Source organism: Podarcis melisellensis (genome assembly GCF_964234715.1).
Source record: "Podarcis melisellensis genome assembly, chromosome: 8".
NCBI classification, from domain to species: domain Eukaryota; kingdom Metazoa; phylum Chordata; class Lepidosauria; order Squamata; family Lacertidae; genus Podarcis; species Podarcis melisellensis.
In genome coordinates, this window is record NC_138540.1 from 75232897 (window position 1) to 75354342 (window position 121446).

Here is a 121446-nt window from a genome sequence, read left to right on the forward strand (position 1 = left end):
TGTGGCCCTCAGAATGTTGGCCACATAAAATCCACTCTGTGGGCTGAAAGGCATTATCCACCTTTGCTGCCGAAAGCACCACTGCTAATACATCCAAAGCTGCTTTTCTTCCACATAAGGGACTGGGGCAGTCAGGGTGAGCCACGTAGGTGGAATCAATCTCCACAACCACAGTGTTGTGCAGTTCTGCCGAGACCAGATGGGGTGACAGATGAGGTCCTTGTGGTCCAGACCAGTGGTTGGAAAGACTATGGTAAACGTCTCCAGAGTCATGGAGGACTTGACAAATCTACATATACCTCTGAAAGACCACACAGATCTGCTATTGGGTCCCTTAAGCACAGATTCACACAAAGCTGCAAAACGTCCTTGCAGGTTATTAACAGGACTTTTATTTGAAGTGCATATGCAGAACAAAGGTACAGGGCGATAAATACGAACCTGCACACCCAGTCAGGGTGTGCCCCCTTTATATAGATTTGCTGAATAGAATACCACCTGATCTTTTGTAAGTCACCTGATTTCTTGTAAACCACCTGATTTCTGGGAAATCGAAACTTATAATAAGTTCCTATTACCATGTAAGGTCTTGGCCTTCCCTCCCTCCTTCCTGCAACCTCCCTCATCCTGGTATTACAATAAATCCTTGTTCCTTATCTCTATCCGCCCAAGCTAGACATTCCAACGAGAGGCCCATTTGCACTGTAACATTTAAGCATGTCCTTCTGGTTGGTGTAGAAACCTCCCCTTTTAGGATAATAATAATAACAACAATTATATTGTAATATGCCCCTTCACCTCCACTGAAGGAAAGTCCACTATCTTCATTACTCACAGACTTTTCAGCAGCTGTTACACCTGAAAAGTTCTTGAGCTTTTTTTTTTTTAGAAAACCACCGAAATTGTTGAGCTTCTTTTAGACAAACCCCAAAGTTGTTGTTGAGTTTTCTTTTACAAAAACACACAAAAAACCCACCGCTTGATTTTTCGATTGACTTGCCCAAGAACCAGGACAAAGTACCTTTCAGGAATTCCCTCCCCCCCACCCCAACCCCCGACATCAGTTACACCAGTAATGTCCAGGAAAACTCGGATATATGGCAGTCCTTGTTACCAATGGAATGTATTTTGTTCACAGTTACGTATAGCAAATTTGATCAGTATTATAAACCATTCCTCTACATAGTCCTTCTACAGGCACATTACATGGTTTGATTCCCTAAGGCTCAGAGAATACTGGAGACGTACGTCTTCGTAATATGTACTTGATTAAAAAAATACACAGGCAGGCCATGGGTGGAGACAAACAGTTTGTAGGCAGTAGCATTCATTTATGTCTAGTACCAGTATTTCATGGGCTGATGAGATTTCCCACTTGACTCCTGAGACAAATCAAAATGATCAAGATGTACCTATTAATTCTGAAGAAGAAATTCAAATCTTTTTGCAAAATTCATTGGGGAGCAAAATTCCCCCCCCCCACTGCTAATGCAAAAGAACAGCTTTCCTACATAATGGAGGTCCCTTTCTTAGCACCTGAAAGCTGCTGCATGTAGACCATTACTCAGAATGTGAGGCTATTATTCAATCTTGTGTATGGAAACAGAATCTCAAAACCCCCTTCTCCATTGTTGATAATTTGAATGGATGAGATTGACTCTCTATGCAATTTTGCAAGGGCGTCCATTCTGCAATGTCCTGTTCTTTCACACCTTAATCTGCTTTGCAGTTTTACTTCCTGTTTGATCAGAGAGTCAAACCATATGTGATCTTAACTTCATAGTTCTGCCCTTGAGGGCAAGGGTTTCCTCCTTAAGAAATAGCTGGGAGGGGAGGACAGCAATCTAGATTAGCACTCTGGTGTGACACTACGTTCACAATTCAAAGTGTTGGTGTTGACCTTTAAAGCCCTAAACAGCCTCGGCCCAGTATACCTGAAGGAGCATCTCCACCCCCATTGTTCTGCCCAGAAACTGAGATCCAGCACCAAGGGCCTTCTGGCAATTCCCTCATTACAAGAAGCCAAGTTATAGGGAACCAGGCAGAGGGCCTTCTCGGTAGTGGCACCCGCCCTGTGGAACACCCTCCCATCAGATGTCAAAGAGATGAACAACTATCTGACATTTAGAAGTCATCTGAAGGCAGCCCTGTTTAGGGAAGTTTTTAATGACTGATGTTTTAATGTATTTTTAATCTTTGTTGGAAGCCACCCAGAGTGGCTGGGGAAACCCAGCCAGATGGGCGGGGTATAAATAAGTTGTTGTTGTTGTTGTTCTCAGTCTAGAGCAGCCTTTCTCAATCTTGGGTCCCCAGATATTGTTGGACTATGATTCCCATCACCCCTAGCTAGCAGGACAAGTGGTCAAGGATGATGGGAGTTTTAGTCCAAGAACACCCAACAGTCTGTACCTGGGTGAGGGAACAGAGAGAAAGGGAGTGGTTATGTTGCTGTATGATATTCTATTGCTCTAGATGGGAGCACAGGGGCTGACTATGCAGGGCCCTGGGTGCCCGGGCACACAAAATACTTAAATGAAGGGGCTGCCCCCCACCCCCTAATTCCACTTGGTAGTCTGCGCATGCCATGGGGCATGTGTGTGTCATGTCGGCACGCCCCCCACAGCATGCACACAGGGCAATCCAAATTAACATATAACAAATACAAATATCCAAATTAGCACATAACATTTAAAAACAATTTGAAGCAACCCCCCATCCCAAATAAAACAACACCCACCCACCCAAATATTTCAATACAATTCCTCGCATTGGTTCACCCAATGCAAATTGCGGGGAATTTGTAGGGAAGGGCTGTGCTTGAGGGCAGAATTATGCCATGTGGGTCACACATGGTTTGGTTTTCAGTTCAATAAAAATGAAATGTGTTGTGGCTATTGAGGTCTTGCAACTCACTGTAGACATGACTGCATGACCACCACCCCGCTTCCAGTACTTGGAACTCAATAACAGATAACTGCCTGTGCTCTCTCTGACCGTTGCTCCATACTTTCCCTGCAGGAGGGAAGGGCCATAGCTCAGTGGCAAAGCCCCTGACTTGCATGTATTCAATCCCCAGAATCTCCAGGTAGGGCTGCCTGGAACCCTGCAGAGCCTCTGCCAGGCAGTGTAAACCACACTGGCCTGGACGAGCTAATGGTCTGGCATGGTATATGGCACGCTCCTTTGTTCCTAAGAGTCTCCTGGGAACTGAGCACTCGGATGTCACAGCTACTGATTTCCCTGCCCCATCTGTTGCATCACTGTCCGGGTTGTGCAAAGTGAGGAACAAACTGTTGTGTACTTCAGTCTTTGTTGCAACCGAGCTTTCGCTGTCTCCCTCCTTGTATTGATATAACTCACTGGAGAGGAGACGGCCATTGAATACATCCCTGGCTAAGAACCAGCTTGTCCTGAAGGCATTTGGAATCTGCACATAGTGAGTCAAGGTATGTGCAGGACCTGTGGCCTGTCGTGGGCTTTCTTTTCTTTTCTTTTCAAACTTGAAGGTGGAAGGAGATTCATTTCTGCTCCCCTGTGGCTCCTGATCAAGGAGGTGTGGAAGGCTTTTGCAGTCTTTCAAATACCTGAAAAGCCTATTTTGCAACCACAGAGGGACCAGGAAGGGAGGAATCAATATGCTTAAAGTGAGCGACTCTCTTAAAAGCTCTTCTTTTTTAACTGCCTCTTTGTTGGCAGTTGAGCTCCATCGTGGGTTATTTCCCCAAAGGCCTGGCACACTGATAATTCATTATGTGGATCACAGATCCTGATCCTCATTACCTGCTTGTGGGCTTCCCAGAGACATCTCAACAGCTACTGAGGGACACTCTGTGCTTGACTTGGAAACCCATTTCATCGGTCCAGTTCAGTTCCTCTTAGAGTCTCATTTTCCCAACTGCAGGGGGTTGGACCAGAAGACTCGCAGGTGTCCCAGTCACCTGTACAATTCTATGGTTCTGCGAAAACAAGGGTGCATGGCACCATACAGGATTAGATCTTCTTGCTTAACAGCTGCTAGACAGGAGGCTCTGGTCCTGTGTAGCACTGCATCACAAGTGGCTTTTTATTTTGGGAGGGAGCTGTTTATCAAGCAGCACCCACACCGCACAGAATTGGTGCCTCAACAATTGTTAAGCAGAGGCTTTGATCCTGTCAAGAAGGAAAGAGAGATGTCTTCTGAGAAGATACAGTAGGTTGCAGACTTTCCCATTCAGTTTTCCTGCCCTGTCTGCCTCTCCATCTTGCCTGGTGGCCTGCGCCCTGAAAGTCACCCTGGACATAGTTTTAACTTTGGAAAGGTGGTGTGCAAATAAAATGGTTGATTTGTTGATTGAATTTCACCAGAATCTACCTCTCTTTTCAATAATTTTCAAGTGAAATTCCGCCCCGCCCGCCCCCAGCCCCCATTAATGTATACCTGAAGGAGCATCTCCACCCCCCATCACTCAGCCCGGACACTGAGGTCCAGCTCCGAGGGGCTTCTGGGGGTTCCATCACCGTGAGAAGTGAGGTTACAGGAAACCAGGCAGAGGGCCTCCTCGGTAGTGGCACCCACCCTGTGGAACACCCTCCCATCAGATGTCAAGGAAATAAACAACTAACCAGTCAGGTGGACAGCATGTAAAATTGTTGTTGTTGTTGTTAAAAAACAGGGAATGGTCACAAAACTGCACAAGGCATTTTTGGTTCTGCACCAGCATTGGATGGCATCTGTGTCACCACAAACTTTTACTCAAGGACTCGTTTTGGACCAGCTCCTCTGGCTTTTCAGACGATGGGGGAAGCTGCCGTCTCAGCCCACGAAGGGGAAGTTGTGGTCTCTTCTGAGCTCAGTGTTGTCGCTGGTTTCACAACTTCCAGAATGTGTGATGCTCTAGGCATGGGGTGAAGGAGGGCCTCGGGGGAGCAAGACACAGTCAAGCTTGGCAGCCCAAAGAGAAAATCACATCAAGAAGTTGTTGCAGATGCAGATTGTGATATTGGAAGCATATAGATAGTTCTGCTTGCATTGTGATTGCACATGAGTAGCCCAGGCATGGTGAGTCCTCACAGATGCTCAGCCTAGAGATTAAACCAGGTTATCACTGCCATCTCAAGAGTTATTCCTTAGGCCAGTTGTTAGAAGCTGCGGGATTGGAGAACGCTCTTGTTTTCAGTTCCTGTTTGCTAGTTCCTGCAGGCACCTAGTTGACCATTGTGAAAACAGAATGCTGGACTTGATGGACAATGGCAGGCTCATCCAGCAGGCTCATCTTATGTTCTTATATGCGAATGTTCTGGCATTCCTCATCCAACATACCTCATTGAATTCAGGAGGACTTACTTATAAGCAGTAATTCTAAGAAGCAATTAGTATTGTTTGCTTCATTACAGGTTGTGTGCCTTGCATTGTAGAAGTGGGATTGAATCTAGGCCTACAGTTCTCAGGCAAATTCTCCTAACACGTTTTCCAACACACACACCCAAAGTGTACGTCAGTCAAAATGGCATAAAAAATGTGTTTATTAAGAGAAAATTGCACTAAAATGCTCGAAAATTGTCATTCTTTAAATTGCTGCCGAAATGTGGAGAACCAAATTTAAGACTGGAAAAATAAGAAACAAAAAATGCCAAATTTGGTATATCCTTCCATCCCTAGTCATGCCTAGTTTGGAGCCATTCATTTCAATGGGTCTACTCTGAATAAAACTTAGTTGGATACAACTCTCAGTTGGCACATGTAAAATACAGTGGTGCCTCATTTTTCAAGTGTCTCAGAAGCCGAACATTTTGGTTTTCAAGCACCCAAAACCTGGAAGAAATTGCTTTGGTTTTCGAATGTGCCTCGGAAGTCGAACGGCTTCCGCTATTTATTTATTTTTTCCAATTTTCTCCATTGACTTTGCAGACTGCCCTTTGTGCCTCGGTTGTAGAATGTTTCAGAAGTTAAATGGTCCTCTGGAACGGATTACGTTGGACAACCGAGGTACCACTGTACTAGATAGATAGATAGATAGATAGATAGATAGATAGATAGATGAGAGAAGCCTAAGAAATAAATCAAAATCTAAGACCGGCCAATAAAGACTGAAGATGCTTAGTGATCACAGAATGCTGAATGTCTATTGTAGGGAGAGGGGAGCTGGAATAATAATAATAATAATAATAATAATAATAATAATAATAATAATAATAATAATTTATTATTTATACCCCACCCATCTGGCTGAGTTTCCCCAGCCACTCTGGGCGGCTCCCAATCAAGTATTAAAAACAATACAGCGTTACATATTAAAAACTTCCCTGAACAGGGCTGCCTTAAGATGTCTTCTGAATGTCAGGTAGTTGTTTATCTCTTTGACATCTGATGGGAGGGCGTTGCACAGGGCGGGCGCCACTACCGAGAAGGCACTCTGTCTGGTTCCCTGTAGCCTCACTTCTTGCAATGAGGGAACCCCCAGAAGGCCCTCGGTGCTGGATCTCAGTGTCCGGGCTGAACGATGGGGGTGGAGACGCTCCTTCAGGTATACAGGACCGAGGCTGTTTAGGGCTTTAAAGCACCAACACTTTGAATTGTGCTCGGAAACATACTGGGAGCCAATGCAGGTCTCTCAGAACTGGTGTTATGTGGTCCCGGCAGCCATTCCCAGTCACCAGTCTAGCTGCCGCATTCTGGATTAATTGCAGTTTCTGGGTCACCCTCAAAGGTAGCCCACACAGCTGGAAGGAGAGGAATGGAATATCTTGAGAGAAGGAATGGCCGGCTGGCTGGAACACTGAACAAGGGCACTCCACACTACAACTATTCTTACAGGTCCCATTCATTCCCACTGATAGCATATTTAGGGGCTCTGCACTAACTGGTACCACAGCAATATGGCGGCCCCCCACAGGTATTAAGTCAGTATTTTTTTAACGTATTGCCAATAATCCAAGGTGTGAGATTTAGAGCGGGGAGAAAGACACTAAATATGGCCTGTTTCCTTTCTGCAGACATCATGAACTCCTCCTCAGCTGACCAGGTTGACACCACACCGGTGGAAGCTGCCATGCGCCACATCGCCATAGTAACCAACGTCATCATTCTGATCCTGGGCGTTAGCGGCAACGGGCTGGTGGTGTGGGCCGTAGCCAAGCGGGAGAAGCGCAAAACCTTCACCTCCACCTGCTACCTCAACCTGGCTGTGGCAGACCTCCTCTTCTCGGCCGGCCGTATCCCTGCCCTTGTGCAGGAGATCATGTACTCCAGCTGGCCCTTTGGCCTTGCCTTATGCAAGCTCCACACTTTTGCCCGCTACCTCACGGTCTTCACCAGCGTCTTCGTCCTCACCGTCATCAGCGTACACCGCTGCCTGTTGATCGCGAGGCCCGTCTGGGCCCGCAACCACCAGGGTCCTCGCTTTCAAGTCCTGGCATGCGCTGGGGCATGGATGCTAGCTCTCGCCTTCAGCATCCCTTATCTGGTGGTGCGCCATGTTGAAATAAAAAATGGATTGCCCTACTGTGTCTATCGGGGAGATCTCAAGAGAGCCACAGACCTGCCTCTGAGGCTGAGCAGGTTCTTTGGAGCGTTCCTGGTGCCCTTCATCATCATCGCTGTGGCCTACTTGGTTCTGATTTGCAAGCTCCGAGGACGGCGCTGGGAGGGTTCCCACCGCACCTTCGCTTTGGTGGCCACCATCGTGGTGCTCTTCTTCGTCTGCTGGCTCCCCCACCACATCTTCGTACTCCTCAGCACCGTGTCAGTAGAAAAGCACATGTGGGGGATTGGGCTCAAGCTGTCGAATGCTCTGGCGTACCTCCACAGTTGTGTCAACCCCGTGCTGTATGGCTTCGTGGGGTATATCCGAAACAGGGGCCTCCATCGGCGGGCTTCTTTCTTGGGGCTCTTCCGCAAAGCACTAACTGAAGAGGATGAGGTCTCTGCTGGGGCAGAAGCATCACGGAGCCTTAGTCAGAAGGTCTGAGAAGCAGTGAAATGTTGGGACATTCTCACAGGGAAGGCTTTGCCATGAAGTCCCCTGGCTACTTTACTTTCAGAAAAGATGGGAGGTTGCATTGCCTGTAACAAGAGATCTGGTGATCAGGAGAGCTGACATTGATTCTGTACCTGTGACGTCCTTGATACCCAGAGCTGGATCTAGGCTTTAAATGTGCTCTCCAGAAAGATGACTTCTGTGGGCTTCTTGCCTCCACCTAAACACTGCCCATTTCCCTCTGCATCTGGACCTAATTTCAACCACTACCTAGAGATGCAGGCAGAATAAGGCAGCTGCCTCCAGAAGCAGACTTTGGGTGTTATGAAAACTCTATTATTTAGCTTAATCATATTGTATTTTTCTGTCAGAGAGGGGTGAGATGGTTTTTGATTTTTTGCCTCTGGAGCCAAAACAACTTGACTAGCCTTGGAAACTTTGCACCTTGATTTAGAACTGAGGAGTGGGGAGCATCTGCCTTGGGCCACCAAGTGTCTCTGGTCCAGAAAATAATGGCAAAGATATTTGAAGATGGCTATCATATTTCCACCCAGTTTCATCCAGGCTAAACATACCCAGCTCCCTCAACCATTCTTCATAAGGCTTGGTTTCCAGACCCTTGATCATCTTGGTCACTCTCCTCTGCACACCTTCCAGCTCAAGCTTAAATTGTGGTGCCCAGACCTGGTCACAGGACTCCAGGTGAGGTCTGACCAAAGCAGAATAGAGTGGTGCTATTACTTCCCTTGTTCTGGACACTATACTTGATGCAGCCTAGAAGAACATTAGCCTTTTTTCTTTTCTGCTGATGCATCATGCTGTTGACTCACATCAAGCTTGTGGTCTACTAAGACCCCTAGATCCTTTTCACATGTACTACTAGCAAGCCAGGTGCTCCCCATCTGCAACGGGTTATTTCTTTCTAAGTGCAGAACCTTACATTTGTATCTATTAAAATTTGTTTCATTACTTTTGGTCCAGTTCTCCAATCTGTTAAGGTCGTTTAGCATCCCAATTCTGTCTTCTGTAGCATTAGCTACTGCTTCCAGTTTGGTATCATCTGCAAATTGGTCATAGGGCTTCAGTAAATTTTGAAATTGGATTTGAATTAACTCTTGGCTTTAATAGGATGCATTTGATGTGAATTTAATTTTGGCTTGTTTTCTATTTTGATATTTGCTACATTCTGTTATATTGACTTCCATTCTGATCTGCTAATTGAGTTGTTGTTTTCTGTTTTGCTGTCCTATGCTATGGCTTCCCAAGGGAAAGCAAAAACGCAGGATATAAGCAGCGAATAAAATGGAAGAGAAAGGACATTCTAGAAATTTCAGCTTAGTGTGAACACGTGCAAAATTGCCTTTGAAGAAGTTGTCTGTCCCCATCGCCGCCGCCACCTGGTTTCATTATCCCTCGGCCATCTGTACTCAGGGAGGTGTGTGTTACATCTTTCTATCCTCTAAAGGTCACTCTCCTATCCTTTCAGGACTACCTCATAAACAATACACAGTCTAGACAGTCTCTTTCCAAAGAACAGGTATATTATATTATCCATCAACCTAATTTGTCTTCCTTTTTCTCTGTCTTTCTTAGAAGGTTCAATTATTGCACGCATAAAGTTCCTACTCAACTACATTCTGTCTCATGAGGCCTTTCCATTCCTTTTGATAAGGCTTAATCCTGACCTGCATTTTCCTGCTGCCTAATCCCTGGGTCACTGCAGGGCCCATCATGGATGCAAGGGTATATCTTTGGAAATGACAAGGCAATGTGTTTAGCGAGAAATGCTTGCTCAAAGGCATTTCTGTTATCTCACCAAATCATCTGGGGCTGTACTCTGGGACTTTGGCTGGAGGTTGAGAGTAGATTAAAAAAAAAATGACAGAATTTTAGACTGGGAAGGGACCTTGGGTGGAGGAATCTACCCATTTCAGTTTCTCTCAGTTTCTCATTTTTCCCCCAATCTTAAATTGAGATATTCACATTTCCACTTTATCTTGCAATTTTTTAAAACACAAGAATGCCCCTGTCAAGGTGGCCAATATTCAGGGGTCATGTAGGGTTGCCATATTTCAAAAAGTAAAAACTAGGAAACCCCAAAAGTTGTTGAGTTGAGCTTTTTTTTTAGGAAACCCAAAAAGGTGTTCTACCTTTGAAATCTTGGTAATGACTGGGAAAACACAGGTGTATAGACAGGGGTGGGCAGCACAGTCCAGATGCCCTTCCCTATACCCCAGACTTCCCTAATTCCTCCAGCCCCTTTTGTAAATGTCAGAGTAATCATAACACGTCCTCTGAAAATGCCAGCTCAGCAAACGCTCTAATCTCCTCATAATTGCTATTATACAACCTCACCGGCTAGGTACAGAGTGCCTGCTTTCAGACCTGGGTTTATATTGCCACCTAGAGGCAAGAAGACGCATCAAGGAGAAATCCCTTCTGCCGGTTCCGTGTCCTTCGTCCATGCAGAAAAGTCTTTCTGTACAACCACATCGTGAACTAGAATACACCATTACAAACAGTGCGGGAAATCGTTCAGATGTCTGGCTAATTAAGCAGCTGCAGATGACTGGCTAATTAAACTGTGCAAGCCCCTGAATCAGTTTGGGGCCCAGATCCAGGTTAGACTGCCCTGGATCATGCCATGTCAAGGCCACTCCAAAGCATTGGATCATGCCCTGAATGGACTTGTGGGAGCCAGGCATAGGACATATTGATATTCACTGCCCAATACAGATAGGTAGCCGTGTTGGTCTGCCATAGTCAAAACAAAAAAAATTCCTTCCAGTAGCACCTTAAAGACCAACTTAGTTAGTTCTTGGTATGAGCTTTCGTGTGTGCATGCACACGAAAGCTCATACCAATAACTAACTAAGTTGGTCTTTAAGGTGCTACTGGAAGGAATTTTTTTTGTTTTCACTGCCCAATAGGAAAGCTTCTCAGCAGCTGTCTTCCTGTTCTGCTAGTGACGAAGAATTATTGCACGCATAATTTAATTTCATTGTCCCTTAGAATTCCTCGTATTTTCCAGCGCCTTTGTTCCAGGTTAGTAAAATGTGAAGTAAATTGGCACTGCATAATGTAGAACTTCATAACTTTGATAGTGATTTCTATTCCCTGTGCCAGATGCTACCGTGTTTCCTTTGCCAAGGTAGCTCTGACCCTTCGATCTCTCCTGGAGCCAACGCCCCACCCTTCTTCATCATCAACTCTCTGGGCTCCAAGGTTGCCCTTGGCAACTCAGGAGAAGCTTAACCTGTGAAAAGGAAGGCCCCTACGGGACTCAGATACAAGCTGCCTGTCCTGGTGGGCTTACAGGTGGCCTTTCAGAAGAAGAAGCAGCTCTTCGGAACATTTGCACAAGCCGTGCCAAAAAGTATGCTTTCTCGCCAGGAATGCATCGCTTATAAAGCGTAGAGACTGAGCTGTCCAAAGAGCCTAAAAGCATCAAAGGGCTTCTGTTGCTGATCTCCCTGCAGTCTGAGGCTGACGCGGGAGGGGCAAGGAATCCGCATCGCAAAGCCTGCGCCGCTTTGGGACGCTGGAATCAGCATAGTCAAGCGGGGCTGGGCTGCCAGAGCAACGTGAGGAGGACGCAACAGGGCAGGTGTGCGCACCGCAAACCAACCCAATGGGACTGCTTGGAAGGGCGCATGCCTACCCTGTTGCGTCCTCCTCACACGGCTCTCCCCGAGCGGAAGAGAGGTGCTTAATGGGGCTGCAGTAGCGGAAGAAAGGGCGGCACTGGGGCTGTAGGGCGTCCCAGCTGCCCAGTGGTGTAGCGTGGGGGTGCAGGGGGGCTGGCCGCACCGGGTGCAACACCTGGGGGTTAGGGTTAGGGGGCGCAAATCCACGGGTTAGGGGGCGCAAATTACTTGCCTTGCCCCGGGTTCTGACAACCCACGCTACGCCACTGCAGCTGCCGCCTCCCTCCCAGCCACCCTCCAGCCCGGAAAATGATAAATAGAAGTGGGGAGAAAGCGTGGGCGTAGCCAGAATTTATGTGGGGGGGGGCAGAACCTCAGTTAGTTATTTTTATTGATTTACTTGATTGAGGGGCAGATCCCCCCCCCCGAATCCAGTTCTGCTTGGGACAGTGCCTTCCTTTGCTTGTCCTCTTCGAGGCAGATTTAGTCCGGATCAGCCTTGCTGCCAGGAACAGCCCCCGTGGTGCGCAGCGTGCGAGAGGCGAGCTGAGCATCTCCCCGGCTGGGTGGTGCCTGTTCCACTCGCCTTGCCTCAGCTGCTCCGTTTTGCCCTCGCGTGGCTGCCTCCCTCCTTCCTTCCTGCTAGCCGCCAGGCCCCAGCTCCGTGCCTCCTCCTCCTAGTGTCGTCGGAGGCTACAGCTGGGGTAGGCAACCTAAGGCCCGTGGGCCGGATGCAGCCCAATCGCCTTCTCAATCCGGCCCACAGAAGGTCGGGAATCAGCTGTTTTTACATTAGTAGAATGCGCCCTTTTATTTAAAATGCATCTCTGGGTTATTTGTGGGGCATAGGAATTCGTTCATTTCCCCCCAAAAAATATAGTCCAGCCCACCACATGGTCTGAGGGACGTGGACCGGCACATGGCTGACCGGCCTGTGGGCATGTAGGGGGGGGTCCTGCAGTAACCATCCCGTCAGGAGGTCTGTTCCATATGATATAGGAATTGGGCCTTTAGTATGGTGGCACCTACCCTGTGGAACTCCCTCCCACTACATATATAACAGACAGGCACCATCTCTGTTGTTTTTGCTGCATCTATTCCAAACTTCCTCTTCCAGCAAGCCTTTTAAGTGGAGACTTTTTATCCCAGTCTGCATCTGCATTGGCACTATTTTAACTTCTTAAAAAAAAATATGGAACTATATTCAAAGAGTGCCAGAGTGTGTGTGTGTGTGCAACTGTTTTTTTTAATATAGTTTATTTTACCCTTTTCTTGTTTCATGGTTATAACTGTTTCATTTGGTTTCTATAATATAGTTTCTATAAACTTTCGGGTTTGGTGGATGTTTCATTTGGTTTCTATAATATAGTTTCTATAAACTTTCGGGTTTGGTGGATGTGCATCAGTAAACAAGGGGAATTAAGACTAAGAGAGCTGAGTGGGGGGTGGTCGTGTAATCTCACTGTATACAAGTTGTACATGTGACAATAAAGTATTTCAATTTCAATTACAGTGGTACCTCGGGTTACATACACTTCAGGTTACATATGCTTCAGGTTACAGACTCCGCTAACCCAGAAATAGTGCTTCAGGTTAAGAACTTTGCTTCAGGATGAGAACAGAAATCATCCTCCAGCGGCACGGCAGCAGCAGGCGGCCCCATTAGCTAAAGTGGTGCTTCAGGTTAAGAACAGTTTCATGTTAAGTACGGACCTCCAGAACGAATTAAGTACTTAACCCGAGGTACCACTGTATAATTGTATGTTTTATTGTTGTAACCCTCCCTGGGGCCCAAACAGTAAAGGATGGGCAAGGAACCTAATGAAACACAGAAATAATACATACTGCCAGACTCTGCCTGCTTAACACAGAGCTATACTGACAAAAATTGGAAGGAGGAGGGGAGACCAAATGCGTTACACATCGTTAAACCGCATGTCACAAGATGACAATAAATGCACATACTGCAGTTAGGAACTATCTCAAGCCCAATCCACTGAAAAATACATTTTAAGTTTTGATGAGAGTAATTGTGATAGTATGAAAAGAACGCCATGTTCATTGTCCCTTGGAATTCGAACCCGAGAGGAAGCTGATCTTCTGCTCATTACAGCTGCTCAAAAAGATCTCAGATAGGAGGGTTAAGAAAGAGCTTTGAGAGTTACTGCCAGTCAGAGTAAATGACATGAAGCTACATCAGGGCCCACCATATGTTGCTGGACTATCAGTCGCTGCTGGCCAAGTTGACAATGTTTCACCTCCACTGTCAGAGACTGAATAGCAGGTCCTAGGCTGTCACTCTAACCACTACACTACCGCTGTCTCCGAGGGTACCTGGTCCTTCCCTAAAACATGTGGTGATGGCAAAGGACAGCTTTCCCCAGAATGCTTATGGGCTTTTTGTACAGAAAAAGGAGGCAGGGATTTGTTTGGAAACTCTGCTTGCAAATCAACAAGGCCGAATTGATTTTTCCAGGGGTGAGAAGGAGTAGCCACTTCAGGTCAACATGGTCACTGGTGGAAAACCAGGCAGCAAACCAAAGAGATCCATGCAGTTTGTACGCCAGGGTGTTCCAGGCCTACGCAGTAGCCTCAGGGCCCAGAGACCTCCTTTTGATCTGTCGTCTTTCGAACCCAGCGGCGCTGTGAATTCAAGCATCTACGTGCTTCCACTGTTAATCTAAGCGAGGGCAGGTCCATCGTTTCAGATGAGCTCACCACCTCCTCAGCATGCCAGCATCTTTGCCAAGCCCTCGCAGGGAGCACTCGGGATGCCTGGCTTCCTTTTGTCATCGTTGTCGTTTTTCTGGGAACAATGCCTCGAGAGCGTTTGCTCCCTCTCAGTTGCAGAGACCATTGTGCTCACATTGGCAATAATCTCCTGCCGCTTTTAGCCCTTCTGGAAGCTGAATGCAAATGATGCAGGCGATGGCTCATAGCTAACCCCCTCCTCCTCCTCGCCTCCCCGTATCCATGCACCTTTCAGATGGATTTGCAGGGAAATTAAGACTTGGAGAAGCAAAAGGATGGATGTTATCCACTGGGACTCAAGGGGCACTCTCCATTTCAGCCGCTAATGAAAGGAAGGCAAGAGGAAAACCGGGGGCCGTTTGTCTGAATGCTGAGTCTTGGCCTTCTGTCATGGGTGCTTTCCTTGTGATTCCTGCATTGCACCTAGTCATACAGTTCTATTGTTCCAAGAGATGGTGCAGCAACTGTCTCTGAACAGTTTTGCCCAGAGCGACGAGGAATGCATGTCACCATTGTTTTGAAATCGGTGTGGCAAGTGTAAATGATTAAAGCATTAGTGGTAAAGGAGAGTGTTAGAGCAACTGTTCAGCATGCAGAATGTCCAGGGTTCAGTCCCCAGTATCTCCAGGTACAACTGGCAGGGACCCTGGTCAGTGGCGAAGCTGCATGCTCTGGCACCGGGGGTGGAGAGCAGGTGGGGGCGTGACTGGCACGCATCCTGGGGGCGTGGCGTGCGTCCCAGGGCATGGCATGCCATCAGTGGGGGCGTGGCACCCAGCATTGTGGGGGGGGTGCACGGCGCGTATCCTGGGAGCAGCTGCAATGGTATGCCCCTCACCGATGGTGCCAGGGGCAGTGCGCTCACCCCCTGCCCCCATTCCTCCACCTGTGACCCTGGTCTGAAACCCTGGAATGCCCCTGCCAGTATCTGTACCTGTGTAAAAAAAAAGTAAAGGGAGCCCTGACCATTAGGTCCAGTCGTGGCCGACTCTGGGGTTGTGGCGCTCATCTCGCTTTATTGGCCGAGGGAGCCGGCATACAGTTTCCAGGTCATGTGGCCAGCATGACTAAGCTGCTTCTGGCGAACCAGAGCAGCACACGGAAATGCCGTTTACCTTCCCACCGGAGCGGTACCTATTTATCTACTTGCACTTTGACGTGTTTTCGAACTGCTAGGTTGGCAGGAGCTGTACCAATGTAGACAGTACTAAACCAGATGCTTCAATGGCCTGAGTCAGTATAAGGCAACTTATTTTGCCCCTCTGTAAAGCAGACAGGGTAGAGCCTCCAGCCATATGCAATGGGCCAGAGGGCAGCTTGGGACTGATCATAAGGTGTGCAAACAAGGAAGGTTAGTTATTTAAGCGTGTCTATTTTCATCTGTGAGTTGCTGGGGGTTGGGATGCAAGAGCTACAGGAAACCAAAATCAACTGCAATGGTCTCGTCTCATGGTGTGCCGTTTCGACAGCTGGAGAGAAAGAAGACGCTGATGAGATGATGAGATGGATAGGCACCAAGCTGTGTCCCAAAATGCTGCTGCTGGCGGAAAGAAGATGCACCACTTTCAGGGTCCACAGGAGAAGAGATGAGACAAAGGCATCATTCAGTACCAAGGACCAAAATCTCTTCCAGCTGTGCAGGCATGCAGCCACATCCCTCGCCCCCAGCAAACTTCCACAGCCTTAATTTTTTTTAAAGAAAAAATTATTTATGATTTTCATTCTCATACATTTCAATCATTTTGCAATCATTTTAACATTTCAAAACTTGACTTCCCTCCCCCTCTTTCTGCGAATCCTTAAATTTATTTTTACATATTTTTACATATCCAAATTAACTTAATATGACCATTTATTCATCTGCTTTCAATATATACGCTTATGAAACTGCAGGTTATTACAATAATCCTGCCAATGTTCTAATCTGTTTACAGTTTGTTTGTAAATATTCAATAAACCATTTCCATTCTTTTATAAAAAGTTTGTTGTCTTGATTTTTCATTTTTCCGGTAAGTTTCACCATTTCTGCATATTCCATAAGTTTTTGTATCCATTCTTCTTTTGCTGGGACTTCTTCTTCTTTACATTTTTGGGCAAGTAACATTCTTGCCGCTGTAGTTGCGTACATGAATAAATTTCTGTACAGTTTGGGTAGTTCTGTCCCTATAATTCCCAAAAGGAAAGCTTCTGGGGTTGTTGTTTTTTACAAATGTTCTTTTAAACCTCTTTTTCAATTCATTATATATCATTTCCCAGCCTTCAAAATGGGGCAGAATTGTTGGTTGCTGGATATCAACATAAATTTGGCAGTTCCATTGTTATTTTCTTATTGCATTTGTTGGTCCCTTCTTACACAGCAAGGTTTCCAATCGACATACAACATATTTAAAAGCAGGAAAAATCAACAGTAGCAAAAGTACATTGTAATGTGAACACCTTTACACAAAACATATTTAGATTTTTTAAAAAAAAACAGTCACCAGCACCGTCCAATAACAGCAGCAGAAAGGTTTGGCAGCAAAACTAATAACAAACAACTTCATCATAGTCCATCAAGTGTTTACCTGGCACTGAAAAGATGTCAAGGAAGGCACCAGGCAGACCTCACTGGGGAGAGTGCTTCACAAATCCACTCAACTTTCCACTGGGGAGGAGTTGTGGTGGACCACGTGGCCACCCACTCGCCTCCGGGGCAGGCATTCGCCTGCCAGCCAATCCGCTGGCTGGAGGGGGGCGTGGCCGGCCCCATTTAAACTGAGATGCGAGCCGGAGAGCTTCCTCTTGGCTCACTTCCTCGATCTCCCACCCTCCCTCTCTATTTTCAGGTTTCGAATTTGTCCTTGCTATGGACCTTGGTTGGCCGCCATTGAAGGGCCTGGTAGGAATTTTTCCACTTGGCAAATTGGCATGGGGCCATTTGGTTTTTGCCTACCTCATAGCAATCATCACAACTTTGTAAGGTTTGGCGGTTAGGCATTGGTTGATCTTATGATAGGGGAGGGGAGGTGTGGCCATCACTTACTCCTCCAAGCTTAAGGGTATTCCGTTAAAGGAATCCGGGGGTGTGGATCTTGTCTGAATTCTGGGGCTGGGCTAGGGCCATGCCACAACCCCTTCAGGAACCCAGGGGGAGCTCGAGTTGGTTTGCATTGACGGGGCTCCCCCTACCGGTGGTTGACCCTTACTGGACTCCCTGCATGACGGGCAGGAGTCAGATATAGTCGGGTCAATTCCAATGCCTAAGCCAATACCGCTCACTTTTGTAACCAATAAAGTTGTGGCCTAAATTTGCCCAATAACATTAACCTAATATCTGTGTCTTTGTGTCTTATTCATCAGCGAGGGGCTGGTCTCGGGCTCTCGACACACAAACAGAGAGCCACAACGAAAAAGACCCTCTGTTTATTTTTGTTCTTGTTTTCTCTTGCCCCCTTTTGCCACTCAACAGTTTGCCGGTCAGTTGCAATCACACTAAAGAATAGGAAGCTCCCTTATATCGGGTTATATCATTGGTTCATTTAGCTCCATGCTGACAGAGAAAGCACTTGTTAGCTCAGCTGGTTATAGCATGGTGCTGATAATGCCAAAGTCACTGGTTTGATCCCAATATGGGCCATCTGCATATTCCTGCATTTCAGGGGGTTGGACTAGATGCTCCTTGGGGTCCCTTCCAACTATGATTCTACGACAAGCAATCAAAATGTGGTATCTGAGTGAGTATGGGTTTCTTATTTTTCCAATCTTTACGTTCAAGTCCTCCACATTTCCATATCAGTTTGTGGGGTTTTTTAAGTACTTATGAAAATGCAGTTTTGTCGATATGTGCATTTATATGCACACTGTGGTGTTTTATATATATATATTTAAAAAAAACCTCGTGAAAATTCATCAGCATTTTAGTGTGAATTTCTTCTAAAATGCACTTTTATATGCATTTTTGCCTAATGTACACATTCTAGCAGAATGGCACCCCCCAATTTTTTTTTAAAAAAATTTCATGTTATTTTCACTGGCATGTGCTATCTATATTCGCTTTACCCTAGTATATGTGTTTTGGGGGCAAATTACTTGACTGGAGCCCTGCATTGCAAAATTTGCAGGCATGTGAATTTCAAAGGGTGGCTGTGTTTCGGTACTTGGGATCTTTCAGAAAGTGCAAATTAGAGAGGCTTGTTAGAAATGCAAACTGAATCAAACTTCTTCCCCATCCCTATGTGGGCACCTGCCTCCAAAGTCCTACCCTGACATCTCCACTCCAGAGAAAACATGTCTGCGTGCCTCTGAGGCCTCCTCTCTACACTGATGGCCCTGATTGTGGTGGCAGATGTTTCAGAAAGATGGCAGAGAAGGAGACAGCCAGTGATGATTGTGATAAGAAAGACAGTTGGGGACTTGGTGCATTTTGCACGGAGGGGAGAGCAAAAGAGAAGAGGGCTGCCGAAGAAGACTTCAGAAAGCTGGAGAGAACAGCCAACAGTTGAGTAACAAAGACCACCCAATGTCTAAGGTATGAGATCCAAGGTTATGGGAAAGGAGGGAAAGGGAGGGAAAGGCCAATATAAGGTGTTTTGACACTCCAAATGTGGATGCATAGCAGAGGGTAGTAGCTAGATCTAAGCCCAAGCCTGGTTTCCCAGGCCAGATTTAACATAAGAATCTAGTAAATGGGTCAGATAGTCCACCAGTTTGTCACAAGAGCAACCCAGATGCCCATTGGAAGCCAGGATGCAGGGCTTCAGTGAAATTCCCAGTGACTGGCATTCAGAAATATACTGCCTTCATCACGCAGGAGGTCCCAGTTTCAACCCCTGGCTTCTCCAGGTAGGACTGGAAGAGATTCATTGTCTGAAATCCCAGAAAGCTGTTGCCAGTCAATGTATACTAATCTGGATGGGACCTCTATAAGTCCCTGTAGAAATGACATGGAATTGTTCCAGGCCATCTGGGCCTCTGTGAATCTCCCTTTTGATTTATAAGTGTGAAATAAATAACAATAACAACCTGTGATTGTAAGTTGCTTTAAACTGTTTTAACATTGTGTTTTATTGCTGTAACCTGCCCTGGGAACTTAGGACGAAGGATGAAGGCATCTTACTATGACGGTCATGGGAAAACATAGGAATCATGGCTAGTAGCCACTGATAGCTTTCTCCTCCGTGAAATTGTCTAGCCATGGCCATCACAACATCTTCTGGAAGCGTGTGACTCGGGGAACTTGTGTGCCTGTTGCTCCAGGTTTCTTGGGGATGAGACTGTCAACTATCCACCTATCAGTTTAAATCAGTGTTTCCCAAACTTGGGTCTCCAGCTTTTATTTTCTTTCTTTGGACTACAGTTCCCATCATCCTTGACCACTGGTCCTGAAAGCTAGGGGTGATGGGAGTTGTAGTCCCAAAACAGCTGGAGACCCAAGTTTGGGAAGCACTGGTTTAAAGGAATAATATTGTGCCGAAAATTTCTGCTAGGTTCCCCCACCTCCCTTCCAACCATTCTCCAAACTTAACTCAGAAATTAAGTCGAATGTCAAGTTTCACACCTCAGATTCAAAATATGGACTTGGGAACTGGGATTTCTCCATGAAAATCTGACACCAGTTTGAAATCTGCACACACACCCTTGCCTATTCATTCCAGTTCTGTGATACCGATATGGCATTTGTATGGGCGTTTTGTTTTGTTTCAGGCCAAATAGAGAGAGAGAAAGAGAGAAGTGGTAAGTGAACCTGCGAAGGGATGGATCTTCTCCCCTTCTTCCAACCTGACAATGACACAGACTTTCCACCACCCACCAACAGTGACGTGTTTGACTACAACTGGACAGAAGAATGGCTCCTAGACCCTCCCTCTGATAATACCCACATTTTGCCAGCAATGAGAATGTTTTCCTTGACAATCTACACCATCACCTTGCTCTTGGGGGCCACAGGCAACAGCCTTGTTATCTTCCTCACCGGTTTCCACATGAAGAAGACGGTTACCACCATCTGGTATCTCAACTTGGCTGTGGCCGATTTCATCTTTGCCCTTTGCCTCTCCACCGAGATAGCTTACGTGTCTCTGGGTTTTCACTGGACTCTGGGGAGGCTGGTGTGCAAACTCAACACCGTGGTTCCCCTCTTGAACATGTTTGCCAGCGTCATCTTCTTAACAGCCATCAGTGCCGACCGCTACGCTGCTGTGGTCCACCCGGTTTGGGCCTTGAACCACCGCAGTCTCCAGCTTGCTTCCCTGGTGGCTGTGTTCATCTGGGTAGCAGCCTTGGCTCTCAGCATCCCGTACTTCAGCTTCCGCGACACAGAAGAGCTAATGGATGGCACTATACATTGCATCTACAGCTTCCATTTTCAGGATGAGGGCAGCCTAAGGACACACCGTCTCATGGTGCTTGCTGAATTCACGCTCGGCTTCCTAATCCCCTTCGGCATCATTCTGGCCTGCTACTGCGCCATCATGATCAAGCTAAGGGGGAAGATCTTTGGCCAATTTGGCCGATCCTTCAAGATCATAGTGGCAGTGGTTATGGCATTCTTCTTCTGCTGGTTCCCCCACCACCTCTTCTCTATTCTCGAAACACTGGAAGACGATAGCCTTCAAATGCAAACCACCCTAGATATTGGCACCCCACTGGCTGAGGGCCTGGTCTGCCTCAACAGCTGCCTCAATCCCATTCTGTATGTCTTTGTTGGGTCCGACTACAAAAAGACCAGCCGCCGATCCCTCTTCCTGGCCTTTAAAGGAGCAGTCAACGATAAATGGGCCTTCACACCTTCTTTCCCCAGCAACAGAACCTCCAGCTCCACTTCAGGAGTGGAGTCCAACATGGTTTGAGACTTCCTTTTCGCAAGTTTATGTGTAGTTCATGTTCCTTACCCACCCACCCAAAAAACTTCTACCTGGTTTTGCAAACTAAATAAATTAGGGGAAGGGTTGCTTCCAGAAGACCTGTTTCTTGAGCATTCATCCTGATCTGCTTGCAGGAAGATATGACAACATTGGCTACAGAACGAGCATTCATTCTCATTTGTTTGTGGAGAGGTGAAATGTTGTGTCAAGGCAAGTGTTACAGGCTGTCTCCCCAGCACTTTCCTTATTACAAAAAGTCTGATCTTTGGGGGATAGGGGGTTGTTGATTGCACAATTTGAAATCTCCAGTTTGTGATTGACTCCATGGGCGTAGCCAAGGGGGGCAGCTGCCCCCCCATCAAGTAAAACAATAGAAATACTTAACTAACTGACCAAGCACATCGGTTCTGCCCCCACCAACAAAAGTTGTGCCCCCCCCAACAAAAATCCTGGCTACGCCCATGATTGACTCCCAGAGTGGAAAAGCCCTGTGCAACTTGACAGAGATCTCTGTTAGACTCCAGAAAGGGCCTTTTTGGCGAGTTGTACCCAGATATGGGAACTCCCTCCCATGGCTCCCTCTCAGCCAGCCACCAAACTTTGAGTTCCTGGCAAGTCTTCCACCTGTGAGGTTAGCTTGTTTGATTCTGTTTTGACTCTGCTGCATCTGGCTTGTAGTTATCATTTGCTGCCTTTTAAAAAATAAATCCTTATTTCCATCTAGCAATATTTATGTTATATGCTTTTATGTGTGTTTCTGCAGTTGTCAGCCATCCTGAGCATTAAGTGTGGAAAGGCACGATATAAATATTTGTAATTAATCCATGAATGTCTTTTACACATGCTGTTCCCAGTGCCAGATTTACGTATAAGCTAAACAAGCTTGGGGGACCCCAAAAAATTTAAAGGAGAAAAACTGGATGTACATTTCCAAAATATAAGATAAAAAACAAATAAAATAAAACCTACATGCAGCAACAGTGTTTTGTGTTTTTGTAGGCTCCTATGATGTAAGTCATGGACCCCGCCTGCTAGCCTGCTCCCTGAGATATCACTGGTTTGCTCATTTCTATATCAATTACTTTGATAAAATACATATTCTGTTATGTGCAAATGGCTTTAGATACCTATTATTAAATTATTATTAGGTGCATAAATTACCATATAGCATATATTCAACAAAAAAACAGCGACAATTTGTTGTTGACAAGAGCAGCTAGACATATAAAGGGCCCCATTACCTTCAGAGGTTTAGGACCTCATCAAACCTAAATCCGGCCCTGGCTGTTCCACTTCTGCTATCTGGGTGAAGCAGCAAAGGGCTACAGCAACCTGAGAGCCACATTCCCTCTCAGGCAACCTCTGGGGCCACATCTCAGTGGTGGGTATAGCAATGAATACACCATTTCCCACAGGCATTCACATGTGTCTCTCCATCCTTCAGCCAAGCAAGAGGCACCATCAGAGTTTAAGGGCACATTCCAGCCAGGCAAAAAAACATTCAAGGAAGGTGCACAGTGAGGCCAAGGAGGAATGTGTCCAGGGTGAGTCCCAAGGGCCAGGCAGAGGGGCCTTAGGGCCACATTAGGTCCTGTGGTTTCCTGAGCCCAGTGCTTTTTTTCTTTAAAAAAATGTTTAGGAGTGCTCTCATTTTCCTGCTCATATTGAAATACTACCCCTCAATGAGGCTAAACTGAGATTCACAAAGTGCTTATGGGTATGTGTACCTCTGCGTCCCCCCAGGAAAAAAAAGCACTGCCTGACCCTGAGCTGTTGATGACCCCTGAAATCCATCTTCCTGGCAGACAAAAGTTCTAACTTGATTTCCACTATGCCTCTGTCACCGGATGCCCTGTGTCCCTGTGTCCCTTGTCCTTTGCTCCAGCGCCATTGAGCCACTAGTCAGAGAGATTGAATGGCAGACACATGGAACTGAGATCAGAGCCCAGCATCTTCGTGATGGAGACAGCAACATCCATCAATGGACCCTTGGCACGGTGACATCACTGCTCCGCCACTGTGCTCCCCCGGCTGCATGCTTTTACCTGGGTTAATGGTCATTGAACTTCAATATTCCATCTTGCTTGCTTGGGTGGAGGTTGGAAAGGTCAGTGGGTGAAGAAAAACTTTTGTGTAGCTGAAATGCACGTCCATTGCTCCACCCGATTTTTGCCTCTGGCCCAACCCCCACTGGCATGTGCCCCCAGAAGGTTGCCCATGGTGAAATTTAGCCCGCAGATTCACAGTGTTTCCCCCTTCCAGATTTAGACTTTGAGAAGTCCCTATGAACTTACTGCTGCTGCAAACTCAGAGGCAGGAGCCATAAGATGCTGAGTGTAAAATGTCCCAAGGCACTCTTAGAACTTGAAACTGGCAGATCCTTCCATCCATCCGTACATGCATCCCCATGTGGATGGGGAAGAATAGAGGGCACAGTGGGATCCCACTCCTGGATGTCATGCGCTCATGTGAATGCCTACCAGAGCAGTTGGGGGCCCTGGGAAACTAGCCTGCTTTTCCTAAGTTCCCAAAGTCTATGTGCATGCAGTTGTGGGCTGCCAGGCTTTGTTCAGACATTCAGATGAGCAGGTAGGTGTCGGGCTAGTGGGCCTAATCCAACTTTTCCACCTCCATGCACCTGCAATGCAAACATGCTCCAAGGGAGCATGGGAAAGACTCCAAGGTGTTAACACCAGTGGGGGTGGCTTCACGGATTCCTTCCCCCCCCCCTTCTTAACCTTCATTCGCCCTTCTCTTTCCCTCATCAACTCAATGCCACCTCCTTTCCACTCAAGGGAATTGATCTTTGAGTTTCAGGGTTCTGACGATGTTCCTGGACTCCGACTCGCATCAGTCCCAAGGCAGCAAAGCCACTGGTCAATGGTGATGGGCATTGTAGCTCAGTAACATCTGGAAGGTGCTCACTGGAAGGACAGATCCTGAAGCTGAGGCTCCAATACTTTGGCCACCTCATGAGAAGAGAAGACTCCCTGGAAAAGACCCTGATGTTGGGAAAGACTGAGGGCACAAGGAGAAGGGGACGACAGAGGACGAGATGGTTGGACAGTGTTCTCGAAGCTACAAACATGAGTTTGACCAAACTGCGGGAGGCAGTGGAAGACAGGAGTGCCTGGCGTCCTCTGGTCCATGGGGTCACGAAGAGTCAGACACGACTAAACAACTAAACAACCACAACATCTGGAAGGCCACAGGTTCCCCATCCCTGCTTTTTTATATCCCCATTTGCTCCACCATGGGTTGATAAGGATCCACTGAAGGGGGAATTTTTGCAAACTAGGACCCCCAAGGACGTCTGCGTTTTGGGGTGGCAACATACAAAGCAAATTCAAAACCAACAACAACAACAACAACAAAGCAAATACTTTTATTTAGATACAGGCATACAAGGTCAATGCAGAGTTCAGAAAGTCTTATTTTGTTAAATAGCTGTCCATAAAGCTTTTACAAAGAGACCAATATCAATTTTAAAAAAGTAGAATAAAAATCCACATAGCATATCATGAAACAGGTCACAAAAGAATGATATATGCACTTACACTGCTATTTGTCTAGAAACTCACGATGAAAGCCTCCCTTGTTCTCTTATAATGGCAATGGCGCCCATCTGAGAGGTGCCAGAACTGAGTTCCAGTGAGTTCCTGCTGGAAGGGGGGGGAATGTATACACATACTGTAGATCTAGTTGCTTCCAGATGATTTGGACTACAACTTCCCCAGCTCCAGCCAGGACTAGATTCTGAATGAACACATTTCACAATCTTGCCCTGGAGGGTGGGGTTTGGAAGCAGGAGGTTTCATACACCCTGGGAGTCTAACTCTACTGAAGATCTGGTCTTGTTGGTCACCAAGCTCTGGCTGCTGTCCTCAGCAAAGGCACTCTCAAATGCAGAGAAGAGTGAGTATCTCAGCCTCTCCTTGAAATCATGCCCCATGAAGGCATACAAGATGGGGTTGAGGCAGCTGTTGACGAAAGCCAAGCTGGTTGTCAGCGGAACGCCGATGATCAACACCAAAACCAGGTCTACATCTTCTCGTGCTTTCAGCTCAATGAAAGAGAAGATATGATAGGGAAGCCAACAGACAAAGAAGGCCACAATCACTGCTGTGATGACCTTGAAGGGCTTGTTTGATTCGGTTAGCTGGTTCCTCCTCAGCTTCAGAACAATCGCCCCGTAGCAAACGATGATGATGTTGAAGGGGATGAAGAAGCCAAAGATGAACCGGCTGGCGACCATTGCATCATGCTGCTGAGGGCTACCATATTTGCTGTAGCAATTGGTCTTTTTTGGATCATTGTGATGTTGGGCTGTATCCCTGAAATAGAGGTTTGGAGAACACAGCACCAGTGCCAAGATCCAAACACCCAAGGCCACAAAGGAAGCCAGCCTGGGTGTCCGATGATTCTGAGCCCACACAGGCCAGAAGACAGAAACGAACCGGTCGATGCTGATGATTGTGAGGAGGTAGACACTGGCATAGAGGTTGAGGAAGGCAAGGGTAGAGTTCAGCTTGCATATTGCCAGGCCAAAGGGCCAATGAAAGTCCAGGGCTAGGTAGACAATGCTCAGGGGAAGGAAGAAAGTGAAGGCAAAGTCAGCAATGGCCAAGTTGAGGAACCAGACAGTGTTGACTGTCCTCTTCATACGGAAGCCGGTAATGAATATAACCAGCCCATTACCAATGACCCCCAACAGGAAGGCAAGGCTGTAAATTATCATAGCGACAATGTTCAACCTTTTTTGCAAGGTTTTTCCCAACATATATGCTTCCTCGTCGTATTCATATTCATAGTGAAGATCTGAGGGGTCTGGATAAGAATTATTAATGGGAAGGTCTGTCGGTGCAGTTGTGCTCTCCATTCTTCTTGACTGAGAGTCTCCTTTACTGCCGTCTTCTCCCTTATCCTGGCTGAAACAAAGCAAGAACATGAGGTCCGATGTGTAGGAGAAGGTCCAGCATGCTGTTCACCACAGCAACCCAACCAAATGCCTCTGGAGGCTCACAGGCAGGACAGAGGTGACCTATACAACACCCTTGTCCCCAGCATGTGGTATTCAGAAATACCCTGCCATAGGATACCACGGAAAGGCAGAATACAAATAAATGTTGATGACGACCAGTAAATGAGAATTCTCAGGTTTTCTCCCCCATGCCACAAGCCTTTAAAAAAGTCAAGACCAAACACTCACCCTTCAGCTCTCAGCCTGTCCTCTCCCCTCTGAATGTCGATTGCTGCAGCCCTGTGCCTGGAAGGTGGGGAATGAGCTGTTATTATGGAGTGAAGGCTGCCAAGGAGATGCTCTGCATTTCATTAGCCCACACAGGGGGGGAAAGGTTGCCTCTGTGTCACTCTTGGCCCAGGAAAAACAAAAGCAGTAGGACAGTTAAGAAACCTTTGGGGAGCCGGGAGCCATTTGTCCACGATGACAGCAGCTGCCGTGTTTTCTGCCACAGTTCCTCTGCCTCTTAACTGCACAGGAACATGTTTTTTTGTTTTGTTTTTTGTGTGTGTGTGTTTTTAGAAGAAGAAGAAGAAGAAGAAGAAGAAGAAGAAGAAGAAGAAGAAGAAGAAGAAGAAGAAGAAGAAGGCGGCGGCTTACCCCAGCAGGCTTCACTTGTTGAATTTCTACCTGCTGTGCAATTGTCAAAGGACCAGAGTCCCCGCAGGAAGCAGAAGTGGCTACTGGCAGGTACAATGGCACCCACAGACAGCATCTTGGTGACCTCTGGACTAGAGGCTCAAAGGAGCCCAAAGGAAATACACACAAGCACACACGTTTGCAGCATGCCTCAGAAAGCACAATGTACTGGCCTGGGCTCCCTTGTCTCAGGCTCTGCTAGGGAGCCTGACTCCTGGAACATATGAAGTAACAAGACAGAAAAGAGAAAATGTCCCTGATCATGTGAAGAAAACCTGCCCTGCTTCACCACAGAGTGAGAAGAGTCCTGCCTCGCTGACCCAGCAAGCGAGACAAAACATCAGTGTGCATGATAAGTCATGCTGTCAAGGGCTGGAGAATGCCCAGGCATTTACTGATATAGCTTCTGGACCACCTACTCAGTCCCCATCCCCTGTCCCCCAAAATATGCACTTGCTTAGCCAAACAGATGGGAAAGGGAGGAAAGAAGAAACTTCTCCATTCTCCCTTGCTTGCGCGCATTCAGGGTTGGCCAGGGGTTGGCACTGTTGAGCAACGGCCAGGGGCCCCACCACTGCAGCTCCTGCTCCTCATTGCTATCAACCCTCTTTGATCTTGCAAACAGTGATAAGGGCAAGAAAATGGAGCAGTATCTCCATCTGGGCAGTTGTGCAGACTAGACCAGGATGGAGAGGGCAAGCAGTGCCTTGGGCAGGAGCAAGGCCAGATTAAGACCTTTAGAGACCCTAAGCACTTCAAAGTTTTTGTTGCTTCCATAAGTGCCTGATTCAAAATATAAACAATAATAAACCATAAAATAAAGTTTTATCTTTTGAAATGAAACAAACCCTAAAATAATGTGGGGTTTTATGTATATTTCCACTTCATTTCACAACATGAACATGAACAGATTAATTACTATCTTACAGATGAATCTCGTGCTTTAGTGCTTTAATCAATAGAGACGGGGTTTTTCTCAGAATTTGTAAACTGAAAAGCGGAGTTGCTGGTCCATAGAAAAACCAACAATGAAAATTTTCATACCCTCCAACATTTCTGTGATGAAAATAGGGACATCCCATCCCATAATGATAATTTTACTATTTATACCCTACACGTCTTACTGGGTTGCCCCAGCCACTCTAGGCAGCTTCCAACATATATAAAAACATAATAAAACATTAAACTTTTTTTTTAAGAATACCGAACTTATACAGGGCTGCTTTCAGATGGCTCAGGAGTCAGATAACTCCAACATTTATCCAATGAGAATAGGGACATCTTAAGGAAAAGCGGGACATTCCGGGATCAAATCAGAAACTGGGATGGCTTCTCTAAATCAGGGATATCCGTGGAGAATAGGGACACTTGGAGGGTCTGAAATTTCTGTGGTGGCCCCCTTTCCTTGTTGCCCTAAGCACGTGCTTATTTTGCTTAATGGTTAATCTGGGTCTGGACAAGAGACCTCAAAGCCCCTTCAAGACCAGGATCCAGCATTGCATAGATTATGCCAGTGGTGGGGAATGTCAGGCCTTGGAGCCCAAAGTCAACCCTCTTAACCTATCCATCTGTGCCTCAGCCCTCTCCCCAGGCCAGCTCCTAGCATTTCTGCCCAAATGGAGTTTGTCCTTGAACTCTGATCACACGCCTTGCTCCTCCAGAGGATGGAGAGTGGGGTTTGAGTGTGTGAAAAAACTAAAGGTAACATTTGTCAATCTCCCCACATTTGTCTCCGGACCCACCTCAATTACTATTCTTATTTAATTTATTAAAAATTAAAAATTTCTAATTTTTTTAAAAAACACACTACACAACAGCAGATCAGAGCAAAAGTTTCTACATCCTTTCTTCCTCTTTGGAGATCAAGAGCAATTGCAACACTGTGGTAACTTCCTGTCAGCCATGACCCTGTTACCTTGATCTGAGGCAAGACCAACATTTCTCAGGTGAAAATAGGGACATTCTATTCTACATCAGGAAGCTTCTCCCACATTTGATCTCGCCACACACATGTATGTCATGTCTGCATGTCATCTACATGTATGTCATACACATCTGTCACCTTGAGCCAATGGCAACATCTCTGCCAAAGCTGCCTCACGGGATTGTTGTAAAGAAAAGAAAAAGTGTGTTGGAAGGGATCGTGTGTGACGCCTTCTGCAGATAAATGGAATGAAACAAAATTTTAGCTGCAAGCTGCCTTGAGTCCCTGTCAGAGGGGAAAGGTGGGTGATAATAATAAATAATAATAATAATAATAATAATAATAATAATAATAATAGAAAACATTGTGAGAATGATCAAGAACCTACCAGAGAGTGAATCCTATTGAACTCAGTGGGATTGCAGTGTAAAGCTGAAAAGTCTTTGCCCAGTTATCTGAGAGTAAGCTCCATTCAATACAGTGTGACTTACTACTCAATAGACAGTGCAAGGATCCATTTACAATGAAGGAACAAATACTCCACGCATTTCCTTTAAACATTGCAATTAAAGAACTGAAAGCGTATTGGCTACGGTTTCCTTCAAAATTATAAGAAGGGGTTTTTATGCCACCTTCACCACTTCCTTCGTTTGGTGCATGCATTTTATTTTCAGTATAAACGTAACTCCGTTTTCCACCTGCACACACACAGCAAAGCCTCCTGTTTCCAAAAAAAAAAAAAAAAGGACAGGAGGTGGTTGGGTTTTTCTGGAGGGGTGTCTGAACTCTCTACCACTTTTTATCAAGATGAGGAGGGGAGGAAAAAGTGGGACATTCCAGGATCAAATCAGAAACCAGGATGGCTTCTGTAATTCCGGGGCTGTCCCTGGAAATCCAGGACACTTGGAGGGGATGCAAACAGGGGCAAGCAACTCACTATATAGACCTATTAGCATTTTCTTCCCAGTACCTTTTAGCTGGCAGCCAGGGCAGTATTTCTCCACCTGGATAGCACTTTTTAAGTGCCCATGTAATTCTGGGAACTGTGGTCTGCTGAGGATGCCGAGAGGTGTCAGGAGACCCCCCCACCCCCCTCCCACCGCTACCATTATTCCCAGAGTTCCTTGGGGAGAGGGATTGATTGCTAAACCTCTGTGGGAACAGCAGTTCTGCAAATATGACCGTGTTATCCTGCTCCGATAATGGTTCTGTACACACGCACAGAGAGAGATTTTCGGTAGTGGCACCCGCCCTGTGGAGCGCCCTCCCACCAGATGTCAAAGAGAAAAACAACTACCAGACTTTTAGAAGACATTTGAAGGTAGCCCTGTTTAGGGAAGCTTTTAATGTTTAATAGACTATTGTATTTTAATATTCTGCTGAAAGCTGCCCAGGGTGGCTGGGCGAACCCAGCCAGATGGGCGGGGTATAAATAATCTACTACTACTACTACTATTACTATTATTATTATTATTATTATTATTATTATTATTATTATTATTACTTTTATTATATAAAGAGTCTGATACAATATAAGGCAGCTTGTTGTTTTCCTAATTCCAACCTGCAAGAACAGGGGCAGGAAAAAGCAAATTCCAAAAGACAAAAAGCATTTAGGAGATAGAGATAGATGATAGATGATAGATAGATAGATAGATAGATGACAGATAGATTACAGTAGATAGATAGATAGATAGATAGATAGATAGATAGATAGATGATTGATAGATAGATAGATAGATAGATAGATAGATAGATAGATAGATAGATAGATGATAGATAGATAGATAGATGATGATAGATGATAGATAGATAGATAGATAGATAGATAGATAGATAGATAGATATAGATAGATAGAGATAGATGATGATAGATAGATAGATAGATAGATAGATAGATGATAGATAGATAGATAGATAGATAGATAGATAGATAGATAGATAGATAGATAGATGATAGATAGATGATAGTCTGCCACAGGACTGTAAAAAGCACAGAGCTTCTATCAAGGAGGAAAATTATCTCCTGTTCCTCCCAATAATCAAGGTGGCACTTACCTTAAAGAGAATGAAAATCTTCTGTGCCGCTGCTGCCTCCGACACAAGGAGAATTCTCTAAATGCAAAGAAGAAAGCAGAAGTGGGAGGATATGTCGAGATGAAAAGTAGGATGTGTCTTTGCGACACAATCCCCTTTTACTCCACAAGTGGTTCCTATAGGAGTTGCAGAACGGGGCAGCGGGGAGAGTCCATCCATCCATTCTCCTCCACCTCAACAGTGGAAGGCTGTGATGGCCACCAACTCAGATGGCTTTAAAAGAGGAGAGGACAAATTCACGGTAGAGAAGGCTATCAGTGGCCAGGAAATGGCAACCGCAGGAGTGGAGAGCATCCTGCTTGCTGTGGCTCTGCAGATAATGGTTCTGTACACATGCACAGAGAGAGATTTTCGGTAGTGGCACCTGCCCTGTGGAACGCCCTCCCACCAGATGTCAAAGAGAAAAACAACTACCAGACTTTTAGAAGACATCTGAAGGCAGCCCTGTTAAGGGAAGCTTTTAATGTTTAATAGACCGTTGTATTTTAATATTCTGTTGGAAGCCGCCCAGAGTGGCTTGGGAAACACAGCCAGGTGGGCGGAATATAAATAAATTATTATTATTATTATTATTATTATTATTATTATTATTATCCTCACAACAATCCTGCAAAGTAAAGTAGGCTGAACAATAACAATTGCCAGGTCTGCCTGGTGAGCCTCGTGTGGCAGAGGGAAACATGAACTCAGATCTGTCTGGTCCTAGGCTAACATTCTGCCCATCGTGACATCCCGCTGCCCGCTTTGTTTTCTCTTCTCTTTCTTTCAAAGCTGCAGTCATCGGTAGGAGGGGTGGGGAGCTCTCTAGCTTAGTGGTAAAGCATCTGCTTTGCATGCAGAAGGTCCCAGGTTCAATCCCCAGCATCTCCAGGTAGGGTTGGGAGTGACTTCTACCTGAACCCATGGAGAGCCACTGCCAGTCTGACAATCTCCTCTCCCCCATGCTTTTCAACATCTACATGCACCCGCTAGAAGAGATCATCAGGTGGTTTGGGCTGGGCGTTCGTCAGTATGCGGATGACACCCAGCTCTACCTCTCTTTCAAAGCAGAACCAGTGAAGGCGGTGAAGTTCCTGTATGAGTGTTTGGAGGCAGTTGGAGGATGGATGGCGGCTAACAGATTGAGGTTGAATCCTGACAAGACAGAAGTATTGTTTTGGGGGGACAGGAGGCAGGCAGGTGTGGGGGACTCCCTGGTCCTGAATGTGCCCCCTGAAAGACCAGGTGCACAGCCTGGGAGTCATTCTGGACACACAGCTGTCCATGGAGGCGCAGGTCAATTCTGTGTCCAGGGCAGTTGTTTATCAGCTCTATCTGGTACGCAGGCTGAGACCCTATCTGCCTGCGGACTGTCTCACCAGAGTGGTGCCTTCTCTAGTTATCTCTCGCTTGGACTACTGCAGTGCATTCTATGTGGGGCTTCCTTTGAAGGTGACCCAGAAACTACAACTAATCCAGAATGTGGCAGCTAGACTGGTGACTGGGAGTGGCTGCCGAGACCACATAACCCTGGTCTTGAAAGACCTACCCTGGCTCCCAGTACGTTTCCGACCACAATTCAAAGCGTTGGTGCTGACCTTTAAAGCCATAAACAGCCTCGGTCCAGTATACCTGAAGGAGTGTCTCCACCCCCATCATTCTGCCCGGACACTGAGGTCCAGTGCCGAGGGCCTTCTGGCAGTTCTCTTGCTGCAAGAAGCCAAGTTATAGGGAACCAGGCAGAGGGCCTTCTTGGTAGTGGCACCCGCCCTGTGGAACGCCCTCCCACCAGATGTCAAGGAAATAAAAAACTATTTTACTTTTAGAAGACATTTGAAGGCAGCCCTGTTTAGGGAAGCTTTTAATGTTTAATAGACTATTGTATTTTAATATTCTATTGAAAGCCGCCCAGAGTGGCTGGGAAAACCCAGCCAGAGGGGCGGGGTATAAATAATCAATTATTATTATATAAATGGTCTGATACAATATAAGGCAGTTTGTTGTGTTCCTAATTCCAACCTGCAAGAACAGGGGCAGGAAAAAGCAAATTCGAAACGACAGAAAGCATTTAGGAGATAGATTATAGATAGATGATAGATAGATAGATAGATAGATAGATAGATAGATAGATAGATAGATGATAGAGATATAGATAGATAGATAGATAGATGATAGATAGATAGATAGATAGATAGATAGATAGATAGATGATAGATAGATAGATAGATTATAGATAGATAGATAGATAGATAGATAGATAGATAGATGATAGATAGATAGATGATGATAGATATAGATAGATAGATAGATAGATAGATAGATAGATAGATAGATAGATGATAGATAGATGATAGATGATGATAGATAGATGATAGATAGATAGATAGATAGATAGATAGATAGATAGATAGATGATAGATAGATAGATAGATAGATAGATAGATAGATAGATAGATAGATAGATGATAGATAGATGATAGATAGATAGATGATAGATAGATAGATAGATAGATAGATAGATAGATAGATAGATGATAGATAGATAGATATAGATAGATGATAGATGATAGATAGATGATGATAGATGATAGATATAGATAGATGATAGATAGATGATAGATAGATAGATAGATAGATAGATAGATAGATGATAGATAGATAGATAGATATAGATGATAGATATAGATAGATAGATAGATATAGATAGATAGATAGATAGATAGATAGATAGATAGATAGATAGATAGATAGATAGATGATAGATAGATGATAGATAGATGAAAGTCTGTCATAGGAGTGTAAAAAGCACAGAGCTTCTATCAAGGAGGAAAAGTATCTCCTGTTCCTCTCAATAATCAAGGTGGCACTTACCTTAGAGAGAAGAAAAATCTTTTGTGCCACTGCTGCCTCCAACACAAGGAGAATTCTCTAAATGCAAAGAAGAAAGCAGAAGTGGGAGGATATGTCGAGATGAAAAGTAGGATGTGTCTTTGTGACACAATCCCCTTTGACTCCACAAGCGGTTCCTATAGGAGTTGCGGAATGGGGCGGCGGGGAGAGTCCATCCATCCATTCTCCTCCACCTCAACAGCTTATAGTGGAAGTCTGTGATGGCCACCAACTTGGATGGCTTTAAAAGTGGATAGGGCAAACTCAGGATAGAGAAGGCTATCAGTGGCCAGGAATGCCTGGTGCTGGCAACCGCAGGAGTGGAGAGTGCCCTGCTTGCTGTGGCTCTGCAGTAAAGCAGGAGCTATGCATGCAGAAGGTCCCTGATCAGATACCCAGCCCATTCACCTAGGGCTGTGAATACCCCTTTCTTAATTCCAGTGGTTCCGTCAAAATGCATGGCACACACAGAGAGAATGAGATCAACCCCTAGCTTCAGAAGATATTAAAAAGAAAGGAGAACTGCGACAAAATATCACAGAACCAAGTGCTCCAGTGCATCGTTCTTGCCAGCCGGCCATGCCCTCCTCAGATTACTCCATTCCATCCCATCCCCTTCCCTCTCTCGGCGTTCCGTGGCCAGGAAGCACGCTCAGCCTTCTGTGGCTGTTTCGGGAAAGGGACTTGGCTTTTTCTTCTTCTTTTCCTAAGAAAGAAAAGACAAACTTCTGCCCACCTTGTGATTCTCCCCACATGATGATACCTCCCCCTTGTACTTCAGTAGTTTTCCTGCCCAACCTAAGCCCTGAGTTTACCATTTGCTTTTTTTAAATAATTAAATCTTCCATAGGATTGCATAACTCCAATCGCATATATTGGGTTTTTTGATACACATTTTCTTCTTGACTTCCTGACCCTCTGTCCCTGATGTTTTTCTCTTATTATTTTCCCTCATTAATAGCTGCATTAAAATACATCCACATTTATTTTCTAAGCCCTGCAAAGTTCACTCTCTACTTTCTTCCAGTGTTCATATCTCAAATCCTGCATGTGATTTCACATAAGAATGATAATTCGGTAGACAGTCCACCAATGGCTCCCATTCTTTGGCACAGGCAGGGTGATCTCATTCAAATGGTCGGGGGGACCTTTTTACGCTGAGGGCTACTCTTTCTTCTGAGACATTTTTGTTTTGGTGAGGGAGGGCTGGCACATTGCCAGTAGTGGTTGCACCTAGAGGCGAACATGGGTAGACCTCCCAATGTGAATTCAACTTTTGCACAGTAGGCTTGTTTCGACACACTCATACTCCTCTCACTGTGTCCTCTAGCCACACAAGCAAGAAGCATCCATCAGAGTTCAAGGATTCATTCCAGCCAGGCAAAAAAGTTCAAGGAGGATGCAGAGCTCTGCTGCGAAAGGGTCTGGTTTGGGGAAAGCGGGTGTGCCTTAGAGAAAACCCCAAGGGCCAGGCAGAGAAGGCTGCAGGGCCACATTTCTCCCTGAGGTTAGCCTTCCTTGCTGGGAGAGGGTTGTCATTCAGGGAAGTGAAAGTGATGTCAATTGTCCACCAAGGCTGGTCTTGCCGATGTCAGCAGGAAAAGGAAGGGAAATTCACAGAAAGCGTTGCATGGGGAAGAGCTGAAGAAACAACAGGCAAAAATAAATAATAAAAATGTTGCAATCCGTTTTATAAGGCTGTCTTACAACAATGATATCACTGCCACATGCAAACTGACTTTCCCCTATATCCCAATATTGTGCAACAGGGATGGGCAGAAAGTAGATTTACTGGTAGAGAACTGAGGGGGCGGGTGGCTTTCAGTAGATCAGAAAGGCTCTCTGGCTCACAAGACCCCTCCAGAAGTCCTTTTTATAGCACGCTAAGATTATGTGTGCTCATGGTGCTATCAAGGAGGCGACTTGCAATCCTGTTTGTAATACTGTTTGTTCTTGCAAAAGTCTTGGGCTGGTCACACTGCTCCACTTCCAAGCAGTGCATATCAATCTGCCCCAGAGGCTGAGGGAACCTGGTAGATTCCTGACTGTTTGGGCAGTCATATTCAGCGGCTATATCCCAGCTTAGTCGCTGAGATCATCTGCAGGAGCATCACTAGTCGCTCCCAAGTTGGTGTGGCTCATTTTACAGCAGCAAGAAACTGAGCCTTTAATATCATTGCCCCAGCCGTCTGGAATACTCTGCCAACAGAGATTCAGCAGGCACCTTCTGTTTCAAGTTTTTAGCTCCTGCTGAAAACTCTTCTCTTCTGTCAGGCTCATGCAGGCAATTAAGAACACATCTTTCTGCAATAGCTAGCTGATTTCCAATTTTTGAAGCTTTCATATGCTTTCTTATGTGTGTGGTTTAATATGCTGTAGGTTGTTGTTGTTGTTTAGTCGTTTATTCGTGTCCGACTCTTCGTGACCCCATGGACCAGAGCACGTCAGGCACTCCTGTCATCCTCTGCCTCCCGCAGTTTGGTCAGGCTCATGTTCGTAGCTTCGAGAACACTGTCCAACCATCTCATCCTCTGCCGTCCCCTTCTCCTTGTGCCCTCAATCTTTCCCAACATCAGGGTCTTTTCCAGGGAGTCTTCTCTTCTCACGAGGTGGCCAAAGTATTGGAGCCTCAGCTTCACGATCTGTCCTTCCAGTGAGCACGCAGGGCTGATTTCCTTAAGAATGGATAGGTTTGATCTTCTTGCAGTCCATGGGACTCTCAAGAGTCTCCTCCAGCACCACAATTCAAATATGCTGTATGTACTGTTGTAAACCGCTCTGAATTTTTTTTTAGATGAATAGCAGCATATAACTATATATATATATATATATATATATATATATGCAGGTTTTGGTGTCCTCGGGTGTCTTCCCGTGTAAAAGTTGGGGTGTCTAGGCGACGTTTCGACGAGGTCTCACTCGTCATCTTCAGGCTGGTGCTTTCGGCTTCTTGTTACTGGAACAGAGCAGGATCTCAGTGTTTGAGTTCCTATAAATACTGTTGAGGGGGTGTGGTGTATAGCCTCCAATGTTCTGGGCAGAGAGGAAGTTCCCAGGCTAGTGTGCCTTTTCTTCTTTTGTTCCTTAATTACTTGAGGGATATCTTGAGTGATTTCTTGAGTGATATCCTGAGTACCACTTAGGTGGGTCATTAGGTGTGGATTAGTTGCTAAAGTCTTTGTGTCTTGACCTCTTGAACTTTGTGAAGAGTTTTTCTGAGAAGATGGCTGTACTGCACTTAGTTGTGCTCTGGCTTGGCTTCGTGTATAGGGGCGAGCTGTGGTTTTGTGGCCTGTGTCAGCCAGATCTGTGTAGGGATTGCAGGGGGGTGCAGCATCCGGAGGTGCCACCATGGTTTGGCTACTGGATGGTGTCTGTAATTTATCTGTGGAGAGGGTCTGGGTTTGGGTCTGGTGTGGTTGATTGGTGATGGCGTTCTGTGTGCCTCTGGATCTGGTGTCAGTTTTTGTGGGGAGGGCTAATTTCCAGATGTCTGGCAAGCGGGATGTGTCGTCACGCTTGTTCATGTTGTGAGGGTGTTTTTCTATCTCGATGGCTTCCATGATTATTCTCTTGTGGTGATGTTCCATGTTAAAGAGCAATTTGGAATCTGCAAAATTAATTTCGTGTCCTGTTTCTTTCATGTGTTGGAAAAGAGAGGAAGTTTTTTCTTCTTTTTTGACGGCATTCTTGTGTTCTGCGATACGTGCATTTATTCGTCTGTTTGTTTGTCCAATGTACGTGGCTGGGCAGACTTTGCAGGGTATTTCATAGACCCCTTGGTTTTCCAACTGGATTTTATCCTTGGGGTTTCTGAGGATATTGGCTATTTTTTGGTTGGTGCAAAAGGCTGTTTTGATATTGTGTTTATGGAGGATTTTGCTAATTTTATCTGTAGTGCCCTTGATATAAGGAAGGAGGGCCATGCCATTGTTTTCTTCTGTGTTTTGGTTTTTGGGGGGTGTTTCTTTTTGGAGTACAGCCTTCTTCTCAGAAAAACTCTTCACAAAGTTCAAGAGGTCAAGACACAAAGACTTTAGCAACTAATCCACACCTAATGACCCACCTAAGTGGTACTCAGGATATCACTCAAGAAATCACTCAAGATATCCCTCAAGTAATTAAGGAACAAAAGAAGAAAAGGCACACTAGCCTGGGAACTTCCTCTCTGCCCAGAACATTGGAGGCTATACACCACACCCCCTCAACAGTATTTATAGGAACTCAAACACTGAGATCCTGCTCTGTTCCAGTAACAAGAAGCCGAAAGCACCAGCCTGAAGATGACGAGTGAGACCTCGTCGAAACGTCGCCTAGACACCCCAACTTTTACACGGGAAGACACCCGAGGACACCAAAACCTGCATTCCTGTACCCGTGAAAATCTACGAAAGCATATATATATATATATATATATATATATATATATATATATATATATATATATATAAATACCCCATAACTTCCTGCTGAAACCCCATAACTTTTTATACCACAGGTGTCCTGCTTTTCGTTTTGTTCCACTTTTTGTTGTGCTATGGCCTGTCCGCACATTGGTAATGTGTTAGCATTGGGGAAGCATTGCTGAACAAACTAAAGCATGAGTTTGAAACCTGTTTTCTGCTGTGGAAAGGGGCAATGCACTCTGCTAAGTAAAGGAACTTCCTAGCACAAGTTAGGAAGGATATTAATAATATATCCTCTCCTGCCACCCTCAATATTCCCACACATGGGAGGGGGGGTGGATGAGGAAGGGTACGAACCCTTTGATGAACCGTCATCTCCAGATCCCTAGCTTCCATTTTTTTAAAGACATGTAAGTTTCTGGGATATATAGAACCTAGGCAAAATGTGCAAACACGTTTCTTCTCATTTGTGAGAAAGAGAGCGCTCGATAAATTTGCCTGTCTCAGGCATGGCTTTAGGGTAGCACAACCAGGGCAGCTACACTTACTTGGTGCTGTGCTGTATGGGGCACCACAGCAATGCTGTAGAAAGGAGTGTGAGAGGCAGAGGGTGCTGAATTCTAGTGTAGCACAAGCGGCCATTGAAATTTGGCCACCCAAAGTCCACCACGGCCAGCTCCCGCTTTCAGTAGGTGGCGGGGTGGGGAATCATGCAGGTGTCCTTCTAACTTCCTCCTGCCTTGAATTACCTCGCAGAAACTTGGAGCGAGACCTTTTGTGTGGTTGCCCCTGTTTTGTGAAACAGCACTCCTGTTGAGATACAGTATGACAAGGGTCCACTATCTGAGCTTTCCAGAAACAACTGAAGACGGTTTTTGTTCCGACAGGCTTTCCCAGTTGGGTAAATGGACCCTTACCACAAGTTTCCGTTTGTTAGGGTTTTTAATTTAGTTTTAAATGCGCCAGTTGTTCTTGTGTGTTTTAAACTGTTTTAAATGATCTCCTGCGTAAATCACCCCGAGGCGGTGGTTTAGAAGGCGATTAACAAATCAACGATAACACTAATAAGATAAGAATGTTATACTGTGGAAATGTAGAAAGCAATGAGGGGAGGGGTTTTGTGTGTGAAAGGACTGTGAGCTTCATTCAGTTCTGGAACTCAAAAAGAAACCCCAAATTCCCTTTTTCTGCCTTTGAATGTGCATCTCATATACCTGGCTTGATAGATCCTAGGGGTCTAGTAGTGGGGGGGGGGAGTGGGTCACAGAAGTCTGAGTTTGCCCACCCCTGCTGTGCAAAACAGCACCGGGTTTATACTTCATCAGCTCGTTTTGGAGAGAAATGGCCAAATCATTGATTTTCCCACCCTTTTGAAGCCATACAATACAGAGAGAGATGAGAGAGCAGCAAGGCCTTGCCTGAAAGTGCTAGGTCATTTATTTTATCTCTCGTGTTTTTCCCCCCCGCTCTTCATCTGTAAAAGACTCTCAGGGTGTTTTGCCAAGATCAATAAGTAAGACAGTCTCTGCCTTCAGGGTGACAATCAAAAAGACAGGCTAAGCAAATAGAAAAGGAATAGGAGGGAGCAGGGAGAAAACTGTGTACACATTTAAAGCACATCACTACCCCCAAAGACTCCTGGGAACTGTAGCTTCTTACAGGTATACCTGAAGGAGCGTCTCCACCCCCATCGTTCAGCCCGGACACTGAGGTCCAGCTCTGAGGGACTTCTGGTGGTTCCCTCACTGTGAGAAGTGAGGTTACAGGGAACCAGGCAGAGGGCCTTCTTGGTGGTGGCACCCGCTCTGTGGAACACCCTCCCATCAGATGTCAAGGAAATCAACAACTATCTGACTTTTAGAAGACATCTGAAGGCAGCCCTGTATTGGGAAGTTTTTAATGTTTGATGTTTTATCACATTTTTAATATTTTGTTGGTAGCCGCCCAGAGTGGCTGGGGAAACCCAGCCAGATTGATTGGGTATAAATATATCATTATTATTATTATTATTATTATTATTATTATTATTATTATTATCATCATCATCATCATCACAGGTGCTGGGAATTGTAGCTCTGTTTATTTCATAAAAAATATACACTGCTGCATAGAAAAAGCTGAAATGCTAAAACAGGTTAAAATTCACACCAACTTTCCAAGCATCCAGGTCAGCTCGCCTATGCAATAATATTTTTTATCAGGCGCCAAAAAGAATACAGTGAAGGCACTTGCATGGTACCAATAAGCAGTGAGTTCCAAAGTTGCTGCCAACACTAAACGATCAAGTTGTCACAAATACAGAACAGTTATTATATGCCCCCATGTAATGGTGCCAATTCCACTGATCAAAGTGGTTGAGAGGGAACATGTGAGGAAAGGTGATTTTTTTTAGGTAAAATGGTCCTAAGCTGTTAAGGGCTTTATATACTAACACCTTGAACTTGACCCGGTAGTTCTGTGGGGTAAACGGCAGTTCCCAGGATTCTTTGGGGGAAGTCGTGTGTTTTAAATGCATGGGGCGTGCGCAGCTACAAAGTTCTTTATAATGACCTCTTAAGAATGGAAGCAGTTCACGAAGTGGCTAGAAGCCAGTGGTCTCTTGGCAAGGTCAAGGGAGTGGTCCTGCTTCCCTTGTTCTGCTATAGCCCAGTGGACAAAGATCAGGTTCGACAGAGCTGGTCTTCCTTTTTTTTTTTTTTTTTGTAAGTAATTTTTATTTGATTTTAGAAGTGTAAAATTATAACAGTATCAAATACATACTCAAATTTAGAGTTTCCTCTGAATCTCAAGACTTCCCTCCATCCCTTCCATGGGTCCTATTGTCATCTTTTTCCATTGCATCTTATTTCATCATCCACATTTTAAGTCTCTCCATATTATCCGACGTACAGTGGTACCTTGGGTTACATACGCTTCAGGTTACAGACTCCGCTAACTCAGAAATAGTACCTCGGGTTAAGAACTTTGCTTCAGGATGAGAACAGAAATAGTGCTCCGGCGGCATGGCAACAGTGGGAGGCCCCATTAGCTAAAGTGGTGCTTCAGGTTAAGAACAGTTTCAGGTTAAGAACGGACCTCCGGAACGAATTAAGTACTTAACCAAGGTCCCACTGTATTTGTTAAATTAGAAGTGTTGTTAAAATCCTGCTAATGTTTTCATTTGCTTACAGTGGTATCTTTAATACAGCGGTACCTCTGGTTGCGAACGGGATCTATTCCGGAGCCCCGTTTGCAACATGAACAGAATGCAACCCGCGCCTGCGCGTTTGCGCGTGCGCAGGTCGTGATTCACCGCTTCTGTGCATGCGTGTGACGTCATTTTGAGCGTCTGTGCATGCGCAAGTGGTGAAACCCGGAAGTAACCCATTCCATTATTTCCAAGTTTCCGCGGGACGTATCCTGAAAAAATGTAACCTGAACCGAATGTAACAAGAGGTATGACTGTACATTATAAATCTTTCCCACTCTTTCTTAAAAGTTCTGTCTTCTTGGTTCCTGAGCCTTCCGGTCAGTTTTGCCTTTTTGGCGTAGTCCAACAGCTTAGTTTGCCATTCTTCTCTGGTAGGGACTTTATCTTCTTTCCATCTCTGAGCTAGTAGCATCCGTGTGGCTGTCGTTGCATACATGAAAAGTCTTTTCTGCTCCTTTGGAATCTATGTACTTACAGTTACTAATAGAAGAGCTTCTGGTTTCTTTATGGAGGTTATTTGAAACTTTTTCTTTCATTTCATTATATATCATTTCCCAGAATTCGTTTCTTACCTTACATTTCCACCACATATGATAAAAGGTACCTGACAGAGCTGGTCTTCCAACAGACCTGGTGGGGACCCTGCAAAAATTCTTCCCACAAAAGCCAAGACGTAATGTGTTTCCTGCATTGCATTTGAAACTCAACTGTGTTTAAATGAATTTTTTAAAAATGCAAATAGGTCACATCGTAGTTGGATTGCAGCCAATTAAGTTCTACTCGCAGAAGACCCATTAATACAATCCCATACATTTAAAGCACTCTTACACCACTGTCAGTGAAGAATCCTGGGAACTGTAGTTTGTCAAGGATCTCCTCTCACCCCTCAGCACCCTTTTTAAAAACTACAGTTCCCATGATTCTTTGGGGTAAACCGTGGCTGTATAACATTATAGAATAATGCTTTGAATTATTGCCTTTTGTTAGAACAGCAAGAAATAAAACAGCAGATATTAAGGAAGGTATCTCGGCAAGAGAACTTTTGCATATCCCTGAATGCAAAAGGCAAATTCCAACTTCGTGATAAGGGAGAAGTTTGGTTTTGCTGTTTAGGCTGAGAGGCCACAAGAAATGACAGGAAACACTGCAAAATTGGGCAACGGTAGACGCAGATCAAGGAGGGGAAATGAAGTCTTTCTTCACACAAGTGTGTAATGGAATTTGCCACCATGAGACGCAGCAGTTTAGTGTTCAATTCCTCCTCATTCAGGCCACCGACAGTTTAGAGAACTTGTTAGTCAGCTTTTAACGGCTTTGCAGATTACAGCTGTGTACACAATATATAATTAAAGCACATTCAGAGAACATTCTTTCTCCTCAAAGAATTCTGGGCACTGTAGTTAGTAAGAGTTGCTGGGAATGGTAAGTCAGTGGGGAGTAAACTACAGTGCCCAGAAGTCTGTGCAGGGAAGGGTGTGTTTTGAATATGCTTTAAAGGTACAGTCACAGAACTGTGCAGTTGTAAGAGTCCCCAAGGGTTATTTAGTCCAAACCCCTTGCAATGCAGGAATCACAGCTAAAGAATCCATGACAGACGGCCATCCAACCTCTGCTTTAAAACCTCTAAGGAATGAGAGTCCGCCACCTTCCAAGGGAGTCCTTCCCACTGTCCAATAGCTCTTACCATCAGAAAGTTCTTCCTAATGTTTAGTTCTTGTACAGTGGATGAGAGGTTGATACTGTCATCATTTATGCATTCGCCTGCTGCTTTATACAGAAGGAAAAGTCCCAAAGTGACTTGAAAGTCTCGAAGCGACAATATGAAATGCAACAAATAAAAGCAATTCAAAACCAGAACATTGAATACAAAATATACTGATCCAATAACATCTTAGTAAGTGCAAGTCTTATCCACTTCGCTAAAAGGTGAGCAGCAACATAAGAAGCTAATGTGATTACCAAGGGCCTGAGTGAATAAAAAGGTGCCAGGTGTGTCTCCTTGAGGGAGAGCATTCAACAGACAGCAGAGCCACCACCGAAAAGACCTATTTTCATTCACCTTCTGCACCTTCCTCAGGTGGGGCCTACAGAGAAGGCCTCTGATGAAGATGGCAGGGTCTGGTCTGGATAAAATTTCGGACAATCTTATCTGCAGAGATTTTTTTCTGATCATCATCTCGCTCCTTGATCTCGATGAGGTTGGGAGTTTCAGTAGAAAACACAAACACTTCTCACATATTCTAACTACTATGGATAATTATATATATATATATATAATGTTACACACGTTCTATGCATTAACACTCATAAAGTTACCAGTACAGAAACAGAAACGTACAATACATAGAACAGTAAAAAATAAGCCTTTAAAATGTACAAACTTGGGATCCAAATGCACCATAGCTTTAAAGCAGGATCATGCCACTTTAAACAGTCATGGCTTCCCCCAAAGAATCCTGGGAAGTGTAGTCTTTCAGGGTGCTGAGAGTTTTAGGAGACCCCTTACTCCCCTCGCTGAGTTACAATTCCCAGAGGTCCCTGGGAAATGGTTTTGGTTGTTAAACCACTCTGGGAATTGTAGCTCTCTAGGGGGTATAGGGGTGAACTGCCAACTCTCAGCACCCTTAACAAACTACAGTTCCCAGGATTCTTTGGGGGAAGCCATGATTCTTTGACTGTTTAAAGTGGCATGGTACTGCCTTAAAGGTATAATGCAGATGGGTGGGGTCTTGGTTTGTCCCTCTGGGGCAGGGGTTCTCAACCTGTGGGTCCCCAGATGTCATTGGACTACAACTCCCATCATCCCTGAGCTCTGGCCTTGCTAGCTAGGGGTGTTGGGAGTTGTAGTTCAACAATATCTAGGGACCCACAGGTTGAGAAAGGCTGTTCTAGGGTTTCCATAGAGCCAGCAAACAAGCACAAGTAATCTCCAACTGCAACTAGATAATTAAGACTGTCCCTTTTACCAGCTGCCTAAATTCTGTGTTTCTGCAATACTACACTCTGCAGGATAGTTCTAGAGTAAATAATATTAGCTTCACATATCTTAAAGGTAAGATATGTACTTTGATATGCAGGCCATCCCAGCGTACAGCTTACAAAACAGCATAGACCTTGGTTGCCTCCAAGTGCCGAGCCGCCATTTTGCTTCAGGCTATTCCCAACCCGCCATCCCAAAACCACTGTTTTGTACTTGGCTGTGAATGTGGGGTGGGGAGGGAAGACTCAAGGATCAGGGTGGAGAAAAGACTAAAGCAGGGTTTCGCAAACTTGTGTCTCCAGCTGCTGTTGGACTACAACTCCCATCATCCCTAGCTAGCCGGACCAGTGGTTAGGGATCATGGGAACTGTAGTCCAACAACAGCTGGAGACACAAGTTTGTGAAACCCTGACCTACAGTTTCCCCCTTCTGCTCTAGACAAGGTGACACTCCATCTCCAGACTGGATTTGCTCTTGGTTAACACCTGCGCTGAGGTCTCGCTGAAAGCATTCTCAAACGCTGCAAGGACCGACGTCCTCAGCTTCTCCCTGAAGTCGTGCCCTACGAAGACATACAGGAAAGGGTTCAGGCAGCTGTTGACGTAGGCCAGACCTGAGGCCAAAGGTACTCCCACCACCAGAACGGTCTGCAGCCAGGGCGTTACTGTGGTGACCGACATCTCCAGGAAAGAGAAGACGTGATAGGGGAACCAGCAAATGAAGAAGGCCAAGACAACTGCCACCATGATCTTGAAGGGTCTGCCTGAGCGTGTGAGGCGGCTGCCCTTCAGCCTGGCCGTGATGATGCCGTAACAGAACAAGATGATGGTGAACGGCACCAGGAACCCAACCACGAAGCGGGTCATCACCATGGCACGGTGACGATCCTCTCCCAGCTTGGCAACCTCCTCCGAGTCCAGGTCATCCGACAAGGCAAAGTTGTTGTAGCAGTGGGTGGTATTCTCCTCGCCGGAGGAGCTCCCAGTGTCCCGGAAGAAAAGGTATGGGGAGCTGAGAGCCATGGCTGCTAACCAGATGCCCAGAGCCACCATAGAAGCCAGCCGGGGTGTGCGGTAGTTCTGGGCCCAGACGGGACAAGCCACAGAGACGCAGCGGTCCATGCTGATGACAGTGAGTAGGAAGACGCTGGCAAACATGTTGAGGAAGGCCACGGTGGTGTTGAGCTTGCACAGAGCCTTCCCAAAAGGCCAATGGAAGCCGAGGGCCATGTAGGCCACACTCAGCGGGAGGAAGAAAGTGAAGACAAAGTCGGCTAATGCCAAGTTGAGGAACCAGACAGTGTTGACAGTCCTCTTCATGCGGAAACCAGTGACGAAGATAACCAGGCCGTTCCCTATCACCCCCAGCAGGAAGGCCACACTGTAGAGCACCATGGAAAGCAGATGCATGGAGTCGCGGAGGCCGCTGTTGTCGTCAAAGTCAGGATAGTCCTCATAGTCTCCATAAAGGCTTTCTTGTGAGGTGGCATTGTCGGCCATTTTGGAGAAAGAGAACTTGAGCGAAATTGAGGTGAAGGGTGACCTGTGGGAAAAGGAACTATGGTTTGAAAGACATGGAGTAAGATTATACACATACTGATTGTTGAATGAGTTGGGTTAAAAAAAAAAATGGCCAGGCACAGATTCCACACTCTTGACCTGAAATGATTTACTCAGGCTTGTAAATGCTAGCTGCTGACTGGGTTGTTTATGATGATCGACAATCACTTCCAGAAAATTGCACAAAGAAAATCATTTCACCCCACCTTGTTAAGTCATAGATGACTCATGTTGGCATATTTGTTTCCCCCAGAAAACCATTTTCTGAGCCACTGCTATGGACTGCCACCATATTTCTAGACTTTTTCAGCAGCCAAGAGGACTGGCAACTTGGGGGTTGCTTTTAAAAAGCCTACTGGCATCCTCAAGAAGCCAATTTTTCAATCAAGCATTAGACCATGTCCACATTTGCCCAGAATCCTGTAGGATATGCACACTGCTTTATTAACTAACTTCTGAACAGGGGTTGAAAATAAGGACAGAAACTGCATACAACAGCCATGTGCAATTGGTCCATGTGCAATTGGTCCCCTCAGAGGAGGGACTGTTCTACATATTTGTTGGCAGCAAGATGCTGTAAGTGGCACCCCTCCCTGGACCTGCCCATTTCATTACTACTGCCCATTTATTTCACATCTCCTTTTAGGCAAAGCAAGTGGAAGCTAAGAAGGAAGAGAAGCGTTCAATTTTACCTAATTTGTGGTTCTCAATATGATACACCAGCAGCAGCCAGCAGCGTGCCGTCCAGATATTGTTGGGTGACAACTCTCATTTAGTCACAATCACCATGGTCACTTGTCAGTGATGACGGGCTTCGTATTACATTAAAAAATGTGTTACAGTTGGGGAAATTGCTTGCCAAAACATGCATGTTAGTCAAAATGTGTGAGTTTAGGACAAATCCACACAAAAACGTTGTTGAATTTTCATGAGGATTCTTTTTAAAAATCCAGAAATTGCTGCAGAAGAATGGTGAACTGAATTTAAGATTGGAAAAACGAGAGGCTGAGAAACCGAAAAGGACAGGTCTGCCCTATCTCTAGGGGAGGCTGTTTCCCCTTCTATCACAGCTTCATGCTAAGAGGGGCACAATCAACATGTCTCCACAGCAAGGCAGAGCAAGTCCTAGGGGCTCTGGGCGTTGGCAGCAACCCACTTCCTCGAGTATAAGAAGAGTTTGGATTTGATATCCCGCTTTATCACTACTCGAAGGAGTCTCAAAGCAGCTAACAATCTCCTTTCCCTTCCTCCCCCACAACAAACACTCTGTGAGGTGAGTAGGGCTGAGAGACTTCAAAGAAGTGTGACTGGCCCAAGGTCACCCAGCAGCTGCATGTGGAGGAGCGGGGAAGCGAACCCGGTTCCCCAGATTACGAGTCTACTGCTCTTAACCACTACACCACACTGGCACCACACTAAGCCTTGTTGGGTACCCAAGAATCCTGATGCTGGACACTTGCCCTTCCCCAGAGGCTACAAACTCAAAATGGAAATCCTGCATCTGGGGTGTGGGGGCAGCTTTGAAACTCTTTCCACAGATGCCATTTTCCATTTTTTTAAAAGCCCACCTAAAAAAATGTTTTTGGCCCTGCAAGGAAAAGCTACGGGTTCCTAACACATTTAACATTTTCAAAACTGTTTGGTTTTTTTTTCTGTTTGCTCTTCCCAGTGTTTGGGATTTATCCAAAAGCTAGAGGATTTGGTGCAAATCCCAGAGAAGGAAGATGAAAAATGCCACAAGCAGCTATACACCGTTTAGCCACTAAGTGGAAGTAGAGATTTAAACTAGCAGCAAGTTTCTCTCCAACTTCTGCGACCTGCGAGTGCTGCACACCTTCCTAGCATCTGCCTTGCGCTTTCCAACAAAGCTGGGTATCGTGCCGGAACCAGTTTCACTTTCAGGAGAAAGATCCACAGGGAGCTGTAATTTTGTAAAGGTGCTGGCAATTCTTTTCTCCAGAGTCCTAACCTTACAAGTCCTTGGGACTGAAATGAGATTGAAAGCAAGGCTTGTTTGTAATTGGATACACTCCTTTCACCTAAAGCTATGTTCTCTGACTGAACTCTTCCTCTAACCCATAGGTAGGCAGACTAAGGCCCGGAGGCCAAATCTGGCCCAATCGCCTTCTAAATCCGGCCCGCAGACGGTCCGGGAATCAGCGTGTTTTTACATGAGTAGAATGTGCCCTTTTATTTAAACTGCATCTCTGGGTTATTTGTGGGGCCTGCCTGGTGTTTTTACATGGGTAGAATGTGTGCTTTTATTTAAAATGCATCTCTGGGTTATTTGTGGGGCATAGGAATACGTTCATTCCCCCCCCTCAAAATATATTCCGGCCCCCCACAAGGTCTGAGGGACAGTGGACCGCCCCCCTGCTGAAAATGTTTGCTGACCCCTGCTCTAACCTATGGATGGGGTAATGTGGGACTTACAGCTCCCATCAGCCCCAGTCAAAGCGGCAGAACAGGACAGGGCTCCTGTTCCTTTAATACTTGTGTCAATGGGGGAGCTTCAGCAAGTGTATCTCTGTAAGCACAACTCTTAAAGGTGCAGGAGCTGTGTCCCATTCATTTATTTCAGCTAAGGTTGGGCAAATTGATTAATTTCAGGTTTTTTGTTTTTGCCAAAATTCTGTTCTCCACATTTCACGAATTTCCATTTTCGAGGCGAAGGGGAACCCTCAGGAAAATTTGCCAACATTTTATTGCGAATTTCTCCTAATACTGTACACACATTTGTATGCAATTTTGACTAATGCACGTACTTTTGCAAAGCAATTTCCCCCTCTCCAATATAATGCAGTACACTTTACCCCAATATATGCATCTTTGCAGACATTACTTGGCTGAAGAACTGCACTGCAGTTTTAGAGCTTTAGCAGGCACATGTGCTGCCCATGAGTAATTTTTTTGTTGCCATAGCCACCCTTAGGTTGGTCTGGTTGCTATAAGTCTGGCTCTCAGTCCAAAGCCCTTCCTTAAACGGGCTGACTGAGAAGTCAGTGATGGTGAAGCTGAAGTGGGGTTGGAATACAAAGGCTACCTCACCTCCATCAATGGCTACATGAACATGCAGCTTTCAAATACAGAAGAATATATTGGTGGTGCATTATCTGGGCACCTTGGTGAAGTTCTGATAAGGTGCAATAATGTCCTTTAAATAAGGGGTGAAGAAAAAGGAGGAGGAGGAGGAGGAGGAGGAGGAGGAGGAGGAGGAGGAGGAGGAGGAGGAGGAGAAATGAGAGAATAACTATTTTGGGGGGAAGTTGTTGTTTTTTAACTGTAATAAGAAATTTAGTTGTCCGGTTTTGTTAGTTTGCTTTTCAAAGGTTTTGTCAAGCAACATTTTTTTATGGCCAAAAAATAAACATTGTCACTGAAGAAAAATTACCAGCAGAGGAACACTCGGTTCAGAGCCACAGCCCCCAAAATATCATCTTTAGCCGCAGAAAAAGGATTTGTTTTGCACATGTCTTGCAGGACTTCACATTTCTTTTTCTTTCTTTCTTTTTTTGGTCTGTTAGCGCACCAGATGCCATGCAATTAGAAACTTTCCTTTGGCCAAGTCCAAAACTGCACTGCATCTGTCGTGGTTGGGGCGTTCTATGGATTGCATAGTCCAAGTGATCATTTTCCGAGGTTCTCTCCAAATTTATTTTATTCATATGTTTATTTAAAATAATTTTTGGATGCCTTTCTGGGCAAATGCCTGTCCAAAGTGGCATAAAGACAAAAGCAACAACTGAGGAATAGAATAATAATAACACAAAAAGATGCCCTAGTTCTAGGTGTTGGAAGGTTTGAAGGACTGGTGGGTCAGAGAAAGAGGAGAGGGAAAAGAGGGCAGGGCAACATCCAAAGATGATCATGTAAGGGTTGTAAGCATGGTGCCCACTGTAGAATCATAGAACTGCTGAGTTGGAAGGGACCACAAGGGACATCTAGTCCAGCCCATGCAATGCAGAAATATTTTGCCCGGCATGGGGCTGGAACCCATAACCCTGAGATTAAGAGTCTCATGCTATACCAACTGAGCTATCCCATATACTGGGGTTGGGTAGGGCAGATGTCACAGACTCCAACTTCCATCATCCCTGATCATTGGCTGGGCAGGTTGGGGCTGATGGGAGTCACAACCCAGAATCTTTGGAGGGTACTGGCAACGCCTACTGTTATCCATCTATGTCCCTGGAAGAATGCTCATAGCTACAGGGTTGCACCATCAAGAAAAAGAAAGAAGACAGCAGGTGTGGTTTGCCCTGCCCTGCCCTACAGAAACGAACAGAAGTATAGCAGAGGCAGACAGAGTTAGGATGATCAGATATCCTACTTTACAAATGACAGTCCTCTGTTGAAACCAGGCCAAGTCTGGTTGAAAGATACAGTACTGGGTTGTCCCCAACTGAGTTCTAATCAGAGGAGACCCCATGGTCTGTTCTTGTTTTTTTGTGGAGGGGGAGAAGGGAGGGAGGGGGCTTAATGAAATCTGCAATACCAACTTCTTCCAATTTCAGCCAAACCCCACACATTTGCCTTCTAAGAAGAGTTACAAAGCGGGCAGGCACCACAAAACCTAAGGTGGTTAGGAGGGAGCCGGCGTATAGCTTCCGGGTCATGTGGCCAGCATGACTAAGCCACTTCTGGCGAACCAGAGCAGCACACGGAAACGCTGTTTACCTTCAGGCCGGAGTGGTACCTATTTATCTCCTTGCACTTTGACGTGCTTTTGAACTGCTAGGTTGGCAGGAGCAGGGACCGAGCAATGGGAGCTCACCCCGTCGCGGGGATTCAAAACGCCGACCTTCTTATCGGCAAGTCCTAGGCTCTAACCCACAGCACCACCCACTTCAGGTCCGGAATGGATTGGAACAATTCTTAAATACGGGTAACTCATAACTGATGGACATTTTACTTGCATACATTTAGCTTTACACTCTTGGCAAAAAAAAAACCATTAAAAAGGAGGTGGAAAAGGGCTGAATGTTCAGAGGGGCTGCTGCAAAGAATGCCCCATCGTGAGCCATTATTCCTCAAACTCCTGAGATCAGTGGAATGTGAGCACCTTAAATTGGGCCCAGAAGCAAACTGGAAACCAAGGCACCTGTTTTGAAACAGCAGCTAGTCACTGCATTTTGGGCCACTTGAAGTTTCCAAGTAATCTTCAAGGGCAGCCCACATAGAGATTTGCGGCACTCCAAGCCTGAGCAACTTAAATAAGGGACTCTGGGACTTCAAGACTCTCATGCAGCACTGGGGTGAAACTGGGACGAGGAGCCAATACTAGCCTCATGGGGCAAAATGAGGGGGACGTGCAAAGTGGTTTGGCAATCACAATTTGATTATGGTGATTGTGCTACATTATGGCACTCAAAATTGGTAGGCATGTCAATACAGTGGTACCTCTGGTTACGTACTTAATTCGTTCCGGAGGTCCGCTCTTAACCTGAAACTGTTCTTAACCTGAAGCACCACTTTAGCTAATGGGGCCTCCTGCTGCTGCCGCACCCCGGAAGCCTGATTTCTATTCTCACCCTGAAGCAAAGTTCTTAACCCGAGGTACTATTTCTGGGTTAGCAGAGTCTGTAACGTGAAGCGTATGCAGCCCGAGGTACCACTGTAACGCTAAGTGCATCTGTTATGCTTTAATTTCCCCCCACAGATTTTTTTATTTTTAGAGTAGTTTTTTTTTTAAAGGCATGCATTCTGCTTCCACAAAGCAAACCTACATTTATTTTGCATTCAGAAAAATTACAGGCAAACGGCATCAATAATAGACTTCTGACTTATTACAGATGGAGCTTGGGAAATGCAACTGTGCCAGCCCCTAGAACAGAGATGGGGAAGCTGTTCTCTCCCCCCCCCCCCCCCGACCTTTTTGGACTGCATTCCCCCATCATCCATGACCACACTGGTGGCAACTGATTGGAGTCCAATAACACAGGAAAGGTGACAGCTTCCCTACTCCTGCACTAGAATCTCAGGCTATGGCCAGGAAGACCTGGGTTTAGGAATGCATGACTCTCACTGGGGGACCCTGACTTGGTCAACTTGCACTTTTGCCAAACCTCCCTCGCAGGGTTGTTGTGAAGGTAATAAGGAAGGGAGCTATGTGCTGCCAACTTGCAGTGCCCCCACAAACCACAGACTGCTCTCAAGGCAGGTCCCACTTCCCTGCCTTCATAGGTAAAGGTAAAGGGACCCCAGTAGCGGACGACTCTGGGGTTGTGGCGCTCATCTCGCTTTATTGGCCGCGGGAGCCTGCGTACAGCTTCCGGGTCATGTGGCCAGCATGACTAAGCCGCTTCTGGCGAACCAGAGCAGCGCTTGGAAACGCCGTTTACTTTCCCGCCAGAGCGGTACCTATTTATCTACTTGCACTTTGGCGTGCTTTTGAACTGCTAGGTGGGCAGGAGCAGGGACCGAGCAATGGGAGCTCACCCCGTTGCGGGGATTTGAACCGCTAACCTTCTGATCGGCAAGTCCTAGGCTCTGTGGTTTAACCCACAGTGCCACCCGCGTCCCTGCCTTCTTATCTACACCCAATCGAGGGGGTGGCATTGCTGGCCAGCTTCCTCCCCCTTAGCCTCAGTGTTGTCCAGTGTTTTGCACCTCAGCATGGAAGAGGATGGAGATGAAAAGTAGAATTAATTGGCTCCACCAGCCATTAGCTCTGGCTCCACATACTGTTAGGCTTCTGTTTCTGGCCCTACCATTCTCCAATGCACACCACCCACCACTGCGTGCTGCAATGAGAAGGAAGGAACAAACAAACAAACAAAGGAGGTGCAATAGCAATCTATAAACTTCCTGAATGGGTGTTCAAACCCTACATACCACCCCACCAACGATGCTACTGAAGGGAAACTATATCAGCCTTACCTTTGAGCCCTTATCTCCCTAAATCTTTCGGCTTTTCTCACCTTCCTGGCCTCCGTACCTCTGGTTCTGGGGCTCTTCGGGGACCTTCTGTCTGTCTCTGAGCTCTCTGAGAGCCTCTGATCCCTCGCAGGCTAGAGAGACTCACAGGTTGGGTGTGTGCATTCCTAGGGAGATGGAGAGTCCGGACGTGTGGCTTGAGGGATCGTCCATTACCCGCAAACCATTGCTCAATCACATTACTTTGGCAGCCTGCAGAGAGCTGGCACTGGGATCGCAGCAGGGGCAGGCTTAACCCTTTAACCCCTGGGCTAAACAACGGCTCGGCGCAGCACTGACGTTCCTCGCAGCCCACCTCAAACATACCACGGCGGTATTGGGAAAGTCTCGGCACTCCAGAACAGGAGCTAGTATTATATCAATCATCCAGCCCAGTTAATTGCTTCCAGAGGGTGAGGTGAGCTAGAGGTCATAGCCCATACCTAGCGTAAAGATCCCTTCCCAAACGATCACCTTTCAGGCAAAGGTCCCAGAGTAAAACTCAGATTTGTTTGGTTGGGAGAGCTCAGTTCTCAACTTCAGCTTGCAAAAACAGAGTAAATTTCAAAAGTAAAAAAAAATAAAAGCAGTGTTAGGGTTATTGAATGGATTTTAATAAGTACTGGATTGATCTCAAGGAGTTTGCCTGTGCATGCTAGGACTTCCTCTGTGTCAAAGTTTGGCATGGCTTAGTTTCAACTTAAAAAAAGGTACGTGTTATATACTTGGATACTAGAATGCAACAACTGATTGGCTTGCAGGTAAAGACCAATCAGGCTCCAGGAGGAAGTTAATCAGCTTATTAGGCCAATAGGATCGTAGAATGCAACAACTGATTGGCCTGCATTAAAAGACCAATCAGGCTCCAGGAGGGAAGCAGAATCAGCCAATCAGACGGAACTCATTGTGTAAATAATGTATATAAAAGCCTGAGGTTTGAGGGGCAATTCAATCACTGTTTTACAAGGTGCAATAAAGAGCATGAAATCACTACAGGACTTCAAATATATTTCAGTATGTGTCCCACCGAAGGAGCGAGGTAGACCAGGGCAACAGATAGTTCTTGGGTTTCTAGAGATGATGACTCATGCTTCTTCTTCCCAGAAGGTCCTGGCACAAACTGATCCCGCACATCACCTAACAGAATGCCTGCTATCCATTCCCACATTCTGACTTGAAGGCACTTACCAGTTACAGGCTCAGGCGTTATCATCAGCCTTGTTTCTTCTCTCTAATTTTCCTCCATTGTTGACCATCTAGCCTAGCAGTGGGGAGCCTCCAACCCACAGTCTGAATTAGGCCCACGGGACCATTTGCCCCAAATGACACTTGCCTGCCCCATACCTAGGAATGGGGGTGAAGCTCAGATTGCATTTAAAGTCAATGCTACCTAATTCACACTTTCTGAAATGCCAACCCCAAACCCAAACATCCTCTTCAAACCCAAACAAGTCGCCCTTCTCTGAATTTTGCAATGCGGTTCTCCAGCCAGGAAACAGCTGCAAAAAAAAGAAGAAGCAGCATATACTGGGGTAAAGAGTGCATAAAAATGCAAATATTGGTGAAAATGACCAAAGAGATGCATTGTATTAGGGGACGTTGCTTTGCAAAGATGTGTCCATTAGGGGAAATGCACACCAAAATGCTGACAAATATTTATTTTAAAAAATATATATTTAAAAACGCCAACAGATTTGGGAAAATGCGGAGAAATGAAGTTAAAATTGGAAGGATGAGAAACTGAAATTGATAGGCCTGCCTATCACTACCCACAACTGATCTCAAAGGGAGCCTTCAAATGTACCAATCCCTGCCCAAAGTGAGATAGATATATAGATACAGTGGTACCTCGGGTTAAGAACTTAATTCTTTCTGGAAGTCTGTTCTTAACCTGAAATTGTTCTTAACCTGAGGTACCACTTTAGCTAATAGGGCCTTCTCAACCTGAAGCAAAGTTCTTAACCCGAGGTACTATTTCTAGGTTAGCAGAGTCTGTAACCTGAAGCGTCTGTAACCCGAGGTATCACTATGTAGATGTAGATGTAGATGATGTAGATGTAGATGTAATCTCAGCTGATTGGTGCTAACTACAACCCCTGCTGGAATCAAGACCCCCCTGAGTGCAGCCAGACGCTGTAGAAAGTGGGAAACGCAATCAGTGCCAATCAGTTGAACAGCACTTGACTGCAGCTCCCATTGTGATGGACTGCAGGGATGGTCCTTTGAAGCTCCATGAGTTCAAACTGGGCTGCAAAGAAAGGAAGGAAAGGAATCAGGAGCACACTTGGAATATTCTCCCAACTCTTTCCTTTGAAGCCAGTCCTCCTGACGTCACGGTGACCCACGAGGGCGGGGCTGCTCAGAATCTACCCTGCCAGCTGGATCTTTTCCTTCGCCCCTGACGCAGAACTCTCCTGGAGAACTCCAAAAATTGCACTCTTATCTTTTTGACTGTATTTTGGCTGGCCTAATAGAAGTATTGCTCTAATATGGGTTTTGGAATTTTACTTGCGGCCAAAGGCAAATAGATAGTTGAATAATAATCAGTCTTATTACTCTTCCATGTCAGTTTTGCATGTGTCAATTTCCACCCTATTTTTACATTAACCTGCCATTTAAAAAACCAACATATCAATACAAAGCTTTGTATTTAAATGCAGCCATGACTGTTTAAATAGGAATGATACTGCTTTAAATGTATAGTGCAGATGAGTAGTAGTAGTAGTAGTAATAGTAATAATAATAATAATATTATTATTATTATTATTATTATTATTATTATTATTATTATTAATTTATTTATACCCCACCCATCTGGCTGGGTTTCCCCAGCCACTCTGGGCAGCTTCCAACAAAATATTGAAATACAATAGTCTGTCAAACATTAAAAGATTCCCTAAACATGGAATCCCTCCTAATATGCACATTTTTAATGCACTTTTTCCTAATGCTCACCTTTTTTGCAAGCTATTTCCCCTAATGGAAATGGTTTCTACGTATAAATTTGTTTTAATTGCTTTAATTATGAGATTGTTTTACACATGTTTTACTCTAGACATTTTTACAGCTAAATCACTTCGGGATGTTTCATAGGAAGTGATTCACAAATGGAATGCAATAATATAATGCTTTCGTGGATGTTTCCTTTACTGATAAATGCATTTCCATGCACAATTGACCCTAACCTGCTCATTCTTATACACATTCTCTTGCTTAGAGATCTGCATCAGAAAAGTACGAATTTTGCAGGGCATTAAAATTCAAGCCAAACTGAATTCATTCCCTATCCCTAGTATGTTCCCAGCTGAAACAAAATTGCTTATGCTAGTGGCCAAATGATGGGCATAACACCTGCAGTGGAGACACCTGGGCAACTGCAATAGCTTCTTTTGTAATGAAGCAGGCAATCCTATAGACAAGAAGCTGGTGTAAGTTAAGCAGGCATAAAGTACATCAGATCAAAAATCCATTCACTGCTGGGTGAGTCCCCCTAAGTCTGGCAGAGGGAAAACAAGCCTTCAAAATAGTGTTAGAGTTACACCACCTTTTCACTGGCTTAGCAGGTCATGTGACTGAGCTAAACAGGTTCAGGATCCAGCCTAAGTCCCTCCTCTATGGTCCCAAAATTCCATGCCCCTGCAACACCCAATTTTCAGAGCTTAGATGGGGAATATATGTTGGTGCATAACTCTGGTCCTAAAAGATCTTCACTGGTTCCCAGTACGTTTCCGAGCACAATTCAAAGTGTTGGTGTTGACCTTTAAAGCCCTAAACGGCCTTGGTCCAGTATACCTGAAGGAGCATCTCCAGCCCCATCATTCAGCTCAGACACTGAGGTCCAGCTCTGAGGGCCTTCTGGCAGTACCCTCACTGTGAGAAGTGAGGTTACAGGCAACCAGGCAGAGGGCCTTCTTGGTAGTGGCACCCATCTTGTGGAACGCCCTCCCATCAGATGTTAAGGAAATAAACAACTACAGTGGTACCTTGGGTTAAGAACTTTATTCGTTCCAGCAGTCCGTTCTTAACCTGAAACTGTTCTTCTTGGAACTTTGAAGTGCCAGGCATAGCTCTAATGGCTTTAGCCCAAGCGTAGCAGAGTTTTCCTGCACAGCGAAGAAGCTAGTTGAGGTGGAAATGACTAGTCAGCTAGACTCAGAATAACTATTTACAGGATTTATTAAAAGGAAAAATAAAACCAGCAGAGTTTCTGCATACAAAACAAAGCAAAATAAATCCTTTCTTTCTCTCTCTCTACACAGCACTCCTAACTCCTAACACACCACACCCCAAACCAAACTGTGCTAGCATTCCTAGATAACAGAGTTGAGTGCTGGTCGTTAACCAATCAGAGTAAGTAGTTTCTAGGTCAAGCAGACCTTGGCTTTCTGCCAAGAGAAATTGACACTGCCTTGTGTTAATTGTGTGAAGCCAGAATCTGTAAGTTTTCATGAGAATCAATTAACAGAAACTGAACAGTTCTTAACCGGAAGCACCACTTTAGCTAATGGGGCCTCCTGCTGCCGCCGTGCCGCCTCGCCGCGATTTCTGTTCTCATCCTGAAGCAAAGTTCTTAACCCGAGGTACTATTTCTGGGTTAGGAGAGTCTGTAACCTGAAGCGTCTGTAACCCGAGGTACCACTGTATCTGACTTTTAGAAGACACCTGAAGGCAGCCCTGTTTAGGGAACTTTTTAATGTTTGATGTTTTATTGTGCTTTTAATATTCTCTTGGGAGCTGTCCGGAGCGGCTGGGGAGGCCCAGCCAGATAGGTGAGGTATAAGTATTATTATTATTATTATTATTATTATTATTATTATTATTATTATTTTATCATTAAGATTGCTCCCTTGGGGGGGGGGGAATCACAAGATTTCTTTTTCTAGAAACAGGTGTACATGTCCTCTCCTCCTTCAAATTTATACATTAAAATGAAATGAAAGAGGAGAAAACCTTCCAAAATGGTAATTTCAGCATCAGCTTCCCGAAAATGCCATGCAGAATTTGCAGGCTCTTATCCCTAGCCCCAGGAAGACAGCAACGCCTGGCGGCTAGAGCTGGGGCTGGTTGCCAGGACACGGGCCCACTCACAAACAAGGCAAACAGAGCGGCCGCAATCTCAGAGCATTTCTGACCACAAGCCATAGCTGTGACAAAGCCAGGCTTCCCATGGGCAAAGTGGCAAGCAACACCCATTTGAGGCTCCGTGGCCAGAATGGCTCAGGCATTACGATCAGTTGTGGGGTTGCTGGTTTTTTGTTTTGTTTAAGTGGGGAAAAATCCATCATTAAGAAAATAAAGCCTAGACATATATAGCCTCCCGCAATTTGCTGTGCCCAAGGAAGTTCCCGGACTTTCAGAATCAGCCCTGCGCTCTAGGATAAACAGTGAAGCCACCAGTTACTTACTGAGTTCTCATCCCCAAGCCCAGACAGATGGATTTTCACTAGGGAATCAGAGGGTGGTAGATGGGTAACAGAGAGTCATCCCAAACTAATATTGTTCTAACCCAGTTTATCGGGGGTGTTGTGGGACCTCAAGGAATGGAAAGGGGGAAAGCTGGGAGATGAGCAGAGGAGAGCAAAAGCTGAGGGTGGGGAAGGACAAGAGAGCTACCCTTCAAAGACAGTGTGGAGTAGTGGTTAGAGTGTTGGGCTTGGATCTGGGAGACCAGGGTTCAAATCCTCACTCAGCCCCAAAGCCCGCTGGGTGGCTTTCAGACGGTCACTGTCTCTCAGCCTAGCCTGCCTCACATGGTTGTGAAGACAGAATGGAGAGGAGGGGAAACCAAATTTGCCTCGTTGAGAAAAGGGGGGCGGGGATATGAACGTAATGATTATTTTTTAAAAGGGCATTTTGGCGTTCTCTGCAAGTCTGCAAAAGCTGCTACCCTATAACAATTATTAGGTCAGTCGGCCGTAATTATAACACATGATGACGCCACTAAAAGCATTGCATTGATTAATTCATATTGGGATGCCTGCTAATTGCTTCTTAGCCCCTCCATGTCTTATATTCTGTATTGCACAGTACCATCCCAGTGTAATACTTTTCTTATTTTCTGTCTCGTTTAAAATAAAATTTTAGACGTTTATTTATTTATTTACTTGTTGAAAAGCCTAAAAGGACAAAGAGCCGTCTTTGAGCGTAGAAAAACTTCCCAGAGGGGTCGCCCAGAGGCACATCTCACTCGCCCTAGGTCAGCGGCTGCTGACATACCTGTTTTAAAGGCATCGCAGGCAGGCGCAGACTGGGCTTGCATTGCAGGCTGCAGGGGGAAATTGTAGCAAGCATTTGCCCAGATTCCAGAGATTAATCTGGGTGAGTCTGTTAAGCAAAATAACAAACACAAAGGAGTCCCCTAGCACATTAAGAGATTAACAAAAGCATTTCAGCCAAAAACTTTACGTGGACCGTTGCCCACTTCACCAGATGTATCAAGTGTGACTCTAGGTTGATGCACACACAGAAGAAAGTTATTACGCAGCAAGACCAGATGGCCCAGTGGTGTAAGAGAGTAGACCTTTAACTCTTCTCGCTGGACCGCCTTTTCATTTGTGTGCCTGAGGTACACAGCCTGAGGTACTGTGTTTTCACTGAAAAATGTTGGAGGGTATGGAGTTATCCAACCCCTGAGCTGTCTGAAGGCAATCCTATACAGTGGTACCTCGGGTTAAGTACTTAATTTGTTCCAGAGGTCCGTACTTAACCTGAAACTGTTCTTAACCTGAAGCACCACTTTAGCTAATGGGGCCTCCCACTGCTGCCGCGCCACTGGAGCACGATTTCTGTTCTCATCCTGAAGCAAAGTTCTTAACTTGAAGCACTATTTCTGGGTTGGCGGAGTCTGTAACCTGAAGCGTATGTAACCTGAAGCGTATATAACCCGAGGTACCACTGTATAGTGAATATTTTAAAAAAATAAAAATGTTTCATGTTTTATTATGTTTTTATATGTACTGGAAGCTGCCCAGAGTGGCTGGGGCGACCCAGTAAGATGTGTGAGGTATAAATATTAAAATTATCCTCGTGGAATGGGAGAAATGTTGGAGGGTATGGCAGTAGATAAATGAAATAAATAAATAAATACCTTATTTGCCGAGTGAGGCCATAGGGTACCCCACCACTACCACTTCCTGAATACCTGGTCTGGACTCCACAAAAGTTGTTTTTGCTGCTGCAGTAACAAAACCAAAGTCTCTATGCTGCCATTACTGGCACAAGCCATAATTAGAGGGCTTTAGTGCTGAGAAGACAGAAGGCAGGGAAACAAAAACTTGAAAATAAACCAGTCCTCCCCCTTCGCTGCTGACAACCCCAAATGCAAACCTCTTGCAAGCACGGCTTCCTCAGACAGTGTCCCTGTGTTCAAGTGGGCCTGATCCCCAGGTAGGCATTACTTAGGTATTCAGCCTGCTATTGCAGTCCTGTACCCACTTACCTGAAAGCAAACTCTGGAGAAATCAATGGGTCTTCTTTCTGAGCAGACACGCATAAGATTGCATGGTTAGCGCGCTATATTCCAACAAGTCTCAGGGAGGCGACAGCCCAGACAGCAGCATAAATGCCAACCTCCCTTAGCTCAACTGTACAGCGATGGTTATTTATATGACCGTTTTTCCAGATTTCTGCAAGCTGCGGTTGGCTCCCTCCCTGCAAATTAAAACTGAAGGGCACGCTTCGGTCTTACACCTGTAACGGTTTTCATTGCCCAGGGGGTGGAACAGTGAACCCCACCTGCTTGCAGGGGACCCCCCCCCATATTGCTGCATGACTCATTGGAACGGGTGTGTCTCCTCTGAAGTTTAAACTACGTATTACAGAGCGTTCTGTGATTCTTTACTTCTTTCTTTAACCCCCAACAGGCCAGGGCAGACTGTGTCTGAGTTGAAGGATGGAGAGACATGGAACAGAGAAAGCTCATAGTTTGGGAGTTATTTCTGTTAGGCAATTTATGGCGCAGCAATGTGTTTGGCAATGGTCTGCAATTACTATGCCCTGAAGACAGGCCGTTCTCTAGTACCCGCTAACAACAAGCAAGACCGGATCCTGACTCAGCCTGCTGGCTCAGGTGCCTTCATTGTGAAGTTGGTGTATTCCCTGGCATGGTATATATTCTCTGTAACGCTGATAGCTGTGTTTAATCGTTCAGCCCAGATACTGAGGTCCAGCTCCGAGGGCCTTCTGGCAGTTCCCTACCTGCAAGAAGTGAGGTTACAGGGAACTAGGCAGAGGGCCTTCTCAGTAGTGGCACCCACCCTGTGGAATGCCCTCCCATCAGATGTCAATGAAATAAACAACTATCTGACTTTTAGAAGACATCTGAAGGCAGCCCTGTTTAGGGAATTTTTTTAATGTTTTAAGTTTTATTCTGTTTTCAGTCCTTTGTTGGGAGCTGCCCAAAGTGGCTCAGGAAACCCAGCCAGGTGAGGTATAAATGTTGTTGTTGTTGTTGTGTTGAATTGCCAGTGATTTTGTTTGTTTACGGGGCGGGGTGGAAGAGATTTTTTTGAGTTTGCAGATTTCATCAGCATTGTCAGGGTTTCTGGGAGAGAGGAGGAGATGACAGAGGAGACGGAGAGCGAGTGGGAGGAGGGGCAGAAGGATGAGGAAGAAGATGACGGAATTCTGAGGGAATCCACGAGTCTGAGCAGCGAGTCAGAGGATTCTCAAAAGGGGGTTACCTTAATCAAGCAAAGGGGAGGAGAAGGGAGAAGCGGAGAGGAGCCCAGTGGAAGACAGAGGAAGCAAGAGACGTCTCAGCCGGAACGGAGTAAAGGGGGTGGAGTCGTCAGCCTCTCGGAGGGAGCAGGATTAGGAGAGAACAGAGAGAGGGGGTTGGAGCAGGGTGTTCAGCCGGAAAGGGTGGAGAGCAGAGCAGGGGGTGGTGTAGCGGTCGAAAGAAAGGTCAGCAGCAACGTACGCGCGCCAAGTTCAAACGTAGAGGCGCGCGGAAGTGGAGAGAGCTCAGGGGAGGAGCCCGGCCCTAAAGCCAGAAAGAGGGGGGAAGAGGCGGCAGAGGATTCAGCCTCAGGCGAGTCACGGAGAGAGGGAACCCAGGGGGGCAGGAAGACCCTGCGGAAAAGAAAGGAGAGGAAGAGGTGGTCTAGAGCCAGGCTATTAAGTTGGTGCGGAAGAGGGGAGGAGTCAGAGGGGACTTCAGCGGTCTAACGTGGCAGACGTACGGCCACAATGCTGAACTGTATGAGAAGCAGAAATCTTCAATAAACTTTTCCTGTAAATAAGCTGCAACGGAGTGAGGTCTCTTGTGAGCTGGGACCAGACCTGGGTGGCCGTGACAGTAAGTCCCCTCTCTCAAAGCAAAAATTTTTTTTTTGCGAAGCTCACGAACGGGAGCAGCCATGAGCGCTGAGGAGCAGCTGGTTGCATTGCGGAATCAGGTTACCGCTCTCACATCGGCAGTCATTGCTTCGCAGAAGAAGAATGACGACTTGGAGAAGACGTGCCAGGATTTGCAGGCAAGGTGGGAGCGCGCGGACAAGGCGGGGGCCCCAGGATCCAGAGCGGAGGGCATTGCGCTTGGACGGAGGGGGGGTGCCCTAGTTCCGCATTTTAATGGCAACTTGCAGGACTATCCCAATTTCAGAGCGGACGTTGTATATGCACTGCACTTACTCCGTCACGATTTTAAAGATGAGGAGGAGAAAGTGGGGTTCATTGTTTCGCACCTGCATGGGGAGGCCAGGGCTTGGCTACGCAATTTGTGGCGCGAAGATGGACCGGCCCGTCGCGATTCAACTGCGTTCATCAGAGCGATGGATTCTTGTTTTCAATCCTCTGTGGATGTGGACATTGCGCGCCGTCAAATGCACGGGCTGAGGCAGGGGAAAGCGACTGTGCGCCAATACCACTCTAAATTTTTTGCATTGCTCACCGCCTTAGATTGGCCAAAGGACAGTAAACCGGTCAGAGATCTTTTTTGGGAGGGATTGAGCCCCCCCATCAAGGATGAGATCGCTAGGGGGGACAGACCCCAGACCCTAGAAGACGTGGTGCAACGGGCTTTAGCTCTTGGAATTCGACATGAGGGGCGTCCGTGGCATGAGGAGGACGGGCCCCAAGCGCGTGCGCAAGCAAGGACTCTCCCTTTTGTGCACAGGGACTTCAGCCGTGCGCACCCCTCGCCAATGGGGAAGGACAGAGAGGAGCCAATGGAGATTGGTGGTGCTAGGGCTCAGAAGCCATCCCAGAGCCCTGTCCCTGGTGCAGCCAAAGCGAAGCCTCCTAGAGGAACCAGGAAGTGTTACATCTGTGACAGTGCGCACCATATGGCGAAAGAGTGCCCCCAGAGGCTCCAGAAGCACACTGCAGCGCTGGCAACTGTAACAGCAGAGGTGCAACCAGGGGAGCAGCTTCAGGGAAACGACAGTGCCTGGCTGGAAGCAGAGCTACTGGGGCTCAGCCAGGCGGATCTGTAGACAAGCCCCCAGCATCACTGCAGAGCGTAGACCCTTTGCCTCCCAAACCGGCAGTTCTGCTCACAGCAACACTCCAGTTGCCTGATGGGAGACTCCTCGAGGTTCCAATAACGATCGATTCGGGAAGCAACGCCGACTTCATGGGACTGCAGTTCGTTAAGCAGCACAACATGGCGCTCCTGCCTGCAACGACGCCTCTGAACGTGGTCACGGTGGACGGCAGGAAGTTGCTGGGGGGGCAAGTGGTGCAGCAAACCCCTCCCATGATGATGCAGATTGGCAACCATCGAGAGCTTATTAGTTTCAATGTCACCCACTTATCGGACACACCCATCGTGTTAGGCATGAGTTGGCTGGAGAGGCACAGTCCCGCGGTTGCGTGGTACCAGAGGCAGATCAACTTTTGTTCATCGTATTGTGCTCAGCATTGCTTTCAGACCGATCAGGGAGGAGAAGCTGAGCAGCCATTGCATCTGGGTATGGTACAAACAGTGCCTCACAAGTACCAGGAATTCTTGGAGGTTTTCTGTGAGAAGGAAGCTGACAAGTTGCCGCCTCATAGACCTTACGACTGCGCGATTGATTTAGTGCCAGGGGCGCAATTGCCTGCTGCCAAGCTGTACTCCATGTCGGAGGACGAAATGCAAGAGCTTCGGGAGTTCATAGACCATAACCTCAAGCGCGGTTTCATCCAGGAATCTAAAGCAGCGGGAGGCAGCCCTGTTTTCTTTGTGAAGAAGAAGGACACGCCCCAAAAAAGGCTTATAGTGGATTACAGGTTCATCAACAGCTTGACTAAGCCCAAAGCTTTCCCCATGCCCAAGATTGACGACCTTTTAGCGACCGTCAGGAGGGGCAAGGTTTTCACCAAGCTGGACCTACGTGGAGCTTACAATCTCATCCGCATCCGGAAAGGAGATGAGTGGAAGACCGCCATGTTCACCCCTCTGGGCACATACGAATACAGAGTCATGCCTTTCGGCCTCCAAAATGGCAGCCACGTTTTTCAAGCATTTATGCACCACGTGCTAGCAGGTCTCCTCTACAAAAAGTGTGTCTGCTTTCTCGACGATATCCTGATTTTCTCGGAATCGCCGGAGGATCACGATAAGGACGTGAGGGAGGTCCTGCAGAGGCTGAAGGAACACAGGCTGTACGCCAAGTTGGAAAAGTGCCAGTTTGATGTCAGAGAGGTTGATTTCCTTGGCTACAAGTTGTCCGACGAGGGACTGGCCATGGACAGGGCTAAGGTTCAAGCGCTGTTGGACTGGAAAAGCCCTCGAAATCGGAAAGAGGTCCAGAGGTTCATCGGCTTTGCCAATTTTTACCGCAAGTTTATTAAAGGTTTTGCGAACGCGACGGCGGCGATCACTGACACCCTCAGTTCCAAGAAGAAGAAGTTCGTCTGGACCGAACAAGCGGAGCGGTCCTTCCGGACGCTTAAGGGTCTTTTCGCCTCCGAAGAGCAGCTGCTCCACGTGAATCCCGGCAGACCCATGCGGGTAGAGACCGATGCGTCAGATAGAGCGGTTGGGGCCGTTCTTTTGCAAGAGGATTCACAAGGCAACTGGCGACCGGGTGCGTTCTACTCCCGGAAGCTCAGCAAGACGGAGCGCAATTATACCATATGGGACAGGGAGTTGTTGGCCATTCATGCAGCTTTCAAAGCGTGGCGACACTTCTTAATAGGAGCCAAGCACACGGTGCAGGTCCGCACGGATCACAAGAACTTAGAGTATTGGCGGACGGCTAAGTTGCAGACCCAGCGACACATGCGCTGGGCGGAGTTCTTTGCGGACTTCGACTTCAAAATAGAATACATCCCAGGAGACTCCAATGTTATTGCAGACGCGCTGTCCCGAAAGCCGCAATACTTGGAGGAAGCAGCTCCAATCGCAGCAAAGCACATTTTCGCACCGCAGGCGTGGACGTGCGCTACCATCGCAGTCGACCTGGACGCGGTGCGACGCGCGTTGCAAAGGGATCAGTTTGCACAGTCTAAGATGGAGGAGCTACGCGGAGGGTCGCGACACAACGATGAGTTTCAATTACAAGATGGACTTTTGACTCGTAAGGGTGCCCTTTACGTGCCCACCGACGATCTTCGAGCCAAGGTTCTGCAACAGTTGCATGACGCCCCTAGTGCAGGCCATTTCGGCAAAGAAAAGACGATGGAGTTGGTGGCTAGAGACTTTTGGTGGCCCCAGATGAGAGGAGAGGTGGCGGACTACGTCGCCAGGTGTGATATCTGCCAGAGGTCCAAACCAGTGCACCAGAAGCAGGCGGGATTGCTAGAACCGCTGGAGACACCGCAGCAACCATGGGAGAGGGTAGCGTTGGACTTTGTTACAGACCTGCCCAGCTCCAGAGGTAAGACGGCGGTGTTAGTGGTGGTGGACTTGTTCACCAAGATGGCGCACTTCATCCCTTGTGCCAAGGTGGCGACGGCAGAACAGACCGCAAAGCTCTTCATCGATCACGTCTTCAGAGTGCATGGACTTCCGCAGTCCGTCTTGTCCGACAGGGGGCGCCAGTTTGTTTCCACTTTCTGGCGAAAGCTTCTGGGCATCTTGCACGTCAAAATCAACCTGACATCGGCGAGGCATCCACAAACCAACGGTCAAGCGGAGAGGGTCAACGCGATCATGCAGCAGTACCTGCGGTGCTACGCCAACCAGCGACCTGCGGCGTGGGTGGACTATCTGCCGATGGCTGAATTCGCCTACAACAACACGAAACACGCTTCCACCGGGGTGACGCCTTTCTTCGCGAACAATGGCCGTCATCCCAGAACCTTCCCGAGATTTGCGGCACCAGGAGGGGGGGGGCCTCAAGATGCCGACCAGTTTGCAGCGGAGTTGCAAGAGGTGCACGAGGAGCTGCGGAGACATTTGGAGCTGGCAAAACAGGCGTATAAGGTGCAGGCCGATAAGCACAGGAGGGCGGGAGAGGACATCCAGGTTGGGGACTGGGTGTGGTTAGCAGCCCACGCGATGCCGGCCAGGTCATTGGCCAAGAAGAAGTTAGGACACAGGCAGCTAGGGCCATATCAAGTTGAGGCTAAGATCAATCCGGTGGCTTTTCGTCTAGCCCTTCCGGAAGGTTCCAGGGTGCACCCGGTCTTTCATAGGTCGGTGCTCACTCCCTACAAAACCCCACACAGGTTTCAAGAGTCAGGAGCACCCCCAGAGCCACGTAGGAGGGCGCCTGAGAGGGGGGAATCGCCAAGACCAGAACCTCTTAACGAGGTCACAGAGATACTGGACTCGAGATGGGGGGAGGAGGGAGTTGAATATTTTCTCGCCAGGGAGGGCACACCAGCCACTGCTAATAGTTGGGTGCCAGGCTACGAGTTAGACGAACCCCTTTTGAAAGAAGAGTTCCATGCACTTTTCCCACATAGACCCATGCCAGCTGAGTACTTTGATGACTGGCTTTTCACACCCACATTGTCAGATAGCACGTTCAGGGGTTTCTCTTCCCCCGAGGAAAGAACACCAGAATCAAGCCCGCCCAGGGGATCGTGCTCGGGGGTGGACACGGAAACCCCTTATTGGTGGGAGGAGCAGCCAGAGGAGGAATGGCGTAAGAGGTGGCTGATAGGTCCTTGGCGGGCAGCACCGGAGGAAGTAGCGATGGAAGCAGAGACTGAGAAGCATTTGGGGGAAGAACCCGACTTCGAATACACTTACACAGAACTGCCAGCAGAGAACATTGACGTAGACGACCTGTATCCTGAGCCTACCCCCGAAGAGCCGCAGTTTCCACAACCGGTCCCCGGCGAGCGGGAGGGGGGAAGGGGGGGCTTCGAGGGGGGGATGGATGTCAGGGTTTCTGGGAGAGAGGAGGAGATGACAGAGGAGACGGAGAGCGAGTGGGAGGAGGGGCAGAAGGATGAGGAAGAAGATGACGGAATTCTGAGGGAATCCACGAGTCTGAGCAGCGAGTCAGAGGATTCTCAAAAGGGGGTTACCTTAATCAAGCAAAGGGGAGGAGAAGGGAGAAGCGGAGAGGAGCCCAGTGGAAGACAGAGGAAGCAAGAGACGTCTCAGCCGGAACGGAGTAAAGGGGGTGGAGTCGTCAGCCTCTCGGAGGGAGCAGGATTAGGAGAGAACAGAGAGAGGGGGTTGGAGCAGGGTGTTCAGCCGGAAAGGGTGGAGAGCAGAGCAGGGGGTGGTGTAGCGGTCGAAAGAAAGGTCAGCAGCAACGTACGCGCGCCAAGTTCAAACGTAGAGGCGCGCGGAAGTGGAGAGAGCTCAGGGGAGGAGCCCGGCCCTAAAGCCAGAAAGAGGGGGGAAGAGGCGGCAGAGGATTCAGCCTCAGGCGAGTCACGGAGAGAGGGAACCCAGGGGGGCAGGAAGACCCTGCGGAAAAGAAAGGAGAGGAAGAGGTGGTCTAGAGCCAGGCTATTAAGTTGGTGCGGAAGAGGGGAGGAGTCAGAGGGGACTTCAGCGGTCTAACGTGGCAGACGTACGGCCACAATGCTGAACTGTATGAGAAGCAGAAATCTTCAATAAACTTTTCCTGTAAATAAGCTGCAACGGAGTGAGGTCTCTTGTGAGCTGGGACCAGACCTGGGTGGCCGTGACAAGCATGCTCTTCTAAAATATACATATTGTTTTATGTAAGTTGCTTCGGGGTGCACTTGTTGCCATTGACCAAGCAATCAATTTTGTTAAATAAAATAAGCAAATAATAGAGAAGAGGGTGGAACTTTGGAAGCAAACCTTGGGATGAGAATAGCGGTGCTGCAAAGCCTGCCCATATTTTCATTTGTGGAACATCAGAGGCATGCCTTAGGGCCGGGTGACACATTTCCTGAGCTGCAGCAACAAGTCCTCACAGCCTAAGAGGAGGGGAGGATGTGGTTGACCCCAAACTGGCTATGGCTGAACATCAAGGGCCGGAGGAGTTCCAACAGGGCTCACCCTGGATCCAGCTCAGTTTGCAGCGATGCTGCTGTGTCTCAGCCTCTTCCTCCCTCGCTCCCTCTCTCACACGCTTGCCAATACTAACCGCTAAGTCTTACTAACCTGAACTTGCTGCCTGGAAGCAGAAATTCAGTCCAAGCAGATTCATGACCGTGGCCACATTCACACCATGCATTTAGAAGACTATGATACCACTTCAAAGAGTCATGGCTTCCCGCAAAGAATTCTGGGAGATGTGCTTAAGAGTCTTTGAAAGACTTCATCTGCCATTCTTCTCTGGTCAGAACTTTATCTTCTTTCCAGATGAAGTTAATGGACTATGCTGAAATGGCTAAAATGACCGGAAGAGTCAGAAATCAGGAAGACCACAAGTTTAACAAGGAGTGGGAAATCTTAAAGTAAAATCCTTAGTAGGATTGGAGTATCACTTAGCTTAAGGGTGGATTTTGGACACTGTGGAGATGTAAATGATTTGGATCATCATAAAAGATGTGGGAGGATATGATTAAAAATAGGACCCACAAAGGGGAAGATGGAAGTCCAGGAGATTCCTTGGAATCTTGTTTTTACGATTTGTTTGAGATATCTCTGTGAAATTTTTACTTGAAAAACACACACACACAAGTTGTTGGGAGATGCCTATTTATCCTAAAATGCACATTTTAATATGTGTTTTGGAACAGAGGTTTTATGCTTTTGAATTTTTTAAGTCGAGAACTTCTATCACAAAATTCGCACTAGTACAAAATCCAAAGGATAAATACATTACAATCCACATATTATTCCTAGAAATGTGGATCAGGTCAACTCGCATCAGAATTCCCAGAAATCAAATTCCTCCAGCTTCCTTACTTCCAGATAATCATGGATGAGATCAGGTCAGATACAACTCACTCTGTGTTGAATGTTGCTATCACAGGATAGAAAAATACAACTGCTCAGGGATTCTTTTGGCTGGGGTGAGAGATCCCTGTGGACAGGAGATAGGGCACACACACAGGAGCCCTTTGCCAGATGACTAAATTCCTTATTCCTTGGGAAAATATTGCTTAATTATCAGTCCCGGGATGTTGCAGAGGCAGAGCCATGATTAGGATCTCAGCGTGGACACACACAATTACAGCAGAGATGAGGAGAGCAATTTAAACATTTTCCCAGTGAAAATCACCCCACACCACAGCTTCTATTTGCCACAATGACAAAGGCAAATCGTGGCTGCGGGAGGGGGGCAATTTCATAAAGAAAACAAAACTGAGATAAGTGCCCTTTTCTAGCATGGTGGTCCTGATTGAAACCACTACCCCAGCCCTAATGTTAACTGCAGTGTTTGGGGGTTTTTTTAGTGGGAGAACCTATTCATTAATTGCCAGCTTCATGTCCAAAGAGTAGCTCTGTTCTGCTCCATCTTGTTTTGCTTCTGCTCAGCCTATCCACAAATTAGGAGTTCCTTAGCACTGATTTTTAATATGCAATCCTGGGCCAGGATACAACTGTGCCACACAGTCATTGCGTGACCTCAGAAGACTTCTTCTCGCTCCTCCACTGTTTTCTCCAGACGTTTGTTTCTACATTTCCTTCCTTTCTTCTCCTTGGCCTTTCCCCCCCACCCCACAAATCTCTTCCATTAGCTCTCCTCCGAACACGGCTGCACCTCACAGGGTTACACCTGATTGCTATGTCCTGCTGCAAACTGAAAACACCAAACCAGTAAAGTTTCCTGCAGCATAATATTACGTTTGTACTATACAGAACGAAAACCCTGCAAATGGAATTTTTGTAACTGGCCGTCAGGTGGCAGTCAAAGCTTAAACTGGACAAGTTTTCTGCCCTGTTCTGACTACTGAATTCATAGCCCTGAGGCAAGGGGTGAAGAATTGAGGCTGGGGAGGGAGTCGAAGAGTCAGGACTCCTGGGTCCTGAGATTCCTGGCTGTTCAAAAGAAACAGGATTTGAGCCTTGCAAGGAAAGAAAGTAGCCTGTGGGCCTTTGGCAGTGGTTCAACACCAGGTTTCCATGGCAACTGAAGACCGTGGCAGGCCTCAGATATTTCAGACCCTGCCTCATTTTAACTTCATTTCTAAGTAAGGCAGCAACCTGTTTCTGGGTCTCCCGATTCATCGGGGACAGCCATTAGACTGCAGTACATATAGATTTGTCAAACATTAGGTCCCAGGAGAAGACAATTTGGAAAATAAAAGCCATGCAGATACATTCTTTTCTTGCTTTCGTCAGGATTCAAACAAGGTGGTTTATTATGAGCCATAGAAAGTGCTTTTTTTCTTAAAAAATGTTTAGAGGTACTCTCATTTTCTTACTCATATTGAAATACTGCCCCTCAATGAGGCCAAACTTAGATTCACAAAATCTTTAGGGGTATGCGTACCCCAAGAAAAGAAGCACTGGCCATAGAGCAGTGTCAGAGTTGTAGGACACCATAGGGCAAAAGGGACTGATACTAATTATACTATCAGCTCATACTTAGAGGCCTGGATTGCATGGCATGGTAAACTAAACTATTACTTACTGGAACTGCACAAATTGTTTGTTTGCTTGTTTGCTTGCTTGCTTGCTTGCTTGCTTGTTGTTACCCATTCTTCACCCTAAGGTCCCAGCACAGGTAACAACAATTTTAAATTCAACATTAAAAACAGTTTTAAAACTTGCAATTGCAAAAAAAAAAAAACACCCCACAATAAAAAAGTAACATCTAATAAAAATAACAAAAGCCTCTAATAAAAAGGAACAAACATATATGCAACTGTTTATATTAGATTTCAGATCTTTTGCATTATAAATTTTAAAGGCTGTTTTCTAAACAAAAAACCAGATTATTTACTATTTCTCAACTTGATTTGGGGAAGGTGTACACTATCTGAGGACTGGCTTATAGTTTTGCTATCATCCTATATACACTGGGGGTTTTTTGTTTTGTTTTTACTTTAGCTTTTAAGGTTTTTGAGCTGCTCTTCAGGACACTGATTGCTGCTTCATTGCAGGCATCTATTTTCTCATTAGTGGTCATTTTCCTGCTTTCACTCAACATATCTTCGAAAAACAGATCTTGTAAGGCCTGGGAGACGTCACTGCTCTTTACCAGTTTTCTAGAAGAGGAGAACTTGATATGATATTGATCTTATACTCTGAGAGGGCATCATTACTGCCGTTGTGGATACTGACAGACCACACAGCAGCTCCGGCTTCAATTATGTGACGCTTTGGAGAATGTGCAGGCTTCAAAGAGAAACATGCAGTCACTTTTGCTCTTTCCCTGTTCTTTTGCCGCTTGGTGTGTCACTTAGTATAGCTTAGTATGTTGTCCAAATCCATAGTTAAAGTCTCTCCTCTCGATACGCCAGCTGGTACCTTCTTCAATCAGTTCCTGACACAATAATAGCCATGCGCAAGTAGTGGATTTATTCTGCTTGAGCTCATTCTGTGATGCTTCCCCAGCGCTACCACATTATTGCTGCCTGGAGGGGCTATAATGCAACAAACGTGGAACAAAAAGATAAACCAGGAAATCTGCGGTATAAAAAGCTACGGGATTTCGGCAGGAAGCTGTGGGTTATGCACTCACTGGAAGCGAAGCAGCATGGCCTCCTCAAAACCTCTGTAGGTTCAATGAGCATCAAAAGCAAGATCATGGCTGACTTCTCTGATAGCAGCATGAGCACAAATCATGAATGTGCAATAAAAAAAAAAGTTTGAGGGGTCCTTATTTTTCAGCCTTTGAAAGATGGTTAAATAACTGGAGGGGGGGCAACACCTTGTGTATTTAAGATAAGAGGAGAGTGACTACAAAGTCACAATGTGGACAGCAGAAGGCATCTGGTCCAGGACCTTGCAGGATGTTTGCTTGTGACACCTTAAAGACAGATTTATGGTGGTATAAATCAGGGATGGGGAGCCAGTGGCCATCCAGATGTTGCCAGACTCCAACTTCCATCAACCTCAGCCTGCATGACCAGTGGTTGGGGACAATGGGAGTTCAGCAACGCCTGGCAAGCTGCAAGTTACCCATCTTTTGATAAACTCCTATGGACCAAAGTCCACTTAATCAGTTGTCTAAAGCTGGCGGGTACGTGTATACACGTTAGAGTAAAGAGGAAAGGGAAATAAGCAGCAAGGTCGGAGGAAATAAAATGCAAATACAGTTTATTATACCTTGGCGTGAGGTGTGGATCTCTAAGCCTGCCTAATCAGTCTCAGCGTCTTCAAGAGAAAAGAAAAGTGACTAAACTTTAGCATTAGGTGAGATAGAACACAGGACAACCTTTACATATCATATCAGAAATACAGTGGTACCTCGGGTTACATACGCTTCAGCTTACAGTCTCCACTAACCCAGAAGTAGTGCTTCAGGTTAAGAACTTTGCTTCAGGATAAGAACAGAAGTCGTGCTCCGGCGGTGCAGCAACAGCGGAAGGCCCCATTAACTAAAGTGGTGCTTCAGGTTAAGAACAGTTTCAGGTTAAGAACGGACCTCCAGAACGAATTCAGTTCTTAACCTGAGGTACCACTATATCACCAGGGTGTTGGAGCCAATGTAAGAATGGGATGCACTCCCAGCTGTGGCAGAACTGCCCATAGGTGGTTATTTTCGGTGCTAGGAGATCTCTTGTAAACCGAGAGAATAAGTTCAGTTCGTATTCCAGTTAATGTCACTCTGGATATTTGATGGGCATAATGAATATGTTCAATCTAAGGAGTCACTTACCTTTTTGGCCACAGCAGCAAGACTGTTGATTATTCAAACTTGGAAAACACTCCAGGTATTACAACTCAAAAATGTTGTTGTTGCAATTTCTATACTGCCCTTCCTCCAAAGATCACAGTGTAATCTTTACAATACAAAAGCACAAAAAGACAAAAGAAAAACAATAACCTCACACAAGCTTGAAAAGGCCATATTGGGAGGTTTAGATGATTGATGTTTTTATCATGTTTTTAGATATGCTGTAAGCCGGCTGGGAAACCCAGCCAGATGGAAGAAGGAGGAGGAGGAGGAGGAGGAGGAGGAGGGTAGTCTGGGAGAAGAGGCATGTTTTTGCATGACCTCTAAAGAGATGTAAGGGACATGGGTGGTGCTGTGGGTTAAACCACAGAGCGTAGGACTTGCTAATCAGAAGGTCGGCGGTTCGAATCCCCGCGATGGGGTGAGCTCCCGTTGCTCAGACCCTGCTCCTGCCAACCTAGCAGTTCAAAAGCACATCAAAGTGCAAGTAGATAAATAGGTACCACTCCGGCGTGAAGCTAAACGGCGTTTCTGTGTGCTGCTCTGGTTTGCCAGAAGTGGCTTAGTCATGCTGGCCACATGACCCGGAAGCTGTACGCCAGCTCCCTCGGCCAATAAAGCGAGATGAGAACCGCAACCCCAGAGTCGGCTACGACTGGACCTAATGGTCAGGGGTCCCTTTACCTTTAAAGAGATGTAATGAAGGCGGCTGGCGAGCATCCCTATAGAACTAGGAAAGTGTAGAAGAGGGCAAGCACAATAAACAGAGGGTTGAGTCACCTTCCTAACAAGGGACAGCAGCTTTGGGGGATTTTGAACTTTGGGGGGTAAGAGGGAGATAACCAAGGGAGACATGTTAGAAGTTTATAAAATTCTGCTTGGAAATTTCGGTTGCTAGCTTTGCAATAGCCCTTAAGAAAACCATGTTTCCCAGGAGCTATTTGTGAGCTGTCACATTACAAGGCAGCACACGAGGAGCTAGGGAGGATGAGGACAGAGTTTTCCCTTCCTTTCCTCCACTTGTGCCATTACGTTGATCCAGTAAGTGAGGTGCCAAGGAATGAGGACTGAGAAAGGGAGGAAGGAAAATATTGTCCTTCTTGAATTAAAATCCAAGCTGGAGAAGAATTCAGTCTGAGCCCCTAAAACTTAGTATCTACAAAGACAGAGGTTCAGGTCAAGGATTTAATAGACAAGGTAAGTTTCTAAATAACACTAAGGTTCCTAAGAACACAGTTCAAAAACCACAAAACCACAGCTGAAATTAAACATGCTGGTGAAACACCCTTTCCTCCCATCAGTGGTTTCTGAAGCATTGTTTTATTCGTCTTATTGTTAGCCCATCTTATATTCAAAGTTTCTTGATCTCCCTTCATTAATAAAGTATTACAACTGTCAAAATTTTATGGATGTTATGCTTTCTTAGAATCTTTTGGAGTTAACATAATCTCATTGCTCCTTGGCTCACATAGCTTTTTTATCATGTAGTGTGTCAACTTTGTTTTTAAAATCCATTTCCTGTTATTTTTCTGTGTTGTTGTTTTTTACTGTTTTGTTTTTGCTAAATTTTGTACATTGCCTTCAGTCATATATGTGGAGGGATAATAATAATAATAATAATAATAATAATAATAATAATAACAACAACAACAACAACAACAATGTCTAACAGTAGAAGAACAAACCCATAACTCCAGGAGCAGTAAAAACAAGGGAACTCCAAAATTAAATTTTGACCCAACAAAAAAACTAAACCACACCCCCACACCAACACTCTCCAGCCATCCTGAGCAGAAAGTCAGGAGGGGGGAACTTGAAATGACAGATAAATCCCTAAAATTCCTTAGATTCTCCCTGTCCTTCGACGGCTCCCTTGTATCAGCAGAACAGCCCTCGCACCCACCTCCCACCCCCATGCTGAATCACTGAACCACTAGCTTTCCAAGATTGCACAATGCCAAGGCTCTGGCTGAGATCAAGTGGTCCAAGGCTGACTCACCCTCTTATGCCAGACCACCACCCCCTGCCCCTGTTGACCAGACTGGAGAAGTCTATTCTCCAGTGTTATTCCTGAGCATTGATGCAGAGTGTAGGGGTGTGTGTGTGTGTGTGTGTATGACTGCCTGTCTTGAGTCCTAAAGTGAAATTGTGGAGGGGCTGGTCAGGCCAGGCCAGGTCAAGGGGTAAGGGGCATTTGGAGGAGCTTTCCATTGGTATTCCTGAGGAGGAACCTAGTGGGTTGGGAGAGGCTGCCTCAGGGCCTCGAGAGACAGAGAAGTCATCCTGGGAGAGAGATGCAGATGAGGAGTCAGATCCCTGCAAGGGTCCCAGGGGTGTAGCCTCCCAGCATGCCACTGCCCTCCCTTAAATCACCCAGATGCGCTGCTCCCATTTCACTCCCAGCTCCTGCGCCAGTGTCGCCTCCGAACCCATCAACTCCTCCAGCGTTGCTGGAGCCTGCCCCTAGCCATGTCCAAAGTCTGATTTGGGGGCCTAATCCAACTCGCCAGTCAGATTAATCTGGCCCCTGTGGCAGTTTATTTCCTGGGGTAAAATCCTTAAAAAAAGCTCTCAACAACTTCAATCCTGGTTTTAACCTTTAAAGCACTATACGGCCTAGGACCCTCGTACCTACGGGACCGCCTCTCCTGGTATGTCCCACGGAGGACCTTACGGTCTTCAAACAAAAACACCTTGGAGGTCCCAAGCCACAGAGAGGTTAGGCTGGCCTCAACCAGAGCCAGGGCTTTTTCGGCTGTGGCTCCAATCTGGTGGAACACTCTGTCACAAGAGACTAAGGCTCTGCAGGACTTGACATCTTTCCGCAGGGCCTGCAAGACAGAGCTGTTCCACCAGGCCTTTGGCCAGGGCACAGCCTGACCCCCTCCTTTGGTAATCCTCACAGAACTCTAGCCCAATGGTTGCCATTTAATCTGATTTGAACTGATTTTAGAATGAAATGATTTTAGAATGTTGTATCATTTTACTGTTGTCTGCCGCTCTGAGCCCAGCTTTGGCTGGGGAGGGTGGGATATAAATAAAATTTTATTATTATTATTATTAATCCTTAATAAAGGCCAACAGCTTTGGTCGGTCCTTTGGTCGGCCCTCACAGCCCTTCACTTCATCAAATCTGGGCCCCTTTGAAAAAAGTTTGGACACTACTGCCCTAGCCCATCCTCTCAGGAGGAGTCTGGTGCCGAGTTTGGCTTGGAGCCCCTATTGCTACTGCCTCCATCGCCTAGGTCATGGGGACACCAGTGCAGGCATGAACAGGCAGCTCAGGTCCAGCCCTCCAAAATGTGTTCCTGCTTGCATGCCTGTTTCTGTATACCTTCCCCATTCCCATATAATGGGGAACCCAAGAGGACATATTGGGTCAACATCTTAGCTTGCATAGCTATGCAGAGCACCTGGTCTGAACACTATTTGCCTGTGCACCCCATTGAATTGAACACCCAAGATTTTGGCAGAAACCAGACTCTGAATTCAAGTTCTTCATCCAGTGAGAGCCAGGATACTGCCTGCATTTCTGCAGAACCCTGGAGACTCATGCCGGACCAGGCATGTGCAAAAGGCTCTTCCTTCGTCCGCACTTCTCTGAATATTGCCATGCAGTTCACCACCCACCAAAAGTGTACAAATACTGTGGTACCTCGGGCTACATACACTTCAGGTTACATACGCTTCAGGTTACAGACTCCACTAACCCAGAAGTAGTGCTTCAGGTTAAGAACTTTGCTTCAGGATAAGAACAGAAGTCGTGCTCCGGCGGCGCAGCAACAGCGGGAGGCCCCATTAGCTAAAGTGGTGCTTCAGGTTAAGAACAGTTTCAGGTTAAGAACGGACCTCCAGAACGAATTAAGTACTTAACCCGAGGTACCATTGTAAAAAAAATGCCTATACAAAGGTGAAGTACACATTTTTTAAAAATCCATTATTATTATTATTTTAAAAAACACATACAGAAGTGCATTATTTATGGGGAAATTGTATGTGCTAGGAAAAATCTGCATTAAAATGCTGGTGAATTTTCATGAGAGCTTTTTTGAAAATTGCAAACTGATGTGGAAATGTGGGGAGCAGAGGAACAGCCTGGAAAAAATGAGGAATGGGGAGAAACCAAAACTGACAGATTGGCCCATCCCTAGGCATGATAAAGGGCAGGGTAGCCCCTGTGCCAGGATCAAAGCCACAGCTCACTTGACTTGGGCTGGGCTTGTCCTCCTTTTTCTTCCTCCTACACGGTTTCCCGGCACTGTGGCTCTGAAACAGATAAGGCAAAGCTGGGTGCTCCCAGCAGCTTTGTCCTTTTCTTTCAAGTACTCAAATTGCATCTCAAGAGGAATCTCAAAGGTTAGTTCCGATTAGCTTCCCTCACCACCTTGCAACAGCCAGGAATTTTTGAGCTTTTGGCTCCCAGAGGAAATCTCCTCCTACAGGTAGGGCTGTTGGACATCAGGTATTAGGGAGAGATGATAGATAGATAGATAGATAGATAGATAGATAGATAGATAGATAGATATAGATAGATAGAGATATAGATGATAGATAGATATAGATGATAGATAGATAGATGATAGATAGATAGATAGATAGATAGATAGATAGATAGATGATAGATAGATAATAGATAGATAGATAGATGATAGATAGATGATAGATAGATAGATAGATAGATAGATAGATAGATAGATAGATAGATGATAGATAGATAATAGATAGATGATAGATAGATAGATAGATAGATGATAGATAGATAGATGATAGATAGATGATAGATGATAGATAGATAGATAGATAGATAGATATAGATATAGATGATAGATAGATATAGATGATAGATAGATAGATGATAGATAGATAGATAGATAGATAGATAGATAGATAGATAGATGATAGATAGATAATAGATAGATGATAGATAGATAGATGATAGATAGATAGATAGATAGATAGATAGATAGATAGATGATAGATAGATAGATAGATAGATAGATAGATAGATAGATAGATGATAGATAGATAGATAGATAGATAGATAGATAGATAGATAGATAGATGATAGATAGATAGATGATAGATAGATAGATGATAGATAGATAGATAGATGATAGATAGATAGATGATAGATAGATAGATAGATGATAGACAGATCCTCGATCTATGGGAGCAGGCATCTTGTCAAAGGAACCAGGGCAGGGAGGAGGGACAGAATTATTTCCCTCTTTCTTTATTCTGTTGGGACTCACGTCCTGACTTCCTGAACTGCCCGATCAAGGCATGTGCCACTCCCAGTCAGAACAACAACACCCTGGCATTCCTCAGTGACCACACTGGCAATCCTACCTGCAGAAGAGTTTCCATAGAGAATCCTCTTACTTGGTCACACCAAGGTTCGACGAGAGGACGTCACACTGGCACAGAAACCACACATACTTTAATCCTCTTACTTGGTCACGCCGGAGTTCGGCAAAGAGACACAATACGGGCATAGGGAGAACAACTCTTATACTTGGTCACACTTAAATTTGACAAAGAAACAAATTACTGGCATATATAAATGCATTCAATGACAGATCTGGTTTGGGTGTTTTCCGAGTCGGGCCAGAATGAAGCCCAGGTCAGGTTGCGGGAGGCATGCACAGTCCCAATACAGGGTACGGTCAGCTAGGACTATACGCTATGCTCTCACCAAAAGCCCATCAGCTTTGATGGGTGGTCAAAAGGAAGTGTGAGGGAATCTCAATATTTTCACCTTCCTTCCCTCTATCTGCCCACTAGACAGAGAGGGATATACCAAGAGCTCTGGCCAAAAGTTTCAATATAAGGAATAATTCCTACTCGAGAGTTGAAAAGAAAAACGTGTATATTCTGCTAAGAATAAGAGTTTTAAACTAATAGTAAATTTAAACACAACGTATAAGTGCGACAGTTTTAAGATAATAGTAAATTTAAATACAACGTTTAAGTGCAGAAATAATGTAGTTTCAAATATGCAGTGATATAGTATAAAGGTACATAAAATACCAGTACACAACAATTGTTTTATACAAGTCTCAATGACAGTCAAAAAGAGTCCATATTATATAAAATCAGAATAAAGAATAAAGAATCAAATAGGGCCAAAAAGAAGTATCCGGAGTGTGAATCAGATGTACGACTCAGTAGTGGTGACCAGGACAGGGCCCTGTTTCAGAGTAAACGCCTTCTTCAGCTGGTAATATCAAATAATACAGTGGTGCCCCGCAAGACGAATGCCTCGCAAGACGGAAAACTCGCTAGACGAAAGGGTTTTCCGTTTTTTGAGCTGCTTCGCAAGACAAATTTCCCTATGGGCTTGCTTCGCAAGACGAAAACGTCTTGCAAGTTTGTTTCCTTTTTCTTAACACCATTAATACAGTTGCGACTTGACTTTGAGGAGCAACTCATAGAACGCAGTGTACATAGTAGCCTTTTTTGAGGTTTTTAAAGACTTTGGTGATTTTTGAAGCTTTTCCAAAACTTCTTTTGCAGCCATTTGGTAAGTTAAGCTTTTAAAACTTTTGGGGGGGGGTTGGATTTTGGGTTGGGGTGTTTGGAATTCAAGGACTTGGTGTTGGGGAGGGGTTTGCAAGAATCTGGAAACTTGTTTTTTTCCCTGCATTTTTATGATTTTCTGTGACCATTGGGCCACTCTGCTGTTTTTTTAAAAAAAATCTGGATTTGAATTTCTGTGTGCTGGGTGGCTGGGGGAACAGTTGGGGAGGGGTTTGCAAGAATCTGGAAGCTTGTGATTTTTTTCCTGCATTTTTATGATTTTCTGTGACCATTGGGCCACTCTGCTGTTTTTTTTAAAAAATCTGGATTTGAATTTCTGTGTGCTGGGTGGCTGGGGGAACAGTTGGGGAGGGGTTTGCAAGAATCTGGAAGCTTGTGATTTTTTTCCTGCATTTTTATGATTTTCTGTGACCATTGGGCCACTCTGCTGTTTTTTAAAAAAAATTCTGGGTTCAAATTTTGAAATGCTCTTTACAGTATGTGTGACTTTAAAGAGCACTTAATAAACTCTTGTTGTACCAAATTTGACTTTGTTTGGACTTTTTTTGACCATAGGAACGCATTAATTGATTTTTCAATGCATTCCTATGGGATTTCGTGCTTCGCAAGACGAAAAATTCGCTAGACGAAAAAATTCGTGGAACGAATTAATTTCGTCTTGCGAGGCACCACTGTATGTCAAAATAGATCAAGGTTCTTCAATACCATAGATCATAAATATAATAAAGTATATACATTCTAAAGTGTATTAACACATATCATGATATTTGGTTCCATACCTTGGTTTTTTAAGGACTATAAATCTGTTGGAAGTCTATATCATTCAATTCTTTTATGTTTCTTTTTCCAACATGCGTCTAGAAATGAGAATTTACAAGACAGAGAGGACAGGGCTCATGGGGTAGAAGAAGAAATGTGCTAGGAAGAAGAAGAAGAAGAAGAAGAAGAAGAAGAAGAAGAAGAAGAAGAAGAAGAAGAAGAAGAAGAAGAAGAAGAAGGGGAGGAGGAGGAGGAGGAGGAGGAGGGGGAGGAGGAGGAGGAGGAGGAGGAGGAGGAGGAGGAGGAGGAGTTTGGATTTGATATCCCTCTTTATCACTACCCGAAGGAGTCTCAAGGCGGCTAACATTCTCCTTTCCCTTCCTCCCCCACAACAAACACTCTGTGAGGTGAGTGGGGCTGAGAGACTTCAAAGAAGTGTGACTGGCCCAAGGTCACCCAGCAGCTGCATGTGGAGGAGCGGAGACGTGAACACAGTTCCCCAGATTGCGAGTATATTGCTCTTAACCACTATACCACACTGGATGGAAGGCATGCTTTGCAAATCCACACCATGATCAACTCCTGCCCAGAAACCAATGTCCCCACTGTGGAAGGATGTGTGGATCCAGAATTGGCCTCCACAGTCACTTACGGACTCATTGTTAAAGCCGTGTTTATGGAAGACAATCTTACTCAGCTACGAGTGATCGCCAAAGAAAAAGAAGAAGGGTTAGAAAGAGAAGATTTCAGCAGGTGTCACACCAAAGCCCCGAGAAGTAAATGAAGACTTCTGAAGAACCGTCTAGCCCTGAGGGGATCAGAGAAGAGAAACAGACTGAGTTGCAACCATTGCGCTCACAGTGCTGGCTTCTCCCTCCCTCAAAGGCTACTACAGGCACTTCTAAGAACTCGAGAAGAGACTGGCTGCTGGATCAGGCCAAAGGCCAACTAAACCTTGAAGAACCACCTTACCTTAAAAACCATTGTAAACAATTAAAATTATTAGTAGAGCTGGAATGACACTTGTAGTTTAATGTTGAATTTTGTGTATAATGGAGATTTGAAAGATTTGGATTAATAGACAAGATGCAGGAGGAAAAGGTTAATATAAGGACCCACAAAGGGGAGGAGGGAAGTTCAAGAGATTCTTTGGAATTCTCTTTTTTATGTTGGTTTTTGGATAATTGTTTCTAAAAAATGTAAATCTGAATTAAATTAAATCTGAAAAATAAAAAGCCCACATGCAGAATGAAACACAGCACTAGTGATTCCTTGGAAGTGGCATTCAGCAGTTGACTGCTCATAAAAGTCCTTTTTTGTTTGCCCTGCATCTCCCACCATTCAGCTGCTGGCCAACTCCAGATTCTACTATTACGAGAAAAGGGGGGAAGCTCCCAGTCCACTTTCTCTTTCTGAACTGTGCTAGCGTATGACGGAATGTCGGGAGAGTTTGACTAAATGCTGAGAAATGTGTTCTACATTATCTCCATTGAAGCCTTTTAGAGGGCCCTCCCTGCAGGCTGCCTCTCAAAATACTTAACCACAATATTTTTAATGCAATTTTCCACTTGCCTAATTTAATTACCGCTGGAAGATCCAGCAGCAATTCCAGGCATCCCGAAAAAAAGGCTTAGACAGGTTTGAGATCTTCTAAAAGTCCTGTGATAAATATTAACCTGGTTAAGGAAACAAGTTTTTTTTGGGGGGGGATGATCTAGCTCAGTAGCAGAACATTTGCTTGGCCTACAGAAGTTCCTGGGTTCAACTTATGGCATCTCCAGATAGGACTTGGGGTGGCCTTTTGTCTGGAGAGCCACTAAAAATCAGTGTAGGCAATAATGCACTAGATAGACCAATGGTCTTCTTGACTCAGTAGAAGCCAGCTTCCTAAGTTCCCAAGAGAGGCATCTCAAACTTCTGGAACTTGGAAAATGGAAATTTGCCTGCCTGGGATGAGTCTTTGAACTCAGTTGATGCCTCTTGCTTCCCTGGATGGAGGTGTGTGTGTGTGTGTGTGTGTGTGTGTGTGTGTGTGTCACCCTGTCCTGTTGTCTCCTTCTCACCACTCCTCCAGCTGCTATAAGAAGAATGCAACAGCTCACAATGTTCTGCCAGCCCCGCAAGCTGGCAAGGCATCATGGAATAGGAATAGGTTCCCCCCCCAAAAAAAACAAACAAACCTGTGCCCAGGGTGATGGCCCCCCAGCCCCACCCACACTATGCCTCTGATTGGAGCCGAAGTCCAGCAGCATCTTCTATCATCATCATGAGCATCATCATCATTGAAGTGTAGGTGGGTTCCCATGAGGCAAGACACAGTGATAACAGCAAGAACCTTTATTGAACTAACAGAACTGGACAACTGGGGCAAAGCAACTGCTTATACACATTTCTGAAGGCCTTGGCCACTTCCACTCCCACTCCCAACGTGATTGGCTGTCTAAACTTTCAAGCTGCAAATCATGACTCAGTGTTTAAGGGCCAATGGCAGAGGCCCAAATCCTGAAATGTTCTGTGATTGGCTATCACGTATTGAATTAGAACACAGGGGCTCAGAATCCTGAGTCCAGACTCAAGCTCAGGCAAACACAGACCACTGAATACATAACAATTATCATTATTATCATTAATATCATCCTTATTAATTCATATTCCACCCAAAGATCACAGGGTCACATGTTCCCCATTCCTGCTCCAAGGCAGAGGCAAGTAGAAGGAATCTGATATGGCAAAGGGACCTTCTGATAGATCTTGGAGGTTTGCAGCAGATCTGCAAAGGCTTCTGATTCTGAAGAGTCCAGGAAGAAAAACTGGGGGTGAGGGGGAATGTTCTGGCAGGCATTTATTAATGGCTGGTCCCTCAGCCTCAATTTCCTCGCCTATAAATATAAGAATTAATCTGTTGCCTTTGAACAGGTCTTAATGCATGTTATCTGGCCAGCTTTAGACTTCAAATACCAGTTTCTGGAAACCGCAGGAGGGGAGAGTGGTCTTGTACTTGGGTCCTGTTTGCAGGCCTGTGGCTGGCCACTGTGAGAACAGAATGCTGGACTAGATAGGCAAGTTCTGTTTGTTCTTATTTAATCATGTCTGAATCCCAGTAGTAACCTGAAAGTAGATTTGCACTTGTATATGCAAGTTACCTTATTCTATGGCTCACAGGCTAGAGTACGAACTGCTGTGCCACCCAAAGCCATCATTTTTACTTGATACTCCAATTCCTCCCCCCAAAAGCAATGCATATTGATCTAGCTTAAAAACCTCAAGGTTCCAGGAGAGGAAAACAAAGTAGATCCCACAAGCCTGAAGTCTGTCCAGCCCTGTTTATGAAACATTTAAATCCCACCCAAACGGACAACTTTCCATTCCCTCACAGAAGTGAGCTTGCAAACCATGTTGTTCCTCAGGCAACCAAACATTCCATGCCATCACGCCAGCTCAGCCAATCAGGGTTAAGTGATTGACCAGCACCAGCTCAACACATTTGTTTCTTTTGGAAAAAGTGAATGCCGTTAAACGCTGCCCGCAAAAGTTCTTCTTCCAAATCATTACAACAGCGTAAGTAGTGCCCTGCTGAGTCAGGCCCTCGGTTCATTTAGCTCAGCAGTTCTGCCTTCCGGCAATGCCCAACCAAATACCAAGAGGAAGTTCATAAGCAAGGCATCTGCTCTGCTGCAATACCCTTTTGGAAGAAGGAGGCTCATAGTTCCAAAATAGAGATCTGCCAGGATTCAGCTCTGTTGGTGCCTTCTCAACCAGAAGCCCTACACCAGGGAAGGGGAACCTGTGGCCCTCCAGATGTTGCTGGACCAGGTTCTACCAACTCCAGCCAGCACTGTCAATGATCAGGGATGATGGGTGCTACTGAACAGCTCACCCTCTGCACCTCTCCTTGGGGGTGGGACCTCAGAAGGCTCGTCCTTGGTGCACCCAGACCTCAGAGCCCTGGAAGACCTGGGTGGCTCCATCACTGTTGGTCCTATTTCACCTGGCTTTTTTTGGCCCAGAGACCTGAGCTTTGCTCCTCTCTGGAAATAAGCAAATTTTCAGACACTGATTCTTCATACAGTTACATAATAAACAAGGCAGTGGTTTCCGATGAAGGCTCTGGAAGGACGGGGATGGAAAACGTCTGCTCCACAAGTTTTGGATGTCCCTGCTGCTTTAGTCCCTGAAACATGTGTAAGCAGGCATCAAAACAAGAGAGTTTGCACTTGTTAAAATATTTACACCCTACACTTCTGTCTCACGGAAGAGCTCTATGGTGGTCAAAAACAACTCTGTGCAACAAAAGCATCTTGCAGTGCAAAGGCATGAAGAGCCAACTGATCACTTGAAGAACCACCTTACCCCTTGATCAGATGACTAGATCCCTGCGATCGTGGGGGTGAAGCCCTCCTGACCACCCCACTGTTTATTTCACATTTGTTTAGTTTCCATGCAAACCAAGGCTTTTAGCGCAGTGCCCCCAGCAATTTGGGACACAGCCCCCGTTGAAATTGGGTGGGCCCCTGTGACTCTGATATTTTCTCAGCTGCGTAAATATTTCACCAAGGATTTTTCTTGAGAATTGATTTGATTCAAGGTTATTCATATCTGTGCTGCACCTTATTATCTTATCATTTTATGAGGTCTTGATGAGTTTTGTGGAACACCGTCATGATGCTATTATTTCTTTTACGTGTTGGCAGTTTGCAAATGTTATTATGAATTAAATTAATAAGGAAATGGCCCTTTCCCCCACCTTCCAGTACATTTTCCCCTTTTGTATCACATCTGTTTGACTGTACCTTAGCAGGAAAGGGTTGTCTTGCTTTATGCATAGTTATACAGGACTACGAAGCCTTTGGACTCTATACAAGTAATAATAAATGGGACCTCCAACAAAATGTTGCAGCATAGAAAGCTACTGTTCTCTGTTCCAGCCAGCCATGCCCCTGGTACCCCTCTCCCACCTGGTTTTCCATTCCCCATCCTGCATTAAGCATCCTGAGACCACAAGAGGCAGACCTGAGCTCAAGGAAGGGAATTCCACAAGAGCCCAGCTTTACAGAGTATGGCCCTCTGCCTCAGGTATCCTCAACTTTTACAGATCCACTTTTAACCTAAACATGCATTGGGGGAGTCATTTCTTTATCTTTCCCCCAAAACATTTTGGCATCTCAGGCAAACCGCAAAATGCTTTCCCCTGCCCCACCGCTAGGGAAGAAGGGGTGAGTGAAGATCTGCAAAAGGAACAAAGGGGAGGGATGAAAATCTACACTGAGAACAAGAAGCAGCACCTCCTATTCAACAAGAGGCCATTGTAGAGGCAGCAGGGGGCGCTGCTGAGAAGGCAGCATATCCAATCTCCAGATCTGCTGGCCCTTGTGAATCCTGCCACCGGAGGCGGTCTCCTCACCTTGCCTCATGGGTGGGCCGGCCCTGATTTACATGGTGGTAGTGCTCCTGCCGTGACTGACTTTGGATCAGGACATGGCCCACTTGTGGGTCCCAACCCACCAGTTGAAGATACAGTGATACCTTGGGTTAATAACTGAATTCATTCTGGAGGTCCGTTCTTAACCTGAAACTGTTCTTAACCTGAGGTACCACTTTAGCTAATGTGGCCTCCCACTGCCGCCACACGATTTCTGTTCTCATCCTGAAGCAAAGTTCTTAACCATAGGTATTATTTCTGGGTTAGTGGAGTCTGTAACCTGAAGTGCCTGTAACCTGAAGCGTCTGTAACCCAAGGTACCACTGTAACACTCTTTCTGAAGGTATCCTCTTGTTTTAAGGGACTGCCTGGCCAAAGGCCAGTTTAAAGAACCCTGTAATTTCCATTGCAAGATCCTGTTATAGCAATTGCTTCTAAATTGGTGGCCATGCATATACAATGGCCAGTTATGTCCAAATAGGGGCCTTCGCTTGTCCTCTTCCTTTGCTGATGCATGTTGCTGCAGTCACCTTCTCCCATCCCACCTTAGCTCTGCAAAATTTCATGGTGACAGTGGAGAAAGGGCAGTCTAACTCTCTCTCCTGAGGAGGACCGTGGTTTAATGGCAGACCACCCACTTTGCAGTCAGAAAATCCCAGGTTCTCTAGCATCTTCAGGGAGAGTTTCCTGCCTCGAAGCCCAAAGATCTGCTGCCAGTCAAGGCAAACAATATGGAGGCAGACGGACCTTGTTATAAGGCAGCTCATGCCGATTATTCCTACTCAAGGTGTTTGCATCACGTATCCAGTCCCAAGAGAGGCATAACTTACAACAGAAAAACATGACTCACTACAAAGCACGTGGCTAGTCACTAACAACAATACTAAACAACAACAGCCCATTCAAAGTAGCTAAGCAATAAAAGACGGCAATAAATACATGTGTTTCCAATGTTAATCATGCTCAGAGGAGACTCCTTGAAATTAATGACTAATATTGGTTGATTTAATGTACATATGAAAATGCAAATTAGGGTTGTTTCGTATGCAATCTCTAGAAAGAATTGGTCTTATCGAAACTGGCCATTAAGGAATTTTGGAATCACATCTATAATGAATTTTAAAAATTATTTACGTTCTCATTTAAGAAAAAACCTGAAACCTTCCTCCTAGGTAAAATGTCACCAGAAATCAAAAAAAGAAATTAGACCACTTTTCATGTATTTAACAGCAGCAGCCACGATCTTAATTGCAAGAAACGGGAAAAGTGACAAAACACCTTCGGTAAATGAGTGGGAGGTCCAAATGATAGAATATCTGCAAATGGCCATGATGACAGGGAGAGTTAGAGGTTATCCAAAACAAAATGTACAGAAAGAATGGAAAATCTTTAAAGAATGTCTGGAAAAGTATTATAATAATAAACATCTCCTGGCAGAAATAGAATGATCCTTTAAAAACAAGAAATATGATGTTTTTTTGGTATCTGAGGAAAACAAAGAAAGTAATACAACAATTTGGAACTGTGTGTGGGGAAAAATAGTAGAAATAATAACACAATGAGTCTAATCAGAAGTCAAATGTGTTTATTTTGTTTTGCTTTGTCTTCTTTTTCTTTTTTTCTTTCTAATTTTTTATTTGATTTTCCCCCCCTTTCTCTCTCTCTCTTTTTCTTTCTCTCTTTGTACCTCTTTCTTTGGTCTTTTTCCTTTTGACCTGCTAAGAAAGAGATAAAGAGATAAAAGTTAAATATGAAAACTCAACTAAGTTAAAGTGATGTTCTGTAATTTTTCAATTATTGTTCAATTACTGTTAAAGATGGTCAATTGTAATGAACTGATGTAGTAGTTATTGCGGTTTTATTTTGTTATTGTCGAACTCTAAATAAAGTATTTTTAAAAAAGAAACTGGGAGTGCTGATAGTGTTTAATTTTAACTCAGTTGGGTTGTCTTTCTTTATTTTTGTATGCTTTCGTAGTGCATGGCCTTGGGGCAATCTGGGATGGGATGCAAATGAACTGAAGAACTCACCTGGGTTGATATGGATGGGAAATAAATCAGCTTGCCATTGGCGAAAGTTTTAATTTAAATTTGAAACTATACATAAAAATTTGCACGTGCAAAATTGTGGGGGCCTCAGACCCTGAGTTTTTTTATATAAACATAGCAACACTCCTATTCCAGGAAGAGAAGGAACTGTAGAAGGAACTGAAACTGGCAGAGTTCATGCCTGCAGAAGGCAGCTTTCAGATCAGCAATGTCCTCAGAGATGATGTTGACATAGGCCAAAAGTTTGCCCATAAGCTCAGTCTAGTCGCTAGGGTGGCTCATTGCATTCCATGACGGCAATGCAGCCTCACCATCATAGGGACAGTTTCCAAAGCCCAGAGAGAAGTCTGGGATGAACTGACCGGTCATGAGGAAGACACAGTGCTTAAAAAACAACAACACAGAACTCCAGTAGAAACAACACAAGCCTGAGCCTCGTCTCAAATCACAGCATCACAGAGCACCACCATCTAATTGAATTTTCATGAGGACGTTTTTATTTTTATAAAATAAATGAGAAACTAAAATTGACTGTTTAGCCCATTCCTAGCCAGGTGGTTCAAGATCAGCTTGAAGGAGAGGCTGCCCAGTTCCCGGGTTGGACAAACCTCATATTGCGATTGTGGACAAACCTCTGGAAGGCCAAACCTGATTCTGATAAAGGGAGGGGGAGAGAGAGAGAGAGAGAGAGAGAGAGAGAGAGAGAGAGAGAGAGAGAGAGAGAGAGAGAGAGAGAGAAAGCATCTGATGTGTTTTGCATCTCCCCTCAAATCTATATTTATCCATCAGGTGCACAGAGAATACATTTAAGTATCTGAACGGACCACCTCCTAGTCTCTCCCTTAACATTTCAGCAATTACCACCCATTCATCACACTGTCACCAAGACATTTCCTAATCAGTGGTCAACACCCAGATACCACAGTCTACACAAACAGAATCCTTCACAGAGAACTAATATATATATATTTAAAAGGCCTCCTGGTGACAGGCCTTAAATCTCTTTCTGTGCTAAAGAGAACTGAAATCCGGCACCCATGCCATAATACTCTGCACTAAGAGAAGCAACATCTTGCAATCTGTATATAACAATCAGCAAATCAGTACACATTTCTTTGCTTTGCATGATTTATTGCACCATATATATATAATTGCCATTGGAGTTTTGCTGAGTTACAAGATGGGACAATGAAGTATGTATTCCAAGGAATTTCACCTACTCCCAAGACAAACCACTGGAGATTTTGCTCAGCCACTCTGGCTAAATTTGGAGATTTCAGGAGGTATGACATAGCTTTCCCTCCCAAAGAATAAGGGCATAGAAATGCTTTTTGTGTGTTCTTTTAAAAAGTCATTGGGAAATTGAATTCTGTGTCCACATTCTAAGCAATTAAACAAAATAAACATCTAAGCAATTCTAAGCAATTGGCTGCCCCAAGATATTCTTCTGACAGAAGCAAATTGCACCCATGCCACACTTGCATACAGAAATCAACCAGACACTTTAAACCGTCATGGCTCCCACCCATCCCTGTTGCCACCACCCTCCCTCAGTGGGTTTGTGCAGTGGCGACTTCTGGATTCTGGCGAGATCTCACAAGAGCTCTGCAACATTGTGTGGAAGCTGCCACAGCCGTACCTCCTCACTTCTCCAGCAGCGGGGAGGATCCCACCACCTGAGGCAGCTTCCTCAGTCTGCCTCATGGATGGGCCGGCCCTGTATGTGAGACAGCCAGCTACCCCAAGCCAGAAATAAGAAAGCATTGCTACCTCTCTGGGGAAGCAGCTCGGGGGGGGGGGACAGCTGTAGGATGTTTAAGGGGGAACAGGTAAGGCAGCTGCTGCCACCAACCACAACATCCGTCACTTCAGGCAGGTTGTGTGGCGAGTTCCCCCCCAGTGGAAATAAAGACACATGTCACAAATATTAAGGTTAATTGGCTACATAAGGCCACTACTTTATTGGTTACAGGTGATGAGCGGTATTGGCTTAGGCATTGGTCCTAACCGACTACCTATATCCAACTTCAGCCCATCTGCTTGAAGTCCAGGGAGGGCTAACCACCAGTAGGGGGAGTCCTGCTGATGCACATCAACTAGAAACTCCCCTGGGGTCACTGCTCGGGGGCGTGCCTTAGGCCCTCACCTCCATAGGCTTCGGACAGGGCCACACACCCCAGAAACCTTTATCAGACTACCCTTCAATATGTGGGGCTTGAAAAAATTTATTAATGATGTAAGTGGGAGCGGGAGACGTGAGGAAGTCTAAAGAAGTTATGAAATTTTGTTAAAACAAAGCAATGCTGTTTATTATCTTTGTATTTCTTTTATAAAAAACCCTAATAAATATTTTTTTAAAAAAAAACAATATGTGGGGCAGGTGATGACGCTACCTCCCCTCTTCCATCTACAGAACAATACCAATGCCTAACCGCCAATACCCAGAAAGTTGTGGCGATTTTGCTACGAGGTAGGCGAAAACCAAGTGGCTGGTGCCAATTTGCCAAGTGGAAAAATTCCTACCAGGCCCCTCAACGGCGACCAACCGACGTCCATAGCAAGGTCAAAGAACAAAAACCTATAGGACGGGAGTGTGGGAAAAGCAGGAACAGCTGGCAGGCGGCAAAGAGGGAGATCCCCAGCCACGTCCTGCCTTAAATAGGGGCAGGCCACACCACCAGAACCAGCCGATTGGCTGGCCAGGGGATGACATGCACGGGAATCCCCCCAATCGTGCCGGGGCTGGGCTCCAGCCACTGCACAGGTGGTGAGGCTGTGAAGCCCGCAACCCCACCTCCTCTATAGGGCGGAAGTGGCTCTGCCTCACCGGCTAATGGTAGGGCCTGCCCTGCACAAGCCCTGTTTTTTGGTCCCAGGACATAGTCCAAAAGGGCTGCGATAGACAGCAGGGGTGAGGAATCCCAATCAGCACGAAGGCTGCATTCCCTTCTGTAGAACCTTCCAGGGACCGCATGTCAATAGTGGGCAGGACCCAATGAACAAATGTGGGTGGGGAAATGTTACATTCCAGCCACACAAAAGTCGGAGGTTTCTACATACATACAAACCTGCATCCAACCATGTCATAGGCATCATCACTGTTTGCGAGCGCATGAGAGCCAGGCAAAAGCAATTGAGAAGGGCACAGAGCAGGACAAATGAGAGGTGTGGGCTTGGACATGTCCTGGAGGCCAGTAGTAGTAGTTGTTGTTTTATACCCTGCCCATCTGGCTGGGTTGCCCCAGCCACTCTGGGCAGCTTCCAACACATATAAAAACATAATAAAACATCAAACGTTAAAATCTTCCCAATACAGGGCTGCCTTCAGATGTCTTCTAAACATTGTGTAGTTCTTTATCTCCTTGACCTCTCATGGGAGGACGTTTCACAGGGTTGCATTCAGCACACAGTTCTGAACTTCCCCCACTCCTGTGATGTACACACCTCGGATCTGAACAGTGGTTGGATTATACAACACCTTGAGTCTCACAATGAAGGAAAGGTCACATCTAAAGGCAATGCATAAGCCTGTCAAAGCCTACAGGGTTCCTGCTGAATCTGCTCTCAATAACCAACTTTCAAACTACCTGTACTTCTTCCCCATACCTAGGAGTTAAATCTGCGCAGGCAATGCAGACACAAAGTTAATGAGAGAACTGGCTTCCCAGTTCTAGGGATGAGGGAGAAATTTGATTCAGCTCTCATTTAAAGGTGAAATTGTTGAATTCATACTGAAAGGTAGCCATCTTGCAGAATTGGCACTTACCTGAATTTTGCAATGCAGTTATCCAATCAATTAAAAAATATATATTAATGAGTGGGGTTCAAGTAATGAGTCCTGTCAGAAGAAACCCATGAAAAGACTTCCATTCGCACACCAGGGCTTCCCCCTCACACCCCCTTGCGCCCCTCCCCCCAAAAAAATGACTTGGGTTTTGGGAGACACCCCCCCCCGAATTAGGGATGCCAACTTGAATAAAATATGGGGGGCAGGTAAGCCCCCACTCTGCATAATCGATCACATGCACACCATTTGAATGGCAATGTCCATTACCTTTGAGGAGCCCAGCCCCCTCAGATATTTTATGGGGGGGGGGGGCAAAGACCCTTTGGCCCTTATGCCCCAAATGGTGATAGGAGGATAAGGATGGAAGGAAGCATTCTGTCTGGCAAGTGAAAATGTTTGGCCTTGGTGGAATGATCAACTTTGAACAATGTTTAATTCCTCCCAACATATTAGTGGAAATAACATACAAAAAATGGATGCTTACGTATGAGGAAATTGCTTGCAAAAATGTGTACATTGGTTGGTTGGAACTGCGTACAAAAATGTGTTTATTGGGAGAAACTCACACTAAGACGCTGGTGGGTTTTTCACAAGGATTAAAAAAATAAAGAGATTCGTAAATTGTTGCAGAAATGTGCAGAACTGAATTTAAGATTGGAAAATATAAGGAACCGAGGAAGATTATTCTGTCTCTGCCTAATGCAGATTCCCCCACCGTGGTTTAAGAAGCACCACTGCTCCTTTTCCTACCAGCGCTTTGGAACTGCAGCAGTCCGTCAGTTCCCAGAAGACCAAATGTTTGGTTTGTCAAGAGTGAGCAGATAAAAAAATTCTGAGCCTGCATAACTGAGGCACAAGCTAGGCATTCCTAGCCTGAAAGAGGAGGTGTGTTCAGAATGCTCCGCATTACATGCTCCCATTGGCTCCTGGCCAGGAGAACGTGTGGAGAACAGCCAGAGGTGGTGGGAATTGTGGGCAGGCACTGAAATAGGTATAGAGTGGGCAGGAAACATTTTTGCACAGAGAGAGACCCGGAGAGGATTAGAGCCAAGTGCAACATTGGAAGCTGCCTGATATACAAGCTCATATGTCCATCTAGCCAGATATTACCTACCACTCTCATTAGTTTAGTTGGCTTCAAGGCCCTGCCCAATGCTCTGATCCACTCCCCCCAACCTCCATGGGGCAGGCAGCAAACCTGAAGGGCCCTCCAAGAATGGGAAAGGTTATTTCCAACCAGATTTCTCAATCGGTTTGGAAGCGGGAAGGGGATTGAGCAATACACTCATTCGAGAAAGATGCAGGATTTAAGAAACGGAGTTAACGGCAATTCCCGAAACCACAGGAATGGGGCTGCTTCTAGCGTTGACTCACCAGTTCTCAATTGCCAGGTATAATTTGTGAATGTCGCCAGCAGGCACAGTCTCCCCCCACACCTCATTCAGTTATTGAGAGGGGGCACAAACAGTGGCTAAGCCCATTGCTGTTTCTTCCACCAGGAGCAGGGGTCCCAGCTGCATGCTTGATACTTGAGCCCTAGGTGGAAATTCAGCGAGTGCAGCTTTGTCTATCACATAAAGTGCAGGATAGGCTTCACCGGGTGAACTTCTGCTTGTTAAAAGACACAGGAATCCTGCCTGGGTGGAGGGGACTAGAAGTCTGACGGCTCCAGCTGGGAGGAGCAAAAGGTGAGGAATGTGAGGCAAAACATATCCTTTCCCATATCACAGATTAGTAACAGAGACGCACATGTAAGGCAATTATATTTGCATACCTGGAATTACTTCCCTGTCTTTGGGCAGTGTCATGGCTCAATTGCAGAGCAGAGTAGCTGCAGATTTGTCTGCAGATCAATGGGAAATGCTCAGCAGGGAAGAACATATACTCTAGGAGTGTAGCCTTGGGGATTTGGGCTGTGTTGCATGTCAAGACCCCGCAACCACCCCCTCGTAAAGAATAAGACACCAGGACACAGATATTATGTTAATGCTACTGGGCAAATTTTGGCCACAACTTTATTGATACTGTGAGCGGTATTGGCTTAGGCACTGAATGGACCCAACTATATCTGACTTCTGCCCATTGTGCAGGAAGTCCGGTAAGGGTCAACCACCAGAAAGGAGAGCCCCATCGATGCAGACCAACTCGAGCTCCCCCTGGGTTCCCCACGGGGTTGTGGCATGGCCCTAGTCCAGCCCCGGACTTCGGACAAGATCCACACCCCCAGATTCCTTTAACGGAATACCCTTAAGCTTGAAGGGGCAGGTGGTGGCCACACCTCAACTCCCCCATCATAAGGTCAAACAATGCCTAACCACCAAACCTTACAAAGTTGTGACGTTTGCTACAAGGCAGGCAAAAACCAAATGGCCCCATGCCAATATGCCAAGTGGAAAAATTCCTACCGGGCCCCTCAACGGCTACCAACCAAGGTCCCTAGCAAGGCCAATGAAAAAGAAACCTGTAAAATAGGGATGGAGGGAGTTTGAAGATGCGAACCAAGAGGAAGCCCTCCAGCTCGCGCCACAGCTTAAACGGTCCTGGTCACGCCCCCCAGCCACCGGATTGGCCAGCTGGCAATGACTTGGCCAGGATCCCCTGGGCAATACGGGACTTTGTCCCCCACCCCTGGACAAGAGGGGGTGGGCACATGGTCTACCGCAACCCCTCCCCACCGGGAAGTGGAGCAGACTTCACAGCGCTATTTACTCTGCACCCAGTGTGTGCCCTCCACACACATTAGCCTTGAGAACATCGGAAGAGCCTGCTGGATCAGGCCAATGGCTCACCTTGTCCACCATCCTGCTCCCATGGAGACAACCCAGATGACTGTGGGAGATCCCCAAGTAGAGCACAAGTATATCAGCACTTTCCCCTCCTGTGTTTTCCAGCAAGTGGTATTCAGAAGCATTATTACAACTGGCTGCGAAGACAGCGCATAGCCGACATGGCTGATAGCCTTCTCTTCCATGAATGTGTCTTATTCAAAGCCATCTAAGTATGTAGCAGTCACTGTCTTCTGTGGCAACGAGTTCCATAGTTTAACAATGCACAGTGTGAAGAAGTTCTTCTATCTCTGTTGAATCTTCCAGCATTCAGCTTCATTGGAGCTCCATGACTTCTAGTGTTATGAGAGAGGGAGAAGAACCTTTCTCCGTCTACTTTCTCCTTGCCATGCATAAATGTTCTGTCATGTCACCTCTTCCTACCTTTCCACAAAACCAAAAGCCCCAAATGCTCCAATCTTTCGTCATAGGAATCCATAACTACTCTGTATCTAACCTGTTGTTTCTCGTGAAATCCTGTGTTCTGGTGCAGTTCCCTGCAAATCAGCTTCAACCCAGGATGAGAAAAAGAATGACCTAGCTATGTTTTAAGCCAGCATCTTGTACACATCCTTAAACCCTGGATGGCCTAGGGCTGGGGAATGGCTGGAACCTGAAGGTGACATTTAGCTATACACAGAAGCAACATTTTTTTAAAAGGCAACATCTGAAAAAGCGAACACTGGAAGGCAAATTCAGTAAAGTAAGTAACCCAGAATGGATCGCTGAGCTGAAAGAAGATAAGATTCATGCACCTGCGACAGAGTAGATATTTTAGATTTTGGATACAGGTATATTTGCTTGTGTTCATTCACTGAAATGCACGGACGTAGCTGGTGCCTTCCATTGATTAGCACCGAGGCATAATTCCCACCCATTGAGCAGCTGGAGAAAGAGTACCAAGGGGTGTGAGCTAAGAGACCACAAATTCAAACAGGATGTTGAATTTGGGAAGGACTCAAGAGAGGAGTTACAAAGAAGATTAAAGGATGCATTGGCTGAATGCGAGGGGGAGAAAAGTGCCTTTGGTTATTTGGTACTTAAATAGATTTCAACAAGGAAACAATTGTTCATACTGTTCATAGTAGAGAGACAAGGATACATTGGTTTGTAAGTAGCGGGGAAGCGGATTTAGATTAAATGTTAGTCACCCATGAAACAAGCTACTTACAAAGGTTGAGGAATCTAGAGGGTGAGGTAGGAGGGGTGGAGTTGGCCAGGCATCTGTTGGGGATATTTGAGGTCTGCGATGGCTTGTCTCCAGGAGGAGATGATTCAAAGCCATATAATGGATGAGTTTAAAAGCAGCCAGATGATATTCTGGAGAAGGTAGCAGAGGATATTTTTGAGGTGGGGGGGACTGCAGCTGCCCAGCTGTTTCCCCAGAGCTTTGGAAAAACTTTTTTGTCTGGGCCACACTTTCGGAATAAAAATCTGCTCATGCCACACCAATTTTTTAATTGATAAGACATACATTGGAAAACACAACCAGGCTTGTCCTGGATATCACCTGACGCTCTTGCTCTCATTTTGAAAAGATAGCTATCCATATTCTGCATATATATATATATATATATATATATATATATATATATATATATATATTTGCTTTCGTAGATTTTCACGGGTACAGGAATGCAGGTTTTGGTGTCCTCGGGTGTCTTCCCGTGTAAAAGTTGGGGTGTCTAGGCGACGTTTCGACGAGGTCTCACTCGTCATGACGAGTGAGACCTCGTCGAAACGTCGCCTAGACACCCCAACTTTTACACGGGAAGACACCCGAGGACACCAAAACCTGCATTCCTGTACCCGTGAAAATCTACGAAAGCAAATGAAGATGACGAGTGAGACCTCGTCGAAACGTCGCCTAGACACCCCAACTTTTACACGGGAAGACACCCGAGGACACCAAAATATATATATATATATATATATGACTATACTGCCCTGAAATGTTTAAATATTTCTTTGATTGTTGTTGAATCTCACAGCGCACTTATGCCACGTCACACCCTTTGAGAACCGCTCCTCCAGATGACCCTATGAGTCATGACTGTCCAGCATTTGACATTTAATGGTTGGCTGGGGTCCTTCCCTTGGGAGCCCTATAAATCAAGGCGCTCAATATTAAATCAATGGTCAATGCCGGCTAGGTTCTCTCCACCACCAGAAATCGCTAGGAGTCCTGATTTCTTCCACCCCTTAAAATCTTGGGGACAGACAGGGAGGGCAAAGGTGTCCAACATCAGGCAGTTCCAGTCATCAAAGGAGATTCTTGTGGCCATCCCATAGATAACAGGAAAGGACAGTTTAATCAGTGGGAAAGAAAAGAAATGGAAAAGTTATCCAGGTCTCCCCCTTACTTAAGACCAGCTAATTTGTAGCCAGGTTGACTCCTGATACAGGTGATGGGTCTAGTTTGGAATGCGGAGTGAGGACCCTTTTGAGATTTTAAATGGCTCTCATAACAGTTAGTGGGCCTTCTGAGCCCCAAATCTTGATACGCGCATTTAATCCCTTTGCTACCTATTTACTACACAGTCAGCTGTTCCTTGGTGCTTAATCTACCCTTATTTGAAGCCTCTGCAACATGCCTTTGTTCTTTTCCCAGTCTCCTGATGTTGCTTATCTCCTGCACAGCGCCCCTCACTCCCTTTTCATCTGGGTCAACACCGGCCTTGTTCCCTAGCTTGCAGTTTCCTTCTAGCTAAGCGATTTAACCGTTTCATTTCCTATGTATCCGTAAGTAACCCAGCCTCAAGCCTCCATTTCAGTTGTTGAAATAGGATAGGGCAAATTCATAGGGGGGTGAGGCTATCCGGGGTTACTGGTCTGTGCTTTGACTCCACGGTCGGAGGCAGCTAAGCTTCTGAATACCAGTCACTGGGAACCATGGGAGGAGAAAGTCCTCTTGCAGTTTTCTCTGCGAGAACAGGATTCTGGACTAGACAGGCCATTGGTCTAATGCAGTAGGCTCTTCTTATGTATCCATAAGTCAGTCTGGATAGCTCAGTTGGTTAGAGTGTGGTGCTGATAATTCCAAGGCTTCAAGTTTGATCCCTGTATGTATCAGCTACATATTCCTGGGTATATGTTTTCAGCTGCTGTTGCACTACAAGTCCCATCATCCCTAGTTAGCAGGACCATGGTCAGGGATGATGGGAATTGTAGTCCAAAAATAGCTGGAGACCCATGTTTGGACTAGAAGATGATCCTCAGGGTCCCTTCCAACTCTAAAGTGGTCTTCAGGTTAAAAACAGTTTCAGGTTAAGAACGGACCTCCGGAACGAATTAAGTACTTAACCTGAGGTACCACTGTATTTGTTCCTCTTTTAATCCCTGCCCAAATCTTTCTCCTTTTTCTTGGTTGTGTCTATGATTAGCTAAATGCTCTCACCCAGACATTTTCTTCTGCCATTGCTCTAGTTTTTTGTTTTTTTTTGTCTCTCTTGAGTAGTAGCCTTTATGTGCAAAAAAAATATGCATACAGTGGTACCTCGGGTTACATACACTTCAGGTTACAGACTCCGCTAACCCAGAAATAGTACCTCGGGTTAGGAACTTTTCTTCAGGATGAGAACAGAAATCGTGCTCTGGCAGCATGGCGGCAGCAGGAGGCCCCATTAGCTAAAGTGGTCTTCAGGTTAAGAACAGTTTCAGGTTAAGAACGGACCTCTGGAACGAATTAAGTACTTAACCCGAGGTACCACTGTATTTGTTCCTCTTTTAATCCCTGCCCAAATCTTTCTCCTTTTCCTTGGTTGTGTCCAATTTTAGACTGGCAAAGCCCTTGGCATACAAAGACCGCCTCCTTTGCACTCTGCAAAGTGCCAAGAAAACTGATGGGGTTCTATAAAAAGTGACGGTTAACAAGCCTGACGCAATGCAAGCTTACATGGAAATGAATTCCAGGTGCACTCAATGGAACAGTGCTTTCAAATGAGTGTGACCAGGATTGCAACCATAGCAGAACACAGTAGGACTTGCCTCTGTGCAAACAGTTGTCAGGTCAGTCTGGCTGAACGCCTTGTAAAGAAGGGGTACTCGACTTCTAATCTTAAATCTTAACGTCACATTTTCATGCAGTTTTATGTGGATAGTTACTATTTACAGATCTCTGTTTTGTTTCCAGCACTATGTATAGAAGGGGTTTCTTTCCTTGTTTGTTTTTCCACAGTGTCAGGGCTTGAGGCGTTTCTTGGGCCTGAAGCAGAAATTCAAAATGGCGACACACACACACACCTTTTATCCTGTGGGAGCCAGGCTCTATTTCAATGATTTCAATGAGTGGAGACAGGAAAGCGACACTCCACGTAAAACACCCTGTGTTTTAAAAGCACAAACTTTACACAGAACTAGTAACTGCATTTTAAATGTTGAATGAATGGAAACAGCAGGCAAATAATAATAATAATAATAATAATAATAATAATAATAATAATAATAATAATAATAATATATTTAAACCCCGCCCATCTGGCTGGGTTTCCCCAGCCACTCTGAGCAGTCTCCAACAAAAGAATAAAAATACATTAAAACCTCAGTCATTAAAAACAGGGCTGCCTTCAGATGTCTTCTAAACGTCAGGTGGTTGTTTATTTCTTTGACATCTGATGGGAGGGCGTTCCACAGAAGGCCCTCTGCCTGGTTCCATGTAACTTCGCTTCTCGCAGTGAGGTAACCGCCAGAAGGCCCTCAGAGCTGAACCTCAGTGTCTGGGTTGAACGATGGAGGTGAAGACACTCCTTCATGTTCCCATTTTTGATCACCCTTATTTTAGGGATCAGGACCACCTCTTTCCATATGAATCTACCTGGACCCTGAGATCATCTTCTGAGTCCCTCCTTTGTGTGCCTCCTTCTCGAGAGGTCCAGAGAGTGGCAACATGAGAACGGGCCTTCTCTGCAGTGGCTCCCCATCTGTGGAATGCTCTCCCTAGGGAGGTTTGCCTAGGCACCAGGCAACTATGTTCCTCTTTAACCAGGCCTTTGGTTGATTGACATCCAATGCCCTTTTAAAATTCATTGAGGAGAGGGGGATTATTGGTGTTATGTACTAAGCTTGGATCCTAGAACAATAGACAGGTAGGATCCTAGAATGCAACAACAGATTGACCTGCAGTAGCAGCCCAATCAGGCTCCAGGAGGGAAGCAGAATCAGCCAATCAGACGGGACCCATTGTGTAAATAATGTATATAAAGCCTGAGGTTTGGGGCAAATTCATCCACTGTTTTACGAGCTGTAATAAAGAGCATGAAATAACTACACGACTCTGAGTATATTTCAATTGGGTTGTTTTTTATTTTATTATGTATTATGTTTTGTGTGTGTGTGATTTTATGTTGCAACCGCCCTGAGACCTGCTGGTATAGGCCAGTATACAAATTTAACAACAGAAGGAGAAGGAGAAGGAGAAATAGGAAAACTTTCATACTTGGTGTGGGTGGAAGGAGACTGTGAGCACCAACTTCAAGACCCCTGCTCTCCCTTCTTAATCTTTTATCTTTAAAGCGAACATACAGTCATACCTCAGGTTGAAGTAGCTTCAGGTTAAGTATTTTCAGGTTGCGCTCCACAGCGACCCAGAAGTAACGGAGTGCCTTACTTCTGGGTTTCGCCATTCGCGCATGCGCAGACGCTTAAAATGACATCATGTGCATGCGCAGAAGCAGCAAATTGTGAATCGCAACCCGTGCAGATGCGTGGATGCGGGTTGCATTCACTTCAGGATGCGAACGGGGCTCCAAAATGGATCCCGTTCGCATCCAGAGGTACCATTGTATCTAGATAGCCTCTCAAATAGAGAACTGTCCTACGGAGAGTTAGGGGTGAGCAGGGAGGTGGCGACACCATATTGTTCAGAGTGGTGAAACTGAGTGAACAGGCATTCAAATGGCAAATGCAGTTCAATGTAAAGATGGAGGAAGTGGTTCACGTTCAGGAAAAAAAACTAACTTCACATACACATGAATGGCATCTGACATAGCCGTAACTGACCCAGAGAAAGATTGTGGGGTCATGGTGGATAGCTCAATGGAAATGTCAACTCAACCCATGGCGAGTGACTGTGAAAAGGGCAAATTCCATGTTAGGGGCCATGAAAGAAGACAGACAGACAAACAGACAGACAGACAGACTGGTTGATTGATAAATAGGCAATGATATTGCTCTACAAATCTATAGTTTGGGGGCATTTGGAATCCAGTGTATAGTTCTGGCTGTCACCCCTCAAACAGGTTATTATAGATCTGGAAAAGGTACCAAAATAGGAAATGAAATTTTCAAAGGATTGGGTGGAACTTCTCCCTTGTGAGGAAAGGTTACACATTTGGGGCTTCTTAGCACAGAAGAAGGTGACTAAGGGGGAATAAGACAGAGGTATCTAAAATTATAGGGACGCAGGTGGCGCTGTGGGTTAAAGCCTCAGCGCCTAGGACTTGCCAATTGAAAGGTCGGCGGTTCGAATCCCTGCGGCGGGGTGCGCTCCCGCTGCTCGGTCCCAGCGCCTGCCAACCTAGCAGTTCGAAAGCACCTCCGGGTGCAAGTAGATAAATAGGGACCGCTTACCAGCGGGAAGGTAAACGGCGTTTCCGTGTGCGGCTCTGGCTCGCCAGAGCAGCGATGTCACGCTGGCCACGTGACCCGGAAGTGTCTTCGGACAGCGCTGGCCCCTGGCCTCTTAAGTGAGATGGGCGCACAACCCCAGAGTCTGTCAAGACTGGCCCGTACGGGCAGGGGTACCTTTACCTTTACCTATCTAAAATTATGCATGCATTGGGGAAAGTGACTGAGACATTTTCTTCTTCCTCCATCCTTTCTATCTCTAGGTCACCCAAGGTCACCCAATATAGCTGAACTTTAGAAGATTCGGGAGAATGCAAAAGGAAGTGTTTCTTCACATTGTGCATCGTTAGACATGTGGTGTTTGCTGCCACAAGAAGCAGTGGAGGCCACCAACTGGATGTCTTCTTAGTTTCTTTAAGACACAAGAGGACCTTGCTTTTCAAACTACAGGCACCCACACACACCCCTTACAGGCGATCGACCTGTGTGCGAGCGCATATATGTGTGGCGCTGGGAGATAAAGAAATAGATTCTAAATAGGGTACTTGTGGCTTCCGAGGAGATCCTCCCCAGCAGGGGCGTCTTACCCATAGACGTTAGTGGTGCAGGGTACCAGGGCACCAGATTTTGGAGGGCGCCACAGGCTGAGTGTCCAGGAATGAGGGTCAGGGTGCACTCCCTTCCCCGCTCTGGGGCAGCCTGCTCCTCTCCTCTCAGCCACCCATCAGAGTGTGCTGCGTCAGGCTCAGGAAAGCCCCTTCACATCCCCTCCCACCAGGGCTGCCTGAGTGCCTGATGGGAGTGATTGGGGCAGGCGTGGGGCACCCCCGCTGGCCACGTTGCTGCCTGCGCACCTCCCTGTGAAGTCTGCTAGCAGAGCAAGGAAGTGCCCTGTGCGATCCCGGCACTGAGCGAGGATGGCACAGCTGGCAAGCCACCCTATCTGCTTGCCGGCCCTCCTATGGCGCAGTCTTCCCTGGACGGAGGCAGGTAAGGGGCACCGGGTGTTTAGAGGGAGGCTTTGTGGGAGGCCGTCTGGGCTCTGATCTGGGAGCCTCTTACTTACTATAATTATTATTATTATTATTATTATTATTATTATTATTATTTATTATTTATACCCCGCCTATCTAGCTGAGTTTCCCCAGCCACTCTGGGCGGCTCCCAATCGAGTGTTAAAAACAATACAGCGTTAAATATTAAAAGCTTCCCTAAACAGGGCTGCCTTCAGATGTCTTTTAAAGATAGGATAGCTGCTTATTTCCTTCACATCTGAAGGGAGGGCGTTCCGCAGAGTGGGTGCCGCTACCGAGAAGGCCCTCTGCCTGGTTCCCTGTAACCTCACTTCGCACAATGAGGGAACCGCCAGAAGGACCTTGACGCTGGATCTCAGTGTCTTGGCTGAATGACAGTGGTGAAGAGGCTCCTTCAGGTATACAGGACCAAGGCCGTTGTATAAAGGTCAGCACCAACACTTTGAATTGTGCTCGGAAATGTACTGGAAATCGAACCAAAGTCCCCCCCCCCTTAAAAAAGGTTGACAACTCTAGGAAAAGGGGGGGTGAGCACCAGAGAGATAATTGCACCATGACGCCGGATATGCTTAAGACAGCCCTGCTCCCCGGAGCCCAAAGAGGACTTTGGTGTGGGTGGAGAAAGCTCCAAAGAGACCAGAGGCTTTGTTTAGGATTCTCAGCCTCCCCACCTAACAGCTGACGCACGTGGTAGCACAGCAGCAGCTTTTCCAAGCAGCCTTCAGCCAGTCCCAGCATTGTAGATACACCATACATTTAAAGCACATTTTCCCCTCGCCAAAGAATCCTGGAAACTAGTTTGTTAAGGGTGCTGGGAATTGTAGCTCTGTTGGGGAGGTAAACTACAGCTTCCAGGATTATTTTGGGGGCATCCCACTAAATGGAAAATCCAGTCAGATGGGTGGGGTATAAACATTATTATTATTATTATTATTATTATTATTATTATTATTTGCTTTAAATGTACAGTGGTACCTCGGGTTAAGTACTTAATTTGTTCTGGAGGTCTGTACTTAACCTGAAACTGTTCTTAACCTGAAGCACCACTTTAGCTAATGGGGCCTCCTGCTGCTGCTGCACCGCCGGAGCACAATTTCTGTTCTCATCCTGAAGCAAAGTTCTTAACCTGAAGCACTATTTTTGGGTTAGTGGATGTAACCCGAGGTACTACTGTACAGTGGGTATGCAGCCTGTGTGCCTTTATATATGTGCACGTGCAAATCTACGTCCTCTTTTACCGGCCTTGGCAATGCGTAAGAGACGGTGCTCTTGCTACCATCGGGGAGATTCTGTTTCTACTGCCTGAGGCACTAAAATGTAGGGCTGTTTCTAAACTCTGGTAAGGTCCCCAGCTCATGGCTCCCTAGAACTCTGTTCAGAAGCCAGTTTTGCAGGTGAAATGCCCTGGCAGACAGCCATTCGGTTTCGAAAGGCATTTTTTTATTTTTAAAATGGAGTGCAGCTGCAGGTCAGCAATGCTGTCCTCGCACAACACATAGGTTCAGAAGGAAGTGTCAAAACTGATACAAGCGTCCTTTGTCAAAATGCCTGTGGCATATGCTGCAACCATCCCCATTTGCAAGGGACAGTCCCTGTTTTCTGGAACCCCTCCCTACTGAGTCTGTGTTTGTGGGGGGAAGTGGAGCTCACGGAGCTCAATTTGTATGCAGCAAGACAAAAATTTTAAAAATCACTCTTCTCCACACAACAGCCAATCAGATTCCTCTGAGAATCCCACAAGAACAAGCTGGCGGCAACAGACCTTTCCCCCAGATTTGCCCCTCAACTGTTATTCAAAGGTAGACTGACTCTGAATCTGCAATTTACAAATAGCTACTGATAGACCCCGGGGACGCGGGTGGCGCTGTGGGTTAAACCACAGAGCCTAGGACTTGCTGATCAGAAGGTCGGCAGTTCGAATCCCCACAACGGGGTGAGCTCCCGTTGCTTGGTCCCTGCTCCTGCCAACCTAGCAGTTCGAAAGCACACAGTGCAAGTAGATAAATAGGTACCACTCCGGCGGGAAGGTAAACGGCGTTTCCGTGCACTGCTCTGGTTCGCCAGAAGCAACTTAGTCATGCTGGCCACATGACCCGGAAGCTGTACGCCGGCTCCCTCAGCTAATAAAGCGAGATGAGCACCACAACCCCAGAGTCGGTCATGACTGGACCTAATGGTCAGGGGTCCCTTTACCTTTACTGATAGACCCACCCTCCATGAATTGACTAGAGTCAATGAAGGCCTAGTGGTGACAGTTTGATCTTCTGGTAGCAGGTTCCACAAATGAATTCTGTGTTGCCCAGGCTGAATAATCTGCATTTCCTACTTTCTGCTTCTGTCACATAACTCCTAACTCTAACTCTCTAAGCTCCTTGCAGGGGTTTGGACCAAAATACCCTTGCAGTCCATTCAAGCTCTTCAGTTCTATGATTCTATGATTCATTCATTTGCCATCTCAAACAGAGTCCCTTGATCCTTTGTTCTTAATACCCATCCCCAGGCTATCACCTCCTGAGGAAGTTAGCCTTGCTTAATTAGCTTTTAGCACTTGCTGATTTACAGGAGATTAGCATTGTCTAGCACACAGCTTAATACATACAGATCCGGCTTAATACACTTGAGACTGGCTATTTCCTAGGTTTAACACTCCTAGCATTGATTAAATTCTAACACTAGCTTGGTCCAGAGATTATAGTGGTCTAGCACCCACAAACTCATAGCACTATAATGGACTCCGCTACATCACTGCCTTCCCACATTTTAATCATACCTGCTCCTTTTCAGAGAATCCCTATTTTGGGAAAATCCAGACTGAAGGAATGTTTGGAAAGCCAGTGATTTGGAGGCTAGCTTACGGACACTAAAGAATGGGTGGAATGACAGGAGCTTACTATCCACATTGAACAGCAGTATGGATGAGTGCTGGTTTTCAGAGACATGCTGCTTTTATCACTGGAGGCAATACATAGCCCTCATGAGCCTCCTAACCCTTGGATGAAAGAGAGATGAGACATCTTCCTTGTGTTACCTGTGGCTGCGCTCCTGTGCACACTGGCTTCTGAGTAAGCCTGCAAGAGCTCACGCTGCAACCACTCATTCTCCTTGTCATTATTAATATCTATAAGGAGACTTGTGCGCAGAGCTTTCAAGTGTTCAGAGCAGTTCTCTGGCTTGCAGTCCGTACCACGATTCCGTAAGTATTATTATCTCACCTGCCCCTATTCTGCAGATCAGGGGCGCCATCAGGAACGTGGGTGCCCATTGCTGCAACGCAGACATGCTGGCGTGTGACGTCGCACGTCTGTGGTTGCAGGGGCTGGCAGCAACTCCTCTTTTTCCTCCTATCCGCAGCCAGCGAGGCACCCTTCTCCTTGGGGTGGGGCTCGGACTCAGAGGCAGATAGATTCTGCCTCCATGCCGAGCTCCACCTCCCCGGAAAAGGGGTGCCTCACTCACTGGCTGCAGAGGGCCAGTGCTTCTCTTTTGGAGACAGTGCCACTGCCTCCTGCCAGCTTTTTCCATTGACTTTGTGGGTGCCCAGCCCCCAGACTCATACAAGGTGTGACCAGACAGTTCGGTGAATGGCCACAGAAATTGGACAACGGGAAATATTCGAACATACAATCAGCATCGGAAACCCACAATTGTGTACGGAGATGAAGCTGTAACTCGAAAGACAGTGTATGAGTGGTTTAAGCATTTCCATGAAGGACAGCAAACCACTGAAGATGACCCTAGGTCTGGCAGACTGTTGATGAGCAGAACAATGGCAAATGTCAACAGAGTTCATGAGTTACTGATGTGGGATCGGCATTTGTCCGTCCGAATGCTGGCGGAAGAATCGCATATTCCACATGAAATGGTTACTGATTTGCCCCACCCTCCATGTTCACCTGATCTGGCCCCACCAGATTTCTTTCTTTTTCCAAAACCGAAATCTGCCCTGAAAGGGCACAGATTTTGCAACATTTCACACATCCAAGCTGCTGTGACGAGGGAACTGAAAGCAGTACGAAAAGAGGACTTCTCCAGAAGTTTCCAACAGTTCTACAAACATTGTCAATGGTGCATTGTATCAGAGGAGGCCTACTTTGAAGGCCTGTAAGGTATGTAAGGGTGGGTGGTGCTGTGGTCTAAACCACAGAGCCTAGGGCGTGCCGATTAGGAGGTCGGCGGTTCGAATCCCCACGGCGGGATGAGCTCCCGTTGTTCGGTCCCTGCTCCTGCCAACCTAGCAGTTTGAAAACACGCCAAGTGCAAGTAGATAAATAGGTACCACTCCAGCAGGAAGGTAAACGGCGTTTCCGTGCGCTTCCCTGGCTCGCCAGAAGTGACTTAGTCATGCTGGCCACATGACCCAGAAGCTGTCTGGGACAAACGCCAGCCCCCTTGGCCTATAGAGCGAGATGAGCGCACAACCCCAGAGTCAGAACTAAGGGTCAGGAGTACCTTTACCTTGTATGTTCAAATATTTCTTGCTGTCTGATTTCTGTGACCATTCACTGAACTTTCCAGTCACACCTTGTACTACTGTGGGTGCCCAAGTACTTACAGTCCCCTGGAGATGACTCCTGTGTTGCAGATTGGGCAAAGGCAAACCCAGGCACTCCCACAGCCACCTTGTGAGTCTCGGGCAAGGGCAAGATGCGAACCAGGGACTTCCTGACGTGTTGCTCACCCCCTTAGGTGCTATTTTTAACTTTGAGTCCATTCAGTGACACCTCTTGTTTCTGAAGCCAATAGGGAGCAGGCTACAGCAAAGCAAATGAATGCAATATACATAGCTTTCAGTGATGTGCAATTGCAGTGGGTAGGTGCTCAGTTATCCTTGGCTGTGCATACAGAGGTGTTAAAAAGCGTACAAGAATGTCTGAATAGCCAGTATTTCCTTGGAACTGAAACCAGCGGGTCTCTGACTCTAAACATGGGCTGGGCAATGAACACTAAGAAGCCGGGCATGGGGAAGGCTTAGCTTTGCGCAGCCATGGCATGCCTTAGTCATGTTGCCAAAAAAGCCAATTCCCACAGCATCTGGTAGGAGGAGGAGAGCCACTTATGTCATGAAACTAGGTGTGTCTTTCAGCCCCCTTGCTTACAGTTGCTGCCTGTCCCTTGTGCCACTGGAGCTGAAAGACTGAGAAATGATGGATGGACAAAAGCTTGGCAAGGAAAAGAGAAACCCCGGAGCAATGTTTGCGAAGGGCTGTCTAATACCTGAAGGGTGTTTGCAAACCCAGAGGTGGGCAGAGCTGTGGTTTAGGAGGACAGAGGGGGAGGGAGGAAACTTTGGGGGCTGGAACAGAGTGGAGAGGCAGCTGCGGTTTAAGGCTAGATGCCTTGCAATAAAATCCTCTCTGTGTTTATGCAGAATTAAGTCCCTGTGTGTGCGTTGGTAGGGCTTATCTCTAGGTAGCTGGGCACTGGAGTGCAGCCTTGATGCTGCAAGGTAAGTGAGATGTAGGCCTAGGAATAGGCAGCTTAAAGTTCGCTCAGAAAGCTGCCAAATTGTCCACTTACAGGCTTTGTTTATTTTATTTAGCTGAATTTATATCCCCCTTAGTCATCCACAACCTCTAAGCGGTTTGCATAGCATATAAAACGCTTGTTGAAAAACATTGCTAAAGCTGACCATCAAAAGCAAGCTCTCAAATGTGCCAAAATATCAGCAGTTGTTAAAAATATACATCACAAAATAGAATTCTAAGTTAAAATTACAGGTCTGGCTAGGCTTGCTTAAACAAACAAGCAAAAAGTATTTAGCAGCTGCAGAAAACAATACAGGGAAGGGGCCTGCCTAGTGTCAATGAGCCTTTAAAATATCTCTCAAATTATTGTTTTCGCTGATGCACCCCACCCCAGTCTCTGAGAGGTGTGAGATTCCAGGTTTCCAGGTTCACTTACTGAGGGTCCGTGTTTCCTTTTTGGGAATGAGGCACAGCGGAGACAATGGTGTCTTTAGGAAAGGTAGTTTATTTACATATACAGTATATACAACTTGAGCTTGCGATGGAGGGGTTCACAGCACTGACACGCCAAAAGGGTCTTGTTTCTCCAGTAGCTGCAACATTGGCGAACCAGAGCAGCGCACAAAACACCGTTTACCTTCCCGCCGGAGTGGTACCTATTTATCTACTTGCACTTTGATGTGCTTTTGAACTGCTAGGTTGGCAGGAGCAGGGACCGAGCAATGGGAGCTCACCCCGTTGCGGGGATTTGAACCGCTAACCTTCTGATCGGCAAGTCCTAGGCTCTGTGGTTTAACCCACAGTGCCACCCGCGTCCCTCCTTACTATGGCTGCCTTACCCCAAATTCAGGCTTGGTTGTGGGGTTGTGGGGAGGAGGCAAGGGAATGAATCTGCACTGCCTCCTTCCGCTCCCTGAGAGGACACACATCTGCCACACAAAATATGTGCATGTGCTTTATCCATTATGCATACGCACAAATATGAATGTGTGTGCACATGCCTTCATGCAGTCCCACAAATGCAGGGCAATTCTGCCTCCTCCACTGGCTTTCCTCCTCCCCGTTACCTTTCCTCTAGCTGGAGTGACAGCGAGGAAGATAAGGACAGGAAGACTAGCATGCCTCCGAAGCCAAGTGGAACCACTGACAATTGCCTCGGGGGCAGCAGTCAGTCAAGTGTGCCAAGCTCAGGCTAACTTCCCACAGATCTGTTACTTGGCAAATGGTGCCTAAGCTGTGTTTGTGTGTGTGTGTACATGCACATGCAAGCAGATTTATTTCTCTGCTGTTTTTCACAAAGGAAAGAGGGAGGCTATATCATGGCTCGGAAATCCTCGCCTGTCTTCCTGACCATCTCATTTTTGTCCTTGGTCACCTACAAATAAACCGGCTGCGTTTCAGAATCAGATATAGATGCTAAGGAGGAATGGATGTGCCGGCTGTCGTAAGCTGGGAAGGCTATGGGACATTCATGCTGAACGGACCAGTTACTGCAGAAAGGGAGCCATACGTGTTCGTTTACTGGAGATGTAAAATGTTCTTTGTAGGGCTTTGATGGGAGACAAGGTTGTAAAACACAGAGCCTGTCTGGTGGAAAGGAAGGCCTGGTATACGACTGGTGGCATGTGTGCTTTTTAAAAAAACTGACAGGCATTGACAGAACTGTGGGCATTGCTTTCTCCTCTGGCCAGTTTATTGCTTATTATTGCATTTCTGTGCCATCTTCCCTGCAAGCAGTTCTAGGTGGTGAGCGTGGTCCCCTCCTTCCACATTTTATCCCCGCAACAAACCAGTGACGTAGGTTAGGCTGAGAGACAGTGACTGGCCCAAGTTTACCCAGTCAGCTTCATCATGACTGAGTTGGGATTTGAACCTTGGTCTCCTAAGTCCCAGTCCAACCCTCTAACCAGGCCCAGTGCTTGAATGCCCAAGGCCTGTTTAATTTTTGTAACGGCCTATTCCATAAAATGTGTTCTTTTAAAGACATATATATCAGACCCTCCAAGTGTCCCTATTTTCCAGGGACAGTCCCAGATTTACAGAAGCCGTCCCAATTTCTGATTTGATCTCAGAATGTCCCGCTTTTCCTTAGGATGTCCCTATTTACATCAGAGAAATTTGGGGTGGGATGGAGTTATGCGACTCTTGAGCCAAGAAGATAAGTAACTGTACAGTCATACCTCGGGTTACAGACGCTTCAGGTTGCGTTTTATCGGGTTACGGATGCGCCGAAACCTGGAAGTACCAGAACAGGTTACCTCCGAGTTTCGGCGGTCACGCATGTGCAGAAGCGCTAAATCGCAACCCGCATGTGTGCAGATGCGGCGCTGCGGGTTGCGAATGCTGCGGGTTGCGAACGTGCCTCCCACATGGATCACATGGAACCCGAGCTTCCATTGTACAACCTTTAGAGTCAGGTAGGTAGCCATGTTGGTCTGGCGAAGTCGAAATAAATAAAAATTAAAAATTGTCCAGAAGCACCTTAGAGACCAACTAAGCTTGCTCTGGGTATAAGCTTTTGTGTGCATGCATCTGAAGAAGTGTGCATGCACACAAACGCTTATACCCAGAACAAACTTAGTTGGTCTCTACTGGACAGTTTTTAAAATTTATTTGTACAACCTTTAGAAGACATCTAAAGGCAGCCCTCTGTAGGAAAGTTATTTGATGTTTAATGGGTGGCATATAGATAATAAAATTGTTGTTGTTGTTATATAGGACATCCCTATTTTCATTGGTGAAATGTTGGAGGGTGATATATATCTGATATATATCTGAAAATGCAATGCTCCAGAACCTGGAGGAGAGTTTCTTTTATGGAGGAAAGTCTTAGGATGGCCAAATCATTGCCTGAGATAAAATGAAGAGGGTGGACTACTGAAGTCTTGTCTATGCCTGGTCTCTGGCCTTTCCGCTATCGCTTCACATTTCAGGGGAAATCCCTTTGAACTGGAAGTTACAGGCTGTCCTGGCTATGGGGGAATTTGCCCTTTGCTGACCCGTTAGGCGGGGATCTTGTCCTGGGATTGGGAAGCCCTAAAAGAGATTGCAGGCCAGCTTCTGAAGTGACTAATCCCAGCAGCATCTGGAGCAGAGATTCTGTGTGTCAAAACCTGAGGCGGGGTGACATAAGCCAGAATGGGGCCTGGCTTCTGTGAAGGCAGAGGAGAGGTTTTTCAGGAGATGCGCAGAAGTCAAAATAAATTTCACTCCAGCAGCAGAGTCCCTGGTGTCCGTTTTTGGACCGGAGCGAAAGTTCCGTGTGGTTTAAGGACATGGGAGGCTGTTTGCTTTAACGTGGAAGTTCTGTGTAAAGAAATCTCTGAGGGCAATTGTGTATCTGACTCAGAAAGAAATAAAAACCCCTGACTCTGTGAGATACATGTAAAAATGGCCACACATGTTAAAAAATATGCATACCCTGTCATATATTCCCCAAAACTAGCAGTTGACGTCTGGTAAAAAACAAAACAAAACTAAGATACACAATATACACAAGAATAAGATACACAATATACATTTACGGCACTCTTATAACACTTTAACAGTACTGGTTTCTGCCAAATAATTTTGGGAACTGTAGTTTAAAAGTGCTGGGAATTGTAGCTCTGGGAGAGGTCCCCCAGCAACTCTCAGCACTCTTAACGAACGACAATTCCCCAAATCTTTTGAGAAAGCCGTGACTGTCAAGTTGGTATTTGGTATTTATAACATTTAAACTTTTAAACAGGACTTTTGTTTGTACAGTGGTGCCTCGCAAGACGAAATTAATTCGTTCCGCAAGTTTTTTCGTCTTGCGAGTTTTTCGTCTTGCGAAGCACGGTTTCCCATAGGAATGCATTAAAAATCAATTAATGCGTTCCTATGGAGACCGCTTGCCAGGCTGGCGGTGCGGAGAAGGGCTTTTCTCCCCACCGCAAGCCTTCAGCACAGGTCCGAGAACAGAGGGGAAGGCGCGCAGCGCTTCTCCTCTGTTCCCGGGACTTGCGGTGGGAGGAGGGTTTTTCCTCCCCACCGCCAACATTCAGAACAGCATTCTGAATGTTGGCGGTAGGGAGGAAAGCCCTCCTCCCACCGCAAGCCTTCGGAGGAGGCTGGCGATGGGGCGGAGAGCTCTCCGCCCCATCGCCAGGCTTCGGAGGAGGTCCGAGGACAGTGGGGAAGACGCGCTGCACTTCTCCGCTGTCCCTGGAGATTTCCCTATGGGCTTTCGTCTTGCGAAGGAAGCCCATAGGGAAATTCGTTTTGCGAAGCGCCTCCAAAACGGAAAACCCTTTCGTCTAGCGGGTTTTTCGTCTTGCGAGGCGTTCGTCTTGCGGGGCACCACTGTATTTTAATGTGGTTTTTATTCAGGCTGTTTTGGTCCGATGAAAAAAATCTTAGCCTGAGTTTGAATTGAATAATATTAAACTCTGCATATGTTCCAGTGAAAAAGCAGAATTGCTATTACTATTATTACTAATGATTAAGGATTATCTATAACCTGGCTTTTCTCCAAGGAGCTCAAGACAGCATACATGGCCCCTCTCAGCTCCTTTCGTTTTCACAACTACCTTGCGAGGTAGGCCAGGCTGAGAGAAGGAGTGACTGGCGACTCTCAGCAGGCACCATTTTAGAAGAAGGCACAGAGCACCCATAGTGTTCTGTTAGAACTTGTATTAAAAACAGATTTTTTTAAAAAAATCAATCTATTGCCCAATTGACTACAAGTTGCAGGACTAAAAAATATGTTTTATGTCCCACTTACTCCAAGGAGCTGGAATTGATTATTCCCGCACCCTGCCCCATTTTATCCTCTTGCACAACAACACTATGACATAGCTCAGGCTGAAAGAGTGACTGGCATTAAATTAGGGGTGCCATACATACAAAATTTCCCAGACATTGCCGTGATTCACCCTTCAAAAACAACATCCGAGGGGAATTTTTGAAAAGAGCTTGAAATGTCGGGGGGGCGGAGCTCAACAACTTTGGCCAAAAAACAAACAAACAAACAAAAAACCACAACAGCTTTTGTGTCCAGATTTTCACTTTTTGAAATATGGCAACCCTAATTAAATAAGGAAATTTGGTCGGGAGGAGGGAGGTGTTCTTAAAAATAGAGAGTTTAACCTTCCCACAGAGGCATTCATATCTCACAGTAGAGGTGAAATTTAGAGGGGACCAGGGCAGGCCTAGCCTGCTTATTTTTATTTTGGAGACTCATTATTAAACCTGTGTGCCTCTGTGGCCCTATATTGGCATGATAACCTAAACAGATAGGTTTTGCAACCGATAATGACATTTTCCCTAGCTAAAAATGAAAAAGAAGGGTAGTAATGTGCCTTTTTCGAATCCCCGCGACGGGGTGAGCACCCATTGCTCGGTCCCTGCTCCTGCCAACCTAGCAGTTCAAAAGCACGTCAAAGTGCAAGTAGATAAATAGGTACTGCTCTGGCGGGAAGGTGAATGGTGTCTCCGTGCGCTGCTCTGGTTCGCCAGAAGCGCCTTTGTCATGCTGGCCACATGATCCAGAAGCTGTACGCCGGCTCCCTCGGCCAATAAAGCGAGGTGAGCGCCGCAACCCCAGAGTCAGCCACGACTGGACCTAATGGTCAGGGGCCCCTTTACCTTTACCTTTACCTTTAATGTGCCTTTTGTTGCTCTATGACAAGAATATGTTGTCCTCCAACTCTCTTATTTAAATTTGTATTGGTATGTATTTCTTAATACAGTACATATAGATAAGCATGTTTCTTAAGAACGTAGACGTACAGATTTATGGATACGTCAATATTTATAATACATTGGAACACAATGATAAGATCTGATCGCCACGCTTTTATCTTTTATTTCTTGTGTCATAAAATGTGCGTGTTTGCACACACACATGTGTGCGCACTTTTAATTACTTTTTCTTTAATAAAAATGAAGGGGGGAAATACTGGATCCCACCCACTCATCCCACTGCGTGCCTTCGGTCAAGCCAGCGTCTCTCCTCCTAACCTACCTCACAGGGTTGTTGTGTATGCCAGCTTAAGCTCTTTGGAGAAAAGGTGGGAGATAAACACAGCAAGAAAACGAAAATAAATTTTTGAAGGGGCATCTTGGTCTCACGGGAGCCAACCAGTCAGCTCTGAGATACCCACAAGCAGTGCCGGAGCCCAACAGGGTTCCCCCACCCACTTGCAGTTCCCAGCAGCCAATCTCTGCCTCTCAGCCTAACCTACCTTACAATCATGGAACTGTAGAGTTGGAAGGGACCACGAGGGTCATTTAGTCCAACCCCCTGCAAAACAGGAACCTTTTTGCCCAACGTGGAACTCGAACCCACAACCTTGAAATTAAGAGTCTCGTGCTCTATGGGATATAAACCACACAATTATACAAGCAAACATTATAATGCTTCTGAGTTTGGTTTTGTCTAGCTTGCCTCACGGCCTTGGCACTTAACGGGCCCAGGAGGATCCACAATTTGACGCACGATGTGTCAGTTGCCTCATAACATCTGTTCATGGGCTCCTTTCTTCTTGTTTGCCAACGGTGTTTCACAGATGCCCCTGGCCCTGTTTTATAACTCAGGGATCCCCTTATCAGCTCCTTGACTTGCCTCCTTCAGTAACGCATCTGACCCACATCTTTGACCCCTGGCCATCATCTGCTCTGATCCCCTTCCTCCTCCTCCTCCCTACTCAAACACTCTCCTCTAGCCCAAATCCACCTTCTATTCTCCATCTCTACCCTCCCCATCCCACATCTGGACTGCCCCACCCTCCAATTTTCTTCCGAAGTCCACCCAGCCAGATTACGAAATACAAATCCCCCTGCCTTCCCGCCCGGCTTTTGCAGGGGGAAAAAATCCTTTTTCTTCTCCACACGACACTCGAGAACTTTAGCACTACTACTGACAGCTGTTCCTGGAAATTCTCCGGGTTTGTCCCCCACCCGAGTCCCTGCAAAATGTGAAGAGGCTTGCATCGTGGCAGCCGCCTTGTGCGCGCTTTCTCGGGAGTAAACCCATCAAGGTCAGGGAGGCTTACTTCCGAGTAAACGCACGCAGGAGGATCATTCTCCAGACGAAAAAAAAAGTGCTCAACGCGAGTAACACACCATATCTTAAAAAAATAAAATCACCACAGTCAAAGCGCACCCACCCACGTGCCAGGAAGTCCGGGAACTGCCGTTTGTTCAGAGGGCTGGGAACGGTAGCTTTGTCGAAACTACAGTTCCCAAAAGGGTGCTTTAAATGTTTGCTGTGTGCAGGGTTCAAGGCTTCTCCCCTGACTGCTAGCCTCGATCCCACCCTTCTAATGTTGGATGCCTAGTGCGTCGGCCAGCTGCGCTTTTACGCAGCTCGAGGGGCAGTGCACTCCGCACGTTCTCAGGGGCACTCTTTTCCGGCACTGGAAATCCGGTTCCAGTTAAATCCCATCTTGAGAGTTGATAAAGTAGCCGGAGACTCCTTGGAGGCTGCAAAGCAACGTGTGCGAATGGATGGGCGTGTTCCACCACGGGATGGGGCTCAGACCCTAAAACGGCATTACTGGGGCGTGAGTGATCTCCCGATGAGATCAGATGGGCCCCAGCCCAGCCTTGACGCACGTCAGGGGCCGCCTCCCCGCAAACCCTCCCTCCTCCTCCGCCCCCCCCCCCCTCGCGAGATTCAAAAGCTTCCCCGCCAGACATCAAACAAACCAGACTTCCCCGCAACCAAACCCGGATCGCACACGGGCTCCGGCCGCCCCAGCGCCGCAGGTGAGAGACGGGACAGGGAGCCTGCTGCCGGAGGGTGGCTGGGTGGGGGGGGGCGCAAGGTCTCGTGGGACAGGGAGCCTGGGCGTCTTTTGCTTTGAGAGAGAGGGGGGAGTGTGAGCTAGTGGTTTAAACTGATGCTGAATTGGTGCCAGGGCTTGACCCTGGATGGCCGCTCAAAAGAAAGAAAGTCACCGCGCCCTTGAGCACATGCAGAGTGCAATTCACTCAGCCCTGAGTAGCTACAAAGAAGCCCCTCTGTGTATGGGACAATTAGGACTTCAGTTGGGTTAGTATTATATTTCAAGGGCTTTCAGTTGCAGTGGTATTTCCAGAGGCGTTGAAACTCTGCATCCCTCCTTCCCCCACTGCCCAACCTAGAAAAATAAGCTCTAATGTTGCTGAAAGGATGGAGTGACGGGATCTTAAAGCCCCAACACCAGGGTGGGGGCTGGTGACCTGTGTATATATGAATACTTCAGATCACTTGATAGAGACTAGTTGGAAAGCTTTTTAAAAAATGTAATTCTGCCCCTCCTCGCCGTTTGAGTTGGTAACTGAGTGCGTGGAAGTTCCTTGAGTTCTCTTCTCGTGTGTTTTGCTTTAATGCACTTTGAGGTGCCAATTATGAGTTCCTGGTCCAAATGAGCAATTGCAATACGTAGGCTGGGTGGATTTATCAGGAGTAAAATAAGGCGCGTGTTCACCTCCCCGCTTGCTGCCAAAACTCCACTCCTTGTTGCAACAGAGCTGGAAGTAGCGGTTAGTGGTTGCAACCTGGAATGTGACTTGAAAAGCCGTGATTGAGCTGCCCCCAGGGGGCAGGAGGAGAGCCTAGTGGTCAGTGCAAAGGTGGGAGCATGCAGGTCTAGGGCAGCTTGGGGGTGCGTGTGGAGGCTTGCTGTGTACACTTCAAGGAAAAGACTTCAGCTGCAAGACACGTACATGTCTTGATTTGCATAAAAAAGGTCCCCAGTTTATCTCGGTAGCATCATCCATAATGTTGGTTGTGAATGAGCTGGCACAAAGGACTGGCAACAACACTGATAGTGAGGTTGCCGAGTTCTGAGCCTGCTGCCACACTGATTGATATAGGTTGGCATGAATGCTGATGGGATGCCAACATTTTAATCAGCCTGCAGAACCTATCTCAGTCTGGTGGGTACTTTGATCTGTCACATATACAGTGGTACCTCACAAGACAAATGCCTCGTAAGACGAAAAACTCGCAAGACGAAAGAGTTCTTCGTTTTTTGAGTTGCTTTGCAAGACGAATTTCCCTATGGGCTTGCTTCGCAAGACGAAAACGTCTTGCGAGTTTGTTTCCTTTTTCTTAAAAGCGTTAATACCCAGGGAATCCGTGCTTCGCAAGACAAAAAAATCGCAAGACGAAACAACTCGCAGAACGAATTAATTTCGGCTTGCAAGGTGCCACTGTACCTGAAAAGCTGGGCTGAGAGATCTGTACTCCAGAACGCTGATTCTTGGAAATCTGATCACTCCAAGCATTCCTCCAGGGGTGGCTCTTTGTAGTTTTCAAGGTACCTTTTAAGAAGTGGTGGAAAAGAGGGTTTTATTTTCATGGAATAATAATAATAATAATTTATTATTTATACCCCACCTATCTGGCTGGGTTTCCCCAGCCACTCTGGGCGGCTTCCAACAGAATATTAAAATACAATAACCTATTAAACATGAAAAGCTTCCCTAAACAGGGCTGCCTTCAGATGTCTTCTAAAAGTCTGGTAGTTGTTTTTCTCTTTGACATCTGGTGGGAGGGTGTTCCACAGGGCGGGTGCCACTACCGAGAAGAAGGCCCTCTGCCTGGTTCCCTGTAACTTGGCTTCTCATAGCGAGGGAACCGCCAGAAGGCCCTCGACGCTGGACCTCAGTGTCCGGGCAGAACAATGGGGGTGGAGACGCTCCTTCAGGTATACATACATGTGCCGTTTATCCCACCGCTGCCTGTGGTCACACGGTTTGGGGATGTTTTGGGGAAGCGATTTTATTGGAGGCAAAAGTGGTGCCTGTGTCCACATCACAATGGGGTTGGACTCTTGGGTCCCTTCTGCCTCTAATATTCTATGAGTTGTGACCCTTCATTTGAAATGCCTTCGATGTCCTAGTTAGCTTCATCGGCAGTGGACCTTACAAAAAACCCAGAAAAAGGTAGGCCAGCCGTATTGACCTCAGGTTGCTGATGGAAGGTTGCCTATGGAATTTGTGGCTGAGTCGGGATTTGAACAACGAAATTCCTCCTACCCAATGTGGCTATAGCAGCCACTCCACCCTAAAATGGTTGTGATGGAATTCTAACCAGGGCCGGCCTGCCCATGAGGCAAGGGGAGGCATCCAACTCGGGCGGCAGGCTCTGGGGAGTTGGGAGGGGCGTGGTCTGCCACTGCCCCCACTGTGCCCCAGTGCTCCCTGCTCCCCTCTGGAAAAAGGGTGGCACAGCAGCAAGAGAGGAGGCTGATGGAAAAGAAGCTCAAACCTGTCGGCCGCCTCTTTCATCACTAGGTCTCCAATGCAGCAATGTGAAAAGGGTGAAGACTGCCTCTCTGTGTTCATCATCTGAGGCCCTTCTTTCTATGCCTCCTCCACATGAGGTTCGGAGGTTGGCAAACACAAGAAGGGGCCTTTTCTGTAGTGGCCCCCCATTTGTTGAATGCTCTCCCCAGGGAGTTTTGCCTGGCACCTTCATTGTATATTTTTTAAGGCTCTAGGCGAAACGGTTCCTGTTCAACTAGGCCTTGGGCTGATTAATATTCTACAGCCTTTAAAATGTGTCTGTGGGAAGGGGGGCGGGTATCATTTTGCTGTTTGGGTTTAATTATCTTGTATTTTATTCTGGGAACCACCCCGAGATCTTTTGGCGAAGGGTGGTAAATTAATTTAATGAATAAAATAAAAATATATAAATAAGATCAGCATCGGAAGTTAGGGGGCAGTGAAGATCAGCGTTGAAAAGAAAGGGGGATTGAAAATGGGCATGGAGGAGAGATTGCCAATATTTCCCAAGTGAAAATCAGCATTGAGAAGAAGGGGACAGCAAGGATCAGCATGAAGACCGTGGGGTGTGAGGAACCTCGGCTGCATATAAAGAAGCACCCCTCACAAACTGCAATGGGGGAGGCATCAATTTCTGATTTGCCTCCAGCTCCCAAATGTCTGGGGTCAACCCTGGTTCTATCAAGCCACAGGGGCAACTCTTTATTCAGCTTCCTGGTATGTCTGTACGCTTATGATCATCTGGGCTCACGTAAGCTGCGTGTTTGGGGTCACCGATGGTTGTGTGCGTTCACCACTGAGTGAGTGCGGGACCAGGCTTTTTGGAAGGCCAGTTCCAAATGTTGCTTCGGGTTGCTCTAGCAGCAGAAGAGATTGGAGTAGTGGTGTATAGTGGTTAGAGTGTGGGTTTGCTGTTCAATGGTTTGCAGAGAAATGCCTAAGCTAGAGCAGGGGTCAGCAAATTTTATGAGCAGGAGGCCGGTCCACTGTCCCTCAGACCTTGTGGGGGGGCCAGACTATATTTGGAGGGGGGGTGAACAAATTCCTATTCCCCTAAAATAACCCAGAGATGCATTTTAAATAAAAGGATACATTCTACTCATGTAGAAACACACTGATTCCTGGACCATCCGCGGGCCGGATTGAGAAGGCGATTGGGCCGGATCTGGCCCCAGACCATGAGCTAGAGGGCTCCCTAAAGGCTTGTGGCACAAAATGGGGGGTTTCTTCACTGATGTGGGGGTGTCCACAGGCTGTCATCCCGGTGCTGTCCTGGACTTTTCTCCCTTTAAAGGTGTGTTTGTTTGTTTGTTTGTTTGTTTGTTTGTTTGTTTGTTTGTTTGCTTGCTTGCTTGCTTGCTTGCTTGCTTGTTTATCATTGGAAAGTCCAAAATGGCAATGATCAAAAACTCTGCATTTAAAGGGGGGAAGTTTCAAGGACAAAACTGGGCTGGGGTCTACATTTTGGTCTGGTGTGGATAAGCCCTAGATTTTGCCAGCGGCTCTGAGAGGCCAGGAATTCTGGGTTTGGCAGTGCATTCTTATTCATGTCTACACACTTGAGTTCGGTGAAACTTTTCCCTAGGTAAGTATGCGCAGGATTTCACTTGATATTTGCGGTTAAAATAGGAGGAAGGAGATTTTCATGTGCTGTTGCAAGAAGGGGCAAGCGAGGGGAAAAACAACAACCCAGGATTTCTGTTCCATTTGCTAAGTGGGGTGTGCAAATGGTATGTACTGTGTCAAGCACTTTGTCATTTATTTATTCAATGACCCGTTGGTGTCATTTGCTGTAATCTTTTTGAAAACGCCTCTTCCTTGGCTCTATTAATAATTTTTTATAGAGTTAGCCTGAGCCCCTGCCAGGAGGTTAGTTTGGAGTGGAGGAACCTGCAGAGAAACTTGTGTAAACATTTAATAGTGGGACCAGCAATCTCCAAACAGATTGGCTATCGCCCTCTTCTTGGGGTGTGGGGGGTTGTTGCAGGCTAGCCAGGAGCCCTGTTCCATTGCTGGCTTTAATGCAAATTGTGGCTCAGCCTCTGGTTGAGTCCATATACGCCCACCCATATGTGCAAGATGGGATAACTTGGCAGGTATATTCACTCTGGGTCTCTGGTGCAGTACATCATTCTTGCCTGTAGGTGGTGTACACACCCCAAAGGTTCAAGATGACAGATTTTGGCTAGGGAGAAAGAGACAGCATCTTCTATGGTAGTACAGTGGTACCTCGGGTTAAGTACTTAATTCGTTCCGAAGGTCTGTTCTTAACCTGAAACTGTTCTTAACCTGAAGCACCACTTTAGCCAATGGGGCCTCCTGCTGCCGCTACACCACTGGAGCACGATTTCTGTTCTTATCCTGAAGCAAAGTTCTTAACCTGAAGCACTATTTCTGGGTTAGCAGAGTCTGTAACCTAAAGCGTATGTAACCCGAGGTACCACTGTAGTCTGTGCCTAGACTTGCAAGAAACCACAGCCTTTAAGGTCTAAGCACCAGGGCTTTTTTCAGGGGGAACTCATAGGAACTCAGTTCTGGCCCCTCTCAGGTGGGCGCCATTGCCATTCTAAGAGATTTTATGCCCTTTCTTGTGCTTCTGCACTGGTTACAAGCGAGCATCTCAGAATGATCCTTGGAGCTGGCATTCCTCTTTAAATCGGACACTGCTCTGAACCAATAGAGAGGTTGTTCCTTTGCCCATAAATCTTTTGCCCTTTGAGATACGCAGATGAGGCAATTTTCTACATCTCTTAGGGACCAGCAGTAAACACCAGGGCCGTGTGGATTGAAAGCTGAAATTTATTTATTTTTAATGCACCCAGGAAATCCAGATTCTGCAGCTAAGAAGCTGAACAATGTGACTTTTGTAAACTGTGCAAACTGGGGGGAATCCTAAGTTTTGCACATAATTTATTCTGGCTTTGTTAATCATGGGAAACAACAAGGGACTAAAGCCCCTCAGCCATTTCACCTCTCGCTCTAGAACCAGCCCCACAGCAGTCTTTATTAAATTTGTCCAGAGCTGGGTGTTCCCATCCCTCAGGGTGTAAACCCAGAAGGGGAGACTGTATTTTTTTATTGCCCCTTTGAGATTACTGTACCTGGGTGGTGCTCTTAGCAGCATTCTGCCATCTGCAGTGGGTCCCAGCTTTTATATCTCCTGCCCAGATGCCGGCGGGTACAATCCCCATGCTACAAGATGTTGATGTGGGGAAGAAAAGTCCAGTGAGTTGCAACTTGCCATAGTACTCGACTCCTGTTCTCATGCCTACATTTCTGCACTCTTGTCTGTTGGCATGAAGCCGCTGTGGGCTTTTGGGAGCAGGGGTCCAGGTGGCACAAATCTGCCCTCCTTGCTCCCAGAGTCTTTCAGCCATCTTGTCTCCCCACTGCCTCTGAATAGTGCCGTGCTTATTCTTGACCTGTGGATAAACATTAAATAAATACCATCTGCATGCTTAATGGGTTTTTAATAGTTTGTTTTGTGTTGTAATTGTTGTGTTTGTTTTGTGTGCTGCCCAGAGAGCACTTACGCTGTGGGGTGGCCCCATTCCATCGACCATAAATTCCCCTGAGAACAATCCAGCTCACTCACTACCTTGACTATTCCTTCCAGGGATGGATGTCACCATACTGCCAAAGGGCGTTGTCTCTATTGGACGTCGGATCGTCACCATCGGCTTTGCGCTGCTCATACTGTCCATATTGGCATGGGCCTACATTTCGGGGAACCAGCTGGCTTCCGACCGGTACCACATTATGGCATTTGGCCTCTACGGGGCCTTCCTCACGGCCCACCTCATCATCCAGAGCTTCTTTGCCTTCCTGGAGCACAAGAGAATGAAGAGGGACTCTCTGACTTGCAGCT

The 121446-nt window shown here is 46.2% G+C and overlaps 3 protein-coding genes and 2 pseudogenes across 10 annotated transcripts in view; 3 read left to right on the forward strand and 2 right to left on the reverse strand.

The window, feature by feature from the left end:
* Window positions 1-3287: 3287 nt before the first annotated feature.
* On the forward strand, window positions 3288-9561 carry LOC309375238 (chemerin-like receptor 1). 3 transcript variants are annotated; one of them, XM_081920837.1, is made up of 3 exons: window positions 3288-3446; window positions 6973-7940; window positions 9222-9559. In XM_081920837.1, the coding sequence occupies exons 2-3, from the start codon at window positions 6978-6980 to the stop codon at window positions 9243-9245; spliced, it is 987 nt and encodes a 328-aa protein (XP_081776963.1). In that variant the 5' UTR covers window positions 3288-3446; window positions 6973-6977; the 3' UTR covers window positions 9246-9559. The 3 variants fall into 3 exon arrangements, with proteins under 3 accessions (XP_081776963.1, XP_081776965.1, XP_081776964.1); XM_081920838.1 differs by having other exon boundaries at window positions 3405-3436; window positions 9222-9561; XM_081920839.1 differs by lacking the exon at window positions 9222-9559 and having other exon boundaries at window positions 3291-3446; window positions 6973-8924.
* A 9204-nt stretch (window positions 9562-18765) lies between these two features.
* Window positions 18766-21504, forward strand: LOC309375489 (C3a anaphylatoxin chemotactic receptor pseudogene; annotated as a pseudogene). The gene is made up of 2 exons (XR_014173304.1): window positions 18766-18860; window positions 20036-21504. The product of XR_014173304.1 is annotated as a C3a anaphylatoxin chemotactic receptor pseudogene (transcript).
* Window positions 21505-24563: 3059 nt separating this feature from the next.
* LOC309375219 (chemerin-like receptor 1 pseudogene) lies at window positions 24564-34011 on the reverse strand (annotated as a pseudogene). Of its 2 annotated transcripts, XR_014173306.1 has the most exons (4): window positions 33726-34011; window positions 30837-30893; window positions 26405-26461; window positions 24564-26123 (listed from the first exon to the last, which is right to left on the reverse strand). The product of XR_014173306.1 is annotated as a chemerin-like receptor 1 pseudogene (transcript). The 2 variants fall into 2 exon arrangements; XR_014173305.1 differs by lacking the exon at window positions 30837-30893.
* Window positions 34012-43577: 9566 nt separating this feature from the next.
* On the reverse strand, window positions 43578-68026 carry LOC309375170 (chemerin-like receptor 1). Of its 3 annotated transcripts, XM_081920728.1 has the most exons (3): window positions 67957-68026; window positions 59881-59967; window positions 43578-45861 (listed from the first exon to the last, which is right to left on the reverse strand). In XM_081920728.1, exons 1-3 carry the CDS (start codon window positions 67992-67994, stop codon window positions 44754-44756), a joined length of 1233 nt encoding a protein of 410 aa, XP_081776854.1. In that variant the 5' UTR covers window positions 67995-68026; the 3' UTR covers window positions 43578-44753. The 3 variants fall into 3 exon arrangements, with proteins under 3 accessions (XP_081776854.1, XP_081776853.1, XP_081776855.1); XM_081920727.1 differs by lacking the exons at window positions 59881-59967; window positions 67957-68026 and adding an exon at window positions 52799-53469; XM_081920729.1 differs by lacking the exons at window positions 59881-59967; window positions 67957-68026 and adding an exon at window positions 52758-52916.
* Window positions 68027-114715: 46689 nt separating this feature from the next.
* Window positions 114716-121446, forward strand: part of HAS1 (hyaluronan synthase 1) — a 13353-nt gene continuing 6622 nt past the window's right edge. Inside the window, exons 1-2 of the mRNA XM_081920713.1 lie at window positions 114716-115070; window positions 121195-121446. The exon at window positions 121195-121446 is cut by the window's right edge and continues 446 nt beyond it. Coding sequence (XP_081776839.1) covers window positions 114806-115070; window positions 121195-121446 — 517 coding nt within the window. The 5' untranslated portion in view covers window positions 114716-114805. The remainder of the gene's footprint in view (window positions 115071-121194) is intronic.

What these genes read in the sequence shown, in the direction of transcription:
- LOC309375238 (XM_081920837.1), top strand. Translation starts at nt 6,978, where the DNA reads ATGAACTCCTCCTCAGCTGACCAGGTTGACACCACACCGGTGGAAGCT. An exon ending in CACGGAGCCTTAGTCAGAAG is followed by an intron (nt 7,941 to 9,221) that starts GTCTGAGAAGCA and finishes TGGCTTCCCAAG; the next exon opens with GGAAAGCAAAAACGCAGGAT.
- LOC309375170 (XM_081920727.1), bottom strand. Translation starts at nt 53,118, where the DNA reads ATGTTTGAGGTGGGCTGCGAGGAACGTCAGTGCTGCGCCGAGCCGTTG. An exon ending in GAGGTACGGAGGCCAGGAAG is followed by an intron (nt 45,862 to 52,798) that starts GTGAGAAAAGCC and finishes CTTTTCCCACAG; the next exon opens with GTCACCCTTCACCTCAATTT.